The sequence below is a fragment of the Drosophila takahashii genome, chromosome 2L (genome assembly GCF_030179915.1).
Source record: "Drosophila takahashii strain IR98-3 E-12201 chromosome 2L, DtakHiC1v2, whole genome shotgun sequence".
Lineage (NCBI taxonomy): Eukaryota > Metazoa > Arthropoda > Insecta > Diptera > Drosophilidae > Drosophila > Drosophila takahashii.
Genome location: NC_091678.1, coordinates 31373278 through 31517456, shown reverse-complemented (window position 1 = coordinate 31517456; position 144179 = coordinate 31373278). Strand labels below are relative to the sequence as shown.

Genomic DNA, 144179 nt, shown 5'->3' with positions numbered 1-144179 from the left:
CATTTAAACGAAATTAAAGTGCTCTTTCTATAGGTGCCAAAAGTTTATATTATAAGTTCAAAATATGAGTACAGTTAACATTTAAATTTGTGAAAATACTTTTGACCACCCCTGTAGGCAGGTTTAGTGTTTTTTTAGTGTTTATTCTTGGAATTTTTTATTATTATTGGGAGTCACTTATTTATTTGTTCTTTATTTGTATTTCTTTTTATTTTTTGGGGTCATATTGATATTGTATACCCGTTATTTTGTTAATAACTTTGGAAATCATTTTATATTTCACCGTTATCTTGTTAATAACTTTGGGAGTCACTTTTTATTTTACCGTTATAACTTTTTCGATATCGGCCTCAAATACGCCTGATTTTATTAAATCACTTTTTCGATGTTTAAAGGCCTCGAAAACGCCAAAAAAATAATAATTGCTCGATGGCAAAATTATATTTATTTTGTAATTTGTCGATTTCTTGACCACTTTCACAACAAACTTTGACTTTATTGTTGCAATAATATAATTGAATAAATTTAGTATTATATCAGAAAAGATTCTTTTAAATCTTTTTGATTTTTTAAATTTTTTACTCTGGTTCTTACCACTGCACTATGGTCCAAAAATCGATTTTTTGGCATGAACTCTAAAAATTGAGTCACAGACTTAAAACTTTACACATTCTGTTTTTTTTACAAAGAATAGTATGCAAACAAATTTTTGAGTCTGTGCGACCACGCCCTCTTTTGCCTCCCATACAAGCAAATTCATAATACTACACTGTGTTAAAAAAAATTACCTTTATTTAATTACCTCGATGAAATGTTAAAAATCCTATTTGCTTTAACTGGTTAGTGCTCTAAATGTGCTCTCGAAAAAATTCTCACACGCAAGGATTCTAAGAAAAAAGGACACTAAAGTTGCAAAAATTCAGTTTTTGGCAAACTTTAAACCTATTTTGTAGACGAACGGATTCTTTGTATGTAATGTAACTCATAACATTTAAAAAGTGCAACTCTGTATCTTTCAAACCCTACACTCAAAATAATTTTGGTAATTTTTTTAACGAAATTATAAGCAAAAGAAGACATATCCTTTTCTTTCTCCTACGAATGCTTAACAAAGAAGGATTCAAAATAACTATTTTTTTTATTTTTTATGTTTTATCATCTTTTAAGTGGGAATTCATAATTATTACAGAAATCCAATCCAAAAAAATTAAATTTTCGATTGTTGCTGCACCAAATATCCTAGTGATCGCTACAAAGAAACTGTAAGGTCTCTGAATACTGTTAAATTGCGTGAAAAGGGGAACGAACGGGGAAAAAGTGTTAATTAGCGATGGAAAACGACATATATATGTTCAAACTTGCGTACTTTGTTTTTGTGGGCAGACGTTGGGTCGTTTGTTTTATTCCACGAAACACGTAGAAAAAATGTTAATTTTCTATAAAAATTTCACATAAATATACTATACACACTAAATATTACAAACCTTGATCTTCCATTTCCATAATTTACTTAACTTAGTCCGGACATAGTGCACTGCTGGGGGAAAAACAAGAGTTGCAGATTTTATTTTTTAGGTGCTGGCCTAAGTTCTGAGTCTCTAACCACTGGCGAAGGAAAACTGCAGAGTTGTCAAATGACCAAAATGAAAGAGATGAATTAAATTAAATTAAATAAAACAGTTTTCAGTTGAGTTCTGTATTAAAACTGAATTTTATTTTCCCTGCTTAGGAAACTAACTTGAAATTCGTATTCTGGTCTTATCTGTGGCCTACGCAGAGGCTGCGTCTGCCTGTGCGTTGGGCCCCCTTACAGGAACCCTTGGTGCAGTGTAAGAAACATCTCAAGTGATTATCTTCGATTAGGCTCAAGTGGCCTGCACTTACAGATTACACAGGTACACAGCCAAAAATTTCCACGAACCATTTCTAGTTTTCCATGATAATTGGGTGCTCCTGAGTAAAAGTCCAATACAAACGTATGTCCCATCACCTACAGGTTCCGCTGTATAGCTAAGAATACGAAAATCTAATGTTTCCCGACAGTTCGAATTATGTGGCCGATATAATTTGACTTACCTTAAATATTTTCGCTGAAATCTACTACATCACGGCATTCCTAAAAAAATAGTCCCCATTGTCAACCATTGCCCATGTCTTTGGAATTCGACGCCAAATTTGAAAATCCCAAAATTGTAGAGATTATTCTGATGGAAAAACAATTCTGAGGATTAAATCTTGAATGGAACTAATTTTAACTATTCATTGTATCTATTGTTCATTGTATGCTTTAATTTCGGTTTAATGCGTTTTCATGAGGACATTTTATTGGATTTCTTATTCTAATAAAACCGATTATTTGATTTCATTAGCTACTCCTAAATGTTGTCAAATTTGGAATAAGTCATGGCAACCTCTAGAACTAAGAAACTAAATACGTTCACTGAACATTAGGGTGGACTTATTTTGTATGAAATTTCTAAGGCCATGCTCTCACCCCTTCATATATAGCCTTTTTGTATCCTTAATCTATTAAAAACAGAAAAAGTAAAAAATAATTAGTTTTAGGCGGTGCGCAACGGCTTTAAAGTTTATTACGCATATTTCAGATTCATCTAGATGCCGTAGACTTAATTTTATACTTTGACAGTATTTTAAAAAGTATCTTAATCACTTTCCCGAGCTTTTTAACAAGGGATGAAGTCGTTGATAAAATTCGAGTCCCTGAGAGACAATTACAGCTTAAAAATAAAAAGAATAACGAATAATCAAGGACTTTTAGAGTACAACTTATAAATATTACGGTCTCTGAAAAATAAGAGTCAATATCGTTGTATCCTAAGCCAGCATTTCTTTGACGAAAATTTTTATTGGCGAACGCAAAAGTGATAGTTAATCTTCAAAATTGTAAAATAGAATCTCTATTTTATTGTGAATCACAAAAAAAAAAATGGTGAGTCCGGAATCGAACTCGGTCCTATTTGTTCGGAGACAGAAGCTCTACTGGCTAGGCTACATCCAACTGTTAATATTCATGAAATAAATTTCTACTTGACTCTTTTATTCGAGCGAAACCAAAAAGTTGACATGTTAAAATCTGACAAGAAATGAAATGGGGAAAATTCCTAGTTTTACACTTAATTTTTAGCGAAACTTTAGGGCCATTGCGCACCGCCTAAACGATGAAATAAAATTTTTCTGTTTTCGCATAAATTTATTGGACACAGAAACCTACCATTTAAGATGCTGAGCTCAGTTGACCTTAAAGAAGTCCACCCTACTGAACATACATAGAGATTTGTACATGTTTACTCCCATTTTGTAGGATGCCATGACTTAATAAAAATTTGACAACATTTAGGAGTAGATAATGAAATCAAAAAATCGGTTTTATTAGTATAAGAAATCCAATAAAATGTCCTCATGAAAACGCTTTAAGCCGAAATTAAAGCATACAATGAATATTTAAAATTAGTTAGATTTAATTCTCAGAATTGTTTTTTCATCACAGAAATTGTGAAAATTTTGGGAGTTTCAACTTTGTTGTCGAATTCCAAAGACATAGACAATGGTTCACGATGGGGACTATTTTTTAGTAGTGCCGTGAGAGTATGTCTTACCGAAAATAATAAAGGTTAGTCCAATTATATAGGCCACGTAATTGAAAATGTCGGCAAACATCGGTTTTTTGTATTCTTAGCTATACCGCTGGTACCAGGGCAGTGTAAAAGTGGTGGCCTGCGATAATCAGCGATCAGCTGACCTATACAAACAGGCGGTAGCACAGCTCGGAGCAGTTTACGAAGGGGCGAACATAGTGGCACTAGATTGGTGTGACGTCCCCGGTAGACCACGAGCCAGAATTTCCTCCCAGCAGCAATTGTATCACCGGAGGACATCCTTTATATGTTGCAAGAATGCAACCCACATCTCCCCACAAAAGACTGGAAAGCCGTTAAGGTGGAGGAGCACGTAGGAGACGTGAACCAAGCGATCGTGGTACTAAATAAGGAGTCTGTCGCTCCCATAGAGGCTGCTCGGGGAACGCTCAACTATGGTTTCAGTGCCATACATATAAAAATCTATAAAGGGGACTCTAATTCCTCGGGAAGTCCTGCCGGCAACCCAGCTGAGCAGGTGCTTGCGGAAGAAGTGGAGGCCCCTGGCATGCCGGAGGACGGCTACTCAACCGACTCGTCGCTGAGCAGAGAGATGCGAGCAATGGGACCGGCAATCGATGAAGTGGACCTGAGCGACTCGGAGGCCGACGTTACTGTGGTGGAGGTTGCAGCTGGAGATGTCGCTAAGACTCCTGCAGATAAACCTACATCACAGTAAAGCAGCGTCCGCTGCCCTTTTGCTTCGCCTGGCCACAGGCGAAGCCGACGTGGTCTTAGTTCAGGAACTCTGGATAGCAGGAGGCAGGGTTGCTGGACTGGGAACAAAAGATTACAAGCTTATGCCTGACCTCAAACAAGGTAAAATTCGAACTTGCATTTTAGCCAAACGGCATCTTAGTACATTTCTGCTTCGCAATTACAGCAACGGAGACAACACAGCAATAAGCCTGGAGCTGCAAAGCGGCTCTATTAGGATGCTATCGGCCTACATGGCTTTTGAAAAGGTAGACCCCCAGACGCGCTAGTCAGAGGACTGGTACAGGAATGTGAAGAGCTTAAGAAAGGTTTGGTGATAGGATGCGATGCAAATGCCCACCATACTCAGTGGGGCTGCCCTATCAACAACGACAGAGGTGAGTCTTTATTCGATTTCATTCTAAATTCGAACTTATTTCTTTGTAACAGGGGAAATACCCCTACTTTTATAACAAAAACGTGCCAAACGATCATAGATCTAACCCTGGCATCAGATTCACTCATAAGCACAGTCAAAAACTGGGCTGTCTCCGACGAGCACTCATTTTCAGATCACAGGTTTTTAGAGACAACTTTGTCCCTCGTGTCACCTACGCCGGTCAGCCTTGCCAACCCCAGGCGGGCAAACTGGAATAAATACAAAGAAATTCTATCGAGCTTCCTCCCCAGGGAGCCACCAGAAAGCACTCTTTGCGCTCAGGAGCTAGATAATATAGTAAACAATTTCACAGAAGCATGCAACGCGGCATTCACAGCTGCATGCCCGTTAGGAAAACCTAGAGGAAAGAAAAAACCTCCTTGGTGGACCCAGCAATTATCAATTCTCAGAGCGAAATGCAGAAGCCTGTTCAACAGAGCGAAAGCTACAAATGAGGACATCAACTGGCAAAGCTACAAAAAGGAACTAGCCACATACAAAAAGGGCATCAGAAAAGAGAAGAGAACTGCGTGGCAGAACTTCTGCTCGGATATTGAAAAGACAACTGATGCCGCAAGGCTCAGAAAAATACTTTCTAAGACAGCCGTATCCTTGGGCTATCTACAAAAGGCTGACGGATCATGGTCGGACTCTAGTGAAGAATCCCTAAACCTACTCCTAGACGCTCACTTCCCAGGGAGCCTGCAAACAGGACATCCCCCAGGAAGACACACTGGAGAAGGAATAAACCTAAATCTCCTACTATCAGACCGTAATATAAACTGGTCCATTCATAGTTTTAAACCGTACAAATCGCCGGGACCGGACAATATAACACCAGCACATATTCACCAAGCAGGACAGCTAGCTATAAACTGGCTAAGAAAAATCTTCCAGACCATTCTTGCAGTAGGAGAACTACCTACAGCGTGGCGGGAAACGAAAGTCGTTTTCATCCCTAAGGCGGGGAAGGCCACCCATACTACAGCGAAGGATTTTAGACCGATAAGTCTGACATCATTCCTGCTAAAAATCCTAGAAAGACTGATAGATCTACACATTAGAGACATTATTGACCCGACACAGATATCAGAGGCGCAACACGCATACACCAAAGGTAAGTCGACCGAATCGGCGCTACACTTGGTAGTAAGCAACATCGAGAAATCACTCAGTATACAAGAATACACCTTGATCGCCTTCCTTGACATAGAAGGAGCTTTCAACAACGTGCTTCCCACGGCAATAACAGAATCCCTAACTGAACTAGGGGTTGAGCCACCGCTGGTGGGGCTGATCCACACATTGCTGATAAGCAGACTGGTCACGGCCACACTAGGGACCTCGACCCAGACTAGACTAGTGAACAGAGGCACTCCGTAAGGAGGTGTACTATCACCCCTCTTATGGAATATCGCGGTAAATAAACTACTGCGGATTCTTAAAGGAGGAGGCTGCAAAATAGTGGCATACGCAGACGATGTCGCTATCATCTTTAATGGTAAGTATTCACAAACGCTATGCGATCTTATGACCGCAAAACTAAAAATACTATCGCAATGGACTACAAAAAACGGACTTGGGGTAAATCCCTCAAAAACGGAACTAGTCGTACTTTAAACAACTGTAATCTCTCTTTTAGCGAGCACGCAAGATACTTGGGGTTAGTATTAGATAAGCGTCTTAAATGGGGCTTAAACAACCAAGAGAGAACCAAGAAAGCAACCATTGCACTTTACTCTTGTAAAAAAGCAATCGGGCTAAGATGGGGTATGTCCATAAAATCGTCAATTGGATATACACAGCGGTAGTCAAGCCAATCCTACTATATGGAGTGGCTCTGTGGTGGACCGCTTTACGCAAACAATGTATCTTAACTCCTCTTAACAAAGTACAGCGCATGGCGGCATTGTGTATTAGTGGAGCCCTTCGAACTACCCCAAACGAAGCGCTGAATGCGATCTTGAACCTCCAGAGCCTGGACTTAGCAGGCATGGAAAAGGCGAAATCGGCAGCCATTCGGCTAAGGGATACGGGGCAATGGAAAGCCCAACTATATGATCAGATTCTTCAGCATGACAAATTGATCCCGCCAAAAACGTATCTATGTAAAACCCGTGAATACAGTCACACACCCTTCGAAGCTCTGATCCCAGGCAGGGAAGTATGGGATCGAGGTCGACCGGGCTCAATAGACGCAATCGGTTTTTATACAGACGGCTCCAAACTAGACGGACACGTAGCTGGAGGCATATACTCCGAGCAATTAGAGATCAGGCAGTCATTCAGACTTCCTGACCACTGCAGTGTCTTCCAAGCGGAAGTGTATGCTATAATGAAGCACTCGTCTGTATAAGGGGTTTAAACACCCAGAACAGACACATAAACATATATAGTGATAGCCAAGCGGCTATTAAATCAATCTACTCGACGAATACTAACTCCCGAACAATAGCAGACTGTCGCATATCTCTCCACGAGATGGCTAGTCAGTTTACTGTCAGCCTTATATGGGTTCCGGGTCACCGGGATATCGTAGGCAACTGTATAGCAGACGAGCTAGCCAGGCAAGGCACCACCATACCTCTCCTTCCAGAAAAGGAGAATGTTGGCGCATACGCCGGCAGGCTAAAAGCCCCTAAAAATGATTTTTGTAGAAGCTGCAGGAATGAGGAAGAAGAGGAAACGGTGGAACACCTACTCTGTTCATGCCCAGCCCTGTGCAGGCTTAGCCTAAAACACTTATGATATCCTTTCATAAATGACCTGACCGAAATATCGCAGACTAACCTGAAGAGTCTAAGCTCTTTTATTAAATCCTCCGGATAGCGGACTTGCTGATCGACCAACCTACAGGCTGACTCTTATCGGATAGGGGACCCAAAAATAGAGATCATACGGTATCACAATGGACCCACAGAGGTCTACGTGTGCCAGGCTATAGTCTGCCAGCCGTCCTAACCTAACCTAACCTATACCTAACCTATACCTAACCTATACCTAACCTATACCTAACCTATACCTAACCTATACCTAACCTATACCTAACCTATACCTAACCTATACCTAACCTATACCTAACCTATACCTAACCTATACCTAACCTATACCTAACCTATACCTAACCTATACCTAACCTATACCTAACCTATACCTAACCTATACCTAACCTATACCTAACCTATACCTAACCTATACCTAACCTATACCTAACCTATACCCCTGATGGAAAATAATTTTGTATGGGATTCTTACTCAGGAGCACCAAAATATCACGGAAAACTTGAAATGGTTCGTGGAAATTTCACAAAGTTTAATTTTGTGTACCTGTGTTACAAGTGCTAGCACCGCTTGTAGGGTTTACAATTACACAGAGAAAATTCTGAAGTGCTCATCTGAGTAGAAAATGTTCTTAAAAATATAAAGGCCTTTTTCAAGTTAAAAATGTTCTAAATGTGCTTGAATTAAGTTGAATTAGTTCTTAAAATCTAGTTGAGCTTAAATTTTTCTTGAAATTAGAACGAATTGTTATTATTTTAGCTCATGGTTCTTAAATCAAATCGATTTTGTTCTCAAAAACCACAATATCTGAAAAAGTTCTTAGTTTGAGAACGAAAAAGACTAAAGAAAGAACAAAAACAAGAGAGAAGGCTATAGTCGCGTTCGTGTCCCGACTATTACATACCTGTCACTCGGCTAAAGGGAGTGCGAGGGAGATGGATATATAACATTTGTTTGATTGCGTATGACTTTTTAATGAATGGTCCGATTTAAAAAATGCCTTCTACATTTCGATAGGTATAAATACACATCTTAATCGGTGTGGGCGCCAGACACATTTTAAAATAGTTAGTGGGTGATTGTGGGCGTTAGAATGGGCGTGGCGCTCGGCCGAAATAAACTTGCGCTGCGTAGGAAGCCCAAGAATATGTGTGGGAAATTTCAACCTTCTAGCTTTTGTAGTTTCCGAGATCTCAGCGTTCATAGGGACAGACAGACGGACATGTCTAGATCGACTCGGCTAGTGATCCTGATCGAGAATATATAATTTATGGGGTCGGAAACGCTTCCTTCTAGCTGTTATATACTTTTGCACGAATACAATATACCCTTTTACTCTACGAGTAACGGGTATAATTAAGTTGCATTTCAACTTAAAACAAGAAGGGAAGCTACCTTCGGCCAGCCGAAGCTTATATACCCTTGTAGATTAAAGAATGCTTACTCGGTGCAGTTCCAGGGATTCCAGATTCAGCGTCTCTAATTATTTAAATTTTGTTTTTAAGCAGTCAAGAATCAAAACGCCTACTTCTCACAAAGTTACAATGAATTTTCTTATATTTGTTTGAATTTTCTTATGGGAGCCTTAAGATATAGTGGTCCGATCCGGCTCGCTCCGACATATGTACTACCTGCAATAGAAAGAAGACTTTCGGGAAAGTTTCATCGCGATAGCTTTAAAACTGAGAGACTAGTTCGCATAGAAACGGACAGACGGACAGACGGACATGGCTAGATGGACTCGGCTATTGGTGCTGATCAAGAATATATATACTTTATGTGGTCGGAAACGTCTCCTTCACTGCGTTGCAAACATCTGACTGAAATTATAATACCCTCTACAAGGGTATAATGATTCAAAACTCTATTCTCTAATTTTTGTGGATTTCCTAGAACGCGTTAGGATGCTTTTGTTTGACACCTAGCACGCATTAGACCATTTTCCTTTGCTCCAATACGACTTTACCATTAGATTTGCCCTTTTCGTCTTATATATAATTCCGAACTGGTTCTAGCCCTTCATGAACCAAGGCCAAGATCGAGATGGTTCCGAGGCATTATTTGTCCACAGATGCCTTAAAATTATGTTCAAATATGGTCTTATACTGAGAACGAACCATAATACCCCTAGACGATGCACAGTGTAAGATTTCGCCAATCTAGCGGGACTTTTAGCAAAAGTTGAACTATTTTTGAGGTCGATGAGCTTTAAGCAGCAGTTTTAGAAATGTTCAACTATTACGAAAACAGGCACAAAACAAAACAAACAATTTTTTTTTGGAAGATAACGGTTTTTAAAGTTGGACTTTAGAAATACATGCAAAATTGCACTGGGAAGCGAGCAACAGTTGACAAAGTTTAGTCTTATCAATTGCATCGCGTGATTAGTGGGAGCAGCCCAATGTTATTTTTCCCAGAAACTTTAGACAATTTTTATTCCACTTTCAAAAAAAAAAAACTTTTTTTTGGGACAACAATTTTGAAAAGAGTGCCAAAAGGTAAGTGTATATTTTCGTGTTTCTCTTTTTTATTCTATCCTATTCTATCCAACCAGAACATAGCATTCATTCTGATTCAGAATCTAAAATAAAATCTTGCCCATATTTTGCCCAAAGACCTTCTATTTAGAAATGAGTGAATTAAGCCGTGCTGCATTTTTCGAGGTTTGGTCGAAAAACATAAAAACCACTCAGCGAGACGCTCTTGTAAAGCACGCAGTAATGGTGTTTGGCAATGACATTGATCACTCCAAATTGAAATTAGACTGTCTTTTGAGTTTCAAAACCGATTTGAGAAATCTAGGAGAGATAAAGCCAGGTTTTTTGCTCATAATGCAAGTGGCCTTCAGGTCACATTAAATGGCGAAGTCTGTCGCATTGATGTCATTGCTTCCACCTCAAGTACAAGAGGGAGGTCACAAAAAGTCTTCTTTGAGGGTTGTCCTAGAACACAAAAAATGAAAAGCCAAGAATTGTTGCCTACGATAGATGAGGATCAATTGCTATCAGCTGCAGAACAGGCTTTGCGGACGGAAGGAAAACGGGATTCAGCTAAATTAATTAATGAATTACCAAATGCTCCCCCGTCCATGGGGACTATAATTAAGAAAGCTAAATTATCTTCTAATAGCACTGCAAAACACCTTTCAGCAGATCAAGCACTTGCCCTTCTGATAGACAGTAAATTATCAATGCACCAGTACAATACCATAAAAATTTCTGTCCGAAATTATATCCATGTTATGATCTCGTTAAGGAGTCAAAAATGTTATGCTATCCTACTGGTATAAAGGTAAGAGAATCCTATGCTATGCCGTAAAGCGGCTGATAAGTGCTCAAGAAGACATTTTTGAGTCACTGTCTCCACTAGACGATGTACACATGAAGTTTGAATTGTTACCATTTAATAAAAAAAAATGTTAAAAATATAAACCAAATTTTTTTTGTTTTTTCATCAATTATCTTTAATATAAAACCTTATTTGCAGCTGCTCAGCTTATAACTTCGAAGTTACAGCTAAAAACATGAGCATATAACCAAAAATTCAACATTTTCAAAAAAAAAAAAAGTGGCCTCCAAAAATTAAAAATAACATTTTTTAAGTTGGCGAAAATTTTAACAAAAAATACTAAAATAGTTAAAAGTTTCGACTTTTTTTTTTTAATTTTTGTTGGGGTTTTTAATTAATATATATATTTTTTTTTTTAATTTTTAACGCCCTTAAAAGTGCCACGCCCATTTTTTTATGTTCAACATAATCTTTGGGCTTTGAAATATTCACTCCAAATTTGAAGCCGATATCTTTAAAAATACGACTCCTATTGATTTAAGTCCCCCTAGATTGGCAAAATCTTACACTGTGCGATGTATGTGTGGGAAAGTCTTGGTGTGGGGTAATATTGTATTGACTAATTGGATAAAAAAGTCACAACAACAAACATTTAAAAATGCAGGGCGGCAACACTACTACGATTTTGACCGCAGCTGTATACTTTTATGTTTATACCCTTGTAGAGGGTATTATAATTTCAGTCAGATGTTTGCAACGCAGTGAAGGAGGCGTTTCCGACCACATAAAGTATAAATATTCTTCATCAGCACCAATAGCCGAGTCTATCTAGCCATGTCCGTCATCCGTTTCTATGCGAACTAGTCTCTCAGTTTTAAAGCTATCGCGATGAAACTTTCCCGAAAGTCTTCTTTCTATTGCAGGTAGTACATATGTCGGAGCGAGCCGGATCGGATCACTATATCTTAAGGCTCCCATAGGAAAATTCAAACAACTATAAAAAAATTCATTGTAACTTTGTAGGAAGTAGGCGTTTTGATTCTTGACTACTTAAAAACAAAATTGGAGTTCCTGGAACTGCACCGAGTAAGCATTACTTTATCTACAAGGGTATATAAGCTTCGGCTGGCCGAAGGTAGCTTCCTTTCTTTTTTGTTTTGACTATGTTTTCTAGAATTTGTTTCTCCCTTTAAAAGAATCCTAAAATTATTCTAAGTATGGCGTTTGAAAGATAAAAAGCGTATCTTCAAAAAATTGTAACATCAAAACAAACCATGAATCAATTTTAGCAGTTTTCGAACTTTTTAATCCTTGTGCTAAGAATCCTTGCGTCGTGGAACTTGGAAATTCGTAACGAATTCAAAAATATATCATTATTATTCAAATTGTATCTCTATAAAAATTATATTGGGTGCGTTTAGCAGAACAACATGATATCTGATCACAGATGGATTTCTTACGATAGTTCTGCTGAACGCACATGATTACTAATCATGATGCAAGAATTTTGCATCAGTGATCAGGTATCAGGTAGCGTAAAAATAGTACGCTACCTTTTCTTGATACATGATACATGGCTTCTGGCATGAATAAAAACCATAAATTCGCTGGAACTCTTTATAAACGTTCTGCCATTTCTGATTTGTATGTATCTACGTTAGCTGTGGTCAGCAGTTGCGGAGGCAGGAAAAATATTTTTGTTTTAAATTTCGCGCGCACTGTTTGATATATTTGTTTACTTTTACGTCATTGCAATGCACTATGGGACATTTGACCTGATTTTTTGGCATTAATTAATCATTCCAAAACAAAGCAACTTTTTTGATTTTGGTTTTTTGAAATACGTTTATAATAATTAAATAAATCTTTTTGAGAAAAAATTAAAGACTATAATACATTTATTAAAAAAAAATTTTTTTTTCCTAAACCTACAAAAATTTTTTTTTTTCTTTTATGGTTTCTAATAATGAAGAATTTAATTTAAACAAACACAAAAACATTTTTTTGAAAACTTTTTTCTTTGAAGAAGTATTTTTTTTTTCCTGTAAAATTCGACATTTTTGTATGCCAAATACTGGATATGCCGTATAAAAAAATATTTTCCATGAAAATAAGACGCGGAATGTTTTCAAATCAAATATAATGTCATGGCAAAGACTTTTGCATTAAATTTATTTAACATTCCATCTTACAAAACAAGAAGAAGACAAATAAAGTGTTAATTTGACCATTTTTGGCAGTGCCGTAAAAATTAAATTTCTCTTAAAGTCGCAAAAAGTGCACATTAAGACTGGATGTCCCGAATCGAGAATTGACCCCCCTTTAAAATGATTCAACCCATAGGCTCAACAAATTTCAACATTTTTTCTAATCTCTATTCAAAGTTGAACTTTCTTTTTTCAAACCTTTAAGAGAGACTACTTGGTATATGAAGCCATTGCTACAAATACACTCACAAAATAAGCATCACGGTAGTATTAACATAAAGTAAAGACAGTTTTAATGAATAACCATTTCAAATTTTATGGTTCTACGTCTTGTCGTTGAAGAGATATTAATTTATATATGCCCTGCAAAATCAAGCAAATTATGAACACGTTATGTTCGCTTGCTGCGCCTGACTTTAACAGCTGTTATTTTAACAATGGACTGTTAACTTAACATTTGCGGTATGTAACATTTAATTTTGATCTATTCTTAATACGTTTCCAATAATGTTTCAAAAATTTGAATACTTGTAAAAAACACATTTATGCCAAAAAAAACCGGTCAAATGCCCCATAGTGCAATGTATCATGAGCGTTTAGGAGAACAAACTTGATTACTGATTACTGATCCATCAGTGATCACTGATCAGGTATCATGTTGTTCTGTTGAACGCGCCCTTTGTGCTTTTAGTTAATTGAAAGGGTATACATAGGAACATTGGCACGCGCCAATTGCGACGATGAATCAAAATAAAACGAGAAAGGAAAATCATGACTTGCTGTATTTTTTGACTGTCAATCGAAGAGAACAACAATTGTACAAGTAAAGGGTGTTTTTTTTTAGAAGTATAGAACTTTAAGTTGGCATTACTGTTCAAGATGGCGACCGATTTAACAGCTGTCAAGTGATTTATTATCAGTTTGGTTTGGCAATTCATCATGATTAGACTCACACCTGGACAACGCTTGCAAATAGTGCATTTTATTGAAAGACACGTTTCGTGAGCGCCTAATTTCACGTTTTGGAACTGTAAATTGGCCTCCAAGATCTTGTGGTTTAACACCGCTAGACTACTTTCTGTGGGGCTATGTAAAGTCATTGGTCTATGCGGATAAGCCACAAACGCTTGACCATTTGGAAGACAATATTCGCCGTGTTGTTGCCGATATATGGCCGCAAATGTTGGGAAAAGTCATCAAAAATTGGACGTCCAGATTGGACTACATCCGAGCCAGCCGTGGCAGTCATATGCCAGAAATCATATATAAAATGTAATGCCACAAGATTATCTTTCGAATAAAAAAAATGCATGTCAATCGAATAATCCATCGTTGTTTTACTGCAACTTTAATTGATATACCTCTAAAAAAAACACCTGTTATTTACCAAGTGCATTGAAAGTCACGTAAGTGGCATTTTAATTCATTTAGAATTTGATAGTAATTACATATGTTACTCGTAGAGTGAAAGGGTATATTGTATTCGTGCAAAAGTATGTAACAGCTACAAGGAAGCGTTTCCGACCCCATAAAGTACAGATATTCTTGATCAGGGTCACTAGCCGAGTCGATCTAGCCATGTCCATCTGTCCGTCTGTCTGTTCGTCTATCCGTCTGTCTGTCTGTATGAACGCAGAGATCTCGGAAACTTCAAAAGCTAGATTTGAGATTTCCCACACATATTCTTGGGCTTCCTACGCAGCGCAAGATTATTTCAGCCGAGCGCCACTCCTCCTCTAACGCCCACAATCACCCACTAACGAATTTAAAATGTGTCTTTCTTTAAAGATTTCCAAAAAGTAAAAATGCAATTTGGTTGTGTATATTTATACCTATCGAATTGTAGAAGACATTTTTCAAATCGGACCATTCATTAAAAAGTTACGCGCAATCAAAAAAATTTTATATGTCCATCTCTTTAGCTGAGTGACGGGTATTATATAGTCTCTTGTTTTTCTTATTAATCCTTATCCTTTATCGAAAAAAAAAGTTTCGATCGATTCTGAGATTTGACCCAAATGGGCCTGTCACGTTTCACGTGGAACTACCCATAAGATAAATAAGACTTCGGCAATATATTTAGATCCAATGGGGGACGTTGAAATTGTAGCCTCCTCTTGAAATTTAATAATATTTTATAATATGTACGTTTACTTCGAAATGCTTAAGAAAGGTAACGAATTAATACCAAAAATGAGGGTAATTTGCGAACCGCTTCATAGTTTTGAGGATCAATACTTTTTAGTTCTGAGTAACACAGTAAGGCAGGTCTCAGATATAGAAGAAAATTTAAGAAGTAAAAATTTAAAGTAAAAAAAAGAAGTAAACGTGCTCCATTTGGTTTTATGGGATCGCTTTATCACATTCTATTTGGAATAATGGATGAAGACGACAAGATACAAATGGAGGATAATATGAAAAACTTATTAAGCAATCAGCATAGCCTTAACGAGATAAGTAGGAAACAGACTTCCTTAGTCGATTCTATGACTAACATTTTAAGGGGTTATATACCTTTTTTTTTTTCAAAAAAACGAAAAATTTTTTTTGCTTAAACCTAAAGTATATCCCCTAGAGAACATCTTCCCAAATTTTCATAGAGATCCGAATAATAGTTCGATAGGAAAACAGCGTTTTGACGCGCTAAATAGTTGCATATACTCAACGTGAAACTTTTAATGCGATTATCTCAAAGTCGTGTTTTTCCAAAAGTGCCTTCGCTGTGACCACGATTGCACAAGAACTATTTGATCGATTTTCTTAAATTTTTTTTTTTAATTATTCGTAATGATTGTGCCGAGTTCGTGAACGATTCAGTTTTTTTGCGCCAATTTTGATTTCGCAGATCAGAATTTTTTAATAAAATGTTTAGAACTCGAAAAATCAACTTTTTGGAAAAATTGTTACTGTATGCAGAAAAAACCAAATATTCTTGAAAATAATCGTTCACGAACTGGAAAAAATACTATACTATACTATACTATACTATATCGTGGTCACCGCAAGCCGGTGATATTTTTTCAAGAACAAACGCTTGTTGTTTCGATAAAAACATGTACTATCAATAAATAATAACTTCAGTGTCATAAAATAATTGCTACACACCGGAAAAAAATCCAAAGTTCCCCCAATTTTTTCGCTCAAAAAAGGTATATAACCCCTTAAAGAAAACGAATTTTAAAGAAATGAACGAAAGAATCAAGAACATGACGGTGGTCTATCAACTTTTTTATGATAAGCAAACAGCTAAGTAACAGTTAGAACGTCTGGTGGCTCGCGCAATGCTTCTAAGGCTCCAAAAAACTATATTTTTTGATTCACTACCAAAATGTTCGAGGTTTGCTAAGTAAGCTCTCCAAACTATTTCTAGATAGTGCTACTTTTGATGCAAATGTTATTGCTTTCTCTGAAACCTGGCTTAACTCGACTGTAAATGATAGTGAAATCTTGCCTAACAAGAAAAGAAGCTAACTTCGGACAGCCGAAGCTTATATACCCTTGCAGATAAAGTAATGCTCACTCGGTGCAGTTCTAGGGATTCCAGCAAAGATATTATAAACAGTGTTTATATTCTCTTTGGATTCGAGATTCAGCGTTTCTATTTTAATTTTGTTTATACATAAGTAGTCAAGAATCAAAACGCCTACTTCCTACAAAGTTACAATGAATTTTCTTATATTTGTTTGAATATTCCTATGGAAGCCTTAAGATATAGTGGTCCGATCCGGCTCGCTCCGACATATGTACTACCTACAATAGAAAGAAGACTTTCGGGAAAGTTTCATCGCGATAGCTTTAAAACTGAGAGACTAGTTCGCATAGAAACGGACAGACGGACATGGCTAGATAGACTCGGCTATTGGACCTGATCAAGAATATATATACTTTATGTGGTCGGAAACGTCTCGTTCACTGCGTTGCAAACATCTGACTGAAATTATAATACCCTCTACAAGGGTATAAAAACTACTTAATTTATAGAAATGATCGTCCGTGTCGTCGTGGTGGGGGAGTCCTCATTGCGTTTAAATCCAACCTGACTTCAGAGCTTATTACCACTCCTGACTCTTCAAGTATTGAAATTATTTCTGTCAAACTCTCACTTCCAACTTCTAATATGTTGATTCTTGCTCCAATATACTCCCAGGTTTTGAAATGAATATGTATTTACTCCATCTGTCTGCGACACGTCATGTATCTTCGTTGGCTCATGATAATGATCACCTCGTTGTTCTTGGTGACTTTAATCTCCCAAATGCCTCTTGGTTTTAGTGAAATGAATCGATATCAATGACTCCCAGAACTAAAAATGATTTTATTAAATGCCTTATTGAACTGCCTTTGCTGCAAATAAATTGGATTTTCAATCACAATGAGCGAATTCTAGACTTGATTTTTGTATCGGATAATTGCGACGCAGCTGTGTCTCGTGTCCCTCCTCTATCTCTTCCTGAAGATAATCATCATCCTACCCTCCAGCTGTCTTTAACAGGGGTTTTCAACTCATACCTAACAGATGTTCCTTTTGCGGACGGTGTAGCTTATTTTTATGGTGTCCTTTACAATTTGTTCGATAAATGTGTACCCCTTTCTAGTGGAAAAGCTCCGTACAGCTCTCCGTGGTTTACCCGTCAACTTTCCTATCTAAGGAACAAAAAGTCCAGACTCTTCAAACGATTTAAACTGTTTCTGTTTTTGTTTTCTGTTGTCAAATCTGACTACTTAAAACAAAATTCTGAATGTTATAATAACTTCCTTGCACGCTGTAAAAGTGACTTTAAAAGTAACCCAAAACTATTTTATTCATTTGTAAATGCCAAACGAAAATCTCAATGCTTTCCTCCCTCCACGTTTTTTAATTCTGTGGTCGCTTTCGATGAAAACGGTATTTCTAACTTACTTGCTGATTTTTTTCAATCTACTTATACTAAAGCTGATAGTGGCAATGATTTTAATTATCCTCATCCTTTGCCTCATCTGGACTCAATTTTTAATCCGGTTATTCTTGAAGCTGATGTTCTCCAGGGCTTAAAGGCACCAAAACTCACTTTTTCAGCAGGACTTGATATGGTCCCTAGATTCATTCTAAAAAATTGTGCAAATTTTCTTTCCAGCCCTCTAACAATCCTGTTCAACATGTCGTTAAATCTATGTAATTTTCCGTCAGCTTGGAAGGAATCTTTTATCGCTAACTATCGTGGGATTGCTAAGCTCAGTGCTATTTCTTAATTATTTGAAAAATTAATAGCTTGTCAATTGCAGCATCAATGTCGGTCGCTTATTTCGCCATGTCAACACGGCTTCACCAGGTGCCGATCTACTACCACTAATTTGCTTGAATTTACCTCATTGGTAAACCGTGGCTTTCTTCATAAGCAGCAAACCGATGTTATTTTTACGGATTTTTCCAAAGCTTTTGACTCGGTAAACCATGGCCTACTTATTCACAAACTTACCCTTATGGGATTCCCTCCAAAGTTGTTAAAGTGGCTACATTCATATCTCACTCACCGCTCTCACAGGGTAAAATATAATGATATAACTTCCAAAACTATAAATGTTACCTCTGGTGTACCTCAAGGAAGTCATTTGGGACCCTTATTATTTGGCTTGTTGATTAACGACTTACCTCAAGTTATTAAGTCCGCAACTGTTTTAATGTTTGCTGACGACGTTAAACTGTGTTTGTATGTCATTACCTGATTCTTGTTCTCGTCTTCAATTAGATCTTGACTATTTACAGACTTGGTGCAAACCTAATAATTTATTTCTAAACTAATTAAACTAAACTAAACTAATGTAATTTTATGACATTTTATCGTCGTAATCCGTCATGTATTCATACTCTATTGACAACAATGTGCTTCAACGTATTTTTACTGTACAAGACCTGGGAGTTTTATTTGAGCATAAACTTTGTTTTAATGATCACATATCATTAATCTGTAATAAAGCTAGGAGCCTTTTAGCCTTTATGAAGCGCTGGTCTAAGTAGTTTGATGACCCTTATACAACCAAGCTTCTATATGTATCTCTTGTTCGGCCATCGTTAGAGTATTGTTCTTGTATATGGTCACCCCAGACGGTAACTTGTCAAAATATGTTGGCGTCCATTTAAAAGCAGTTTTTGTTATTTGCTCTAAGAGGTTTTAACTGGGACGCCGGCCGTCGGTTGCCATATAATAATGCCAGATTGCGTTTACTAGACTTGCTCACCCTGATCAACCGTAGGATTTTTCACGGTGTTATGTTTATACATAAATTAATAAATGGTGATGTCGACCCCTCCTTTCTCCTTAGTTCCCTAAACTGGAATGTACCATGCAGTACAATTCATCGGTATCACCCCCTGTCTCTGCCATTGTGCAGGTCAAATTTTGCCCTTAATGACCCTTTCCGTCTTCTTTGTGATAAATATAATGATCCCAGTCACGTCTTGTTGTATGGAGTCTCTTCAGTGTCTAATTATAATATAGTACTATCGTGGTTGTCATCAAATATGTAGTTTAAAGTGCCTACCACTCGATGTGAGCAGGGGCATATCGTTAAAAAATTCCCCTTATGTGGTTTGGCGCACTAGTTATTTAACACAAAATGTATATTATAAATGTTTTACAAGCAGTCCATTGCTTAATAAATACAATACAACACAATACAATGAATGCGAGAAAATTCAATAAGCCTATTAAAAGACACAAATCATGGCCGACTTAATACAAACATATTAAGACCTACACTCATAAAAATTAATTTATAAATTTTGGAAATCTCGCCATTGAATCGGCCTACCTTTGAAAATAGAAAAAAAATTTCTTGTTATAAGAAAATTTGCCTTTGAATACAGAAAACCTTTCTTGATGGAAAAAATTCAAGAAAGAATTTTTCTTAAAAATAGAAAAATGAAAATCTCATATGTTTGTTATGCCGTCGCAGCCAAAACATTTTCCACGTATTTAAGGACAAAATCACCTTTGAACATATGAATAAAATGACCTTAGAATATAGAAAAGTAGCTATTGACTTCCTTCGGCTGCCGAATGTTAACGACAAGAAAAACGAAGTTGGACGAAGGGTCTACTCGGCCCGACTACTACCCGGCTACCGACTTCTCTGATCACCCGAGCGTCAGGTCAGTTGTGAAAAAAAATTCGTAAGTGATGGACGTGATTTTCAAGCGGATAAGAGGTGAAGCCTTTTTCCAAATACTCAAAGGTATGTAAATATATAATTTTTTGTATAGCGCGCGTACAATTGTATGTATGTAATTAAAGGATAAATTCCAAATCTCTTTACCAAGCTTATACCAATTTAGTTGAATTGTTTTTTAGCTAAGAGCTACGTACATACATACATTTGTACATAAATTTGTGGGTGTAGAGTTCTAGAATAACTTTATCTTATTACTCGTAATTTATTTATTTTTCAGAGTGAAATTACCTGCAGTTGCATCAGCCAAATAATTTGTTTGGCGAAGCTGTAATTTTGTTTTAAAACCTTCTAAGGTAAGAAAAATAGGTTGTATTTGTTTGACATACTTATGTATGCATGTAAATATCTATGCATGTACGCGGCTCACCCGATCTGAAACCCGATTTTCAACCCTTTCATATTCTGCTCCTCTCTCTCGCTCGCTTGACCTACGCGTCGCGACGTTTCTCTCTTCTCCTTCTTAAAATTGACATGATCTGCCCTGCTTACATTCGGTCTCCCTTCGCGCAAAGTACTGCATGTAAATATATATGTATGTATGTACGTGTCTCTCCCGTGCCTCTCTCTCTCCGAAATTCGATTTTCAACCCTTCATTTTCTACCTGTCTTGCTCCTATCTCTCGGTCGTCTGACCAACGTGTATGTATTTTGGCTATTATTAATATTACATTAATTCAAAATAGTTGTTTATCTAAAAACAAATCATTGATATCCCAATAACTCTTTTTTTCTAGATGAGGAAAGGCGAAAAATATTATTTCTTAAATCAAGAAATAAAATTTCTTGAAAGGAAATTTGAACAAGAAAGAATTTTTCTTGTTTAAAAGGTGCCTTTCTAAAAAACCCTTTATTGAAACAAGAAATTTAATTTCTTGAAACAAGAAAGAAAGCACCTTAGAAATAAGAATCGCCTTTCTTGTTTCAAGAAATATTTTTTCTTCTTTTAATGGTGGTTTTCTAAAAAAGGACTTGGGCCGAGGGAAAGTCATCCGATGTTCAGGCACCAATTTTGCCGGCATAAGCTCGCCGGATGGGGTGGGTTCTTGGAAAGACTTTCTCCTCTCCAACATAACGAGAATAAATATTAAGATGCCTGAAAAATAGTAAGCGTCCATAAAGTCCGTCGGTCACCAGTCTACATTGCCCCACAAGCTCAGCTGTCGCTTGATCGTAACACGATCGGGCAATGTTTCGGCCACAATCCCTCCCCTTCACACATTCGTGTGCCAAATGGATCGTCGCGGGCCGCGCAATACGATCCCCTATTGTCAAGGTTGTTCGTCAAAAGTTATGTCATTATTCTTCACCTACTCCACTTATCGCGTCAGCACCCCCTTTTTGAAAACTTAGCACTTCATGATTTTAAGTTCGTTTTCACATTATAATTTTATTGAATAAAATATTGGCTAGTGCCGTTTATGAGTAATATTATTATGGAGAATACATATGCGTTTAATTCTAATTGACCAACAAAGTTTGTTAGCGGAGAGTATCGAATTTACCACCCGTATAAGGTGCACACGTCAGCAAATTGCTGACTATTCACGACTACAAACGTCGCTTTGAGGCTCTTGTTTTTGTTCATGCAAACACAAGGCTGATACTCGCCGCTGAAAAGTCAATTTTTTATTATATTATATAAATTACAACCAAAAGGGTATACTGATTGATGTAAACTATTGTAATGCCTTGAGGAGGCCTAAAGTGGAATTTTTACTTTCAGATAGTCAAACAAAGGCACGAATGTATATATATATGGTTGATAAAGGAACCGTGTTCCGACAAACTTACCCCTTTACTGGTCCTGGGCGATGAGATCTCGACGCGTTGGATCCTGGGCTTTTTGAAGAAATTAGAAACATATATATATCTACGTGCAAACACTATCGTTAAAACACACAACAAAAAAAAAGTCTCGTTCTTAAACACAATCACTTATTGTATATATATATATATGTATGTAGGTATGTATGTTTATGCACGTATGTCGGTGTATCCCACGGCGGCACACGTCTGGCTTGATGAGTGGCGGGCAGCGGCGTCTCCGATGTCTTGCTCACTTCGCTTGATATTATTGCTGTTGCACTTGCATTCATAAATGCCTGAGTTCACAATTTGTTTATCTTTTTGTTTTGATTCACGTTTGTCTGTAATTAAGGCATTTAATTGCCTTTATTTTTCTGTCACTTTGTTATGGTTTTTGGGTAGGTTTCTTGCACTTTATTGTCTTTTTAGACCTGGCGGCATATCGCCTGTTCCAGGGCGTGCTTTTGATCCCGGCGTCCTTGCACGGATCGCTTGTACATCTTGATCACTTTCAGGATGATGAGGAAAACAAACATAGCGATGACGATCTTCAGATTATGGTTCACGTCCTGAATGTCGTCCTTGTGATCGATTATTTTGACGGTGTTGATCACATTGGCCGTACTGTGGTCCACCTTGGAATTAGTTCCTCCCATGACGGGGTCCTTGATAAAAATATTTCTTCTTTAGGACGAGGGTGTAGTAGGACTTCTTTCCAGTATATATTTGCGGACTTCAATGGACTTCCTTCAAGGATATGTTTGCTCATCGACGGCAAACAGGACTGTCTTCAGGATTTCTGGTCTTGGCTGTAGTCATTGGCGGCTTCGGGAATATAGTGCCCACACTATATTGCCGTGAGATCAGAGTGAACTCTGTCTGTCTTTTCTACCTGGCTACGGTGTTTTATACCAGTGTAGAGCTTTTTCTAGCCTCCCGTGATATTTGGGTTATTTAGGTGTTCCCACCTATGATTTCCCCTATCTGTAGCGTCAACGCCCGACCGATGCACTTTGCCAGCTGCCGGTGTATTGTTACCAGTAGGTCGATCGCGGTCGTTGTTCTGACCGAAAAGATCGTCAAATTGCACATTCCTTTGCTTGTTTCGGTGAGTCAACGGGTCGAATGCCCCTCTCCCTTTGCCTTGAGATTCGCTGGTTGTTTTCTACGTGCATCTTTCTCCATCAAATCAAATGAAGAAGAGGGCGTACGTAACAGGCTCGAAGATATCGATGTGGAAACGCATGGAATGACTTCGCAAAAAGGAATCTTCGTACGAGCATCGAATAAGTGCTTGGTTTCTCCTTTTTTTTTTTTCTTTTCCTATTATTTAGGCGCCCTTAAACGTGTGGCTTCGACCCACTCCTGCACCAAGAGTCTCATGTTCATCCGACTGCTCTAACCGGGCTATTGTCAAACTATTAATTATAGGCCTATACGGATAATTATGTTGGTGGGGTTTTTTGATGGGGACTATTGTGCATAGAGGTTATCTGAAAAAAACTTTCCGTCGCTGGACAGAAACATACATACATATACATACATACCTGAAAAAAAAGACAAAAGTTACAACAAAAATTGATACCTGTAAAAAGAAAATATGCGCTGTAGTCAGCAAAGACAAGGACAAGACAAAAATATATCGTATTGCCGTGCACGAGCATGGGTGCTGCGGCCAGCCAAAATTACCCACCTCTCCGCTTGGATTACCATCGCGGTGTCGAGGTTTTGCTTATTGCACTTTTCCCCCCAGAGATGACAAATATTTTTATTTATATTTTTATTGTTTATTTATTCATCTATTTATTTTTTTTTTTGCACATAGTTTTTACGTCCTGGTGTTCATAATCTTCCGGAAATCCCTCCGGGCCTCCGCGCACCTCTCCGGGTCACGCCTGGCGTGCTTGTCTGCTGCGCGGTTCATGTGTCGGAGGAGCCGCTGCTCCTCCCGCTGCCGTCTATGGACATCCGCTCGCACTGTTGCCATTTGTCGATGAAACCTCTTAAGCAAGTCCTGCTCCCGTTTTCGGCTTTGCTTGAGTTCTTTTAACTCATGATGAAGAGGTGCGTTCCTCTCCCATTCCTCGGCTTCTCGAAGTATATGTATTTCGAGCTGCTGTACCCGATCCTCTGTCAACTCTAGGCTCCTCTCGAGCCCAGAGAGACACTCCATGATGGAACCTAGTTCCGTCAGCTCGCGTTGAATCGTACGCCTTAGTGTGGACACATAGCGAGCTGTGTTCACAATTTGGCGGTACCATCCATTAGCCTGCATGGTTGTTTTCTGGTAAGGTGTCGTTGCCTTGTCGGGTTTATATAGCGGACCCGCTCTCCCGGATTCCATGTTCCCTAGTCCAATTCCGACGTTCTGAGCTTTTCACTCTCTTGCACTTTGGACGATCCTCGGATTTCACCCAGGGGTCAAGCGATGTAGAGGTCTTTGGCATGGAATATGCCAACGCTCTTTCCACCAACATTTCCCAGCTCATATAACGCCTTGCCTTTACGCTGGAGTACAACACATCGAATTCGATTCGGGCCAAGCTTGGCATTGTATCCCTCAGCTTTGTTACTCTGCCGGTAGTTTTTTCGGTAGACAACTTGTCCAACGGAAAATTCCACCGGTTTGCTACGGGTGTTATAGGCCTTTTCTGCTCGTTCATGGGTCCTGTTTAGCCCCTGGCTCACTTTTTGTCGGATAAGATCCATTTTATCCGGTAGGCTTATCTCTGGATCTCCAGTCTGGATTCCACCCAGCTTCCTTAAGATTGGGTATGCAGTGCCGTGTGTCACCATTTGTGTCCCAAACATGGCATAGTAGGGTTCCATGCCTATTGATTCGTGTCGGCCACTCCTAAGGGTACATTCTATTCGGCTTAACTGGGTATCCCAATTTCGCTGATCCGATGCAATCGTTGCTCGCAAAATTTGGAGCCCTGTTCTCACGTGTCGAATACCGTAGCGAGTCATTAGCTCGGCAAACATTTGAGACACAAATTGTTTTCCATTGTCAGAGTGTATGTACTCGGGTACTCCGTATTGATGGAAAATTCGGGTTTCGAGGAATTTGACTACCTCTGACGCCACTGCATGTCTCATAGGCTGCAGCCAGACAAATTTGGAGAAATGGTCGAGGCATACAAAAATCACTGAGTTCCCAGTTTTGGTTCTTGGATACGGCCCCATAAAGTCAATAAACAACCTTTGACCGGCTCGTTCCGTGACCCTTTGTTCTCCCATGGGTGGTCGGTTATTTTTGTTGGTGGTCTTGCTGATCTTACAGACCTCGCACCCTTTTACTACCTTTTGCACATCTACTGCCATCCCTGGCCAGTAGTAAAACTGTCTCAGTTTGGCTAGGGATTTGTGCAAACCCCCATGCCCTGCGGTCATGGCATGATGTGCTCTCCAGACTAAATCAGATCGCAGCTCGGCGGGTACCCAAAGCTTCCATGCTCGAGTTTCATCGACGGCATCGCCCGAGCTGAACCCTATCCGCTTGTATACAAAGCCGTCCGTTGTTTATACGTCTGGGCCTTTTAACACACTTTGGTCCACTGCCTGCACTAATTTCACGTATTCCGGGGATTGGAAAGCCGTCGAGTCCAGGCTAATCTGTACGTCTTGTTCTTCCGCTTTTGCTTTCTGTAGCTCGTCCATATGCACTCGTGAGAGAGCATCTGGTACTACGTTAAGTGCTCCTTTCCGATGCTCGATGGTAAAGTCGAATGCTTGCAGCTTCAGACTCCATCGTGCTAATCTGCCGGATAGATCCTTTTGACCCATCAGCCATTTTAGACTAGCATGATCGGTGATCACTTTGAACGGCATTCCTTCTACGTAAGCGCGGAATTTGGTGATGCTGAGAAGGGCGGCATAGCATTCGAGCTCTGTTATGCTATAATTCCGCTGTGCCTTGTTCAGTTTGGCTGACATGTAGGCGATCGGATGTTCGCCGCCTGAGTCATCAGTCTGAAACAAAACTCCTCCTACTCCAGTTGTTGATGCATCGCACTGAATGGTGAAGGGTTTCTTAAAGTCAGGGGTGACAAGTACAGGTGCTGATGCCATGTTCGCTTTTAGCTCTTCAAATGCCTTAATTGCCTCTTCGGACAATTCAAATTTCTTAACGCGGTCTTTCTTCAAACAATCATGAAGGGGTGCCGCTGTTTGGGCATAGTTTTGAATAAACCTCCTGTACCAGCCAGTCATTCCCAAAAACCTCCGCATCTGTTTGGGAGAGCTTGGTTGAGGAAATTCCTGGATTGACTGGATTTTTGAATCGTCCGTTCGTATGCATCCCCCTCCTACTACATAGCCTAGATATCTAGCTTGGCTATAGCAAAACTTACTTTTGTCGACATTTATTGTCAGTTTTGCACGCTGCAAGCAGTCACTGACCTGGCTCAACATATCCAGGTGTTTTTCAAAAGTAGATGAACAAACCAGTAGGTCGTCGAGGTACACGAATACATTCTCGCGAAGCGACGCCGGTATTACTTTATCCATTAGTCGGCACATTCTTTGCGCTGCATTGCACAGGCTGAAAAGCATGACTGTAAATTGATATAGTGGTCTGCCGGGTACTGTAAACGCGGTCTTCTCTCTACTTTTTGTTTCCAAGGGTATTTGCCAAAAAGCGTCTTTTAAATCGATTGCGGAAATATAGTATGTTTCCTGTAAACGACTTAACAGACCCTCGATGTGTGGCAATGGGTATGCATCTTTGATAGTCCGGGAATTAACTTTGCGAGCGTCGAGGCAAAGGCGATTTTTCTGGCCTTTCTGGACTAGAGTCACTGGTGAACTCCAGCTGCTGTTGCTCTCTTCGATTACACCTAGACCAAGCATGCGATCTAGCTCGGCATACACCAGCTTTTGCTTGGCTGGGGAAATCGGATAATGCCGCTGCTTGATCGGCAGGTCCTCGTCGGTTACTTCTATTACATGCTGCTCCAAGCTGGTCTTTCCTAAACCTTTATCCAGACATGATGGGTATGTCTCAATTACTCGCCTCAGCTTACTGTGTTGTTCTGGAGATAGCTGATGAGGCATGTAAGCGGTTTCGGGCTTAGGGGGGTCGTTCATATCCAAGTCTCCAGTCATTAAGTCGTATTCCGGTGGTGCTTCGATGGCTGCAAACTCGGTTCCACCCTTACCAAGGAATGTTAGGCCAAACGTACCCCAGAAGTTGATTCCGAAATAAAAACGTTGTGTCAGACCTGGTACTATCAGAAATTCCAGATCCTTGGTCTCTCCTTCCCATTCCACGGGTAGGGTTATTGCTCCGACTACTCGAGTTTCGCCGCCACTAGCTGTGCGCACACATTCTTCGCTAAGCTTCCTTATGGGCCGCGTCCGGTTCCTTAAGAAGGCTTCCGCTCCTCTGCCAATGCAATTTGCACTAGCGCCTGTATCCAGTAACGCTAGTATTTCTTCTCCGTCGACTTTAGCCTTGGCAAAGAAACGGTTATCGTTTTGTAGGCTTACTACCGTGTCTACTACTTTCTGCTTAAGCCTGCGATACTCTGCTCGGGTGTCATATAGCTTGTGCATTTTTCGTGTGTCCCGTGTGGTGTTGTCCGTATCTTCTGAGCCTTGGAAGATACGCTGTTTTGCCAGATCATACTCCCTCTCTCGTTGTTCTAGGCTCTTATGGGGAGAGATTTGTCTGGGCGTGGTTGTCTCTACGGGAATGTGACTGCTTTGGTCCGCCCGGCTGTCCCGGTCTGGCCTGACGGACTCCGCGGAAAAGCCGCGGGACTGGTGTCTCCTACCTTCTCACACACTCTACAAGTGGCGTCATGGAATCTAGTAAGGCAGGGATCTTCTTTTGGATGCTTTCTATAAAAGTCCGCAGATCTGCCGCATTTATAGCAGACCAATTCGTGGAGTGGTCCTTGGCATCCCTGTCCGTTTCCTAGTCCCGATCGGTTGTCTCTTCGCTTCCGGTTAAATTCTTCCACAGTCACCGCGTCTGGAAAATCCTGCGGCGTTTGGGAATCCTCGAGCTCACTAACCGGCCTGCTTCGCGCGGCCCTGCCGTTACTCCGTAACCAGCGGTCCACTCTAAGTCCTTCCTTCTTCAGATCCGCTAGAGACCTAATTGGGGATGTCAGCAACAAGCTTCCCATCTGGGCATTTAGGTTATCCTTGATGAGCTCAACGAATTTGTCCTCTTCTAGCTTGTTCTGCAATCGGAAATGCAAATTATGCATATCGGATACATAGTCACTAAAAGATTCGTATTGTCCTTGTCGCCGTTCCATCAACTCCTTGATCTTCATGAGGTCACTCCCGGATGAAGAAAAAGCGCGTTTCATTTCCGTTGTTAGCGAGTAGTAGTCAAAGTCTAAATCGTCCGCTCGATCCTCCATCAATTGTCAATACCATTTGCTGGCGGCTCCTACCAGTAGGCTATGGAATTCGCGGAAAACTTGGCTCGCCTCTATCCGATAAAGCACTTGTAGCCGTTCAACGCGGAACAAGAAACTTTCAACGGTCATACCGCGGCTGTTTCCGTCAAACTTCAAATTCCATTTGTCTAGCCGAACGCCTTTTGATGCCTGGTATCCGGGGCTCTGGTCGTATTCGGGGTGTCGTGGGTAACTTGTGTCCGGGCCGTAATTTCGGGATTGGTGGTGTTGGGAGTTGTCGGGGCGCCGGTGATCTCGAAGCCGATGTCTCTGGCTGTTGAGAGTGGCCTGCGATATCGGTTCGAGAGGCGGCGTCTCTTGGAAACACAAAAAGCTGTCAGATGGGTGTGCCGGAAACTGATTCGGTGGTGGTAATACCGGCTGCTCCACCCTCATGGATTGAGAGGAACGCAGTTCCACTACTTGCGCCTTTAATGCATCTATCTGCGCTTGCATGGCGGCCTGTGTTTCATTGTTCTGTTTAATCACGGATCGCATTATCTGATCTCTTCTCTCGGCAGCTTCTAAACTGCTCGTCGGGTTGAGCCATATTGCGGGAGCATACTTGAGCGTCCCTTTGGCTGACCCAGGGGCAAATTTTCTCCCCCTACAGCTCCTTCGGTATCGTTTAATTGATCCATGTTGTCTTCAATGGATCTACTTTCTTCTTGCTCTTCCCGCTCGCGGGCCATACTTATGTTGTCTCTGTCGAGAGAACTGTTTCTTCGCGGCGTGGCGCCGGCACTTGCACTCCTGGGTGCTAGATTTGCTCCTCTTGTTGTTGAACGGGTAATTCTTCCCGTTGTCGATTGGAAAAGCACTTTCTTCTTTGTCCCTTTCATTTGGGCCAAAGATTCGTTTATCTTGTTTCACTTGTGAGTTCACTTGTGTCTTCACACTTTACACTTGTCTATGTTTAACCAAACGTTCACACGCGCTATCAGCCTAGTACGGCTGACTAAGGATTGCGAATAAAAATCAAAGATAATGAGGGGTGCTGTTTTGCGATTACTAAGTATCTCTTTGGTGAAGAATCCGTCCGATATTTAAGCCCCACAAACAAAAAAACAAATATCCCTAACTAGAGGTATTAGCAGCTTCTACACAACTGGGTTCCACTGAACTAACAGCTCTTCTCCCCTTCTAGTCAGCTTTAACGTTCACAATGGGAACTCGCTGTGCCTAGAAGAAAAGTCTGTCCGAAATCCCCCTCCCGCCAGTCGTCGGAAATCAGGTTATTTGACCGATCATTCTCGGGCTCCACCACCTGCTGCTATCTGACCGATCATTCTCGGGATCCACAGCAGTTTTCCTATTTCTCTGGACTCGAGCCTATCAAACGACCGGACCATCTAGCCCAGTACGTCGTGTACCGTCGGCCAGAGAAACTAAAATACGTCCCCCGCCCAAATATGTCAAAGGATGCCGTAAAGACTCGAGCCTATCAAACGACCAAGCTCTTGGCCTAGTACGTCGTGTAGCGTCGGCTTTACGTTTCCTGTCAGTTCCCCCACCCACCTTTTCTGTCCTGGATCGACAATCGCACAATAGATCCGCACCGCAATGGCTAAATGCGTTACCGTAACGTCTGCGCTCCTGCTCTTTCTGGACTCGAGCCTATCAAACGACCGGGCTTCGCCTAGTACGTCGTGTAGCGTCGGCCAGAAAGCACATCTAAATTGTATTTACGTTAATTTCAAAAAAATGTCAGTCGGCACATAGTCATATAGTATTATAAAAGGACACCTCATAGTCCCTGTTGGAAATTTTCAGTACTTTTCCCCTGAAAGAAACAAAGGCTATCTAAAAAAAATATAATGAAAGGTCCTAAAGTCATACCTCTATTCTGAGACAAAGTTCTGATTGAGTGGCCTCTCAATTCTGACTGTCGCAGAAGTTGGGGACTTTCGAATTCAGTCGTTTTAACGTAAAAAAACAAATTAATATGCACGTGCTAATCTACTTAAAAAAAACCCTTGTTCTAACAGTAGTCCAATATCTTTTGGCTCTTAAAGATTGAAGCTAATCCATACCTAGGTTTGCCAATCCAAATACTAGGTGTATCTAGGTGGTTGACCTTAATTCCTTGAAGAATATGAAAAATCCTCCCGTTGGGCGCCAATTCTGTTACGTGGGCATATTAGTGCGCCAGTCCCGAGAAGGACTTGGGCCGAGGGAAAGTCATCCGATGTTCAGGCACCAATTTTGCCGGCATAAGCTCGCCGGATGGGGTGGGTTCTTGGAAAGACTTTCTCCTCTCCAACATAACGAGAATAAATATTAAGATGCCTGAAAAATAGTAAGCGTCCATAAAGTCCGTCGGTCACCAGTCTACATTGCCCCACAAGCTCAGCTGTCGCTTGATCGTAACACGATTGGGCAATGTTTCGGCCACAATCCCTCCCCTTCACACATTCGTGTGCGAAATGGATCGTCGCGGGCCGCGCAATACGATCCCCTATTGTCAAGGTTGTTCGTCAAAAGTTATGTCATTATTCTTCACCTACTCCACTTATCGCGTCAGCACCCCCTTTTTGAAAACTTAGCACTTCATGATTTTAAGTTCGTTTTCACATTATAATTTTATTGAATAAAATATTGGCTAGTGCCGTTTATGAGTAATATTATTATGGAGAATACATATGCGTTTAATTCTAATTGACCAACAAAGTTTGTTAGCGGAGAGTATCGAATTTACCACCCGTATAAGGTGCACACGTCAGCAAATTGCTGACTATTCACGACTACAAACGTCGCTCTGAGGCTCTTGTTTTTGTTCATGCAAACACAAGGCTGATACTCGCCGCTGAAAAGTCAATTTTTTATTATATTATATAAATTACAACCAAAAGGGTATACTGATTGATGTAAACTATTGTAATGCCTTGAGGAGGCCTAAAGTGGAATTTTTACTTTCAGATAGTCAAACAAAGGCACGAATGTATATATATATGGTTGATAAAGGAACCGTGTTCCGACAAACTTACCCCTTTACTGGTCCTGGGCGATGAGATCTCGACGCGTTGGATCCTGGGCTTTTTGAAGAAATTAGAAACATATATATATCTACGTGCAAACACTATCGTTAAAACACACAACAAAAAAAAAGTCTCGTTCTTAAACACAATCACTTATTGTATATATATATATATGTATGTAGGTATGTATGTTTATGCACGTATGTCGGTGTATCCCACGGCGGCACACGTCTGGCTTGATGAGTGGCGGGCAGCGGCGTCTCCGATGTCTTGCTCACTTCGCTTGATATTATTGCTGTTGCACTTGCATTCATAAATGCCTGAGTTCACAATTTGTTTATCTTTTTGTTTTGATTCACGTTTGTCTGTAATTAAGGCATTTAATTGCCTTTATTATACCCTTGTAGAGGGTATTATAATTTCAGTCAGATGTTTGCAACGCAGTGAAGGAGACGTTTCCGACCACATAAAGTATATATATTCTTGATCAGCATCACTAGACGAGTCGATCTAGCCATGTCCGTCTGTCCGTCTGTCCGTCTGTCCGTCGGTCCGTCTGTCCGTCTGTCCGTCTGTCCGTTTCTATGCGAACTAGTCTCTCAGTTTTAAAGATATCGCGATGAAACTTTCCCGAAAGTCTTCTTTCTATTGCAGGTAGTACATATGTCGGAGCGAGCCGAATCGGACCACTATATCTTAAGGCTCCCATAGGAATATTCAGAGATATATAAGAAAATTCATTGTTACTTTGTAGGAAGTATGCGCTTTAATTCTTGACTCTTTAAAAACAAAATTCAAAAATAGAAACGCTGAATCTGCAAGGGTATATAAGCTTCGGCTGGCCGAAGGTAGCTTCCTTTCTTGTTTTTCTGTCACTTTGTTATGGTTTTTGGGTAGGTTTCTTGCACTTTATTGTCTTTTTAGACCTGGCGGCATATCGCCTGTTCCAGGGCGTGCTTTTGATCCCGGCGTCCTTGCACGGATCGCTTGTACATCTTGATCACTTTCAGGATGATGAGAAAAACAAACATAGCGATGACGATCTTCAGATTATGGTTCACGTCCTGAATGTCGTCCTTGTGATCGATTATTTTGACGGTGTTGATCACATTGGCCGTACTGTGGTCCACCTTGGAATTAGTTCCTCCCATGACGGGGTCCTTGATAAAAATATTTCTTCTTTAGGACGAGGGTGTAGTAGGACTTCTTTCCAGTATATATTTGCGGACTTCAATGGACTTCCTTCAAGGATATGTTTGCTCATCGACGGCAAACAGGACTGTCTTCAGGATTTCTGGTCTTGGCTGTAGTCATTGGCGGCTTCGGGAATATAGTGCCCACACTATATTGCCGTGAGATCAGAGTGAACTCTGTCTGTCTTTTCTACCTGGCTACGGTGTTTTATACCAGTGTAGAGCTTTTTCTAGCCTCCCGTGATATTTGGGTTATTTAGGTGTTCCCACCTATGATTTCCCCTATCTGTAGCGTCAACGCCCGACCGATGCACTTTGCCAGCTGCCGGTGTATTGTTACCAGTAGGTCGATCGCGGTCGTTGTTCTGACCGAAAAGATCGTCAAATTGCACATTCCTTTGCTTGTTTCGGTGAGTCAACGGGTCGAATGCCCCTCTCCCTTTGCCTTGAGATTCGCTGGTTGTTTTCTACGTGCATCTTTCTCCATCAAATCAAATGAAGAAGAGGGCGTACGTAAAAAAAACCATTTCTTGTTTTAAGAAATTTAATTTCTTGTTTCAAGAAATGTAATTTCTTGTTTCAAGAAATTTAATTTCTTGTTTTAAAGTTGCCTTTCAAAAAACCCATTTCTTGAAACAAAGGCAAGGTCACCTTTGGCAAAAATTCAAGAAAAAATGTTCTAGATTTAACGGAAATTCTTCGATTTTTTGTTATGAGTGTAGTCAGCTAAAGAGTGAAATTTCCAGAATAAAAGACAGTTTGTCTGAAAATTTAGTCTTGCCAGGGAAAAGAACAGGCACAGAATTATAGGAGGTTTACACATTATTGACGGCTAGAGGTTTATTTGTGGATAAAAAATTAATAATTAATGCCAAAATATTATTGTTTGGTAGACATGCTTCAGTACTTTATAAAATTATCCCAGTTCCGGTTAAATTGGACGACCGCATGATTACAGTGCATGTAGATTCTCAGTACTTAATTTATAATTTCGAGATCGATGCAAATCACCTTATGGCATAATCTACTATTAATAAATGTCAAGGATGGCAGTCGAATAAAAAAGTTTGTGAGGGGGCTAGAATTCAGTGTAGCAACTCAAAAATAGAGATAGTAGATTTACCTGAACAAGGAATAATGACTTTGATGTCAGATTGTACTGCTCGAACTGATGATAAAATATTAGTTGCTCAACACTGCATTCAGTTAAAAGATCAGGGAACATTGGCTTTGTCTTACATTGGAGAAGTTAACGAGATACTGTAGTGGCCAGTGAAGAGAAAGAGTTTTAAATTTTCTAACGGCTGTACAAAATTATTAGATCAGCTAAGGGTTAAAGAATTTGGAAGGGAGAGCTTTGCAACCGACTAGAATGTTCCAAACCAAGACAATATAGTTGTCTCGCTCGCACACTGTCGTTCAGTTTAGCCTGGAAGGGGTCCCGTTAAAGCTCGCCGCACTTTCGCGCTGCTGAAAATGTTCGGTCACGCAGATCACTTTGCTGCCGATATTCAACCGCCCCAGTTGCGTTTTGGTCGGAACATATAAATTCGTAATACCAGTGAAATCTAACCACGTGCTGATCCCAACCTAATCCCAGAGCCAAGTTGTATCTTCGCCAAGTGGGCTGAGGACAGCTATTTTAGAGCAGCGATCAGGAGACTTGCAGTCTACCTGTAGTGAAAACAAGAATTGCGAACAGAATTATTGAAGGTAGTTTCGTAGAGAGTTATTGAGGTTTTTGTGCGTTTGCTAACTAGGAATTCGTTAGAGTTTTCTTGGTCACCGGCGGTCAGCCCAGCGCTGGCGCTGCCACGCTCTCGAATACACCTACACATACATACGTATGTATACACAATTCGCTACCGCCGGTGTCTCAACTTTGCGAAATCGCAGTTCGCTGTACCTAATGGGAAAGTTCTGGAATAAAACCCTTGGATTCTCTACAAGAAGCAATTTGTATGTCAGTAGCGCCGACAGGAGATCACATAGCATCGTAGACATCTACATCTCAAAGCAGCGTTGAAATCCATGTAAAAACCATCTATATAAAAGCATCTACATACATATGCGAAAACCATCGATGTAGAGCCTAACCAACGGAATGTGAGTGGAGCACGTGTCGTTGCATAACACGCGTCATCGTCGTGAGTACTGTACAACCACAACTGCAGGGTATGCTGACGTCACGGATATCGGAGTGAGTCATACGCGCGAGCGTTAAAATGAGAGCGCACATACACGCATCACCCTGTGGTCTGGCAATACTGTAATCTGGCAACCCTACTGTGTTGGCCTTTTTTTTCTTTTGTTTCGCCTTGAGCTACTCTCGAGCTTATTTTGTAAAACTCGCTGAGTATTTTCACGAGCATTTTGTATTGGAATAATTGAATTCAACAATGAATTAAAAGTAGATTAAACTTAAATTAAGTAAAACCCTTTCTGTACAGCCAGCTACCAACGCAATGTCACCCTGAATGTTACTATTTACCCATATCCAATATATATATATATACATAAATATTTTTTAATAACACTTATTCCACAGCTAACCGAACAGTTATTGGGCCCAAGATCTTGTTGTAGGTAGTTATGAGTGGTAACATATACGTTTTAGTCGTGATGATTTAACATCTTGAAATGGTTTATATTAACGGTGACATTTTTGTTTAAAGGCTTTGGGATATTTCTTGAACTTACTGATGAATATGAATTGATTCTATAAAATTTAATTAATAGAATCGCGTGTATATTGCTTATGATAAAAACAGAGCTCGTAAATAACTGTTAACACTTATTTCTGAAACTGTCTTGTTACTCACAAAACAGAAAAAATCTAAAATTTTCTGTCAGTCTCGGACAGAAAACAGTTTTTTTTAAAACTTTACAAGAAAAGTGTTTTCTGTTGACTGATTTCGGCTGACACAAACTTTATTTCTGTCTCTCAATAACAGAAAAAAAGGGAGACTTTTGCTTTCACCTCACAGAATAAGTGTTTTTGAATGATCAAAACCTATAACTGTCTCAGAATAAGTGTCTTTTTGGATTGTGTGCTTATTTCTAACTTAAAAATTTTAAGTCTTTTCCATATATGTAGTTATATAAATACACTTTTTATGCATGATATGGTTTTAGCGTATATATGTAAACTTCGTATTGCCGAATAATAATTTATTTTGTAAAAATTTGTTCCTGAGTGTATATGAAAATTTGATGTTTGACCAATTTATCGAATAAACTTTATTCGGCTTTTTACTTCACAACTAAAAGCGAATTTATGTTTTGCGCACTAAGAGAGCTTCGTTTCTCATTTAATACATAATGCAGTGCGGAAAATGCCCTTTCCACAGTAACCTGTGTGGCTGGTGTAGCCAGCACTACCCGGGCAAGAGCACTTAAATACGGCGATTGCATCTTCAGGTCATCATAAAACTGCAATATATTGGAGTTCAATGGTAAACGTCTGAAAGTCATGTCAAAACTCTACACATCTGCATACATTTTTGATAGTGGTTCACGCGAAGCATCTTCCTTTGTTTGTGATAATGACTGGACACCATCTAAAAATTCAGAGAAAAGGTAAATTCCTCAGCAGCGCATGGGTGACTTGTCGACGGCAATTCACGATGCTTATTGAAATCGATCTCAGAGGGAGATGATATACTTGTGCCACCAAATTTTTGTTTTCAACTTTTACTGTTTGACACTGAGACACATATGAATAACTGTCCCAGAATAACTGTCTCTGGAAAACAGAAACACATTTGACACAAAACAAACTGTTTTCTGTTGAGCAAAGACAGAAAAAACTGAAAACAGAAATTAAACTGTTTCGTTCTGACAATTTTCCCAATGTGTCACTAAATAAGTGTTATTTGTCGAACATATTGAAAGTGTCGACAGTTATTTACGAGCTCTGGATAAAAACAATGAAGTGTGTACAACTAAATGAATTTATTTTGTAATTATATGTCTAATATGACAAACTAAATAAACCTGAATCTGTCCAAGTATAATGCCAATGGATTATCGAGGCTGAACATGAAGTAACGTTTACTTTAGGGGTAATGCCAACAAGGTTCCATGCATTACCAAGGTAGGGAGGGTATAGAGGAACGCGTGATCAATTCCATCTAGGATCACGCCCAAAAACATCGTTTATACTTAGCTCCTTTTACCAGCTATACCGTTTGGGGATATTTATTTTGATATTTTGTGTTTTGTATTGATTAGAGTAGAGTCAGGAAGTGCACTTAACTTTTATCAAGTGGTCAGTTGAAGGAGAATACAGGGATAGGAAAAACCCCGACCCCAATACCGGCGAGCTGAGCACAGAGTATAGTGCACTGAAACTCCGATTCCCTCTCCAACCGAGGCTGTTGCCCGCAAACAATTTGCAGCCGTACCATTACAATACCAAAGATTATTTGGAACCCGCTCGACACTCCATTAATTAACCATACGGACGAAATCAATCGTTTATCAAAACAAATTAAATATGGGCACTTCCACCAAAAGGTCCACCAAGCCACATGATTTTGCCGCCATATTAGTTTCTAATTAGTTGGATCCTGAGCTAAACTAAAAATTTGGAGTATAGTTTTATATTAAAAAACATTATGGCAAACCCCAATAATATACACAAAAGTTAGTTTTTAACTATTTTTTTGTTATTTTTTGGACCTGTCTTCTGTTGTTAATTTATCCTATAGGAATGCTAATATGTGACATTTTTCTGTACTGAATGCTTCATGCTAAACTATTAAGTTAAAAGCAAAACATCCAGCAATTGAGAGATAGAGGTAAAGAAATCCCGAGCGAATGTGGTTGAAACTGCATAAAAAAAACGGCAAAGAATTTTTGAGTAAAACCAAAAGCATTTCACAGCGACATGTTTGAACAACATTCTTAAAAAATCGCATTCAAATATTCCGACAGAATTCGCTTATTTCTGGTGTTTGAACTTCCCCGAAATCCACTTCTATTTTTGTCCCGAGCGAATACGGCAGTTTTTTACCGATATCTTAAAAACAAAAATTGGTACAAAATCAAGATTTTTACAAAAAATAGAGCTTGGGAAGAGTGAAAAGAAAAGCCCATAATTAAAATTAAAATCCATTGTTTTACAATTTTTTTTCAACTTTAAAGGTGTGCAAATGTCCCGAACGACATTTTGGAAGTGCCCATATTTAAAAACTGAGGGAATTCGACTTTCACCATTTAACTGGACACGCATCCCCAGTGTTAGCAATTGTAATAATAATTATCTTAACTGTATATTTGATAAGAAAAATACGAAGGCAGTTGCAAGCCATAGCATTACCCAGCGGTATGCTTAATATTTAAGGTTGTAAACATAATAAACAAATGTTATAAAAATGTTTAATGTTATAAAATAAATAAATTCATTAAAATGTTAAAACGCAATAATTGCCAGCCGTGGGAAGGTGTTTTTGAGAATAAATAAAATAAATTGTAATTAACACATACACCTAATCTTGCCGGCCCTTGCCAGAATGTTCAGACGAACACTAATAAAAATAAATATAATACTTTATGAGCTCTGTGCATGTCATGTGACAATTGTAAATCGACACAGAGCCATAAACTATGACCTGTAATTGTAAGCCCTACAGGGAGCGGTATTAGCACTTGTAATCTGTAAGTGCAGGCCACTTGAGCCTAACCGAAGATAATCACTTAAGATGTTTCTCACACTGCACCAAGGGTTCCTGTGCGGGGGTCCAATGATAACTCTCCCGATCAGGCAGACTCTGCGTAGGCCATAGATAAGACCAGAATTTAGAAAATAAAATTCAGTTTTAATACAGAACTCAACTGAAAAGGTTGTTTTATTTAATTTAATTCATCCCTTTCATTTGTCAATGCCATTTTTAAGTTTTTCGTCTGTAACTTTTAAAGTTTTTTAAAAATAAGAATAAAATTTTGGTTTTTGTACATTGAGGGAGATTCAGTCGGCTATACCGTTTGGGGATATTTATTTTGATATTTTGTGTTTTGTATTGATTAGAGTAGAGTCAGGAAGTGCACTTAACTTTTATCAAGTGGTCAGTTGAAGGAGAATACAGGGATAGGAAAAACCCCGACCCCAATACCGGCGAGCTGAGCACAGAGTATAGTGCACTGAAACTCCGATTCCCTCTCCAACCGAGGCTGTTGCCCGCAAACAATTTGCAGCCGTACCATTACAATACCAAAGATTATTTGGAACCCGCTCGACACTCCATTAATTAACCATACGGACGAAATCAATCGTTTATCAAAACAAATTAAATATGGGCACTTCCACCAAAAGGTCCACCAAGCCACATGATTTTGCCGCCATATTAGTTTCTAATTAGTTGGATCCTGAGCTAAACTAAAAATTTGGAGTATAGTTTGATATTAAAAAACATTATGGCAAACCCCAATAATATACACAAAAGTTAGTTTTTAACTATTTTTTTGTTATTTTTTGGACCTGTCTTCTGTTGTTAATTTATCCTATAGGAATGCTAATATGTGACATTTTTCTGTACTGAATGCTTCATTTACATGCTAAACTATTAAGTTAAAAGCAAAACATCCAGCAATTGAGAGATAGAGGTAAAGAAATCCCGAGCGAATGTGGTTGAAACTGCATAAAAAAAACGGCAAAGAATTTTTGAGTAAAACCAAAAGCATTTCACAGCGACATGTTTGAACAACATTCTTAAAAAATCGCATTCAAATATTCCGACAGAATTCGCTTATTTCTGGTGTTTGAACTTCCCCGAAATCCACTTCTATTTTTGTCCCGAGCGAATACGGCAGTTTTTTACCGATATCTTAAAAACAAAAAGTGGTACAAAATCAAGATTTTTACAAAAAATAGAGCTTGGGAAGAGTGAAAAGAAAAGCCCATAATTAAAATTAAAATCCATTGTTTTACAATTTTTTTTCAACTTTAAAGGTGTGCAAATGTCCCGAACGACATTTTGGAAGTGCCCATATTTAAAAACTGAGGGAATTCGACTTTCACCATTTAACTGGACACGCATCCCTAGTGTTAGCAATTGTAATAATAATTATCTTAACTGTATATTTGATAAGAAAAATACGAAGGCAGTTGCAAGCCATAGCATTACCCAGCGGTATGCTTAATATTTAAGGTTGTAAACATAATAAACAAATGTTATAAAAATGTTTAATGTTATAAAATAAATAAATTCATTAAAATGTTAAAACGCAATAATTGCCAGCCGTGGGAAGGTGTTTTTGAGAATAAATAAAATAAATTGTAATTAACACATACACCTAATCTTGCCGGCCCTTGCCAGAATGTTCAGACGAACACTAATAAAAATAAATATAATACTTTATGAGCTCTGTGCATGTCATGTGACAATTGTAAATCGACACAGAGCCATAAACTATGACCTGTAATTGTAAGCCCTACAGGGAGCGGTATTAGCACTTGTAATCTGTAAGTGCAGGCCACTTGAGCCTAACCGAAGATAATCACTTAAGATGTTTCTCACACTGCACCAAGGGTTCCTGTGCGGGGGTCCAATGATAACTCTCCCGATCAGGCAGACTCTGCGTAGGCCATAGATAAGACCAGAATTTAGAAAATAAAATTCAGTTTTAATACAGAACTCAACTGAAAAGGTTGTTTTATTTAATTTAATTTAATTCATCCCTTTCATTTGTCAATGCCATTTTTAAGTTTTTCGTCTGTAACTTTTAAAGAAAACTTGTACAAAATGTACAAAAAATGTGCACTGATGCGCTCAGCAAAAAGTCTGACGAATATTATTCCAAACTAATAATTTCCAAGTCATTTTAGGCCCATAAAGTGCTGAGATTAAGTGCCAGTGCATATGTAGGAATAAAGTGGACTTTCAACTATTAGGGAGAAAAAAATATAGGTTTATATACAAGTGTAAGTGAACGCAAAAGCAGTCGGACATATACATTGCTACAACCACAAATAATAACATTTAAAGCGAACGATAATGTATGTACATAAATATGTAATCTCAAGCAGATTAAAATATATAACTGAAAAAAATTAAATTTCAAAGTTTAGTATCAAACAAAAAGGTCGATCAGAGAACCTTTCGAAAGTTGGCGGATTGCTGTAGTCAAAAGTAGTTTTTCGACAAAAACCAAGTAATGGCCGATGTGTGTCAGTGCTAGATGATCGCAGGTTTTCACTTTTAATTATTCTCAATCAAAATAATGAGGAGAAACCCAAGCAACACTGTCCTAACCAGGTTACAGCTGCTAATGTTGCTGCTCCAGCTGCTAACCGTAAAAATCAAAGTGGTAGATAGCCACAAAGTTACGGTAAGATTGTTACCTGCTTAAAGTTGTAAAAGTATAAATAGGCCAATAAAAACTAGTACTAGCTAATTCACCAATTTAAGTATTTTTTACATCATTCTGGATGGTCAAACACAGAAAATGAAAATAACTTTGTTTCATAGTCGGCTACCATTAATGACCAACAAAATTAATTTTTATGGCTAGCATTTAAGTCACCTTACTAAACGGGAGTGGTGGAGAGGTAATTTTCTGCGCTTGATTTCATCCTGAACAAAAGACATACAATCTTTAACAATTTCAAAGCTTAATTTGTAATATTAAATATACAAACATGTATAAATAGGGGAGTGTAGGGTAATGTGACGAAGTCGACGAATCTCATATATGACGTCTCGACAATAATTCCAAACAAGAGGGAACGTTATAGTCGGATGCCCCGACTATCAGATACCCGTTACTCAGGTAAAGGGAGTGCGAGGGAGATGGAGATAGAGATAGAAAACGTTGATCACGCATAACTTTTTAACGAATGGTCCGATTTGAAAAATTTCTTCTACATTTCGATAGGTATTGATAAACACAATAAAACTGCATTTTTACTTTTCCAAAATATTAAAATTTTTAAAATCGTAAATAAGCGATGGTGGGCGTTAGAGGGGGCGTGGCACCATTTTGAAACAAACTTGCGCTGCGTAGGAATTCCTAGAATCTGCATGCAAAATGCCAATCTTCTAGCTTCTATAGTTTCCGAGATCTCAGCGTTCATACGGACAGACGGACAGACAGACAGACAGACAGACAGACGGACAGACGGACAGACGGACATGGCTAGATCGACTCGGCTAGTGATCCTGATCAAGAATATATATACTTTATGGGGTCGGAAACGCTTCCTTCTACCTGTTACATACTTTTGCACGAATACAATATACCCTTTTACTCTACGAGTAACGGGTATAATAAATGTAGTCGTCTCCTCTTATCGTGACGACAATGCACACTGGGCCAGCCGATCCGATTTTTGGCCAAATATACGATTTTTTTTAAAAGAAAATGACCAATATAAGTTGGAATTCCTTTTCATAATACATTAAACTAATTTATGCCAGAATTTTAAAGAATTCGAGCAAGTCGATTTCTTTTACGGTATTTTCCAATGGGGAAACTCATCAAATATTGATGGAAATTAAAAAAAATCTTGAAGCCAAAGATGCTGATGTAGCTCTGTTCGACTCTTCACGAAACTTGTAGATGTGATTACTTTCAACCAAAAACAATAAATTATAAGTCGTATGTCTTACTTGTTTCCTAAAATAAATGTATTTGTTAATTTGTACGGCTTATTCTGGCAAATGAGTACGTTGCTTTTCAAGTGCCTTTGAGTGCCATCCCCAAATCAGTTCATTCCTTCAAAAAAAATTTTTGATCAATTTACTAAAAGCGTATACCGCCGACTCGATGCGGTTTTGCCTTAGTTTTCGGTAATTAAAGTTTTAATTCAAGGCTTAAATCGAAGTCGAGCCATTTTGATGAGCTTTGCTAAGAGAGCCCAAAAGTACGCCGTTCTTTTTTTTCTTCAGGTTTAAGGGAACATTTTGCGCGCAAAAATTTGATTTTTTGATCATGGTATTTTTAAGATCTATATAGCTTAGATCCGGAAACTATTAAACAGGAAATTACAGCGCGGAGGTGAAATGCCCGGCAGAGGGATCAAGGGATTTATGGGAGGATTAACTATGCCCAAAGGTATGCAGCATTTCTTGTACTTTTTTGTACTTTCTTGATCTTCCTTCAGATGAGAACTAAAATATTTAATTTAATTTAATTCATCCCTTTCATTTGTCAATGCCATTTTTAAGTTTTTCGTCTGTAACTTTTAAAGTTTTTTAAAAATAAGAATAAAATTTTGGTTTTTGTACATTGAGGGAGATTCAGTCGGCTATACCGTTTGGGGATATTTATTTTGATATTTTGTGTTTTGTATTGATTAGAGTAGAGTCAGGAAGTGCACTTAACTTTTATCAAGTGGTCAGTTGAAGGAGAATACAGGGATAGGAAAAACCCCGACCCCAATACCGGCGAGCTGAGCACAGAGTATAGTGCACTGAAACTCCGATTCCCTCTCCAACCGAGGCTGTTGCCCGCAAACAATTTGCAGCCGTACCATTACAATACCAAAGATTATTTGGAACCCGCTCGACACTCCATTAATTAACCATACGGACGAAATCAATCGTTTATCAAAACAAATTAAATATGGGCACTTCCACCAAAAGGTCCACCAAGCCACATGATTTTGCCGCCATATTAGTTTCTAATTAGTTGGATCCTGAGCTAAACTAAAAATTTGGAGTATAGTTTGATATTAAAAAACATTATGGCAAACCCCAATAATATACACAAAAGTTAGTTTTTAACTATTTTCGCATAGAGCTTGGGAAGAGTGAAAAGAAAAGCCCATAATTAAAATTAAAATCCATTGTTTTACAATTTTTTTTCAACTTTAAAGGTGTGCAAATGTCCCGAACGACATTTTGGAAGTGCCCATATTTAAAAACTGAGGGAATTCGACTTTCACCATTTAACTGGACACGCATCCCTAGTGTTAGCAATTGTAATAATAATTATCTTAACTGTATATTTGATAAGAAAAATACGAAGGCAGTTGCAAGCCATAGCATTACCCAGCGGTATGCTTAATATTTAAGGTTGTAAACATAATAAACAAATGTTATAAAAATGTTTAATGTTATAAAATAAATAAATTCATTAAAATGTTAAAACGCAATAATTGCCAGCCGTGGGAAGGTGTTTTTGAGAATAAATAAAATAAATTGTAATTAACACATACACCTAATCTTGCCGGCCCTTGCCAGAATGTTCAGACGAACACTAATAAAAATAAATATAATACTTTATGAGCTCTGTGCATGTCATGTGACAATTGTAAATCGACACAGAGCCATAAACTATGACCTGTAATTGTAAGCCCTACAGGGAGCGGTATTAGCACTTGTAATCTGTAAGTGCAGGCCACTTGAGCCTAACCGAAGATAATCACTTAAGATGTTTCTCACACTGCACCAAGGGTTCCTGTGCGGGGGTCCAATGATAACTCTCCCGATCAGGCAGACTCTGCGTAGGCCATAGATAAGACCAGAATTTAGAAAATAAAATTCAGTTTTAATACAGAACTCAACTGAAAAGGTTGTTTTATTTAATTTAATTTAATTCATCCCTTTCATTTGTCAATGCCATTTTTAAGTTTTTCGTCTGTAACTTTTAAAGAAAACTTGTACAAAATGTACAAAAAATGTGCACTGATGCGCTCAGCAAAAAGTCTGACGAATATTATTCCAAACTAATAATTTCCAAGTCATTTTAGGCCCATAAAGTGCTGAGATTAAGTGCCAGTGCATATGTAGGAATAAAGTGGACTTTCAACTATTAGGGAGAAAAAAATATAGGTTTATATACAAGTGTAAGTGAACGCAAAAGCAGTCGGACATATACATTGCTACAACCACAAATAATAACATTTAAAGCGAACGATAATGTATGTACATAAATATGTAATCTCAAGCAGATTAAAATATATAACTGAAAAAAATTAAATTTCAAAGTTTAGTATCAAACAAAAAGGTCGATCAGAGAACCTTTCGAAAGTTGGCGGATTGCTGTAGTCAAAAGTAGTTTTTCGACAAAAACCAAGTAATGGCCGATGTGTGTCAGTGCTAGATGATCGCAGGTTTTCACTTTTAATTATTCTCAATCAAAATAATGAGGAGAAACCCAAGCAACACTGTCCTAACCAGGTTACAGCTGCTAATGTTGCTGCTCCAGCTGCTAACCGTAAAAATCAAAGTGGTAGATAGCCACAAAGTTACGGTAAGATTGTTACCTGCTTAAAGTTGTAAAAGTATAAATAGGCCAATAAAAACTAGTACTAGCTAATTCACCAATTTAAGTATTTTTTACATCATTCTGGATGGTCAAACACAGAAAATGAAAATAACTTTGTTTCATAGTCGGCTACCATTAATGACCAACAAAATTAATTTTTATGGCTAGCATTTAAGTCACCTTACTAAACGGGAGTGGTGGAGAGGTAATTTTCTGCGCTTGATTTCATCCTGAACAAAAGACATACAATCTTTAACAATTTCAAAGCTTAATTTGTAATATTAAATATACAAACATGTATAAATAGGGGAGTGTAGGGTAATGTGACGAAGTCGACGAATCTCATATATGACGTCTCGACAATAATTCCAAATAAATGTAGTCGTCTCCTCTTATCGTGACGACAATGCACACTGGGCCATCCGATCCGATTTTTGGCCAAATATACGATTTTTTTTAAAAGAAAATGACCAATATAAGTTGGAATTCCTTTTCATAATACATTAAACTAATTTATGCCAGAATTTTAAAGAATTCGAGCAAGTCGATTTCTTTTACGGTATTTTCCAATGGGGAAACTCATCAAATATTGATGGAAATTAAAAAAAATCTTGAAGCCAAAGATGCTGATGTAGCTCTGTTCGACTCTTCACGAAACTTGTAGATGTGATTACTTTCAACCAAAAACAATAAATTATAAGTCGTATGTCTTACTTGTTTCCTAAAATAAATGTATTTGTTAATTTGTACGGCTTATTCTGGCAAATGAGTACGTTGCTTTTCAAGTGCCTTTGAGTGCCATCCCCAAATCAGTTCATTCCTTCAAAAAAAATTTTTGATCAATTTACTAAAAGCGTATACCGCCGACTCGATGCGGTTTTGCCTTAGTTTTCGGTAATTAAAGTTTTAATTCAAGGCTTAAATCGAAGTCGAGCCATTTTGATGAGCTTTGCTAAGAGAGCCCAAAAGTACGCCGTTCTTTTTTTTCTTCAGGTTTAAGGGAACATTTTGCGCGCAAAAATTTGATTTTTTGATCATGGTATTTTTAAGATCTAAATAGTTTAGATCCGGAAACTATTAAACAGGAAATTACAGCGCGGAGGTGAAATGCCCGGCAGAGGGATCAAGGGATTTATGGGAGGATTAAGTATGCCCAAAGGTATGCAGCATTTCTTGTACTTTTTTGTACTTTCTTGATCTTCCTTCAGATGAGAACTAAAATATGACTTATCTGGACTATGCAAATATAAATGTAGCATACATTTGTGATGATTTCAGAATATGTCAAATTAACAACAAACAAATTTAAAAAGGGGCTGTCCATATATTACGTAATCACCTAGGGGGGGGGGGAGGGGTTCATTGAAATGATTATGTTTGATTACATGGGGAGGGGGGGTCTTGCACAATGATTACGTAATCATTTTATATACATTTTTTTATTTAAAGAATTTATTTAAAAACTTTTTTCCTTTAATTATATCTACAAACTTAGATAGGAAAGCAGAGAAAACATTTTTTTAGTGGCTGGGCGGCGAAAAAGAAAATGTTTAGTGGTTCAATCACACGAAGGACGCGAAGACCTGGAATGGCTTGACGAAGAGTATGTTGGAGATAATTTCAGCGTAGACGAACCGAATGTGTCATTTATAAACAATATATAAGATTGGGTTGCATCTCCGTTTGAATCCACAGATTAAAACAAAAAAAATTTTATTCTTGGGATTACGTAATCATTGGGGGGGGGGTTTGTTTATTGAATGATTACGTTTGATCACCAGGGGGGGGAGGGGGTCAAAAATCACCAAAAACGTGATTACGTACTATATGGACAGCCCCAAACCATATTTTTTAAATAATTTTTTTTTTAAATAATTTGATTATAAAAATCTTAAGTGCAAACAAGAATAGCAATTAAAAATTTTTTTTTTTAAATCGATTGTTTGATAAACGTTGATGTGGGAGCCTCCGAAAGTGTCAGTTTTTAACGGTTCATAAATCTTAAACGATATAATATTTATAAAAAATTAAAAAGTAAAACCAATATACTGGGGCAATTCCACCACATAGGGGGGTAAAATCGCCACACCACTGGGGCTCTGTGCATGTCATGTGTCTGTGCATGTCATGTGACAATTGTAAATCGACACAGAGCCATAAACTATGACCTGTAATTGTAAGCCCTACAGGGAGCGGTATTAGCACTTGTAATCTGTAAGTGCAGGCCACTTGAGCCTAACCGAAGATAATCACTTAAGATGTTTCTCACACTGCACCAAGGGTTCCTGTGCGGGGGTCCAATGATAACTCTCCCGATCAGGCAGACTCTGCGTAGGCCATAGATAAGACCAGAATTTAGAAAATAAAATTCAGTTTTAATACAGAACTCAACTGAAAAGGTTGTTTTATTTAATTTAATTTAATTCATCCCTTTCATTTGTCAATGCCATTTTTAAGTTTTTCGTCTGTAACTTTTAAAGAAAACTTGTACAAAATGTACAAAAAATGTGCACTGATGCGCTCAGCAAAAAGTCTGACGAATATTATTCCAAACTAATAATTTCCAAGTCATTTTAGGCCCATAAAGTGCTGAGATTAAGTGCCAGTGCATATGTAGGAATAAAGTGGACTTTCAACTATTAGGGAGAAAAAAATATAGGTTTATATACAAGTGTAAGTGAACGCAAAAGCAGTCGGACATATACATTGCTACAACCACAAATAATAACATTTAAAGCGAACGATAATGTATGTACATAAATATGTAATCTCAAGCAGATTAAAATATATAACTGAAAAAAATTAAATTTCAAAGTTTAGTATCAAACAAAAAGGTCGATCAGAGAACCTTTCGAAAGTTGGCGGATTGCTGTAGTCAAAAGTAGTTTTTCGACAAAAACCAAGTAATGGCCGATGTGTGTCAGTGCTAGATGATCGCAGGTTTTCACTTTTAATTATTCTCAATCAAAATAATGAGGAGAAACCCAAGCAACACTGTCCTAACCAGGTTACAGCTGCTAATGTTGCTGCTCCAGCTGCTAACCGTAAAAATCAAAGTGGTAGATAGCCACAAAGTTACGGTAAGATTGTTACCTGCTTAAAGTTGTAAAAGTATAAATAGGCCAATAAAAACTAGTACTAGCTAATTCACCAATTTAAGTATTTTTTACATCATTCTGGATGGTCAAACACAGAAAATGAAAATAACTTTGTTTCATAGTCGGCTACCATTAATGACCAACAAAATTAATTTTTATGGCTAACATTTAAGTCACCTTACTAAACGGGAGTGGTGGAGAGGTAATTTTCTGCGCTTGATTTCATCCTGAACAAAAGACATACAATCTTTAACAATTTCAAAGCTTAATTTGTAATATTAAATATACAAACATGTATAAATAGGGGAGTGTAGGGTAATGTGACGAAGTCGACGAATCTCATATATGACGTCTCGACAATAATTCCAAATAAATGTAGTCGTCTCCTCTTATCGTGACGACAATGCACACTGGGCCATCCGATCCGATTTTTGGCCAAATATACGATTTTTTTTAAAAGAAAATGACCAATATAAGTTGGAATTCCTTTTCATAATACATTAAACTAATTTATGCCAGAATTTTAAAGAATTCGAGCAAGTCGATTTCTTTTACGGTATTTTCCAATGGGGAAACTCATCAAATATTGATGGAAATTAAAAAAAATCTTGAAGCCAAAGATGCTGATGTAGCTCTGTTCGACTCTTCACGAAACTTGTAGATGTGATTACTTTCAACCAAAAACAATAAATTATAAGTCGTATGTCTTACTTGTTTCCTAAAATAAATGTATTTGTTAATTTGTACGGCTTATTCTGGCAAATGAGTACGTTGCTTTTCAAGTGCCTTTGAGTGCCATCCCCAAATCAGTTCATTCCTTCAAAAAAAATTTTTGATCAATTTACTAAAAGCGTATACCGCCGACTCGATGCGGTTTTGCCTTAGTTTTCGGTAATTAAAGTTTTAATTCAAGGCTTAAATCGAAGTCGAGCCATTTTGATGAGCTTTGCTAAGAGAGCCCAAAAGTACGCCGTTCTTTTTTTTCTTCAGGTTTAAGGGAACATTTTGCGCGCAAAAATTTGATTTTTTGATCATGGTATTTTTAAGATCTAAATAGTTTAGATCCGGAAACTATTAAACAGGAAATTACAGCGCGGAGGTGAAATGCCCGGCAGAGGGATCAAGGGATTTATGGGAGGATTAAGTATGCCCAAAGGTATGCAGCATTTCTTGTACTTTTTTGTACTTTCTTGATCTTCCTTCAGATGAGAACTAAAATATGACTTATCTGGACTATGCAAATATAAATGTAGCATACATTTGTGATGATTTCAGAATATGTCAAATTAACAACAAACAAATTTAAAAAGGGGCTGTCCATATATTACGTAATCACCTAGGGGGGGGGGAGGGGTTCATTGAAATGATTATGTTTGATTACATGGGGAGGGGGGGTCTTGCACAATGATTACGTAATCATTTTATATACATTTTTTTATTTAAAGAATTTATTTAAAAACTTTTTTCCTTTAATTATATCTACAAACTTAGATAGGAAAGCAGAGAAAACATTTTTTTAGTGGCTGGGCGGCGAAAAAGAAAATGTTTAGTGGTTCAATCACACGAAGGACGCGAAGACCTGGAATGGCTTGACGAAGAGTATGTTGGAGATAATTTCAGCGTAGACGAACCGAATGTGTCATTTATAAACAATATATAAGATTGGGTTGCATCTCCGTTTGAATCCACAGATTAAAACAAAAAAAATTTTATTCTTGGGATTACGTAATCATTGGGGGGGGGGTTTGTTTATTGAATGATTACGTTTGATCACCAGGGGGGGGAGGGGGTCAAAAATCACCAAAAACGTGATTACGTACTATATGGACAGCCCCAAACCATATTTTTTAAATAATTTTTTTTTTAAATAATTTGATTATAAAAATCTTAAGTGCAAACAAGAAAAGCAATTAAAAATTTTTTTTTTTAAATCGATTGTTTGATAAACGTTGATGTGGGAGCCTCCGAAAGTGTCAGTTTTTAACGGTTCATAAATCTTAAACGATATAATATTTATAAAAAATTAAAAAGTAAAACCAATATACTGGGGCAATTCCACCACATAGGGGGGTAAAATCGCCACACCACTGGGGCAATTTCGTCACCTGAAAATGTAGGGAATTTAACGCCTGTAAATATGCTACACTGATCAAGCGTACCATTTTTGTTGACGTCCTATATTTGTTTTGCTGCTGCCGGTAGTCTGTTCGTTAGCCAGCTCGTCAAATAAAAAAATATGTATTTAAAATAGGTGCCAATTTACCCTAATCATAGGGTGGCGAAATTTCCCCAGACAGTACTTTTTTAGAAATAATTATTTTTCTCCCGAAATTAGGCGCGAAGTTAAAAATCACTAACGCAGAAATGCACATTATAGCACTGTGTATTATATAAAAAAAACCTGTATCTTATCCCTTTTCAATTGTGGCATAAAGAAAAAATTCCGTCGAGATCTAAATGTAGCTTTTGAAAGATTAAAACATATTTATTTAATTATCTTGGCCTTCTGTGCAAAAAAAATGCATTGGTGCATCCTTCTAACTGTCCAAGGAAAGAAACTACATAAATTTGGCAAAAAAATTAACTTTCTGGCCCAGTGTGCAATGTAAGAAGTCGCGTAATTTGTTCATCGCGCAATTTTTTCTAAAAATGTGGTGCGCAAACTAGCAAACTTATTCAATTTATTTGTGTCTCAGTAGTGCCAGAGCGAAGACGGGTGGAAAATAAAATCAGATAAATATATGCTTGTATAAATGGGAGGTTTTGGTACTTGACGATTTTTTTCGGTTGACCCGTTTGAGAGTGATACCGTTTTTGCTCCAAGTGTACCTTGTAGGGTATTGTGATGAACTTTTTGTAGGGTATGGTGACGATCTTTTTTTTATTCAAGAATTTGAATTTGTGATCGTTGATTTTATGTAAAACAAGAGAGAACGCTATAGTCGGGTGCCCCGACTATCAGATACCCGTTACTGAACTAAAGGGAGTGCGAAGGAGATGGAGATAAAAACTTTGATCCGCCGGAACTTTTTAACGAATGGTCCGATTTAAAAAATTTCTTTTACATTTCGATAGGTGTTTATCAATAAACACCATAAAACTGCATTTTTACTTTTCCGAAATATTGAAATTTTTAAAATCGTATATACGCGATTGTGGGCGTTAGAGGGGGCGTGGCACCCTTTTGATACAAACTTGCGCTGCGTAGGAACTCCTAGAATCTATAGTTTCCGAGATCTCAGCGTTCATACGGACAGACAGACGGACAGACTGACGGATAGACGGACATGGCTATATCGACTCGGCTAGTGCAATTTTGTTGTGTATATTTATACCTATTGAAATGTAGAAGACATTTTTCAAATCGGACCATTCAATAAAAAGTTATACGCAATCAAAAAAATGGTATATATCCATCTCCCTCGCACTCCCTTTAGCCGTGACGGGTATTAGTCGATAGTCGGGACAACAACCCGACTATAGCGTTCTCTCTTGTTTTAGATCTGGTCGAACAAAAAAACGGAAGATTTTTTCGCTGCATTCGCTTTGCTAACCAAAATGATCAATTTAGGCAACCAGAACGGTAAAGTTAAGGTGGGATAGTGTGAGGTTAATGCGATGTTAGGTTGCGGTTAAGAAGGTATTGATAGATTAGGGTAAAAGTAATGAAGAGGAAGGGGAAGGAAAGAAAGGTAAGGTTCGTTTGGTTTTTGGCGGTGATAAGGTGGGTCAAGGTTGTCACCTTGACAACAAGTTTTATTAGGAAAAAGTGATGTAGTAAGTAAATATAGTAAGGAAACATTTTATTTCAGGTGAGACTAAAGTTTGGTTAGCTAAGGAGAGGAAAAGGCGCTTAAGGCGCTTAAAAAGTGTGCCAAGCGTGAGATTAAAATAGGAGATAGTTGGGTTGGTAATATGGGGGATAGTGCCGGGTTAAGGTAAGGTAATAAAAGGAAATATTAGTGCGTTCTAGATGTTTACTGTTTACTGTTTAGCTAAGGCTGCGCGGAAAAAAAAAACCAGCAATATATGCTTTAACAATTTTGTATTGTTCATTAAATGGACGGTTAAATAAATAAGTGTAATTTTTTTTAGATTAAAACATGACTTTTTACTTTTTGTCATTCAGAAATTGTCAAAAGACTTAAAAGTTTTAAGTTAAAACTTCACTTTTCATCACTCAAAATTGTTAAAGGACTAGTAAACGATGAGAAATCATGAATTCCATAAGGATCCAATAAGCGAGAGAGAAGCCCTACTTGCTGCGATGTGTTTTTATAGAAAAAACAAGAGAAAACGCTATAGTCGGGTTGGTGTCCCGACTATCTAATACCCGTCACTCAGCTAAAGGGAGTGCGAGGGAGATGGATATATAAAATTTTGATTGCGCGTAACTTTTTAATGAATGGTCCGATTTTAAAAATGTTTTGTACATAGGTATAAATATACACAACAAAATTGCATTTAAATTTCTCGGAAATCTTTGAAGGTGTGTGCGCCAGACACATTTTAAAAACGTTAGTGGGCGATTGTTGGCGTAAGAGAAGTCGTGGCGCTCTGAAATAAGCCCAAGAATATGTGTGGGATATCTCAACCTTCTAGCTTTTTTTGTTTCCGAGATCTCAGCGTTCATACAGACAGACAGACGGACATGGCTAGATCGACTGTGCTAGTGACCCTGATCAAGAATATATATACTTTATGGGGTCGGAAACGCTTCCTTCTAACTCTGTTACATACTTTTGCACGAATACAATATACCCTTTTACTCTACGAGTAGGTTAGGTTAGGTTAGCCTGGCACACTTAGACCTCTGTGGGTCCATTGTGGTACCGTATGATCTCTATTTTTGGGTCCCCTATCCGTTAAGGGTCAGCCTGTAGGTTGGTCGATCAGCAAGTCCCCCATCCGCAGGATTTAATAAAAGAGCTTAGACTCTTCAGATTAATCTGCGAAATTTCGGTCAGGTCATTTATGAAAGGATATCCTAAGTGTTTCAGTCTAAGCCTGCATAGGGCTGGGCATGAACAGAGTAGGTGTTCCACCGTTTCCTCTTCTTCCTCATCCCTGCAGCTTCTACAGAAATCATTTTTGGGGCTTTTAGCCTGCCGGCGTGTGCGCCAACGAGCCAGTGGCCTGTGAGTACTTGAATTAGCATGCCACACTCAATGCGGCTGAAATTCAGTAGTTCTGATGTTTTCTTATTGTTTATTGCAGGCCATGTCTGGTGAGAGATTCGGCACTGCGGTGTGTTTTGCCAATTGGTGTTGGCTAATTTGCAGAAATGGTTTTTAATAATTAGCTTACAGGTAGCCATAGGCATGCCAACATTCTCCTTTCCTGGAAGGAGAGGTATGGTGGTGCCTTGCCTGGCTAGCTCGTCTGCTATACAGTTGCCTACGATATCCCGGTGACCCGGAACCCATATAAGGCTGAAAGTAAACTGACTAGCCATCTCGTGAAGAGATTTGCGACAGTCTGCTATTGTCGGGAGTTTGTATTCGTCGAGTATATTGATTTAATAGCCGCTTGGCTATAACTATATATGTTTATGTGTCTGTTCTGGGTGTTTAAGCCCCTTAAACAGGCGAGTGCTTCCATTATAGCACACTTCCGCTTGGAAGACACTGCAGTGGTCAGGAAGTCTGAATGACTGCCTGATCTCTAATTGCTCGGAGTATATGCCTCCAGCTACGTGTCCGTCTAGTTTGGAGCCGTCTGTATAAAAACCGATTGCGTCTATTGAGCCCGGTCGACCTCGATGCTGAAGAATCTGATCATATAGTTTGGCTTTCCATTGCCCCGTATCCCTTAGCCGAATGGCTGCCGATTTCGCCTTTTCCATGCCTGCTAAGTCCAGGCTCTGGAGGTTCAAGATCGCATTCAGCGCTTCGTTTGGGGTAGTTCGAAGGGCTCCACTAATACACAATGCCGCCATGCGCTGTACTTTGTTAAGAGGAGTTAAGATACATTGTTTGCGTAAAGCGGTCCACCACAGAGCCACTCCATATAGTAGGATTGGCTTGACTACCGCTGTGTATATCCAATTGACGATTTTATGGACATACCCCATCTTAGCCCGATTGCTTTTTTACAAGAGTAAAGTGCAATGGTTGCTTTCTTGGTTCTCTCTTGGTTGTTTAAGCCCCATTTAAGACGCTTATCTAATACTAACCCCAAGTATCTTGCGTGCTCGCTAAAAGAGAGATTACAGTTGTTTAAAGTACGACTAGTTCCGTTTTTGAGGGATTTACCCCAAGTCCATTTTTTGTAGTCCATTCCGATAGTATTTTTAGTTTTGCGGTCATAAGATCGCATAGCGTTTGTGGATACTTACCATTAAAGATGATAGCGACATCGTCTGCGTATGCCACTATTTTGCAGCCTCCTCCTTTAAGAATCCGCAGTAGTTTATTTACCGCGATATTCCATAAGAGGGGTGATAGTACACCTCCTTACGGAGTGCCTCTGTTCACTAGTCTAGTCTGGGTCGAGGTCCCTAGTGTGGCCGTGACCAGTCTGCTTATCAGCAATGTGTGGATCAGCCCCACCAGCGGTGGCTCAACCCCTAGTTCAGTTAGGGATTCTGTTATTGCCGTGGGAAGCACGTTGTTGAAAGCTCCTTCTATGTCAAGGAAGGCGATCAAGGTGTATTCTTGTATACTGAGTGATTTCTCGATGTTGCTTACTACCAAGTGTAGCGCCGATTCGGTCGACTTACCTTTGGTGTATGCGTGTTGCGCCTCTGATATCTGTGTCGGGTCAATAATGGGTCTAATGTGTAGATCTATCAGTCTTTCTAGGATTTTTAGCAGGAATGATGTCAGACTTATCGGTCTAAAATCCTTCGCTGTAGTATGGGTGGCCTTCCCCGCCTTAGGGATGAACACGACTTTCGTTTCCCGCCACGCTGTAGGTAGTTCTCCTACTGCAAGAATGGTCTGGAAGATTTTTCTTTGCCAGTTTATAGCTAGCTGTCCTGCTTGGTGAATATGTGCTGGTGTTATATTGTCCGGTCCCGGCGATTTGTACGGTTTAAAACTATGAATGGACCAGTTTATATTACGGTCTGATAGTAGGATATTTAGGTTTATTCCTTCTCCAGTGTGTCTTCCTGGGGGATGTCCTGTTTGCAGGCTCCCTGGGAAGTGAGCGTCTAGGAGTAGGTTTAGGGATTCTTCACTAGAGTCCGACCATGATCCGTCAGCCTTTTGGAGAAAGCCCAACGATACGGCTGTCTTAGAAAGTATTTTTCTGAGCCTTGCGGCATCCGTTGTCTTTTCAATATCCGAGCAGAAGTTCTGCCACGCAGTTCTCTTCTCTTTTCTGATGGCCTTTTTGTATGTGGCTAGTTCCTTTTTGTAGCTTTGCCAGCTAATGTCCTCATTTGTAGCTTTCGCTCTGTTGAACAGGCTTCTGCATTTGGCTCTGAGGATTGATAATTGCTGGGTCCACCAAGGAGGTTTTTTCTTTCCCCTTGGTTTCCCTAGCGTTCATGCAGCTGTGAATGCCGCGTTGCATGCTTCTGTGAATTTGTTTACTATATTATCTAGCTCCTGAGTGCAAAGAGTGCTTTCTGGTGGCTCCCTGGGGAGGAAGCTCGATAGAATTTCTTTGTATTTTTTCCAGTTTGCCCACCTGGGGTTGGCAAAGCTGACCGGCGCAGGTGACACTAGAGACAAAGTTGTCTCTATAAACCTGTGATCTGAGAATGAGTGCTCGTCGGAGACAGCCCAGTTTGTGACTGTGCGTACGAGTGAATCTGATGGCAGGGTTAGTTCTATGATCGTTTGGCACGTTTTTGTTATAAAAGTAGGGGTATTGCCCCTATTACAAAGAAATAAGTTCGAATTTAGAATGAAATCAAATAAAGACTCACCTCTGTCGTTGTTGATAGGGCAGCCCCACTGGGTATGGTGGGCATTTGCATCGCATCCTATCACCAAACCTTTCTTAAGCTCTTCACATTCCTGTACCAGTCCTCTGACTAGCGCGTCTGGGGGTTCTACCTTTTCAAAAGCCATGTAGGCCGATAGCATCCGTTACTCTACGAGTAACGGGTATAAAAAAAAAGTTCGATAATTAAAAAACTAAAAACGGCTCCACCTTTTAAACAAAAAATTGTACATAATATAATTACTATCGTATTTAAAAATGTCGATCAAAAAATCATATGTATATCATAACAATTGCTGTCAATACCCTTCAGTTCCAGATGTCACTTTTCACTTGGTAATCACCAAGGGAAAACCCGAGGACATGTCATTTGTACCTCAGGTCGAACCGAGGACGCCACATAGAGAAAATTGTATGGGAGTTCCGCTTTTTCCCTCAGTACAACTCAAAGGAAATTTTTTTCGCAGTCCCCGGGGATATACCAAGGGCCTTATACGAAATTGTCGTTTGAGATGTCACCAACCGGTGACATGTCCCTTATGATTTCACGAGGGACATTCAGAATTTGTCCATTGGGTTGTCACTTAGAAAAATCCATCATCGTGTCACCTTGTGTCATAGGTGATTTCATGGATGACTTTTTTCAAATGTCATCAGCAATTTCATGTACAAAAAATTCTTTCCTTGCATTATATAAAATAAGAAACATACAAATTTATTTTTAATTTTTATTGGCTCTTTCATTTTATAAATTGTATATTGTGTTCAATTGATTAACTTACATTTTCGTACAATTAATTATAAATAATACCCCTTGTTTTTTTTGTTTTTGATATTTATGTAAGATTGCCGTCCTCATGAATTTGTCCGCGTATGGTGAATATTTGACCAAGGATCCTGAAAAAATTAAAGACAGACATATGTTTTAAAAATATGTTTTAGTTGTATATTTTTGTATTTACCTTTTTACATTTTTAGCGCTGGTCACGGGAAATGTATGTATGTATCTATGTACATATTGCAAGAATTTTTCCACCCAGAAACAATAGCAAACGGGACATAAACCTACCGGTTATTTTAATTAATATCAACTGCATATATGTAAATGACTTGAAATGCCACTTACCTAACTTTTAATACAATTGCTAAACACTTGTACAATTTTTTAAATCGCCAATTACAAATTGTCTATGCACAAATTTAAGCACGTTGTTCTCTTCGATTGACAGTCAAAAAATACAGCCAGTCATGATTTTGCTTTCCCGTTTTCTTTTGATTCATCGTCGCTTTTGCCGCGTGCCAATGCTTCTATGTATGTATACCCTTTCTATTGAGTAAAAGCGCAAATAATTTTTGTGAAGATACAAATTGTAATATTTTATTATTTAAAAAGAATTATGGACCAATTGGACTTTTGGAATATTATAAAATCAATTTAAACAATAAACTGAATTAGTTAAATGTATTTTTGAAGTAAACTCTATTTAAGTTTATAACACGAAATTAATTTTTTTATTTCGGAATACAAAAATGGTCCTAAAATGAAAGGGCATACACATGTCGCTGCGTCACACAAATTTTACCGGCCAAATTTTGGTTGCTAACTGAACATAACTGTAAAGCGAAAAAGAGAATGACGGACCGGCCGAAATTTGTCACTGCTAGCGTCGAGTGAAGGCAAATTATAAGACAAGGAAAGAGAGCGCAATATATAAATATCAGGCTCTCTTTCTTTCATGTCGACGCTGCGCCGACTGCTCTGCTGACGTCGACAGCGGCCGAGCGTTTGGCCTAAGGAATTGTCACCGACACGGGATGCCAGAACTGAAGGGTATATTGGCAATAGTGCAATTATACAGCCCGGCCGTCACACAGTGTAAGATTTTGCAAATCTAGAGGGACTTAAATCAGTAGGAGTCGTATTTTTTAAGATATCGTCTTGAAATTTGAAGTGAATATTCTAGGAACCCCAAAGATTTGTTAAACATAAAAAAGTGGGCGTGACACTTTTGGAGGGCGTAAAAATTTGAAAAAAACTGTTTTTTTTAAAGATAAAAACGCTACACTGTGGGGCGCCTAGAACAAAAAGCCTGCCAAAATGTTTTTTTTTTTTAAGATTTTCCAAAATGTTGCAATGCAACTTTAAAAACAATTGAATTCTCTATACAAATCAAAAGGAAAGAGTGATCTGTGATGAATGGTTCTCCCACTACAGATTTATAAAGTGGATTTTTCGAAACATAATTTTAGCCAATAAGAAGAAAAGGTATTTTTACATATCTTTGAAATTTTTCTGAAAGCGCCCAAGGGCCTAAGTTGTATATGTAACGACTGAAATTTTAAGAGCAACCAATTCTTAAAATAATAAAAAAACAATAAAAATTTTAGATACATAATTACTATTTTTTTTAAATTTTTTAAAAGGGGTCCAAAAAATTGGGATTTTTTGGATATTTTTGGACGTAAAGTAGTGTTACACCCTAGATCCCCGTTTAATTATTTTTTTTTTAAAAAGGTTAGATATTTAACTACATTTTCTGAAAAAATTAGCCTGCTCTTTTGTGCCTCTTCTGAGAAAACCGCAGTTTAAGTTAGCAAGAAATGTTCTTAATTTGAAATATCGTCAGCCCTGGCTATCCGCGCGCCCTAACATCATGAAGATATTTTACTTATGTGAAGGTATTGATGAAGATAATGATAAATTAATAAACAAATTTGGGTTTAAAATTTTAAATTATGTTATTTTACTAAAAATACAGATATGAAATAAATACCGGTTTCTACCAGTTTTTTTTTAAATATGCTATATTTCCTTGATTGATTCTATGACATCTATAAGATATCATTGGCCAATTAAAAAAAAAAGGTAAGCATAGAGCTAAAATGATAAATAATGCCTTAATCCCAATTTATATGAACCAATATTGAAATATAACCGAGACATTCCCCTTTGTAATAAGCGTTTATATGGCAGCTATATGTTATAGTTGACCGATTTGAATAATTTTTTTTTTCAAAAATCAATTAAATTAAAAAAAAATGTTGGGAAACTTAGAACCCTATAACTAATTTATTTATATTTTTTTTCTTAAAAAAAAATTTTTTTTTTCTTAAAAATTTTCTACAACAAAAAAATTTCACTAAAAAAATTCACCTTATGCTATTTTTTACATATTTAATTGCCTTTAAGAATGCCCCATCAAAAGATATTCGCTATAGGGCTCCGCTGATTTAAGGCAGACTTTTGCCCCACTGTGCGCCAATAAAAATATTAAATTTTTTTTTTTTTAATTTTTAAATATTTTTGTATTTTTTTTATAATTTTAGCCAACTTAAAAAATTTGGTTTTTAACTTTTGGAGACCACTTTTTTTTTTGTTTTTCGAAAATGTTGGATTTTGGTTATATGCTAATGTTGTTGTTAGCTGTAACTTCGATGTTAAAAGCTACACACAAAAAAAAAACTTGGTAAAATCAACTGAAATAATTGTCAAACAGGCCCAAACCAGCAAAATTGTCAATTCTACTAAGTAAATAGTCATTTCACAACAACAAAATACACACAATTAGCAAAGACACAAACCCAAAGCAAAAACAAAATACACGTAGCTATTTTAATAGCTACGTAACTATCTTTGTTGGTCAATTTTTTTTGTGTGTAAATAGTTGCAAATAAGGTCTTATATTAAAGATCATTTTAAGGGTTTCTTTTTAAATGGTTACAATTCATACTTCATAGAAAATTGTTTACTAGCTAGCCCGACTCCGAATTGGAGTCACAGCTGTCGTCAGTGTATCCATCTTTTGATAAAAGTTGGGACACATCTTCTGGAAGCTCTAAGTGTCTAGTTTTTAGTGCTTGCAAACCTGCTATAAATGGTTCAGTAACCTGTGCATGATATCAGTATTTCTGTGTACGAGATCATAACATTAATACAATTTTTGACAATTTTTTACTGTCTATCATAAGAGCAAGTGCTTGATCTGCTGAAAGGCGTTTTGAAATGTCATTAGAAAATTATGAAGCTTTCTTAATTATAGTCCTCGTGGACGCGGGAGCATTTTATAATTCATTAATTAATTAAGCTGAATCCCGTTATTCTTCCGCCCGCAAAGCCTGTTCTGCGGCTGATAGCAATTGATCCTCATCTATCGTTGACAACAATTCTTGGCTTTTCCTTTTAAGTGGCTAAAAAAAGGCTTTTTGTGCCCTCCACCTTGTACTTGAGGTGGAAGCAATGAGATCAATGCGATAGTCTTCGCCATTCAATGTGACGTAAAGCCAACTTGCATTATGAGCAAGATACCTGGCTTTATCTCTCCAAGATTTCTCAAATATGTTTTGAAACTCAAAAGACAGTTTACTTATGTGTAGTTTCAATTTGGAGTGATCAATGTCATTACCAAACACCATAACTGCGTGCTTTACAAGAGCGTCTCGCTGAGCGGGTTTTATTTTTTTCGACTAAACCTCGAAAAATGCAGGCTTATTTCACTTATTTCTAAATAGAAATTCTTTGGGCAAAATATGGGCAAGATTTTGTTTTCGATTCTGAATCAGAATGAATGCCTGCGAATTATATATGTTCTGGTTGGATGGAATACGATAGAATAATATAAGTTTTTGTCCCACCAAAAAACTGAAACATGAAAAAATACACTTACTTTTTGGCACTTTAAAAAAAAAAAAAATTTTTTTTTGGTTCAAAAAAATGTTTTTGTTTTTGAAAGTGGATTAAAAATTGTCTAAAGTTTCTGGGAAAAATAACTTTTGGTTGCTCCCACTGATCACGCGATGCAATTGATAAGACTAAACTTTGTAAACTATTGCTCGCTTCCCAGTGCAAACTTTCATGCATTTCTAAAGTCCAACTTTAAAAACCGATATCTTCAAAAAAAAATATTGTTTGTTTTGTTTTGAGCCTGTTTTTGTAATAGTTGAACATTTCTTAAAGTGCTGCTTAAAGCTTATCGACTTCTAAAATAGTTCAATTTTTGCTAAAAGTCCCCCTAGATTGGCAAAATCTTACACAATGCGACAGTCTGCCTAACAGTCATCAATCTGCCGACGCAGCGAATATAGCTGATACCACAATTGGGAAATAGAGCAATAACTTTGATTAGAGCTGCATACAGCACTTTGACCCACTGCGAGTTAGGAAGAATAGCTGCAATTTCATTTTCTCTTTCTACATATATGTTTGTTACCGTAAACACTTTTGTACCTATAAATACCGTTAAGTTTTTTCAATAAAACAGTATCAATCTAAGAATACCCCTGACAGTTACTCATTCACCGTCGCAATCAACAATCAATCAAATCAATCAAATTCAGATCCTCATTTTGCGCACCATTCCTAGACGTCCACCTAGTTACAAGTGCTGGGTGCGACACCCAAACCCCCGATACACATATCCTGTGACCAGGCGAAGTAACGCCACTCACACTAATAGTGTGTTTAGACTGGGCGAATCATTGACATGCGACGCAAAGTGGAATGTTCTGATTTTTTTTCCATAGGAACCCTGTGGATAGAAGAAGAGAAAATTTTCTCGAATGTTTAACGAAAGTTCGAAAATTTACTAGGAAATGTAAAGGAATACAAAAGTAACGCCCGACTATTATGTCATTATACCCTTGTAGAGGGTATTATAATTTCAGTCAGATGTTTGCAACGCAGTGAAGGGGACGTTTCCGACCACATAAAGTATATATATTCTTGATCAGCACCAATAGTCGAGTCTATCTAGCCATGTCCGTCTGTCCGTTTCTATGCGAACTAGTCTCTCAGTTTTAAAGCCATCGCGATGAAACTTTCCCGAAAGTCTTCTTTCTATTGCAGGTAGTACATATGTCGGAGCGAGCCGGATCGGACCACTATATCTTAAGGCTCCCATAGGAATATTCAAACAAATATAAGAAAATTCATTGTAACTTTGTAGGAAGTAGGCGTTTTGATTCTTGACTACTTATGTATAAACAAAATTAAATTAGAAACGCTGAATCTGGAATCCCTGGAACTGCACCGAGTGAGCATTACTTTATCTACAAGGGTATAACAATTGTCAAGAAAGAAGAGAAAGAAAACAGTCGCGTTTTTGCAGAGCTCCCGAAACACTAGCTCAAAAAGTCGAAAAAAATCTAAAAACATAAACAATTTTTATCGGAATATAAGCCGCCTGTGGTCTGAGATCATTTAGCGGTCAAATCGTTCGTCTAATCTCAACACTTTTGTATAAAAACACTTAAAACATAGTTATTTTGGTGCGAAAGTGTGAGGGAAGAAGAAAAGAAACTTCCACACACATAAACTGCAGTGCATAAAGACTGAACAACTACCGAAAACACACACAAATCAATAACTAATACAATTACACAAATCACTCAAACTCAAACATTTTATTAAAACAATGAGTGCATCTAAGCGACTAAGGAGTGAAAAATCGAATACCGACATCAAGGTAGCTCGCCCGTCGGACACACAATTGCTGCAACAAATTGAAGAAAAATTCTCAAGTCAACGGAAGGAAATTAACATGGAACTTTTGCGGAGTCACTAGGCTCAGAGTATCGAGAGAGCGAGGACCGCTTTCTTAACACTCTACAAGCCAAATTCGATGTAATGAACACCGAAATACAGAATCTTACGAAACGAGTGCGAGAGCTGGAAACCGAGGCAAAAGAGGTGAGTACACTGAAACAACAAGTGTGTGAACTGGATGCTCAACTGGCAGCGAAAAGCAATGCACAGGAGGTCGCGGATGTTGCATGCAACCTTCGCTGGCATGGTGCGCCGCAAGTCGAGGGGGAAAATCTCACCACTCTTTTCAATCGCCTTTGTTTTTTACTACACCTGACCCCTCCTCCGCGAGTTAGGTCTATTTTTCGAGTCCGCCCGCGCCAAAGAAACTCACTTGTTGATCCAATAATAAAATAAAAATCACGTGCGCTAAAAAGCTGCGCTGCTGCGGGCGATTGGAGTGCACCGACGAACAACCAAATCGCAGCTGAGCTTACAGTTGATCGGTTTTGACTCGCCGGCATTTATATATTTAAACGAGCAATTAACAAAAACAAATTATGAAATCTTTAAACATGCCATGCGACTTAAAAAACAAAAGCGGGTTGCGGCCGTCTTTACTCGCCGTGGAGACGTATTTATCAAGCCTATAGACGGAGGAGAGGCTTACTTTGCGCAAAGCTCTTATGAGCTTTCTGATCTGAGTAGAGATGCGGGCGAAATTAACTCAAGCAGAGATGCCGCCTTAGAGAATAATTCATTTCGTAATTAAAATATTTTTTATTTCTACTTTAGGATTTGAAATTAGTTTAATATCTTTAATTCTTGTAAGTCTTTTGTCTAGGATAAGTCGCATTGTTAATTTAGTAGTTAGTCAAACTTCTTGTCTGGTGTGTAGTCCTTGTTATTCTATTTTGATATTTAAAACTATTAGCAATGGAAGAAAACTTGAATAATCTATCAGCAAATAGTCATGCCCTTCTGCGCATCCTGGCAAAGTAGAAACCTGGTCTCAAGATTTGTCATATAAATGCCCAAAGCCTGCCAAAGAAAATTGAAGAGTTTAGGTATATGTTTGTAAATTCGGAAATTGATGTTATTTGTGTGTCTGAAACATGGTTTGTCCAGGGTCTGTGTGATGTGCTAATATCGTGTGATGGATATAATGTGTACCGTTCTGATCGTGTTAGTCATGGGGGAGGAGTTGCAATATATGTAAACAAAAAATTAAAAGCCAAAATTATTTGTCAACACACAATAAACAGTGCAATAGAATATATTTTTCTTGAATTACATAACCCGATAATACAGAAAAATCTATTAATTGGCTGCATTTATCGTCCGCATTGTAACACAAATTATGATGATCTTATCAATCTTCTGTCAGATATTACAGTAAACTTTACTGATGTAATCCTTGCGGGCGATCTTAATAGTGATATTCTGAGGGAATCTCATCTTACCAGCAACATGGAATCGCTAGGTCTGAAACCAGTGAATCTCTCATTTCCAACCCACTTCAGCAGAACACGTAACACATTATTAGATTTGTTTTTTGTGAGTGATGTTAATAATATAAGTTTGTATGATCAGCTAATCGTTCCGTCCTTTTTAAAACATGACCTTATATACCTGACCTATAATTTTGACCTTAACTTCACTGACCATACAATAGTTTACCGTAATTTTAAAAATATTAACTATATACTGCTGAGCGAAGCATTTGACCAGTGTATATGGGACAATATTTACAGTCTTCCAACAGTTGATCTTCAACTCAACCTTCTTCAACATAATATTAGCCACTTATACGATAGTTTTGTTCCAGTCAAAAGTAAAACAATTCGACCGTCCGAAAAGCCATGGTTTAGTAATAATATGAAATTGGCAATTAGAAAACGAAATGAAGCATACCAGAAGTGGAAAAGATGCAAGACACCGCAACACCACAGCACGTTTGTAACGGCACGAAAAACGGTTACCAAACTAATCGATTCTGCAAAATCAAACTTTTTTTAGGCAAAGATTTAAAAATGCAACCTCTTCGAGTCAAACATGGAAACAAATTAAAGCTCTAGGGATAGGTAAACAAAACATATCACAGGATCTAGATGTTGACATAGATGAACTCAACCTAAAATTAGCAGACTGCACAGTTCCTGAGGTCACAACCAACACGTACCTGAATTCAGTACCTGAAAACATCTGTGATACTAGGTTTAGATTTATGTGTGTTGACCAATGTGATGTCTTAGATAATATTCTTAAAGTTAAGTCTAACGCAGTTGGGCCTGACGATATTCATCCTAAATTTATAAAAATTCTACTTCCTAAACTTATCCCCTACCTTACGCACACATTTAACACGGCCCTTACCACGTCTACGTTCCCGGATTGCTGGAAAACCGCCAAAATTATCCCAATACCCAAAGCAATCAAAGAATACTGCCCTATATCTATTCTTCCATACCTCTCGAAGGTGTTTGAAAATATTGTCGCATCACAAATAAATAATTTTTTTTCAGCCTCCTTAATGATCATCAATCTGGATTTAGAAAAAATCGTAGCTGCACATCAGCCATCTTAAAAAAAAATAACAGAAGATATTCGTCAACAGACGGACAACTCTTATGTCACCTTCCTACTGTTGCTGGACTATAGCAAAGCGTTCGACACAGTGAATCATGAAATCCTGTGCTCAAAACTCAAAAACTTTTATTTCTTTTCTAATACTGCCGTCAAACTTATGTGTTCATATCTTAAAAACCGTCGCCAATATGTTGTATCGTCAAATATTTGTTCTTCGTTTGCGTATCTGAAGCGTGGTGTACCCCAGGGTTCGGTTCTCGGACCACTATTATTCACCCTCTATATAAATTATCTTCCGTCTGTGTTGTCGACATGTAGTGTCCATTTATATGCTGATGATGTCTAGATGTATGTTAGTCGTCCCTTAAATAGAATTAGTGAGTGTTTAGATATTTGTAGAATGGAGCTTGGTAAAGTAAATGAATGGGCAAATAACAACGGTCTCGCCATCAATCAATCAAAATCAAAGTGCTTGATCATTTTGAAAAAGAAGTTATGCAATAATACACTAAGCCCCCTGATGATAAATAACACACCAATTGAGTACGTGGAAACCGCCAATAATCTGGGTATCACATTCAATAGAACATTGAACTGGAATGACCACGTAAATAAAGCGATAGGCAAAACATATGGGCTAATAAGATCCTTGTCACTAGTTAAATGTTCCTTACCTGTTACTGTGCGTCTACTTATTGCGAAGTCTTGTCTAATACCAACACTCTTCTATGGTCTAGAGATCTATGCAAATTGTGATTTTGCAAGCCAACATAAACTGAAAGTAGCATACAATAGTATTGCGCGTTTTATATTTAATTTGTATAGATCCAACCATGTAACTCAATTTGCTTTCAAAATATTTAACCTTAGCTTGGCAGATTATATTAAAAAAAAAACTATAATCTTTTTACACAAAGTTATATACACCAGAGAGCCATCATACCTATTTGAAAAACTACAATTCTCCAGATCTACAAGAACAAAGAATATTATATGCATCCGACACAGGTTTCTGCTCTCAAATAGACAATTTTTTATTAATGCGATTAGAACGTGGAATGAACTTCCCAATTACATAAAAGAAACTAGGAGCGCACCTCTATTTAAGACAAAACTTCTTTCACACCTAAAAACACCTAGTTTGCTATAAGCTGTATTATCCTTTCTTAACATTGCGACTTTTCCCCAAAACTTCTTCCTTTGTCTTTTTTTTTAAATTCGACTTAACTATATTTGTCATTCTGAACTTTCAATAATTAATGTAAAATGTATGTCATTAGATTTAAGAACCAATATTGTTCGAATATACAGGGGTGGTCAAAAGTATTTTCACAAATGTAAATGTTAACTGTACTTATATTTTGAACTAATAATATAAATATAGAAAGAGCACTTCAATTCCGTTTAAATGACACAAAAATGTTCTTAACCCATTAAGACCCCTTTGAAAAGTGAGCAAATTTTGCGAAAGTCAAATTTTTGACTTTTTTCCTGGGGCTTAAAACAAAAATGTTTTGATGCAAAGTTGTTCCCCAATCAAAATTAATAAGACCTGCAAAAAAAAATGTTTCAAAATATTTTTCCTTGTATTTTTTATGATTTTTTGAATGGAGACCTCTCAGTAAAATTTTGTATGAAAAGGAAGAAAAAGCGGCAAAAATAGCTATTTTCAAAAAATCATAAAAAATACAAGGAAAAATATTTTGAAATTTTTTTTTTTGCAGTTATTATTAATTTTGATTGGGGAACAACTTTGCATCAAAACATTTTTGTTTTAAGCCCCAGGGAAAAAGTTGAAAATTTTATTTTCAAAAAAAATTGTCTAATTTGCTCACTTTTCAAAGGGTGCTTAATGGGTTAAGAACATTTTTGTGTCATTTAAACGGAATTGAAGTGCTCTTTCCATAGGTGCCAAAATGTTTATATTATAAGTTCAAAATATGAGTACAGTTAACATTCAAATTTGAGAAAATACTTTTGACTAGGGTTGTAAAATTGATTATCCGTTGTGTCTAGCGCAGTAATTTATTAGTTATGCAACTTGTAGCGTTAGGAAGCCAAAACAATAAATAAAAATAATAAAAATAAAGGGTATAAGGGTATAAGCTTCGGCTGGCCGAAGGTAGCTTCCTTTCTTGTTTTTCTTCAAATTCGTATTATTTAAGGCCGCATCTATAATATAAACGCCTTGCATCATTTTTGAATATTCGAAAATTATTCTAGTAGTCTAAATACACTATAAGGATAAAGTATTAACATTTGGTGACCCCGACGTGATCTCAACTACAGATCACAACAAAGAACACTCCATTGTCGAAGCGACAACTAAGGAAGTCTGAGCGAAGTCAACTCAGGAATTTGGAGATTGGTCAACAAGGCCGTCATCCATCAAAGATTTGGTAGTTCGTGATCCCAGCAGGAAAGGATTCGTGAATCAACAGGCGACACTTTGGAAACCAACACCATCCTCACAGCAAGTGCCACGGTGGGCACAGAGGGACACCTGAGATCGGAACCATTGATTCAGGATTAATAAAGGTCCGGTCAACAAGGCGACCACCTTTAGCCAACATTACCGTTCAGTTTCTTGACCAAATCTGGTTGCGAATCGGATCGTATCCAGCGTAAGCGAATTAAATACTCCCGCTGGGTCAAAAACATAGAGCAAGTTCAAAATGGTGAACGGCATGGATGTCGAGCAGCTTTCAGCAGAAACTAGTGACAAAAGAATAGCCGCACTATGCCGAAGACACGAAGAGGTTATTGAATCCCTAAACAGCGCGCTACAGAAGTTCGCGACTTTAAAGGATCAAGCCTCCAAAGACTTCATAAAATCATTGTGGGTACAAGTACCTACAAGAGGTCCATTTAAAAATTTATGAAGAATTTGACAACCCGATAGAAAAAGGCTACAACAAGGAAGCCTACGAAAAGTTACAAACGAAAGTGCAGAAGACACTCATGGCCGCGCCAAGCGCATCCGCCACGAACAGCACTGATGTACAACTACCAAGAATCACCATCCCAAAATTTTAAGGGGGAAAGTTATTAAAGTGGAGACAATTCTCCGATTTGTTTTCATGCATGGTTCATGAAACAAACATGCCCGCTATAATACTATACTATAATACTTTACGCAAGCGTTACACCAAGTCGGTCGTGTTTTTCATTCGCTCCTAAATTCTTTTCGATTTCACTAATAAAGTCTATTCGCTTATCAAAATATTTATAAAGAAGCAAGATAGTTCCATATTATCGTCGTTTTGATAACATTTCAAACATAGACTGTGATTTAAAAACGTATTTAAATACGAATTATTATCAACATGAACCAAAACAAAAACAAAGCTTTCAAACAAACAGGTTACCGCTTTAACTGATTATTTTCCAAAGTTGAATCGCGATTCCATGAATACAAAATTGCGGACGAATCTCCAAAAAGGAAAATCGCTAACAACAACAACCTTGAGGTGCCGGCAAATGGATTCCCATCGATGCTGTCCCCAACCGGACAAGACCTAGTTACTCCTACTGCACTAGCCATCCCCGACCTGTCTCAGCAACATCCACAACTATGGCTTTACAAATTCCGCCAAATTCCATGCCGAAAGATCCAGTCCATCTAGGCATATCCGAAGTCCATACTCAACCCTTCACTAGCTCTAATACTACTCCAAATCCGTCCAAGCCACATACCAACGTCCAGGATGCACGTCCCATACGAGGTACTCGTAGACCCCAGTCGAAACTAAGAAGGTTATCTTTGTCTCTCGGCTTTGTCCTTATACCACCGGACACCTATGTGATATGTTCCAGGTCTCTTCCGACAATTTCATAATTTCCAAGTTTAATTTTAATTATAAGCCAAAAGTTGCGTCTTTTAAAATTATGCTTCCGGAAACATTCTTACTTCGAGCATTAGGTCCTGGCTTATGGCCAGTTGACACGTAGGGAACTATCCTCTGATAAAATTTCTTCGGTTCCAAAAAACTAGATTTTATTTTGCACTATCACAAAGTTCGTGGCCTTCTCAGTAAGCTAACTAGTTTGCATGCAAACAGCGCTGCTTTTGACTCGAGCATTATTGCCAATCAGAATGAGATAATCCCAGACCTTAAATTTGTATCTGACTTTTGCGATACCACTAGATACCACTGCGATATACTCCGCTGCACTATGGTAAAATATGTAACTTTAACATATGGAGCAACACTGTTCTGCTGACGAGCTGTTAAAGTCAGCCAATTATGTACCACCTATTTTGTATGAAATTGGCGAGAAAAATTGTGCGACTTTGATCGTTTGTTGTGGCAAAAGTTTACGAAAAAGTTAAATGAATAAATATGGAAAACGAATGTCCAGGTTTGTAAAACTAAAAGTTACCAATGTTTGTGTCGCTGTTTTGTGTTTTTTTCCAATTAAACCGTGTTTTGTTTATGTGTAATTTTAATTTCGTGGATCAGTACTTTTGCATGGCAAAGTGTTGCAAAAAGTTGTAAACGAGAATCTATTAACCAAAGTGTGCAGATTAATAAAAAACTAACCCTTTTTGTCCGAATCCACACGTTTTCGAAAAAATCAATATTTTCTAGTAGGGGAGAGTGGGGTAATTTCGTCAACATTTTTTCAAAGCTTTTTTTTGTCCATCTTGAGACACGTTATCATATTTCAATTTTTATTGTTGGGTGCGCCAAGCACCAAGCTTTAAAATATGACACTCCCCTATTTTTTTAATTACCTTGGTGATTTATAAAAAATTAAAAAGTAAAACCAATATACTGGGGCAATCTCGCCACATAGGGGGGTGAAATCGCCACACAACTGGGGCAATTTCGTCACCTGAAAAATGTAGGGAACTTTACGCCTTTAAGTATGCTACACTAATCAAGCGTACCATTTTTGTTGACGTCCTATATTTGTTGCTGCTGCCGGTAGTCTGTTCGTTAGCCAGCTCGTCAAATATAAAAATATGTATTTAAAATAGGTGCGAATTTACCCTTAGCGTAGGGTGGCGAAATTTCCCCAGATAGTACTTTTTTAGAAATAATTATTTTTCTTCCGAAATTAGGCGCGAAGTTAAAAATCACTGACGCCGAAATGCACATTATAGCACTGTGTATTATATAAAAAATCGTGTATCTTATTCCTTTTGAATTGTGGCATACATAAAAAATTTCGTCGAGAACTAAATGTAGCTTTTGAACTGTTAAAACACATTTAATATTATAGCTTAATTATCTTGGCCTTCTGTGAAAAACAAATGCATTGGTTGTGTCTGGCCGTCTTGAAGGACTAAAACAAAAAAATTATATATTTTTAGGACTTATGGATTCCGAGATAATGCAGGTGACGAAATTGCCCCTGTGACGAAATTACCCCACTCTCCCCTACAATATGTGTTCAGTCGTGCTGAGCTAATTGTCACTTGTAGCAACAACAACAAAATTTTCTAAAATGTATATTTACATTCAGAATGAAGCACTAATAATGGAGATGAATACTAAAATGTGATCTTTTTTTTCATTAAATATAAAGAAAATAAGAAATAAAATTCTTGAATGGATCTTTTTTGCATGTCGGCCAGATCGGTTATATGGCAGCTATATGAAATAGTGCCCCAAATCATTTGAAACTTGGTAGGTCATCATGGGAGCTTAATAAATTTATTCAAACCAAATATTAATTCAATATGTTTAAAATTAGAATTGATGCCAAAAAAAAAAGGAAAAACAAGAAGGAAAGCTACCTTCGGCCAGCCGAAGCTTATATACCCTTGTATATTAAAGAATGCTTACTCGGTGCAGTTCCAGGGATTCCAGATTCAGAGTTTTTATACACGTTACTCGTAGAGTAAAAGGGTATATTAGATTCGTGCAAAAGTATGTAACAGCTAGAAGGGAGCGTTTCCGACCCCATAAAGTATATATATTCTTGATCAGGGGCACTAGCCGAGTCGATCTAGCCATGTCCGTCTATACGTCTGTCCGTCTGTATGAACGCTGAGATCTCAGAAACTACAAAAGCTAGAAGGTTGAGATTTCCCACACATATTCTTTGGCTTCCTACGCAGCGCAAGTTTATTTTAGCCGAGCGCCACGCCCCCTCTAACGACCACAATCGCCCACTAACGATTTTAAAATGGGTCCTGCGCCCACATCTTTAAAGATTTCCGAGAAGTATAAATGCAATTTTGTTGTGTATAGTTATACCTATCGAAATGTAGAAGACATTTTTCAAATGAGACCATTCATTAAAAAGTTATACGCAATCAAAATTTATATATGTATCTCCCTCGCACTATCCAGTACAGCGTTCGCACTCCCTTTAGCTGAGTGACGGGTATTAGATAGTCGGGACATTAACCCGACTATAGCGTTCTCTCTTGTTATTTATTTAAATTTTCTTTTTAAGTAGTCAAGAATCAAAACGCCTACTTCCTACAAAGTTACAATGCATTTTCTTATATTTGTTTGAATATTCCTATGGGAGCCTTAAGATACAGTGGTCCGATCCGGCTCGCTCCGACATATGTACTACCTGCAATAGAAAGAAGACTTTCGGGAAAGTTTCATAGCGATAGCTTTAAAACTGAGAGACTAGTTCGCATAGAAACGGGCAGACGGACAGACGGACATGGCTAGATGGACTCGGCTATTGCTGCTGATCAAGAATATATATACTTTATGTGGTCGGAAACGTCTCCTTTACTGCGTTGCAAACATTATAATTATAATACCCTCTACAAGGGTATAAAAAACCATAGTGCGCTGTCCAGTCCTGAGGACCCCTAAGTTCCCGAATACTTTTGAAAAAGCGATTCGGACTCGATGCTTCCGGAAAGTCGACTACACGCTACTATCGGCTTCCTTGACCAAGTGGACTGGTCTATACTCCAAAATCTTTCGCTTGAAAATTCAGTAGCAACCTTTTACAATATTATGTATTCCTCCTTTGATAAACTTGTTCCTTCCATAATTCAAAAACCACCGTGGTCATCGAAACACTTGGCTCACCTAAAAAATTTAAATACGAAACTGTATAAGAAAACAGGGCTCCAATCTGATTTTTGCAAATACAGGGTAGCTAAATCCAATTATTTACTGCATAATTCCTAATGTTATAATAGCTACCGGTTACGCTGCAAATATGAATTCCGCAGTAATCCCAACAGAGAACGGCACCGGTGCCTGATCTTGACACTACTAGTGTACTCGCCTAAAAAATGGTGCCGGTGCTACTAACACCGCCTACTATGCAGTTGCGGTGTTTAAACACCGCATCGATTGTGAGTGTTACACAGACAACACACAAAAGTATGCGGTGGAAAAGTACACACTCAAAAATGTACAGTGTTGCTTCAATGCCCAGAATTTTCGAACACTATTTTTTGATGCCTGGCTAATATAGCCAATGCGAATGTCAAATATGCTGAATATTGATTGTTGTGTCACTGAGAAAAACAAATTCAATCTTGAAGTTTGGTTTTGGGTGATCAAGACTTAAAGGTTAAAATATATAATCCCCCCTAGGACCGCGATTTCTTCGTCTTATCATAATAAAAATACACATGTTGGGGTCTAGAAGAGGGGCCTTTGCCCCGAAATTCGCGAAAGAATTACCCTCGATGGACCGCGTTTCAGGGTGTTCGAGGGACCCTCACCTCGACTATTACCCATATCGGTTATCCATGGTCATAAGAGTTCTTAAGAAATCGTTATCCATCGAGGATAACTTTTTCGCCAATTTCGGGGGCGAGTCCCTAAACTAAAGCAAGAAAGTCAAATCACACCTCATTACAAAATTTCTTGTCACCAAAAATGTAATAGTTGTTTTTGCCTATACAATACAAGCGGCGGTAGCACACATTAATAAAAGTCTACTACATCAATACATGAAGCTCATTTTTGACATCGCATACAAATAACTCACAACAGAAATGAGTAAAAAAACACCGCATCATTTTTGATGCGGTGCTTTGACACACAAGTTTAGAAAATACATTGTGTTTGTGCGGTGTACTTGTAGTTGCGGTGCACTAATGCCGTTCTCTGAATCCCAAGCTATTTTACCCTTTTGTTAACTCAAAGCGTAAATCCAAAATGTTTCAACCTTCTCTTCATTTGTACAACATATCAGCGTCAAATGATCAGTAAATCAGTAATCTGTTCGCGGACTTTTTATATTCCACATATTCGCCTTATTCAAATCACCCAAATTCCGATTTCAGCTATTCTTATCAGCTAGCACACACGGACTCCATATATTGTCCTGTAATTGATGAACGTGATGTCAGTCGCAGCCTATCCTCGATAAAGCTGTCTTATTCTCCAGGTCCCAATATGGTGCCCAGCTCTGTTCTAAAATATTGCGGAGATCCACTTTCTGTTTCATTAACCATGAATTTCCAAAAATCTATCCATCTCTGCACCATTCCGGCTGTTTGGAAGGAGTCCTTTATTATTCCACTTCATGAGAAGGACGGCAAGTCTAACATTATGAACTATCGTGGAATAGCCAAACTAAGTGCTATTCCTAAGCTATTTGAAAAACTCATATGCGATCAATTGCAGCATCAGTGTCGCTCCTCATTATTCTCGAATCAACATGGCTTCACAAAATGTCGTTCAACTACAACTAACCAGCTGGAATTTCCTATCCTCTAATCAAACTGATGTCGTTTTCACTGATTTTAGCAAAGCGTTTGATTCAGTGTGCCATGAGCTTCTTATCCACAAGCTGCGCCTTCTTGGTTTCCCACCAACTTTTCTGATGTGGATTCTTTCATACCTTACAGGCAGTTCCCAAAAAGAACAATTTAATAATGTACTTTCAAAAATTGTATCTGAAAGCTCCGGAGTATTTCAAGGTAGCCATCTTGGTCCTTTGCTATTTGGTCTATTAATTAATGATCTTCCTCAAATTATCATGGCCTCCAAAGTTCTTATGTATGCGGACGATATATATGTATGATGTATATCACAAAGCTCCTGAATGTTTCCTTAGTTCGTCCAACGCTGGAATACTGCTCATGCGTATGGTCTCCACAGTATGAGCACTATCAAGACATGATTGAGTCTGTTCAGAAGCAGTTTCTCCTATTTGCCTTACTTGGCTTGAACTGGGACTCTAGAAGCCGACTACCTTCCTACAGAGACAGGCTGCGTCTTTTGAATCTGCCAACTTTTAAGCACCGTCGAATACGTACTGGCGTGATCTTCCTTCACAAGCTTCTTACTGGCGGTGTGGACTCACTTCACCTGATAACGTCCATTAATCGGAATGTTCCTTCTAGAGCAACTCGTCGATTTTGGCCATTAGCACTGGAAATTGCCAGGTCAAACTACTCTCATTTTGACCCATTCCGAGTTTTATGCGACAACTTTAATGAATTGTACCACTTATTATCCTATGAGTGTTCCTACGATGTGAATTCAACCAGAGTCACTGCGTTTCTGTCATCCGCAAACATTCAATCATATTGAAAATTTCCCGTATATTTATACCTGTTACTCGTAGAGTAAAAGGGTATATTGTATCCGTGCAAAAGTATGTAACAACTAGAAGGAAGCGTTTCCGACCCCATAAAGTATATATATTCTCAAAAAAAACAGCGTGCTTTATTTAAATTTTTTATTCTTGATTATAATTTATTCCGAGATCAAATATTTCAATCCCGTTTCGGATGAAAATGGGCTTAATTTAATATTTTGTGTATGAACGCTGAGAAAAAGCTAGAAAGCTAGAAGGTTGAGATTTTCCACATATATTCTGGGGCCTCCTACGCAGCGCGAGTTTATTTCAGGCGAGCGCCACGCCCCCTCTAACGCCCACAATCGCCCACTAATCCTGCGCCCACATCTTTAAAGATTTCCGAAAAGTATAAATGCAATATTATTGTGCATATTTATACCTATCGAAATGTAGAAAACATTTTTCAAATCGGATCATTCATTAAAAAGTTACACGCAATCAAAATTGTTTATATATATATGTCCCTCCCCCTCCCTTTAGCAAGAAGAACATTCGTTCTTAAAAACCGGGTAAGCACAAATGGTCTCATTTCGAGTTGAATGTTCTCAACATCAGAACGAAATGGTGTTAGCTAATAATCCGACATTGAGTTCATTTCGTTTTTTTTTCAAGTTGATTTTGTCCTTAATTCAAGAACATTTTTAAATCAAATGGATACAAAAATAAGTTCATTTGTTATATTTTCAGAACATTTGGCTCTCAATTCTATAGCATTTTGAATTTAATTTTAGCTAAAGATAAGAGTCATTTAGGATCAAAAGTAATTTATATGTAATATTAAGGTAGTTGTCCAATTACCTTTTCCAAAAAGTAACTTCATGCTACACCTTATAAAGGTGCGGAAGTTTATTAAAGGCTTAAGCCAGAAAAAAGTCTTTAAGTCTCAATATCTGAATTGGCCTTGGTTCATGAAGGGCTAGACCCAGTTGGGAATTATAAATAAGACGAAAAGGGCAAATCTAATGGTAAGGTCGTATTGGAGCAAAGGAAAATGGCCTAATGCGTGCTAGGTGTCAAACGAAAACATCCTAACGCTTTCTAGGAAATCCATAAAAATTAGAGAATAGAGTTTTGAATCACTTTAAGTTGAAATGCAACTTAATTTTTGTTCATTCTTTAGTCCTTTTCGTTCTCAAACTGAGAACATTTTGAGGGATTGTGGTTTTTGAGAACAAAATCGATTTGATTGAAGAACCCTGTGCTAAAATAATAACATTTCGTTCTTATTTCAAGAACATTTTAAGCTCAACTAGATTTTAAGAACCAATTTAACTTAATTCAAGCACATTTAGAACATTTTGAACTTAAAAAAGCCATTTATATTTTTAAGAACATTTTCAACTCAGATGAGAAGGTCAGAATTCTCTCTGTGTGAATTCTGTAAAAGAGGAAGTCATCCTTTATTCAGATGCGATGAGTTCCGATCTAACACTGTATCCGAAAGATTAAATTGGGTACAGAACCAGGAAATGTCTGTAAATTGTTTTAAGACACCACAAGTCAAAAGACTGTCAAAGTCGGACATGTTTTAAATGCGATAAGAAACACAATACGATGTTGCATTTAGAATCAAATTTGGGAGATCCGGCAGATACGCCAGACCTGGTTGTAGGCGCAGCAATTACTGACCAATTACTGGCAGCAGAGACCAAGTCCGGAAGAAAGGTGAAACTCAGAGCACTACTCGATTCAGGATCTCAGATGAACTTGATTTCTGAACAAACGGCATCAAGGCTTTCGTTAAAAAGAAACAAGACTTCAGTCCGCTTTGAAAGTTTAGGGGGCGTTAGAAAAATGTGCCGTTCCCAAGTCGAAATACGAGTAAAGTCCCCATGCAATGACTTCACGGAAAAAATACGCCAGGAAAAATTGGTTTGCTTATCGGCGCAAAGCAAGATTATTTCTTGTTACTGTCAAATCAGCAGCAAACAATGGCGGGAGGACCCATCCTTCAGAATACCATGTTCGGATGGACTGTTGCAGGAACCGAAGAAAGATGTCAACTGCAAATGAATCAGGAAAAAAACACTTCTCGAAAAATCTCTCGCTAGTGCAAGGCGACAGGAAACTGCTAATAACACATGTAAAGGCGACACGCATACAAAAAATATTGTATTGTATTGTATTTATTAAGCAATGGACTGCTTGTAAAACATTTATAATATACATTTCGTATTAAAGAACTAGTGCGCCAAACCACATAAGGGGAATTTTTTAACGATATGCACTTTAAATTACATATTTGATGACAATAACGATAGTACTATGTTATAATTAGACGTGACTGAGATCATTATATTTATCACAAAGAACCCGGAAAGGGTCATTAAGGGCAAAATTTGACCTGCACAATGGCAGAGACAGGGGGTGATACCGACGAATTGTGCTGCATGGTACATTCCAGTTTAGGGAACTAAGGAGAAAGGAGGGGTCGACATCACCATTTATTAATTTATGTATAAACATAACACCGTGAAAAATCCTACGGTTGATCAGGGTGAGCAAGTCTAGTAAACGCAATCTGGCATTATTAAATGGCAACCGACGGCCGGCGTCCCAGTTAAAACCTCTTAGGGCCGATTTCTCGAGTGCCGGCTAACATTTCTCGGACAGATAAAGTCCCTGCTAAGGCATTTTGGCTTTCTCGAGCATCAATGTGAGAGCTAACTTTGACAGGGACTCGGAGTCCCTGTTAAGCGTTTTCGGCTCGATAGAATGACAGCTGATTTTTCGAAGCCAACTATGAAGAAGAATCGAAATCACAGCTGACTTTTCCTTTGAATTATACCCAAACAGCTGATGAAATAATCGAAGCACGCCATTTTTTGCGCTTTACAGCACAATTCTGTGCGTTAACAGCACTCTGTAATTGTTTCTCGTTCAGATAAATTAAAGCAGTCGAGAAAGCCGATTTGCTTTTACGAACAGTTTATCTGGTCTTTAAGTTTTTCGTACAGATAGCTATTGTTACGTAGGCGTATTAGGGCCCTGTCCTGAGGACATGGGCCGAGGGAGATGAGTCCGATGTTCAGGCACCATTTTGCCGGCTGAGCTCGACGGATGGGGTGGGTTCTTGGTAAGCATCTCACCTCTCCCGCATAACCAGAAAGAATTATTAAAAGTGCCTGGGAAAAATAATATAGATCGTCTGTTTCGTCTGTCATCTGTCTTAGCTGCCCGTAAGTTTCCCGAATAGCTAACTCGAGCACTTAATCGAAATACGATCGGCAGCTTGTGGCTGTTACCCTCCCCTTTCACAAATCGTGTGCCGTTGGACCAGTGCTAGCCTTGCAATCTGATCCCCTAATGTTAATGTCGTCTGTCAAGAAGTCGTCGTCATTATTCTAGACCTACTTCACTTGTGGAATCAGCACCCCCTTTTAAACGTGAACCTAGCAACTCATGTTGAGACTTTTCCTCACACGATAAATTTTAATAAATATATATTGAAATAAATCATAACGTATAGGCTAAGAATCTTTGTTTATGACACTGGCATTATCAATTAATGACAAGGTATTTTTTTACGGAAGGTATCGAATTGATCGCTTGTAAAAGCGCGCACGTCAGCAAAAAGATTTGCAGACTATTCACGACAAAAAGGTCGCTCTGTGGGCTGCTTATATTTGAACATGCAAATATAAGAGCGGATACCTCCCGCTGAAAAAGAAAATTTTATTTAATAAAAAAAAACTGAATACAGAGTTTACACTATTATCGAAATATTACCTATACATATGATTAACATGGATATTAAAAGTAGTTAAAATTAATTAAGAGGTAATAAAGTAAATTAACAAAATAGTGCTCAATAATAAAAAGGTATGCTAATAATTAGAACTCATTAAATGTAGTTAGCTTACTCAGTTAGAACTAAATTTTAACATGCACATGCACAAATTAACATGCACTTATTATATAAATGCTTAATATTATTATAAATATAGGTTAATTAGAGGTACTTAATATTTTAAGAATAATTTTAAAAGTATAAGTATTTAAGAGTACTTAATAGTAAAATTTAAAAATAATATTATTTTTCGTAGTACGGTTCTACACTACTTACAAAATAATATTCTTGGTGTGCTCCCCAGCAATTGATGGCAAATTCTGTTAGTGTTGGACCCCTAGATCACAAAAATAGCACTTATTTTTTTTTCGATGGGACAGTTTTTTTTTAAAGATTTTTTAAAGTTCGAAATGTTAAATTTCGGACTTTTTTCGAATTTCTTCTTATATCTCGGCAGATATCCACTCGGTTGGGCCAGTTTTAGTTTTATTTTAAAGTCAATAGATCAAAGCTTAACTTTGCCATACAGATCAATATGATTGGATGAGTAATGGCAGCGCAGAAGCTCGACAAAAATGAAAAATGCGTTTTTTGGTCGTCTGTAAGTCGGCTGTATATATCGTAAAAACTCGAAATAAATCCGTTGAAAAATCATAATGGGTACAAACTTAAAGTTTACATCCTACCGAATAAAACAAGCCGGATATGGCCCAAATCCATGGAAAACTGGATTTATGGTGGATTTTTAAAGTTCGGATTTTTCCACTTTTTTCGGTTGACAGAGTCCAAATTTAAGATTTATCATAGGCGGCGACATGTAAACAAAAATGAGTGGTGACGGCAGCCGGGTCAAAAAATAGCTAAATTTAAAAGCTAGAAAATTATAAAATAAATTTAATTTCTGAAAATTCCTTTAAAAATATAAAATTGCTTGCGTTATGACTGTGAGTATTTTTAACTAAGTACTATCCATTTGGATAGTTCATTCTTATGAAAAAAGTAACCTTAATTAAAAAATTAAATTCACTTTAATAATTTTCTAGCTTTTAAATATCTGATTTAGCTATTTAGTGACCCGGCTGCCAGCACCAATTATTTTTGTTTACATGTCGCCGCCTATGATAAATCTTAAATTTGGACTCTGTCAACCGAAAAAAGTGGAAAAATCCGAACTTTAAAAATCCACCATAAATCCAGTTTTCCATGGATTTGGGCCATATCCGGCTTGTTTTATTTGGTAGGATGCAAACTTTATGTTTGTACTCGGTATGATTTTTCAACGGATTTATTTCGAGTTTTTACGATATGTACAGCCGACTTACAGTCGACAAAAAACTCATTTTTCATCTTTGTCAAGCTTCTGCGCTGCCATTACTCATCCAATCGTATTGATCTGTATGGCAAAGTTAAGCTCTGATCTATTGACTTTAAAATAAAACTAAAACTGGCCCAACCGAGTGGATATCTGCCGAGATATAAGAAGAAATTCGAAAAAAGTCCGAAATTTAACATTTCAAACTTTAAAAAATCTTTAAAAAAAAACTGTGCCATCGAAAAAAAATTTAGTGCTATTTTCGTGATCTAGGGATCCAAATCTAACAGAATTTGCCATAAATTGCTGGGGAGCATTTCGGCTGTAAACTAGTGTAATCTATGAAAGTAAAGATTTGATTCCCAGAACCTATTATTTACGAGTAATTACCCTGCAGGAAAAATGCGAACTAGTCTGAAAAACAACTAGTTAAATAACTAATATAAAGCAACCGGAATTTGTCTGAATACATTTGGACTACACAGGGTCTAGAAAATTTGTGCTAGTCGAAAAAATGATTAATACAAAACTAGTAAAAAACAAGAGAGAACGCTATAGTCGGGTTGGTGTCCCGACTATCTAATACCCGTCACTCAGCTAAAGGGAGTGCGAACGCTGTGTCGGGTTGGTGTCCCGACTAATAATCGTAACTCAGCTAAAGGGAGTGCGAGGGAGATAGATATATGTTGACAATTTAGAAAGCGTATAACTTTTTAATGAATGGTCCGATTTGAAAAATGTCTTCTACATTTCGATAGATATAAATATACACAACAAAATTGCATTTATACTTCTCGGAAATCTTTAAAGATGTGGGCGCAGGACCCATTTTAAAATCGTTAGTGGGCGATTGTGGGCGTTAGAGGGGGCGTGGCGCTCGGCTAAAATAAACTTGCGCTGCGTAGGAAGCCAAAGAATATGTGTGGGAAATCTCAACCTTCTAGCTTTTGTAGTTTCTGAGATCTCAGCGTTCATACAGACGGACAGACGGACAGACGGACAGACGGACAGACGGACATGGCTAGATCGACTCGGCTAGTGACCCTGATCAAGAATATATATACTTTATGGGGTCGGAAACGCTTCCTTCTAGCTGTTACATACTTTTGCACGAATCTAGTATACCCTTTTACTCTACGAGTAACGGGTATAATAAACTTGTCTCGGACTAGTACCTTTCTGACAAAAAAAACCTTAAAAATATTTAACTGGTAGAAAAAATACATGTTAGGGTCTAGTTGAAAGGCAACTGGAATTTAACTAGTTGCAAATGAAACACATATGATCCAAAAATATAGCCTAGAGGGTAAATGTCTTGGGAAATTTAACAATAAACAAATCAAACACTCGAGGTCCTCGGTTCAATCCCCAGTCTCTGTACATTTTTTTTGTTTTTTATTTGCTAGGTGATGCTTTAGTTTTATTTTAAACTTTGTTTAATCTGTCCGACGCAATATATATGTCAAAAATCACTGTTTATGAATTATGTCACACTAAAATTCATAAACCTTGTTAGGGCATTACAAAATGTGATGCGTGTATGGCTCAATCAGTTAGTGTGTCTACAAATCCAAAGGTCCCGGGTTCAAGTCCTAGAGAGGGCGACTTGCCTCAAAAAAAGTAAGTTTGTTTTAATTCCATTTAATTATCATTTATTGTATTTCATTACATAATAATTATCAGAAATTCTCTAAGGACCGCGCCTATTGATTGGATACTAAATTAGGAGAGCGTCAAGTTAGGCATCGTCAAGTACTAGTGAAATTCAATCACTTGATGGTTTAGAGATTATTTTTAATTTTTTCGTTAAAATATTTTTTTGAGTGTAGTTTAACATCTGTAACTATAAATTGGTTAACAGTCACTAGTGCAAAACTAGTAGCAAATGGACTAGTTGTTTCCGACGACAAGCATATGAAAAATGGACCACTTCGTTACAAGGAAATGGACATAACTTGAACTAGTTAACCTTCTTGACCCAACTAGTATTTTACTGGTCCAAAACTGATTCCGTTTCCTGCAGGGTACAAACTTCATAATTCTCCCGAGAAATTGATTTTCTTCAATGACAGAATATACCTTGGTAAACGGAAGGGTAGATATAACAATCGCTTTCTGAGTGTTAGTGCAATGGCTAATCGGAGAAAAATCTAGGTTGTATAGATCCATATATTTTTGTTCGAATTCATTAAAACATATTCGGATCGACTATTAAAATCTGAATCCTTCTCATAAGTTTTAGCAATAACTTTCGTAGTTAACATTATGTATTCTTTATATGCACAAATATATATATAAATAAGAAATAATATATAGAGAGTGGAACTTGGGTTCCGTAAAACTCACCCTCTAATATCTCCAGCGAAGAGAGCTCTCCTTACTGTTGTATAGGCTGTAACCTTGAATAATTGTTAAACATATATTTGTGCAAGTCTACACTCTTATGGGGTATTAATATGTGGTTATACTTCACTTATTACACTAAGTTATACATAGATTAAGTTTGCACAACAATAATAATATATAATTTCGCCGATCAAGCGTTTTTCGTGGCACACGACTGTCGCGGGTAGACGGGTCTTCACTCCACTCCGATTACGTTGTGTCAATGGGTTTATACTTTGGCGCCGTCGGTGGTTTACTGTTTCATGCACTTATCTTCTCGGCACACTTATACTGCAAACGGATGATTGTGTTGTACTTTTCGCAATGCTTGGATGTTCATCGCGATTCGGATTAAATGGAGCACGGCAATAAAATCGAGAATATAGAACACTTCCGCGATTTGTTGATTGTGGTCTATTATTTGTATTTGGCAATTAGGATCTATGTCCTTGGAGTTCGTTCCTCCCATGGTTTTGTTGATGTTATGGTATAGTTGTCTATTATATTTTTTTTTTTTTTTTTTTTTGATTTCGCCTTATTGCTGCGAAATGGTATTTAAGCCCAGAGCGCTTTCAATATCACTATTGTTCACTGTGTATTTCTTCCTCAAATTGCGCTTGTGCATTACATATGCATTCATAGCCACATTAAGGAGCAAAAGGACAGCAATAATGATCAGGACGTTGTATAGTTTATCAATCTGTTCTGAGTGATCGACTACTTGAACATTGTTGACAACATTAGCTGAGTCGTTGTCGGCCTTGGAGGTCTTTCCTCCCATATTGCATATGTTTTGGCCAGGACCAACTATATATTGCTTTGTTCCTGGATCCTTTAGTCCTTTTTTGGCAGGACTATTGTCAGGATTGGCTTCGTCCTCTCTTTTTTTCAGGAAGACTAAGAATGTCCTTAGTGTTCAGGACTAGGTTCTTATGCCTTTCCTTGGATCCTGTTAACTTAGCTTTTTAGGTTCACTGTTCACTTTTTGCCCGATTCTTTTTTTCTGATCTTCCCTTTTCAGATGCGGCTCTTTATAAAGGTTTGCCGGGACTAAGATCGGAAAGAGGTGAATTCCATCGTTCCTATTAAAATTCCCGTTCCATCCAGAATCCCTTCTCATCAAAACACCCAGCTTGAACCCCCACATGGTGAAGTTAGAGTGCAACGCCGGTGCATCCACCTGCAAAGTGTCCAATTTCCGTGTGTCAGCGGTATTTAAATCAGGCCACGCAAGTGCATCCACCTGTTCACCATAGGTGTCATCTTCTTGTTTCTGCATCCGGCGCGTGCCGACGGCCACGTGGAACTTTTCTGCATGCTAAGCGTTTCCCACGGCAATTATGTAACTTATCAGGTGGGGTTAGATATTCTTACGTAATTGACAACGGTGGTTGACACGTGACCTTATTGTTTTTGCACCTGCTGTCTGCATGATCACCTACATAACTGATTGTTGTCTTTATCGGATGATGTTGTCACACTTGGTAGATGTAACACTATCAGGGATTTTGACAGGGACTCGAGAAACCGGCCCTTAGTGTGTAAATGGCTCGGAGCAATCTATAACTTGTTATACCCGTTACTCGTAGAGTAAAAGGGTATATTAGATTCGTGCAAAAGTATGTAACAGGTAGAAGGAAGCGTTTCCGACCCTATAAACTATATATATTCTTGATCAGAATCACGCAGCGCATGTTTGTTTCAAAGGGGTGCCACGCCCCCTCTAACGCCCACAATCGCGTATATACGATTTTAAAAATTTCAATATTTCGGAAAAGTAAAAATGCAGTTTTATTGTGTTTATCAATACCCATCGAAATGTAGAAAAAAATTTTTAAATCGGACCATTCGTTAAAAAGTTACGGCAAAGTTTTTATCCCCATCTCCTTCGCACTCCCTTTGCTGAGTAACGGGTATCTGATAGTCGGGGCACCCGACTATAGCGTTCTCTCTTGTTTTCTTTTCTTGTGTGTCGTAATCAGGAGTTCCTGTATACATTAATATGTTGGCTGGTACTTGATTTGTAGCATTATGTTTTGTTTTCTGATTATAAATATACAGAATTAATTAAAATTTGGTATACCTGTTTTTAAAGTCCGGTTCACTTCCTATGATTCTCAGCTTCTCATTTACCATTTTATGAAATCTTTCTACGTCCGATTTACCGTTTTCACTTGTTACTTGAATTTGTACTCGTTCTGAATGTAACCAATTGTGTAAAACTACACACTTAAATTCTTAATCCTTATCTGCTTTGATTTCTTGTGGTTTTCCCATTTCGTTAAATACTTTCTTGATAGCTCTTTTATCTTCTAACCAATCCCTACTTGTGACATGATAACATGATAAAAATTGTTGGTTACCCACCATATAAAAATCCATGACAAATTTCTCTCTTATATTTTGAATTTCTGGTGTAAGTTCAAATGACAATTTGGTATTTCTATGTTCCTGACGCCGACCGAAAGAGATCCCCTGGGAGTTGCCTTTAACGTTGCTTAGCCAACACCGAAACAAGAAAGCCAGTCTTGTAGCGTAGAACAATAGCATAAACAAACGACGATGTTTTATTCTGTATGAAATACATATATCAGATTTAACCTATTTTCACAATCAGTTTTACATACCGCAGTCTCGCCTCCCAGTCTCTTTGATCTCTCCAATCGGAATAAATCTGAGCGGGAGATTCTAGCTTACAATTCACCATTTCGTGTGACCGCATTTAGCTTTACATATAATCTCTCTAACGATTTACAACATCGATAGCAAATACTGAAATACTTGGCGCTACATTTAAATTTACTAAACCTCGAGCGTTATGTTAATCCGTTCCACGACATCCCCATCCCGGTGAAGCAACTGCATTCACCACATCCAGAATAGCCAGTCTGGAGATGGGACGCATGATTAACTTAGCTCGATCGCCATTGGTAGTGCGCACCGCCGCTCGTCGTGGTACTCCATCCGCTCCTGGATACACTTCCTCCACGACGCACAGTGGCGCCTTGGGCCAAAAAACGTGCAATAAATCACTTTTTTGACTTTGTCCTAGAAAGTTGTGACCCATACCAATCGACAGGTAATTGATCCACTATTACAAATATGTAACCCTTTTTCAAATCAAAAAATTGTTGTAAAAGATATGAATTTTCAAAGTTGAACAATTTTTCACTTAAAAAAAACACACCGTTTTTAGGTTATTTTTCGCACTTCCGGGGGGTTTTTCTTAAAAACTAGGTATCGAATCGCTTTGCTTCTTTTTTCCACGGATTGGTGTGTTAGTTAAGAGTAAAAAAAGTAAAACATATTGCAGTTTGCCATGCGCATCTCTTAGTTATGAGTTATTTGCGAAACGTCCATTTTTTCCATATTTTTCAACTTTGATGGAAAATAAAAAAAAACTATTTAATACTATTTTTTTTTTACTTCCGTAAAACGTTATTTGGACTTTCTTCTTGATATTACGAAAGTTGTAGCTGCGTCCGCCTGCGTCCGCGGTTTTAAGAGCCAAAAAAGGGAAAAAAGTCATGGTCCAAGAAATTGCATATGGCTCAACCTTGTGAAAGATTTGTCCAAAACATGGTTTTAAAGTCCTGAAAATTTTATATGATGTTCAACAGCTCGATATAAGAAATTTTAGTTCTACCACTTTTGGAAAAACTCGCTAGTTTAGCGGGAAAACAGCTATAAATAGCTAAAATACGGAAGGCCGTAACTTCTAAACTACAGAAGCAACAGACTTGTGCTGTATCTCGTTTGAAAGGTTTTTAAAAAAGCTTTAAGCGCCTCCTATATGTAGTTTGTGTAAATGTAATATTGAAAAAGATATGCACAAAACAATTTTTTTTTAAATTTTTTTGTTTAGTTTTTTTTATTTTTCTCGAAAACGGCTCTAACGATTTTCTTTAAAACTTTAAACTGTATAGCCCTTGAGATTCCTTAAATTTTGGTATATATCATGTTACTGTAAAAAATCACGTTTAAATGTTATTCAGAAACGAAAATAGCCACTTTTGCCAGCTCAAAACAACTTACGCTGCCTAAGCATTGAATTTAGTATGTGCGAATCCAAACTGTATTCTAGGGTCATGGAATCACAACCTTGTCACAGAGTTAGAATCTAGTAATTATAGTCCAGAAATGTTAAGTCTATTGGATTTACCAAGTTTACCAAATTGTGACCATTATTTCAAAAAACATGAAATATAAAAATTTTTATTTTTAAAAAAAAACTTTAATTTTTTTTTTTTTTTTTTTTTTAGTTTTTAAAAATTAAAACATAAAAAAATAAAATAAACAAAACGTAATTTTTAAAAAAAAAAAAAATTTTTTTTTAAAAATTCCAATTTTTTATTTATTTTTTTTTAATAAGTTTTAAAAATTACAACATGAAAAAAGAAACTAAAAAAAACAAAAACTTTTTAAAAAAAGTTTTTTTTTGTCGGAAAAAAATGGATTTGTTTTTAAATTCTGACTTTGCCGATTTGTAAGTACGCCTCTGCCACGCCCACTCCCTGTCTCAAACAATAATTTGAAAGGTGGATCAATTATCTATCATTTGCCGTTTACAAAATTCAATTATCTTCACTGGTTCAAAAGTTATGATTTATTACCAAAAAAAAGTCAAAAGGCGCCACTGTGCGACGCCTTTCCTCCATTCTCGACGAGGGATGGCCGGATCACAGATGTACACGAGATTCCCTGGGCGCATAGGCTCGACATGCTCGCACCATTTCTCCCTGCGAACAAGCGTTGGTAGATACTCATGTACCCAACGCTTCCAGAATCTATCTTTCATCATCCGTGCGATACGCCACTGCTTCCTAGTAGCGCATTTGACAGGCTGCTCTCCGCGATCTCCAGGAAGGTCCGGAACATTAGCTACTCCTCTTAGCAGATCGTTGGGCGTTAGCGGTGCCTCCTGATCTACAGTGACTGGAAGGTAGGTAAGCGGACGAGAATTAACAATATTCTCCGCCTCAATAAGAAAGCTCTCCAAGACGTGTTCCTTAGGAGCCACTTCCTTCACAGTATGCGCGAGCACCTTCTTCACACATTGGACCATCCTTTCCCAGATGCCGCCGGCAGCTGGGTTTGCGGGACAGTTAAAGATCCATTCGATTCCTTTGGATGACAGCTCATCCTGGATCTTTTCTGGTTCGAAGACTTCATCGAACTTTCTGGCCTCACGATCTGCTCCAATAAAGTTCTTTCCATTGTCGCTCCTCAATCTGACCACCGGTCCACGGCGGCACATAAAATTCCTCATAGCGATGATGCAGGAATCTGTTGACAAATCGTGGGCTATCTCCAGGTGGACAGCCCTGGTGGTTAGACAAGTAAAGAGTGCGACCCACCTCTTCTCAGTGCGACGTCCAATCGTCACAAACAGCGGACCAAAGTAGTCCAAGCCAGTATACTTGAATGGCCATCCATTCGGCTCCAGCCGGCCCTCTGGCAACGGACCCATCAATGGCGGAATTGGTCGTACTCTCCGGAGTTTGCATACGTTACAGGTTGCCATAACACTCCGTAAAACTCTCCTTAAATTGGTTATCCAGAACCTGGTCCGGATCTCGCTTATGGTCGCGTCTAGATTCTGGTGCTTCATCTTCCTGTGGTAGTGACGAACTATCATCTCCGCCAGTATGATCGGGCGGCGTGCCTTGAATGGGACGCATTCGGCGGCATCAATCCGTCCACACGCTCGTATGATTCCATCGTGGTCGACGTAAGGGGATAGTCCTCGTAACTGACTGCCTTTCGCCACTGCCTTTCCTTGAACTTCATCTGCAAACGTATCAGCCTGGGCGCGCTGGATCAGTTTCCGTTCTGCCTCCGCGCTCTCAGTAGCTGTAATACCGTAGGCCTCACTCTCGTCACTCAATCCACGGCACCGTCGTATGAACCTGAGGATCCACGCTGTGGTCCTGACCAATCGATTATAATTCGAAAATCTCTGCAAAGATATAAACTCGTTGGCAATTACCAGTGTAAACTCACACGGCATCTCTTCTTCTGCGGAGTGTGGACTGTCGCGATCACTTGGAGATGGCTTGGGCCACTGTTCTTCCACATGGCGCTGTGGCCTCGTCGCGTCATCTGCCACGTTTTCGGCAAACGGTATCCACCTCCATTGAGACACCTCCGTTGACTCTAAGATCTCCGCCACCCGGTTTCCAACGAACTGCTTATACCGCCGGTGGGTGCTGCTTATCCAGTGCAGCACGGTCTGAGAGTCAGTCCATAGCACGCATCTGCTGATCGATACGTCGTGCTCTCGTCTTACGGTGTCCATCAGCCTGGTTCCTAATACAGCTGCTTGGAGCTCCAGGCGCGGGATCGTCATCGTCTTCATCGGGGCGCATTTCGTTTTGGAACACACGAAATAGGACCGCATATCATTGTTGGCATAAGTCGCCCTCCAGAATGCAACTGCTGCGAACGCCGATTGGCTGGAGTCCACAAACACATGTAGCTGCAGTTCACGTACGCATCCCGTGCCAAAGTAGTAGCCTCCAGCTCTCAAACGCTTTGGCTAACTCATCCGGCAACGGCTCGTCCCACTGAACTCCTCTCCGCCAAATCTCACGCATCAATAATTTGGCGGTTACCATGAAGCAGCTCAAGAATCCTATCGGGTCAAATGTCGACATAACCAGACTTAGGAATTCTCTCTTGGTGGGTGCACGTTCTCCGGTCATCACGCTGCTGGGAACCCTGTGATACTTTAAGCTGAAATTAAAGTCATCCGTCACTGGGTGCCAGTACATGCCTAATATTTTCTCCTCCGCTTCATTCCATTCAACGTTCTTATTGGATCCTAGTGGGTTCAAAGCCTTGACCACACTTTCCGAACTTAATGAGAAGCGGCACAACTCGGCCTCAGCATGAATTTTCCTTACTCGTTCTGATACAGCGATAGCTTCTTTCTCGTCCGAGAAACTATCCACGTAGTCATCTAAATAGTGATACTCATTGATGGCCTGAACCGCGCGAGGATCGGCTTGTGCGTATCTTGAAGCGTTTATGGTCTTCACATGATGCGCTGAGCACGGCGAACAAGCGGCTCCGAACGTCATCACTACCATTTCGTACAGATCTGGATCTCGACGGTCATCTCCATTCCTCCACAGGAATCTCTTGGCGCATCTATCCTGGGGCTGTATCAGCACCTGATGAAACATCTCCTTTATGTCTGCGCAGACCCCGACTGCTCCTTCCCGGGAATGGAAGAGCACGGCTGGCAGAGACTAGAACTGTTGTGGGCCTTTGAGTAGAACCGAGTTCAAAGATGTATTGCCCATTTTGGCTGCGGCATCGAAGACTAGACGGATCTTTCCGGGCTTTTTTGGGTTCTCGACCCCGAAGTGCGTCAGGTACCAGATCTTGTCCCGGTTATCGGCTGCCACTTCCTGCTGCTCCAGGCGTCGTGCGTAACCCTTGTTGACGTAGTCCTCCATGATCGACTTGTAAGCCCGTGCAAAGCTGTCATCCCGTCTCATCTTCCTTTCAATTCCGACAAGTCTCTTGAGTGCCATGTTATAGCTGTCTGGCAGGCTCACTTTATCATCTTTCCACAGCAATCCAGTTTGGTATCGTTGGCCCACTCGCCTAGTCGTCTCGTCCAGGATTCCCAAAGCCCGTGCGTCGCCACTAGCTGCGACCGGTGGCGCCGGCTTCACTCCGAAATTCTCTATTTCGAAATAGTCGCTGACCATCTTCTCGAGATGATCATACTGTGGGACGGCTAGGAGGCACGATCTTTGCATTGGTGAACTCATCTGACTTCTTACAGGTCCAAAAACCACCCATCCTAGTTTGGTGGCGGCTGCATAGGGTCCTCCTGCTCCGAAGCTCCTATTTTGCATAGGTATTCCTAGGTGCGCATGGTCTAGTCCAATTAAAATCCTCGGGACCGCATTACGATACGGTTTCATCGGCAGGCGTGCAGAAGCCTTCGCCGCTTTGACATCTTCCCGACGCAGACTTTGCATCGGAAGATTGAGGTTAGAGACCGCATACACATTTTTCAAAGCATGGCGTTTCGGTCTGCCCACTCCACTAATCTGGAGGCTGACCATCTTTGTGTTCCCTTTCGCTGACTTGCCACCGAACCATTGAATGTTGAGCTGCCGACTCTCGCCTTTTAGGTTTAGGCTTCGAGTGAGCTCCTCGTCGTTCAGGGTCACGGACGAACCTTCGTCGAACACCGCGTAGGTATCCAGCCCTCCCCGTACAGCGTCACGGGCAAAATACGGAATAGTAAGTGTTCTCCATCCGGATCGACGCAACTTAGGTTCCGATGTGGCAATCCATTCCCGTCACTTGGCTGACGGCCTTCGTCCCGCTTGCGCCATGCATCCTGCGTCTGTGCAGATGCCGTAAGCGGACTTCTCTGGGCCAGATCATCTGGCTGATGTACTTGCGTGTCCACCTTCCTCCTGTCAGCGCCCGCATGTACCATGCGACCGCGTGTACCATTTGGCCATGGTCGACCGTGGAGTTGCGATGGCCGTGTGGGGTTGCCCACCCCGTCATGCAGGAGGTAGTGATGCCTCATCTGGCATCCGTAGACGTTGCACTTCCCGTTTCTCTTGCAGAACCTGGACATGTGACCGCTCTCCAGGCACGAGAAACAAATCCGATGCTTTCTTACATACTCCATACGGGCAGTCGGAGTAGCGTGGTTGAAATCCTTACAGTCCTTGATCGTGTGTTGCCCCTCGCAAATTCGGCAACTCCTGGGGTGATCTTCAAATAGATCCTGATCCTTCTGACTGGTGCTGGCGTGCAATACCCTACGCTTAGGATCCTTGCTGTCGCCGCTCGTAATAGTGCACACTAATTTAGCGAGTTCGTTTAGCCATTCGCTTAAGTGCGCAACAGTTGGGTAGCACCCTATTACGGCGGCGTGCCTGGCCCAATCCAACCTTTTGCTCAGTGGTAGCTTGGCGATCAGCTCTTTTATCAAGGTAGGATTTCCTAGGTGCTGCTCCCCGTTCGGGCTTGACTGTAGAAACGCTGCGAGATTGCTGACCCGTATTGCAAACGGCACGATCTTTATTATATTGTGTTCTTGGATCGGCTGCACCTCTCGCACGCTTTCCAGTTGGCTACGTATCAGTTGCTCCGGGCGTCCATATCGGAAACGTAGCTGATCCATTACAGCCTGAACGTTATTCGGGTGTATAAGCAGCGACTTGACAGATGCTCGCGCTTCACCCTTCAGGGCTTTCACTAGCCTCTGGTTGTTCTCCAACGCAGTACAATTATACGCCGCCGTCGTCTCCGTGAACGCGCATTGGAATATTGGCCATTTCTCAGGCTGACCTTCAAACTCTGGAAGATCAGGCAGTCTGCGCGGCGTCCATCCAATTAACGGGCTCGGCGAAGCTATTCCGTATGAACCAGTTGATTGCGGGGGTACCATCAGGTTGCGAAGAGGTTCCCGCGGTGCTTGTATGTAGCTTAGTGCTGGCTGCACAGTAGCCGTCACGCAGCATGGTGTGGAATAGCTAAACGTTGTACTATTTGTACTGAGTGTGACTTGTTGCCCTATTGCCAGATTTCCACTCGATTGTGGCGGCAGGTTTCCACTCAATAATGGCGGCAACTGTTCATGTAAAAATGGCGTCACTGACTCAGCCAAATTCGGTGCCAGATTTCCACTCAACAATGGCGGCAGATTTCCACTCAAATTCTGCGCCGGCGTTCCGCTCAAACATGGCGGCGCATTCGCCGCACCGCTCGCTCCTATACCGCTTGATCCGTTTTTAACGGGATCCCTCGCGGCTGCATCTTGCCCTTCACCTGACCTCGCCTTTTGAAGCTCCCTTTCCAAGGTAGCGATCCTCTCCATCAGCGCCGCAAACTTGGCGGTTGTGGTGTCCGTATCCTGGCCTGATCTATCAGGCTTTGGAGCACCACTTGGGGTTAATCCCGGTTGCTTTGGAGTCCGTGGCCGCTGCAGCTCACCGCCTGATAAGCCCGGCACATTCTTCGGAGTGCTGGCTGATGTGGTCGCGGTGGTCGTAGTTGCAGTTGCGGTAGCTCCCGTCTGTCCAATTCGGGGGCTCCGCCGGGGTGAATGTGAAGTCGGCATTGCACGATAAAGGAGTGCGAATAAAAGAAATGACGCCGACCGAAAGAGATCCCCTGGGAGTTGCCTTTAACGTTGCTTAGCCAACACCGAAACAAGAAAGCCAGTCTTGTAGCGTAGAACAATAGCATAAACAAACGACGATGTTTTATTCTGTATGAAATACATATATCAGATTTAACCTATTTTCACAATCAGTTTTACATACCGCAGTCTCGCCTCCCAGTCTCTTTGATCTCTCCAATCGGAATAAATCTGAGCGGGAGATTCTAGCTTACAATTCACCATTTCGTGTGACCGCATTTAGCTTTACATATAATCTCTCTAACGATTTACAACATCGAAAACAAATACTGAAATACTTGGCGCTACATTTAAATTTACTAAACCTCGAGCGTTATGTTAATCCGTTCCACGACAGTTCCGTTTTAGCAATGTTGCAAATTTCACATTCATTTATTATATTCTGAATTAATTTTTGATAATCAGGAAAATAAAATTTTTCTGTAAACCATTAAGTAGTTTTTTCGATTCCTGGATGTAAGAGGTCTTTGTGTCGTTTCAATATTTTTTCTTTAAAGTCTGCGTATGTCAGTATGTCTTCAAGTCTTGCCGTACATCTTACTAATTTCGTCAAATGACTTGCATGAATATAAGGAAATCTGAATCGTTATGGAAATATATTGCGCTCTTTTTGGTACATAGGTATTACTTAATTATCTCTCATGACAAATATTTAATCTGATAATCGAATTCGTTTAATTTTATTTTCATATTTCATATTTGGTTCTTTTATATTATTCAGCCAGACTAAAGGTTTATGGTCGCTTTATATTTCAAAAAACCTACCGAATAAATATGAATATTAATGATAAATATTGCTTAAAGTTCTTTTTCAATAGTCGCGTAATTTATTTCGTGCTCGTTAAGAGTTCTGCTAGCATAACACATTAAGTTTTTTTTTATTTTATTGATATAATATCCTAGCTCTGCAAGCGTAAGCTTATTATTATTGCGCTAGTCACTTGGACAAAAAATTGCTTATTACATTTTTATATGATACTTAAAAGCTAACAATTTTCAAAATCATTAAATTAGCGAACTATTAACATTTAATTCTTAAATACTATATACATTTTTATTTTTATTATGATTAATTTATATGTTTTTTTTACGTTTTTGTGATTTTTACCTAATATTACTTATTTATACTTTTATTGTGATTTTTTGAATTCTTTAATTTTAATTGAGAATTGAGTTGCGCTTCTAATAGTTTTAAATTGATGGGGAAGATTGTTCCGTAAACGGATGCTGTTATTAAAAAACTGCCTCTTCGAACAAAGCGTTAAAGTACGAGGGCATAGGTAATTAATCGTTCTTTGGGAAGTAGCAGGAAGTAGCTTCCGATATAGATAAATCGGTTCTCGAGTCGTCACAATTATGTGAAAGTATACCGAAGTTCTAAAATCTATCCAGTTGGTTAAGTTTAGGTCAAGAATTTTATAAGTTAAATGTGATACATGGTCATATCGTCTTAAATTAAACATATAACGGACAATTGCGTTGAAGGCAACGCGCGTATCACGCACTAACAGTGACCAAACATTTTTATGCCATAGAAGAGAGTGGGAACAAGAATAGCTTTAGAGATTAATAATCATATTTGTTCAGGTACAAATGATTTTGATGCTGAAAGCTGACCCAACAAACCATATGGTCGACCAGTTGCTTTAGCTATATGCTTGCTCCAATTGACAATTGACAAATCACATAAATCAGGCAAAAACCACGTCTCGGACAGACATATCACATCTACATTTGACTGGGAAAAAATGAATCTGAACTCATCTATTTTATTAAGTAAGCTTTGTGCATTTAGGTGAGCGACTTTAAGACCCTTTCGGTAATTACTAATAGTTTTCATCAGGGCACCAGTTATGGAACTACCTGTCTCATCCTGCATTGAAAAAATAAAAGGTTATTGGAGGCGCAAACTCAATATTTAAAGGAATGACATTAAAATAAAAGTAGATTTTCTGATAAGAAACTAATACTAAACCTATTTTAATTAAGAGTGCTGTGCTTGCTAATTTAAGAGCGAAACTATTTTAAACACCTGCAGCGCCATCAGATCCAGCTGAAGAGGCAGTGGGAGAGGCGGTTGAAGAGAGGGGGAGATCTGAAGACTTTTTTTGGGATGTAAGAGACAAAAGCTCCTCGATGCGATCGATGCAGTGATCGCCCTCTCCTTTATTGCAGCGGACGTATACAACGCCACACCGAGTAAACACTGCTGAGAGAACTTTTTGTTTTTTCATCCGCATGGCTACTTTGAAAATTCGGTAATTCTCTCTCGAAAGTTGCTCTTAACATAAATTACAGCGTCAGAATTGAAACCCAATATATGCAAGCTTAGTTGTTTTTTATGCTCGCGACGGTATAACCCAAGTTTGCGTAGAAGGGTGATTTTCTCATTTTCAAATTTCATAATGATGACATGCGTTTGTTGTGATTTTCGGGCTCGGAAAATTTCCCGTACCCTTGGTGGAGGAGCCAGTTGCAGGTTATAGCATAACTGTACCCAAAACAGTCATAGAAACGAAACTATTGTTACATGAATTCTACACTATTGAGTGTCAAATTTGCATCAATAATATGAGTATTAAATGAATACTCTTAAAAGTATTAAATTGAAACTTTCGGTATAGAAATGAAACTACAAAATATTTAGTTTTTACTATTTCGTATGAACTTAATACTAATGAGTATTAGGTTAATACCACTTTTTATACCCGTTACTCGAAGAGTAAAAGGGTATATTAGATTCGTGCAAAAGTATGTAACAGCTAGAAGGAAGCGTTTCCGACCCCATAAAGTATATATATTCTTGATCAGGGGCATTAGCCGAGTCGATCTAGCCATGTCCGTCTCTCCGTCTGTCCGTCTGTATGAACGCTGAGATCTCAGAAACTACAAAAGCTAGAAGGTTGAGATTTCCCACACATATTCTTTGGCTTCCTACGCAGCGCAAGTTTATTTTAGCCGAGCGCCACGCCCCCTCTAACGCCCACAATCGCCCACTAACGATTTTAAAATGGGTCCTGCGCCCACATCTTAAAACATTTCCGAGAAGTATAAATGCAATTTTGTTGTGTATATTTATACCTATCGAAATGTAGAAGACATTTTTCAAATCGGACCATTCATTAAAAAGTTATACGCAATCAAAATTTATATATCTATCTCCCTCGCACTCCCTTTAGCTGAGTTACGATTATTAGTCGGGACACCAACCCGAGTACAGCGTTCGCACTCCCTTTAGCTGAGTGACGGGTATTAGATAGTCGGGACACCAACCCGACTATAGCGTTCTCTCTTGTTTATACTACATCTAGTGTATTTTTAATAGAACGCTTAGAGAGTTAACACTTTTGATTTTTTTTTTTGGGTGTGGTTGTAGAGAGCTCGTGCATTTTCTTACTCCACAAAAGGGCTGCATGTTTTGCCTCTAGACCTCCAACTCGCTCGGTCCAGCCGCTCAACCCGCTCACTCAACCGATCTCTCTGAGTTCAAAGATCGACCACGTCGCGTTTCAAATTAGTGACTCGAGCAAACATCTGTTTAACCTCACCAGAGATCAGCTCCACGCGATCCATGAGGCTGCTGAGGATGCGCTGCTCTGCATCCCGGACGTGGTTCGCGATTTGGTCGGTCTGCTCTTGGAAGCGGACCTAAAGCAGCTCCAACAGTTGTGGTAAGTGGACGTCAGAAACTCGGTCGCTAGCTGTTCCAGCGTTGTTCCGGGTGCGCTTCGTCGGCGGTGCAGTGGAAGTCGACAACATTTTGCAGCAGTGTATTTCTTTTGGTTTTTTTTAATGTGTGGTGGATAGGCCGAATTGTGCTTTCTGCTTTGCGTTCTGCGTTACAGCTGTTTGAGTGTTTCTTGTTATTCTTTCGTTTTTGAGTTTTTCTTCAGCAGGCTTTTATTTTCGTTTATTTGTGTGTGATTGCTACTAAAGATTTTAACTTTTGCTTTTAGTGTTTTTAATGTGTTTAACCAAAACGTATTTGCCAATTTTAGTTTGTAGTGGCTTTATGTTTGTTTTGATTAGGGAAGTGTAGGGTAATTTGACGAGTAGGGTAATGTGAAGAACTCGTCGAATCTCACATGTGACGTCACGTTAAAAATTCCAATTAAATGTAGTCGTCTCCTCTCATCGTGTCGACAATGTTTTTACAATAATATTATTAAGAAGTCCCGTAATTTGTTTGTGTGGTAATTTTTTCTAAAAAGGTGGTGCACAAACTAGCAAAGCCTATTCAATTTATTTGTGTTTCAGCAGTGCCAGAGCGAAGATGAGTAAATAATAAAATCAGATAAATATATGCTCGTACAAATGAGATCTTAATCAACAGTTTTTGGTACTTGGCGTTTTTTTTTGTTTGCGCCGTTTGAGAGTGACGCCGTTTTTCCTCCAAGTGTACCTTGTAGGGTATTGTGACGAACCTTTTATATTGTATGGTGACAAATATTTTTTATTCACAAATTTTAATTGTTATTGTTCTCTAATATTACCTGATAACATTAAATGCTGCAGTTTTATTGTAGTTTTGTATTGATTTTAGTCGTGCCGTCAGTTGGATAGGATGGCTCACGCCAAAAGCTGTGGGATCTAACTCCGATTGATTTTCGTTGCGTTGGAATTTCTAATCGTACTTTCACAGAAATATGCTCAGTGGATGTAAGCAACTTTTTGCTTTTACACTTTTGAAAAATATTGATTTTTGTAAAAATTACATTAAACAAGAAAGGAAGCTACCTTCGGCCAGCCGAAGCTTATATACCCTTGCAGATAAAGTAATACTCACTCGGTGCAGTTCCAGGGATTCCAGATTCAGCGTTTCTATTTTTGAATTTTGTTTTTAAGTAGTCAAGAATTAAAACGCCTACTTCCTACAAACTAACAATGAATTTTCTTATATATATTTTTGAATATTCCTATGGGAGCCTTAAGATATAGTGGTCCGATCCGGCTCGCTCCGACATATGTACTACCTGCAATAGAAAGAAGACTTTCGGGAAAGTTTCATCGCGATAGCTTTAAAACTGAGAGACTTGTTCGCATAGAAACGGACAGACGGACAGACGGACATGGCTAGATAGACTCGGCTATTGGTGCTGATCAAGAATATATATACTTTATTTGGTCGGAAACGTCTCCTTCACTGCGTTGCAAACATCTGACTGAAATTATAATACCCTCTACAAGGGTATAAAAATCGAATCATTCGTCACCTTATTTTGTTCGACGATATTGCGGATATATCCAAGAAATTTGTGACTTTTGCGGAGCGGCAGAAAAACACGACTGTTGGCTTGTTCAAATGATATTGGTTTAAGATTTTGTGACAGTACTGCTCCTATAGCCATGTTACTTGCGTCCATTGTTAGAGAAAATGGTTTATTAAAGTCGGGATAAATTAAAATTGGATCTGAGGTAATTAAAACTTTCATTTTTTCAAATGCTTCTATGTAAGGTTTTTCTTTATTATTGTGGCGCCTTTCTTTAATTTCACTGTCATAGTTTTTACGATATCTGCAAAGTCTGGTATGAATTTTCGATAAAATCCACACAATCCTATAAATGATTTAATTACTTTTGGGGATTTTGGTATTGGAAAATTTATAATGGCACTTATCTTTTGTGGGTTTGGTTTAATACCTCTAGTAGCTACTACGTGACCTAAACACTCTGTTTCCTATTTCATTCCACACAATCCTATAAATGATTTAATTACTTTTGGGGATTTTGGTATTGGAAAATTTATAATGGCACTTATCTTTTGTGGGTTTGGTTTAATACCTCTATTAGCTACTACGTGACCTAAAAACTCTGTTTCCTATTTCATGAATTCACATTTGTCTAGTACACTCATAAAAAAAAATCGAAGAATTTCCTTAAAATCTAGAAAATTCTTTCTTGAATTTTTGCCAAAGGCGACCTCACCTTTGTTTCAAGAAATGGTTTTTTTAAAAAGGCACCATTAAAACAAGAAAAAATATTTCTTGTTTTAAGAAATTAAATTTCTTAAAACAAGAAAGGGTTTTTTATAATGCCACCATAAAAACAAGAAAAAGTATTTCTTAAAACAAGAAAGGCGATTCTTGTTTCAAAGGTGGTTTGTTTCTTGTTTCAAGAAATTAAATTTCTGAAAACAAGAAAGGGTTTTTTAGAAAGGCACCTTTTAAACAAGAAAAATTCTTTCTTGTTTAAATTTCCTTTCAAGAAATTTTATTTCTTGATTTAAGAAATAATATTTCTTGAAAGGAAGTTTTATATTAACACTGAAACCCTAAAAATAAAATGTAACTTGGTTTTTTCTTTTGCATATTATATTTATTTACATTTAAAACATTTAACACTTAACATTTAAACATTTTTAAATAACACATTTTTGACTCAAGAAAACATTATTATTACCCAAGGTCTGTTGAACTTCATATGACCTAAGGTGATCCATTTTCTTCGCCTTTCCTCATCTATAAAAAAAGAGTTATCAATGATTTGTTTTTAGATAAACAACTTTTTTGAAATAATGTAATGTTAATAATAGCCAAAATACAAACACGTTGGACAGACGACCGAGAGAGAGGAGCAAGACGGGTAGAAAATGAAGGGTTGAAAATCGAATTTCAGAGAGAGAGAGGCACGGGAGATACACGTACATACATACATATATATTTACATACAGTCCTTTGCGCGAAGGGAGACCGAATGTAAGCAGGGCAGATCGTGTCAGTTTTAAGAAGGTGAAGAGAGAAACGTCGCGACGCGTAGGTCAAGCGAGCGAGAGAGAGGAGCAGAGAGGGTTGAAAATCGGGTTTCAGATCGGGTGAGCCGCGTACATGCATAGATATTTACATGCATACATAAGTATGTCAAACAAATACAACATATTTTTCTTACCTTAGAAGGTTTTAAAACAAAATTACAGCTTCGACAAACAAATTATTTGGCTGTTGCAACTGCAGGTATTTTCACTCTGAAAAATAAATAAAATGCGAGTAATAAGATAAAGTTATTATAGAACTGTACACCCACAAATTTATGTACAAATGTATGTATGTACGTAGCTCTTAGCTAAAAAACAATTCACCTAAATTGGTATACGCTTGGTAAAGAGATTTGAAATTTATCCTTTAATTACATACATACAATTGTACGCCCGCTATACAAAAAATTATATACATATTTACATACCTTTGAATATTCGGAAAAAGGCTTCACCTCTTATCCGCTTGAAAATCACGTCCATCACTCACGAATTTTTTTCACAACTGAAGCTCGGGTGATCAGAGAAGTCGGGCCGAGTAGGCCCTTCGTCCCACTTCGTTTTTCTTGTCGTTAACATTCGGCAGCCGAAGGAAGTCAATGGCTACTTTCCTATATTCTAGGGTCATTTCATTCATATATTCAAAGGTGATTTTGTCCTTAAATACGTACAAAAATGTTTTGGCTGCGACGGCAAAACAAACATATGAGATTTTCATTTTTCTATTTTTAAGAAAAATTCTTTCTTGAATTTTTTCCATCAAGAAAGGTTTTCTGTATTCAAAGGACAATTTTCTAATAACAAGAAATTTTTTTTCTATTTTCAAAGGTAGGCCGATTCAATGGCGAGATTTCCAAAATTTAGAAATTAATTTTTATGAGTGTAGTAATTTTAAATAAGCATCACGTAATTTTTGAAATACCTTTTTCAATGATAAAATGTGTTCGTCCAATAAAGTGGAAAAAATTATAATATCATCTAGATATACCAAACAATCTGTATAGATTAAATCTTCTAATAAATTGTTCATACATCCTTGGAAAGTGGCGGGGCGTTTTTAAGACCAAATGGCATTCGTGTGTATTCGTAATGACCGTGTTTTGTTAAGAATGCTGTTTTAGCTATTGAATCTGGTTCCATTTGAATTTGATGGAATCCTTTGGCTAAATCAATGGTAGTGAAATATTGACATCTTCCCAATTTGTCTAATATTTCATCCATTCTGGGTATCGGAAATTTATCATTGATAGTGATCTCATTTAAATTTCTGTAATCCACTACTAATCTAAACTTCATTTTGCCTGATGCATCGCTCTTTTTTGGAACTATCCAAATAGGTGAACAATAGTGAGATTTTGATTTACGAATTATTCCCTGTTCAATCATTTCATTTATTTGTTTATTAACTTCTTCGTCAAAGGTTTGGGGGTATTTATATGGCTTCCTATATACTGGGTCTTCATGTTTTGTTTGTATTGAATGTTTAATAGTACTTGTAAAAGTCAAATTCTCACCTTCCTTGTACTGTATTCAAATAAAACTTTCTTTAAATTTTCTTTTTCTTCCTCATTCAAATGTTCTAATCTGTATTCATTGCATTCTTTTAATTCATTATTAATGGCAAAATTAAATGATTGGTCCTTTGATAAGGGCGGATTAAGGCATTCTAATGCGGTCTTATCCTCTTCAATCTCCTTTTTAACTGATGGTGGACTAAGGCATTTTACTGCGGTCTTGTCCTTTCCTACATCGTTCTCACCATATTTCATATAAAGTAATGTATCTCCTAACGTCACTGTTTCTTCTTCGTAATTTATTTTTGCTTTACTTTCTTTCAAATAATCTCTACCTATTAAAATGTCATAATTTTCAGAGAATTTATGTAAACAAAATTTTTGTTTAACTGGACAGATTTTACATGGATCCAATGTAATACTTTTATTTAATTCCATTGAACCATTTATTGTGAATACTTTTAATTTTTCATCTTGTTCCTGATTATTTCCAAAATTCTGCGTCATTATATTGATAGATGACCCTGTATCTATCATAGCTCTAAGAAGTTTTCCTTTAATCATTACTCTGACATATGGGCAACACTTTCTGTATCCGAGGCAGTTTGCTGAAAATTTACATCCATTCTATTCTGTGCACTGTCACTCTCTCATTGTCTTTTAACAGGTGTATTCGGAGAATTATTGGAAGTTGATGCTTGGAAATTTAAGGGGTTTTGGGCCCTGCCTTGATCTAAGTTCCTCCTAAACTCTTGATAATTTCCCTGATTTTGGAGGGGAATTTGATTTCTATTTGGTGAACTTTGAGAAGTTGTTGAATTATAATTAATATTGTTGTTTCTTGGATAACTAAAAGAGTGGGAATTGTTCCTTTGATAATAATAATTTTGAGGTGTATTCCCCGAGTTCCTTCGACTATCGTTGCGCCTGGGTTTATAATTATCAAAAGGGTCAGCATCCCAGTGACCTAGAATAATTGCCCTTCTTTTAAATTGGCAATTGTTGTTATATCTTTTTTGGACAAGGAAGTATACAATCTATCAGGAAGTTTTCTTTCGATACAATCCCTAATTGTTTTTTTAAGGAACTTGTGTAAATTAGCTTGTCTGTTGGATCTGATTCTAGTTTTAACTTATTGTGTACATTTGATGATCTGGATTTTAGTTTGTTTACGAACTTACTGATGCTTCCTTGGTATGGGGTGTCACGAACGTGCTGTATGATGTCCTCGTATGGCCTGTAATCCTTGAAAGCTTTAATTAGGGCCACTTTTGACTGCCTGCGCGGAATCGACGATGGTCCTCTCAATGGCTCCATAGATGATGTGGGTTTGGCGAACATCTTGAGTAGGGTAAAATTGCAGTAAATACTCTCCTCTGGCAATATAGCGACTTAATTCCGATGGGTTTCCGTCGAAATAAGGTAGCCCTTTGATTTGTCCGATTAGTTGATTCAGATGAAGCTCAGACAACTGCGGTAGCACTGGTGGGTTTGCCATGTTTAAGGTTTTTTTTATTTTATTTTCAGTATTGACATTTTTTTTAAATTTCAAGCGCGTATTGACCGAGTTGGATTTTTATTTTTGTTTCTGCGTGCGAAAATTACACATAGATTCTTTAGCGGATCTCGATATTCGTCGTTTTGTATATTCACGTATTTTTAGCTGATCAGGACAAACTAGTCGTGTAGTAATATCCTTTAGTTGATCAGTACCGATGACTTTTAAAATGAATTCAAGATCCTACCGACTGCGCCAATAAAAAGTTTGCACCATAAGTTTTAAAATAAAAAAAAAAAACTTTATTTAATTTATTTTTAAACTGGTTACAATTATAATTTTTTATTAGGAAGAACACTGACTGTCCTTAGACAAGTCTCAAACTGAACTCGCTTCTAAGATTAAACTTCTTTGACGATAATACCTCGGTTCTGAGCTTAAGAGCTTTCTATAAGTGGAGTTAGCTTTAATTTACTGAGTTTTATCAAAGAGTATACATTATATAGAGAGGGCATAACTCTGACTTTCTGTTCAAACTGTTGTCGGCAAGGGGAAAAGGGGGAAAGGGCTTGTTCTATTTTTAGAATTCGTTTATTGAGTACACAATGCATAAGTGTAAGTGGGCTTTGTGTGTATGTGTGCGAGAACGTGGCAACACATTTTCGACAAAATTTCATTTTTGTAATTTTGATAATCGAGGGCCAACAACTTTTAAAAGTCGAATAGGGTTTTCTGTCAAATACTTTCAACTCGGTCTATGGTCGTGCTAGTAAAAAGCGTTGATCAGCGATGTCGATGCGTGTTCGATCCCCGCAAAGGGCAGACGATTTCTAATATTGTTTTTTTTTTTTTTATGTCTCGAAATATATATTTTTTATTTTATTTAAGCTAAAAAATAATTAATGAATATAAAAAAGTTTAATTTTTAAAATAAGAAAAGAGTGTAACAGGACTAAAAAATCAAAACATTTTAGTTCGCGAAAATATTTTTTGAATATCTATCTATTTAGGTGTAGGGTCTTGCAAAAAAAATAAAAATTTTTAATATAGTTTTTCTTGTAGATTAACATCTTAAGATTATACAAAAAAGTTTTAAGTCAATCAAAAAGAACTTTGGAAGTTAGGATAAAAAAATAATTTTTGATTTTGAACGGCTTAATAAAATATTTAAAGTAAGAAAATAAAAAATAAAACTTCCCAGGGGGCGGGTTTTTTCTATTCTTTAATCGAAATGTAAAAGCAGAATGGAAATTCGTCAATTTTTGGCGGAGATACAGTGAACACCGCAAAACGTCTTTTTTTTAAGTGCTCTATACGTGTTTTACATGTGAAATGTTTTTCTCGAAAGCACGTTTTTTAAAGTCCGTGTTCATCGGCATTTCTAAACGGCTCAACCGATCGTTTTTAAATTTGTCGCATATTTTTCTGCATAAAAAAAACCCGCCCTCAGGGAAGCGTTTTTTTTTCAAACTTTAAATATTTTTTTAATCATTTTTGGCGGTGGTAAAGAAATTAGTCGATGTTATTTAAATGAGACTCAATAATATACAAAAGGTTTGAATGAAATCCATCTTACCAGTTTTTATAGAATAAAAAAAAAAAAAAATACAAAATAGAAAAAATCAACAAAAAAATTACAAAATAGAAAAAAAAACAAAAAAAAAAAGAGAAAATAGAAAAAACCAACAAAAAAAATAGAAAATAGAAAAAAACAAAAAAAATTACAAAATAGAAAATCAACAAAAAATACAAAATAGAAAAAAACAAAAAAAAATAGAAAATAGAAAAAATCAACAAAAAAATTACAAAATAGAAAAAAACAAAAAAAAATACAAAATAGGAAAAATCAACAAAAAAATTACAAAATAGAAAAACAAAACCCTCTTAGAAACCAAAAAAAAAAAAAAAAAGTTACCCCTCGCAAAAATCGAAATTCTACAACGGGATTCGATCCCCGTACCGCTTAGATTGGTAGTCAGATGTCTTATCCACTGGGCCAAATGGCAAGCAGTGCTGGGGCCGACTAGATTCCAAGTAGAATCGAGCAGTGCGGGTTCTACTGTTAAAATGCGGGTTCCACCGCTAGAACCCGCCATACGACAGACTCCTTTGTATGACATGTCCTCTCTATATATTTATACTCTTTGGTTTTATAATTGCTTTTTGGATTGTTGATTGATATTGCACCGGCGACTCAATCCGTTTGTTTAGTCTAAATCTTTTGGGGGTTCTTTCCTTTATTTTTTCTGCCATTGGAGAAGAGGAAAATCGAGTCTTTTAAATATCGCAAAAAAAAAAATAAAACCTGCCAAAAACAATTGAATTTTTTTCATGAACACAAATAGAGCATCGAAAATATCTAAAACTTGGTTTTATTACACTAGCTATAGAAGTGTATAACGAAACCACAGAAGACACTCAATTAACACAAGTCACTCATAAACAAAACACTCAGTCATGCGTTGGATAGGATGGAAAGCTCGGTCGCGCGGAACTGCCGCAAGGCATTGCTTCGCGCGACTTCAGCCGCCTTCTCCACCTGCCCGTTTCTCCTTCTCTCCAGACGTCTTAACGTCTTCATGATGTTGGCAGCGAATTCTGCCGTTGCGTCCCAAAAGTCCTGGCTGACCAGCATTATTGGAACCAGTGTGTTGACTTCCACGCTGACTCCCGTTCAGTGTTGGGAAAGGTACTGCGTTTTTTTTACCTAGGTAAGGTAAAAGGTGTTGGGCAAAAATAAATACCTAGGTAAGGTAAAGGTACTTAAATTTCCCAGTACCTAGGTAAAGGTAAAAGTAAAAATATTGTTTTTTTTTAATTTTTATAATTTTTTTTGTTTTGTTCAATGTAATCATTTAAACTTAAAAGAAGACTAGTTTTCAGTTTTTAGTCGTCTTAATCAAACAATATCTTTTCATTTCATTTAAATTTAAATGTTATAATTTTGTGCATATATTTTTAAAACACGCGGCATGAATAATTGTATGCACGTATCACTTCATTAATGTATTTATGAAACCCTCATGTACATATTTGGCGCGCAAAAATTCCGTAAGTAGAAACATTGACTATATATTGTGCCGTTTGTTTACGTACATACGGCATTTTTGCGCGCCAAATACACTTTGGTTTCATAAATAAATTGATGTAGTGATGGGAACATACATACGTGCACAAAATTAAATAAAATAAAACTGCGATTAGTTTTAACTTCACAAAACAAACAATAGAACGGCTGAATTCCAATGACTTTTAATGCTCCGTTCCGACTATTACAATTTCGAAACGAAACGATACAATGAAACGATACTACAGTGTCGCAGTCAGACTTGGCTATTTTAAATCATAGCAATGTTTAATACCTATGTAAGTACCTTAATAATTCCAAAGGTATATAAAAATCTGTAGCTAGGTAAGGTAAAATGTACTCAATTATTTTTATACCTAGGTAAGGTAAAAGGTACCACTAAATTGTACCTAGGTACGTACCTAGGTAAAAGTATCTAGGTATGTCCCAACACTGCTCCCGTTGCATCTTGGAGAGCCTTTCGTTCGTGCACTCAGAAAAAAAATCGCCCTAAATTTTAGAAAATCGCCATACTTTGAAAATCGCCTTGAAATTCAGAAAATATTTCTATTTTTCAGAAATATTTTTCTAAATAATAAGAAAAACTTACCCTGATTAGATTAACTCCTCTTGTTATCCACTTTTAGATAAATTTTCTGTTATTCAGAAATTTTTCTTTCAAACTAAGAAAAAATCGCCTTACATTTTAGAAAATTGGCCCAATCGGTAGCCTAGGGGTCTAATGCGAGCGGATTATTTGTTTTCTACGCTTATATTCGGAAGCGTGTGTTCGATCCCACGTCGAGGCGGACATTTTTTGCGTCTTTTATTTTTTTTGCGCATTAAAATGTATACTTTAATACAAATAAGGATTTAGGTAAGCTAACACACACATAATGGATAAATAAGAGTATAAACTTAGAACCCAAGAGAACAGAATGAGAATGTACTTTGTACAGCGCCTCTCGTGATGCTTCCCTGGCGCAGCTAGTAGAGTGTTTGACAAAATGTTTTCCTCAAGATAGTAAGTTATTGGATTTTTATGTTTATCATTAATAAATAATATAATAATTTCAGTTATTATTTCAGTTACAATTAAAGATTAAAAGTGTGTTTGTGTACAAGCATCGTGACGTCATCCATGTGTTGAGAGAAAAATAAGTTGAGAAACGAGAACCCCAACAACAACACCCCACACCGACAGACTCCACCCAGTCGGCATAACTCCCGATTCCCCGATTTTTTTGTTCTTCTTCTTATTCAATTTTGCAAAAACTAACCCTAAATTTAAGAAATTTTTTTTCTAATTTTTATATTAGAAATATTTTTTCTAAAAGGCAAGGCGAGCTGCCTTTGGCTTAAAAAGTATGGCGATTTTCTAAAATTCAGGGCGATTTTTTTTCTGAGTGTGGTAGAACCTCTGACACTCGAATAGCACGTGCAGGGCGTCCTCCTTGACGCCGCTTCCGCACTCTGGGCAGCCGTTTGCCGTGTCGTGCCCGTACTTTTTCAGGTACCCGCGGAAGCATCCGTGTCCGCTGAGTACTTGAGTCAGGTAGAAATCTATCTCCCCGTGCTTTCGTCATATCCAGGGTCTGATGTCCGGTATGAGCTTGTGGGTTTAGCGTCCTTTTGTGGAGTCGTCCCACCTGCTCTGCCACCTTTCCATGCTCCTGGCTCCTGGCAGCAGGGACGTCAAAACACTCGCAAGCAGCTTCCTTCTCCCTTGCTTGGGTCCTCTGGCGTTGAGGAGAATCCTGGACAAGGCTCTGGCAGTCGCGTTCGCCTTCTCGTGTGCGTACTCCAGGTGCTCCTTGAAGCAGATCCTGGTGTCCAGTATGACCCCCAGGTATCTGATCGCCCTTTGAGAAGTGATCTCGTTTCCGCCAACCATTATCTTGGCTGTTTCCACCTGTTTCCTGCTTGTGATCAGGATGGCTTCCGTCTTCTGCGGGGCCAAATCCAGACCTGCCACCGCTAGCCACGTCTCGACTGCGCGGATCGCTGTGTTGGCTGCCATTTCCGCATTGCAAATCTCTTTTGCCACCACTACCAGCGCGACGTCGTCTGCGAAACCAACGATTGTGGTGTTATCTGGTAGGGACAGGTTTAGCACTCCGTTGTACGTGGTGTTCCACAGCAGTGGATCCAGTACTGATCCTTGAGGGACTCCGGCTCGTGGCTCTCGTTGGACCTGGTGCCTTCTGAGGTGTCCAGAAGGAGGACCCTGCTGTCGAAGTAGCTGTGAACTATGTTCAGCAGATATTCAGGAACATGGAACGCTTTCAGTGCCTCCAGCGTCCGCCCCCAGTCCGCCGAGTTGAAGGCGTTGCGGATATCCAGCGTTACCACTAGGCAGTACTCCTTCGTGCCACCTTTCCACCTGGTGCCGTCGTATTTTTTAAATCTAAGAAAGTAGGTAAACACCACCTGTCAACTCTCATAATCCATTTTCCTAATTAATGTAGCTGATTTAAGGACTATATTTCAGGGACCGTAAATAATCATTATTTGAGATTTTTATTTTAAAAAGACTATTGTGATTTTTTGTTTTAAACGTCAAAAATAACGTTCTTTTTACTATTGTCCACAAAGTATATGCATGTCAACAAATCTGGAAAGCAAGTTAACTGTTATTTGTTCATGTCTATAAAGTGCATAAAAACCAGTTAAATTTTTGACTAAAACTTGTACAAATCTCAGTAGGCCTTTTAAAATAAAAATCTCAAATAATGATTATTTACGGTCCCTGCTATATTTAGAACTTTTTCTTATATCAAATAAAAACACCTCTTAACGAGGTAAAGAAGTAGTGACGATCGCACCTTCAACATACAAAAGTTCTAATATCAACATTTGTGAAGAAAAAATATTACATTCGTCATTATATACACTTTATAAAATTTTCTGTTTTGTGCATATCATTTTAAATATTACATTCACACAAATTACATTACATAGGAGGCACTTAAAGCATTTTAAAATACCTTTTAAACGAGATACAGCACAAGTCTGTAGTAGAGACCTGCCCGAGTAAGTAAAAATATACTCGATTACTACTCGGCGATGCCGATTCCAACTGTCAAATCTGGAATCGTGGCATCGTAGAATCGTAGGCATCGGCTTCGTTTTACTCAAATCTGACTCGCGTTTTTTTATTAAACAAAATCAACCAAAATTTTTGTCAGAACAAGAGGATCCAATATACCCAAGATTTCACAATTGTTAGTCCTATCTACTTAAGACCATAGATTAACTCTTTGACCATATGAGACCGCGAATTCTTTGGAACAAGAGAATTTTTTTTATGTTTTACCGTCTTTGAACCCGACATACACGAAATCTTAAACAAAATGAGACCGCGAATTCTTTGGAAGAAGAAGAATCAATAAAGGACCATGTCCAAAACACGTATGGATTTGTTGTCTTTAACTAGGTTTTTCTATTCACGAATTCTAAAAAAAATGTACCCGCGAATTCTTTAGAAGAAGAGGAAATTTTATTGAAATTTATTTTTAAATGTCAAATTTGAAATTTGTTGGCGATGCTACGATGCTACTCGTACGATTCTACGATGCCGAGTATACTCGGCATCGTTTGACACGATTACATGATTACAAAAAATAATCGTGGCATCGCCAACTTGATTACTTTTACTCGTGGAATCGGCATCGTATCGTGCAGGTCTCTAGTCTGTAGTAGACATCTGCATGACTGGAATCAAACAGGCTTTGAAATGATTCCATTCGAATAGAATAGAGTTGAGTAAATGCTCAGCACACTATGACTAGAATGGATTGCATCTTGGTCCGTATAGAGTATGACAGAAAAGGCCTAGAGTTAAACGAGTGATAACGAAAAACAGAATGTCATATTTGAATATGCTGAAATCATTCGAGTTATTCGAATCCATTCGATTTTCTTATATGACGTCATAAGGGCAAAATAGAAAATTAAATTTGTTTTGTTTATTTATGTATGTCTATAAATAAGTATTTTTGTGATTTCTTATTTTCGAAATTACCAAGCTCCCCTTAGTTTAAACTCAAAACACATGCAAAAATCCACGAGAATTAAAAAAAAATATGGAAAAGCAATTAGTTTTATGAACATATCCCAGAACCAAAAGATCCGCCTCTATCGCCACAGATAAAGAAAGGAATGGTCTTCCTTGGACCGCGACTTTTTAGTATTGTCATCCTGGAGTTTGTTAGATAAATTCTTAAGAAGTTGCGGTCCAAGGAAGACCATTCCATTCTGCCTCTTCACTACACTATTTTGTACTTCTCCTCCTTGGTCCGCGAATTCTTAGGATTTGCGGTCCAAGGAAGACCATTCCATTCTGCCTCTTCACTACACTATTTTGTACTTCTCCTCCTTGGTCCGCGAATTCTTAGGATTTGCGGTAGAAGGAAGACCATTCCTTTCTGCCTCTTCACTACACTATTTTATACTTCTCCTCCTTGGTCCGCAAATTCTTAGGATTTGCGGTAGAAGGAAGACCATTCCTTTCTGCCTCTTCACTACACTATTTTATACTTCTCCTCCTTGGTCCGCGAATTCTTAGGATTTAAATATGAAAATGGCATGGTTGGATTCAGTGGCGAGCTAAAACTAAAGGTAGATTTGTAATTTAAAAAAAAAGATAAAAAACCAAATATTTATGTAAGTATTTCAAAACAAATTTAATTTTCCATTTTGCCCTTATGACGTCATGTAAGAACTCGAATGGATTCGAATAAATTCGTCTGAGTTGTTCGTGTACTCATTTACTCGATTCGTTTTCCATCACCATTTCTGGTTCGACTGAGTTTTACGTCAGTACACTTATTTATTCAAGCCAGTTTCCCTACACATTCCAACTCATTCAACTCATTTTGAACATTGTCAATTCGAATATGTATTTTTTGTTATTCATGCAGATGTCTAGTCTGTAGCTTCAGTAGTTTAGAAGTTACGGCATTCCGTAATTTAGCTACTTATAGCTGATTTCCCGCAAAACTAGCGGGTTTTTCCAAAAGTGGTAGAACTAAAGTTTCTTATATCGAGCTGTTGAACATCATATCAAATTTTCAGGACTTTAAAACCATGTTTTGGGAAACACAGACAAACTGACAAACAGAATTAAATTTTAATTTTGACTAGGCCCCCGCAAATTTGTTTTCGGTATAACTTTTGAACGGAGCCACCGATTTGTCTGATATGGCCCCTCATATTAAGCGCATTTTCAGTAGGAATACAACTAACGTAGTGCGAGGGGCCAATTATCCCCACTTTGTGTATTACTCATTACGATCGGACTATCACAGCAGATTTTCAATTTTGTGGCTATATAATGAAGTCGCCTTCGCACACTCTCCTTGTGCGCTTTGTCACTACATGGACTGCCGTCCATAGTGATTTTAGATGGCGTATAAGAAAAGCCTGTTACAAAATTCCAAATTGACGTATTCATTTTGTTTGGGGGTGGCTGTTTGTTTCTCAGCGGCAAGCTAAGGGATCCTCCTTTTTTTTTCTTTTGTGTTCCAAGTGTTGATTTATTATTACAATTTAAATTAAATATAAGTATAACATATAAAACAATGTATTATGGGGAAAAAGCCCGTTTTTTGGCATAAACGCAAAAAATAAAAGTTACTAATTTAAAAAACAAATATTTTTTTAATACTAAAATGGTTAAACTTTTTAGAACAATTTTTAAAAAAAATGTACGCGCCACCGATCAAAGTCTATCGATAAACGTGCTCATCTCGAAGAAAAAACGCGCTAATTTTACTTCAAAGTTTCCCAACGGCGTGCAAAGTGTTTAGAGGGCTAAAAAATAAACAAAAATATGGAAAATCAAGGTATCAAACTTATAAAAACTTCTCAAATCGAATTGTGTTGGAACATTGTCCAGTTATTTAATGTCTTGTGTATGTCTATTTTAGCCGAAAACTAACAAAAGTGTTTGAAAATCTACACAGATCGACGCAAGGTTGTTTTAGAAATATATTAACAAAATTATAAAGAAACAAGTGTTAATATTGCTTTTTTCCCGTTTTTGCCCCTTTAAAAAAAAACACCACCAAATTTTTAACTTTTTGGATTTTTCTTCAGAGGCTTAAGGTGGAGGATGATAACAATTTTCATTTAAAAACTACCTTATCCTATCTTATATTTGTTTTCTTAATAAATACGTTTTCTATTATTAAAAAATAATATTTTGAACATTTGTAGGGGTTTGACCATAATGAGGGGGTAGTGGGTAGGTGGCTGTGGGTGGTGTTTTTACAACCGTACGGTTTTTTCAAAAAATGGAAAAAAACTTAATTCTATTTGTGCATAAGGAGTTTATATTATAATTTTCAAGGCTCTATTTTTAAACCTTAAGTTTTTGCAAAAAAAAAAACGGACTTTTTCCCCATAGTGCAATGGTAGGTGGGGCTTTAGGTGTGGGTGTATGGGGGTGTGAGGATAAAAGTGGTGGCTTTAGTGGACCGCGATCGGGCGTTCGTGTTTGTGTCGCTTGCTCTCAACAACTTGTTTGTCTGTCTGACCCCACCATCCCATTCCAGTATGGTAATTAAGTGACCCCGTGCGCGTGTGAAACAGCCATTGAGCAACTAAAAGGGACGCTTGCTGTCAATAACCTGTTGCCACTCTGATTACACATATTTGTCCCGTGACCCACTTAGAACTCTAACATATCCTTTTACCAAAGAGAATATAAACACTAAGAGGTGTAACGCCCATACAACTGAATGTACGGCAAAATTTTTGGATTCAGAAAGTGGATTTATAATTTTCCTAGTGAGCGTTGTCCGTGTTAGATTCTTTGAATGTGTTAGAGTGCAATTTCCTTTCCTCTACTGCGAAATAGGCTCAATGTCGCATCTGTCTGACGCCTCGAAACAAGGCACTGTGGGCTCGGGGTGTAGTCGCTCAACTGCGAATCTTGTCGGACCGAGTTCAACTCCGATTGAAAACAACATTTTTTTTAAAAGTAATTTTTTTTTTTAAACATTGTTCATTTAATATAAATTTTTAAAATTAAAAGAAAGATAAAGCCCATTAAAGGATTGAATGATTTCGGTGTAAATCATTTCTTTCTAGGGATTGTGTTCTTGCTTTTTTGTTTAAAAACTAAAATTATTGTTATTTTTAGTCCCTGAATTGCATTTAAATTGTATACTTCAATAAAAATTAAAAATTAAATAAAATTATAAAAGTAAACTCGGATGCGTATTTCATAAACTTTTAATTCCAAAGTAATTAATTTTAAAAGATTTGCTCAAAATGCTTCTGCTTTTAGAACTTACAAAATTAAAAACAAACAAAACACACAAAAAAAAATTAAAAAACAAATCAAAAAATTGAAAAACAAAAAAAATTAAAAAAAAACCAAAGTTAAAAATAAAAAAAAAAATGAAGATAAAAATAAAACCACTTCGCCTCAGAGTGGACTCGAACCTCAATCGCATTATTCGCGGGCCACCAACTAACGCAATGCGCCACAGCCCTTTTTGAAATGTTGTGCGCAATGTGCCTTTTAGGACGATTCCTTTTCGGCAACATAATTCAAGAATCAACAAATGAGACAAAAATTGAATTTCGACTTTTCTGCAGCGCGGAGTTTTGAGAGCGAGAGAGCAAGTGACCGAGAGAGAGAGAGAGAAGTCAAGAAACGGCATTCTAAAAATAGACTGAATACGTGTGAGTCGCATTTGACAAAAATGACGCATCGTTACACATCTTAGTGTTTATAATATCTTTGCTTTTACCCTCCCTCGTTTTACCCTATTTCCTAGATATGACGCTATGATCACCCGTCACACCCCAGTAACTTCTCCCCTCGTTTCACTCCATTTCCTAGATATGACGCTATGGTCACCTGTCTCACCCCAGTAACTTCTCCTCTCGTTTTACCCCATTTCCTAGATATGACGCTATGATCACCCGTCACACCCCAGTAACTTCTCCCCCGATTAACTAGGATAACCTAGATATAACGCTATAATCACCTGACACACCCCACTAACTTCTCCCCCGATTAACTAGATTCCCTCGTTTCAGCCTGTTTTTCTAACTTCTCCCACGATCGATCCATTCAACCTACTTGTCAACCACTTAATCAGAATGCCTTCCCTCGTTTCACCCCATTTCCTATATATGACGCTATGATCACCTGTCACACCCCACTAACTTCTCCCCCGATTAACTAGATTCCCTCCCCTCATTTCACCCCATTTCCTAGATATAAACACCCCCACACCTGTCACCTTGACCTGGTTTATTACCCTTATTAGCTTAATTAATAGCCTCCCCCTCCACTTTTGTATCCAGGAATACGATTCAGAACCCCCATAAACATACTATTCAAGGGAATTGTTGTTGCTTGGCTCGTTAAGGACAGCGACACAAAGAGGTACTTGAGCATGCCCTAGCGGAGTATGGTAAGGGCCGATCGGTATGCTAAGTGCCAAAACGAAAACAAATATGCCCGAATGCCATAGGACTGAGCACCCCTGCTTTAAAGCCTACATCTTTACAGACTTTGTTAAAGTCTATTAAAACTTTTGTGTTGATGTAAGAGTAACTAATTGATGGGTTAAATTGACAGTTCAGTGGTTGGGGACCGTTTAACTATTATATTGGTTAGATTTTCCAATTGATTCTTTTGTGTGTATTAACGTGGATACCCTATCACCTACTCCGCTCCCACACACTAGCATGGTCCCTAAGATGATCACACATAGTTCTGCTCTCTTTAACGGTACCACTTACTTTGATGGTGCCTAGGAAATTTAATTTCGTGTCCAGGCTGAATGAGTCATTTACAGAAAATGATGTGATGCATCATATTGTTACAAAAGTTTTGTAACAAAACTCTCCATTTTCAATCATAATGGTATCGACATCAATAAAATCAATTTTAAACTGATTAAGGATTACTCAATTACGGCTTTGTCTCTGTTTTTGGCCTGCTGATATCATTGTGGACGTGTTTAGCTTCGGCAGCGCCGTTACTCAGATAAAGGGAGTACAAGGGAGATGGAGATATATAACTATGATTGCGCATGACTTTTTAATGAATGGTTCGATTTGAAAAAATTTTGATAACTATATGGGTATTGATTATCAAAACTAGCCCTAACATTTAGGGGAGAGTGGGGTAATTTCGTGAGCATTTTTTCAAAGCTATTTTATGTCCATCTTGAGACACGTTATCATATTTCTATTTTTATTGTTGAGAAATTGGGCAATTTCGTCACCTGAACTTTACGCCTGTAAGTATGCTACACTAATCAAGCGTACCATTTTTGTAGACGTCCTATATTTGTTGCTGCTGCCGGTAGTCTGTTCGTTAGCCAGCTCGTTGAATAAAAAAATATGTATTTAAAATAGGTGCGAATTTACCCTAAGCATAGGGTGGCAAAATTTCCCCAGACAGTACTTTTTTAGAAAAAATTATTTTTCTTCCGAAATTAGGCGCGAAGTTAAAAATCACTAATGCAGAAATGCACATTAAGCACTGTGTATTATATAAAAAATCGTGTATCTTATTCCTTTTGAATTGTGGCATACAGAAAAAATTTCGTCGAGAACTAAATGTAGCTTTTGAACTGTTAAAACACATTTTATATTATAGCTTAATTATCTTGGCCTTCTGTGCAAAAAAAAGGCATTGGTTGTGTCATGCCGTCTTGAGGGACTAAAACAAAAAAAAATATATATTTTTAAGATTTATGGATTCCGAGATATTGCAGGTGACGAAATTGCCCCTATGACGAAATTACCCCACTCTCCCCTACAAAATCGGTTGCTAGCCCGATTCTAGCGACTATGGGATTTGTGGGCGTAAAAGTGGGCGTGACACTCGGCTGAAGCTAACATGGTCTTTATAGGCACTAATAGAATCTGTATAAAATATTTTTCTCTCTTTCTTAAAAAATTTGATTGCCAGAGCAACATTTTCAGATTTTCAAACTAGCGTCATCTATTAAAAAAAACTTTGATTGCTCAAAACTTTAAAATGAATGGACCGATTGGAAAATTTTATTTATTTGTGGTGGGTAGGTGGATGTGAACAATCAAAAGAAAACCTCATTTACACTTTTACATAAACTTTAAAAGACGATTGTGGGCGGTAAAGTGGGCGTGGCACATTCGCATAACAAACTTGATCTGAATAAGAAGCCAAGGAATCTAAATCTAAAGGCCCAACTCTCTAGCTCCAATAGTCTATAGTCATAGAAACGAGACTATTGTTACATGAAGTCTACACTTTTGAGTGTGAAATTTGGATTAATAAGATAAGTATTATATTAAATTAAATTGAAACTTTCGGTATTTATTTATTTAATATAAAGTTATAGATAGCTCATTGAATTTAAAAAATATACAAGAAATTACCAATATGATTGATTACACTGTGCAACAAAATGAATGCTTTTTAAATTTACCTCGATGAATACTATATTTTTGAATTCGTTACGAATTCCCAAGTTAAACTGAGTTTTTCAAAAAGTTCCCCGGCGCAAGGATTCTTAACACAAGGACCTCAAAGTTCGAAAAATTATGAAATTGGCCAACTTTTCGAAGGTCTCAGAGGCAAACGGATTCATGGTTTGTTTTGATGTAAAAATTATTTAAAAGATACACTCTTTATCTTTCAAACCCCATGCTTAGAATAATTTTAGGATTTTTTTTAAGGGAGAAATAAATTCTTCTAATTTATCTTCTTCTGGTAATATTGTATTGATTATAATAAATTATAATAATTGGGTTTGATAATTATAATTATAATTGTACTATTAGAATAATTGGTTAAGAAAAGTTACAACAACAAACTTTTGAAAACACAGGGCGGTAATACTACTACGGTTTTGACCGCAGCTACATATATACTTTTATGTTTTTTGACTACGTTTTCTAAAATTTGTTTCTTCCTTAAAAAAGTCCTCAAATTATTAAAAGTATGGGGTTTGTTAGTTAGTTTTTAATACTGGAACAGAAGTGCAACTTAAATGTTATAATTATTACATAGAACGCGAGAGGGCTCGTGCAGACTAAAATTTTAAGAACTTCGTGGCAAATAATAATTTCGTGTTAGTCTAAGGGGGAACATTAAAAGTTAGGCGGCTCACAAGTACTACAGATTATGCATAAAAATAGTACCAAGCATTTTCTACGATTTGCAAGTGTCGTTAAATTAAGCTTTAAAAATTTACTCTGGGATGAAGGTAGCCTTACGTTTTGATTCCAGTTCAAACTACAAAGGGCAAAACGGATACATTTTTTTGTACCGATTCTATGCGGTCAATGCTCACTCGTATTGTTGGCTCCACACCCTTTCCCAAGGCAATTTATGCACAACGATAGCTTTTTTGCGATATTGAACTGCTCATTTACGTTGAGGGCAGAAAATGAGGGACATTTATGCGATTATTCCACTACATTGTTCGGTTCATTCATTAGAGCAAGGTGCGAGCAAGACAGATATATGTCGGCTGCAATGAGCAATTAATGAGCAAAATTTGTAAAATTGTACTACCTGGACCGATGAGCAATGAGGAAAATTGAATCTAAAAAGTAAAATCTTGCTCATCATAGGATAAATTATAAAAAATGTTTTTTTTTGGAGAAGCTACTGAGAATGACTGTCTTGGCTGTGATTAAAAACTAATCGAGGATCTCTCTCCTCGCTTTCTGGGTCTAGGCGCTCAATTTTGGGTTGGATTTGGGACTCTTGCCTAAAATAAGCTTCTTTCACCTGCGTTCGGCAATCCAATTCTGCGACATTCATCCAAATATCAGTTTCTACATGTTTCTTTGGGTTCTCATGAGCATAAGTATGCTGTTTTTTTTTTTTTACAAAATAGTATCTAAACTTTCTTTCGATTTGCTCATTTTATTGCTTCGTAATTATTTTCAAAGTACCGCCTTTCCACTGGTTATGTGTTCCCTTGCTGAGCGTGACCGTTCTTAGGAAATATAGATAAATCAGTATCACTTTCCAGTGAAATGTGTTGCCAAAAGAAGAATGTAGACCAAAAGGGAGACCCAAATGATTAGGTTTCGCAACAACCGAGTTCGCCGAACTTTTTTTTTTAAATGAAATTTTATTTAAACGTTTATCAACCAAATAAATGGTTATAAAACGCATATTTAGAACATAGGGTGTCGACGCTTCAGTATTTTTCTGGTGGATGGATTCGCTAAGGATGCAGCTAATCGATTGGAGTGAGCCAGTAGACGGTCATTGTAGCGGCTTAAGTGCATGTTAATTTGCTCGCTCACTGAGAGAATGTACAGGTCATTGGCTGGGACTTCATTTCTTACGTACCACGGTGCATTCGCTATGATGCGCAGGGCCTTGTTTTGTAGTCTTTTAGTCCGAATGATGTTTGAATACGAAGCAGTGCCCCATATTTAAATGCAGTTTGTTAGCGAAGGAACTACAATCGACCTATACAGCAAATCCTTGTTGCTGAGGCTGAGTGCATCCAGTTCATCTTTCGAAGTTTGGCACGACAAGTCTGATTTCAAGTCGTTTATTGATCTTATTCCACCAATTAAGAGATACATGTTGCGCTTCGGTAATGCTTACACAAATGTTGATAGAGCAAATAATTTTGCAACAGATTCCAAGAAAAACAATAAAGGAAGCTAGCTTCGGCAAGCCGAAGCATATATACCCTTGCAGATCATTATATTTATTTACAAATCGCAAAAATGTTAAATTTCCTATTATTTCACATTAATTTTTCGATCGATTCTATGTCAGGTATATGATATAGTAGTTCGATCTTTTTACAATTAAAATCGAAATTCGGAAACATTTAAAAATAGTCATATCCCAGAGTAAAAAAGAATGTAATAAAAATAAAAAAAACAAGAGAGAACGCTATAGTCGGGTTGTTGTCCCGACTATCTAATACCCGTCACTCAGCTAAAGGGAGTGTGAACGCTGTGTCGGGTTGGTGTCCCGACTAATAATCGTAACTCAGCTAAAGGGAGTGCGAGGGAGATAGGTATATAAGTTTTGATTGCGTATAACTTTTTAATGAATGGTCCGATTTGAAAAATGTCTTCTACATTTCGATAGGTATAAATATACACAACAAAATTGCATTTATACTTCTCGGAAATCTTTAAAGATGTGGGCGCAGGACCCATTTTAAAATCGTTAGTGGGCGATTGTGGGCGTTAGAGGGGGCGTGGCGCTCGGCTAAAATAAACTTGCGCTGCGTAGGAAGCCAAAGAATATGTGTGGGAAATCTCAACCTTCTAGCTTTTGTAGTTTCTGAGATCTCAGCGTTCATACAGACGGACAGACGGACAGACGGACAGACGGACAGACGGACAGACAGACAGACAGACAGACGGACAGACGGACATGGCTAGATCGACTCGGCTAGTGACCCTGATTAAGAATATATATACTTTATGGGGTCGGAAACGCTTCCTTCTAGCTGTTACATACTTTTGCACGAATCTAGTATACCCTTTTACTCTACGAGTAACGGGTATAAATATAATTTTTTTCCTATTTATTTCCATTTAATTTTTCGACCGTTCCAATGGCAGCTATATGATATAGTGATCCGATTTTTTTAAATATTTTATTCAAAATTCAGAAATATATAAAAAATAATATTCCCAAGAGTAGAAGGTAATATTTAAAAAACAAGAAAGGAAGCTAGCGTCGGCGAGCCGAGTCTTTTATACCCTTGCAGATAATTTCAAAGCGATAATAACAAATCGCAAAAATGTTAATTTTTCTAATATTTCTCAGTAGTTCTCCGTTCGTTTCAATGGAAGCTATATGATACAGTAGTTCGATTTTGATAAAATTAAAATCGAAATTCGTAAATATTTAAATAGAGTTATATCCTGGAGTAGAAGAGAACACAATAAAAACCAACAAAGCAATCATTTACTTTCTGTTATATTCCCATTAATTTTCCGATCGTTCCAATGGCAGCTATATGATATAGTCGTCCGATTTCGATACAATTTTATTCCAAAATCGAAAATATTTAAAAAGATATATATCCTGGAGTAGAAAAGAATACAATAAAAACGAACGAAGCAATAATTTATTTCCTGTTATATTCCCATTAATTTTCCGATCGTTCCAATGGCAGCTATATGATATAGTCGTCCGATTTCGATACAATTTTATTCGAAATTCAGAATTAGATAAAAAATGGTATTGCCAAGAGTAGGTTGTTATATGTTTAAAAACACCCAAGATATAATTTTTTTAATTTTTTGTTTTTGTTCCCGATTATTCCTATGGGAGCTATATACAGACAGACAGACAGACAGACAGACAGACAGACAGACAGACAGACAGACAGACAGACAGACAGACAGACAGACAGACAGACACACAGACAGACAGACAGACAGACAGACAGACAGACAGACAGACAGACAGACAGACAGACAGACAGACAGACAGACAGACAGACAGACAGACAGACAGACAGACAGACAGACAGACAGACAGACAGACAGACAGACAGACAGACAGACAGACAGACAGACAGACAGACAGACAGACAGACAGACAGACAGACAGACAGACAGACAGACAGACAGACAGACAGACAGACAGACAGACAGACAGACAGACAGACAGACAGACAGACAGACAGACAGACAGACAGACAGACAGACAGACAGACAGACAGACAGACAGACAGACAGACAGACAGACAGACAGACAGACAGACAGACAGACAGACAGACAGACAGACAGACAGACAGACAGACAGACAGACAGACAGACAGACAGACAGACAGACAGACAGACAGACAGACAGACAGACAGACAGACAGACAGACAGACAGACAGACAGACAGACAGACAGACAGACAGACAGACAGACAGACAGACAGACAGACAGACAGACAGACAGACAGACAGACAGACAGACAGACAGACAGACAGACAGACAGACAGACAGACAGACAGACAGACAGACAGACAGACAGACAGACAGACAGACAGACAGACAGACAGACAGACAGACAGACAGACAGACAGACAGACAGACAGACAGACAGACAGACAGACAGACAGACAGACAGACAGACAGACAGACAGACAGACAGACAGACAGACAGACAGACAGACAGACAGACAGACAGACAGACAGACAGACAGACAGACAGACAGACAGACAGACAGACAGACAGACAGACAGACAGACAGACAGACAGACAGACAGACAGACAGACAGACAGACAGACAGACAGACAGACAGACAGACAGACAGACAGACAGACAGACAGACAGACAGACAGACAGACAGACAGACAGACAGACAGACAGACAGACAGACAGACAGACAGACAGACAGACAGACAGACAGACAGACAGACAGACAGACTGGTATCAGATTTAGTACCTTTTTTATGTAGCGCAATAAGAAAGGATTCTTTCCACATAGATGGAAATGTGCCAGTAGCAATCGACTTCTGAAAAATCATAGGTAATGGAACTGCAAGTAGTATGGCGCAATCTTTGAGGACACAGCTTGGAACCATATCGGGACCCGCAGAGAATGATAATTTAATCGTGGATAGGATACGTAGAACTTCTGCTCTATCAATTAGAGGGTTGAAAATGGCGTCAGTATGTGGTAGCTGATAGGAGTAGCTACAATTGATCCTGGTATTATTTTTGCAATAGGTGGATTGGAAAAAGTCCGCAAACAGGTTGCCAATATCTTGATCATTCGATGCAGATACATAATTTAGCTGTAGTGATGGAGGAAATTTGTTGGCTTTGCGCTTTGAGTTGACGAAGGAGTAAAATAATTTAGGATTGCTGCGAAATTCGTTTTTACTGCGTAGGAGGTAGCTATTATAACATTCAGAATTGTGCAGGAAGTACTTGGATTTAGCAACGCTGTCAGACTGAAGTCCTGTTTTGGCGTACTTCTTATAAAGTTTAGTTTTTATATTTTTTAAGTGAGCCAAGTGTTTGGAAGACCATGGAGGGCTGTTAGAGTTATTAACAACTATGGAAGGAACTAGTTCATCAAATATGGAATAAAGGTCATTATAAAAAGTTGAAATGGCCTCATCAAGATGAAGACTATCAAGACAAGACCAATCAACTGAAGATAGGGATCTCGACATTTGCAAATAATTAACATGCCGAAAGCAACGAGTCCGCAATGGGGCCTCAAAGGAATTGGGTACACGAAAAATGCCACTAATGGATAGTTGGAGTGTAGGATGATGAGAGTCCTCAGGAGTGGTCAATGGAGAAATACGTCAAAAAGGTCAGACACAAAATTGAGTTAACTTGACCAAGAGATAAGTCAATAAGACCGTCGACAAAATCGTTTTGATCACCAGGAACTAGGGCAATTAGATCGACACAGGGAGACCAGGATAGGTACGGAATATTAAAGTCACCCAATATTATAAGATGGTCTGAGTCAAAGGTTTATGAGGAGATATTCAGGATAGCGGAGAGGTGTCGCATAAAGATCGGAGCCTCAGAGCATGGAGGAATATAGGAGCAGGCTACAAATATGTTGCAGTTGGGAAGACATATTTTGACTGACATGAATTCAATATCACCAACATTGGGAATGGATACAACTTGGGATGATATTTCAGACTTTACTGCGATTAGGACACCACCACCTCGTTTAGAGGGACGTTCACATCTATAGAGGAAAAAATTATTTGTAAGTATTTCATTATCAGATACCGTGGGATTTAGCCAAGTCTCAGTAAAGGCAATAACGCTGGAATCGAAAGCAGCGCTGTCAGTATGCAATCTTGACAGCTTACTGAGAAGGCCACGGACATTTTGATAATGTAATACAAAATTTAGTTTTTTGGAACTGACGGATTTTTATTTATAGATGGTTCTTTCCGATCAAACTCGTGAACAATCGTATTAGCTGGCCATAGTGCAGGATTTAAAGCACGGGATCAGGCAGAATTATTTTAAATGATGAATCTTTTCTTTTGTAAGCAAAATTAAATTTTGTAACAACAAAGTTTTCAGGAGAGGCTTGGAGCTCATCGCTTAGGTGACCTTTAATTTCGTCAATGGTAGTATCAGGCCTTAGACGAGACACAAAAATGGCCTTCTTTGGCATGATTGCTTGGGGCGCTACAGCTTCGAGGCGTCTACGGTTTACGCCTGCTGGATGACCATTATTAACCGCAGCCAGGAGGGGCCTGCGATTTCTTTTGGAGTGTTTGTAGAATTACTTTTTATTGTTTAATTATTTTAGGTTGCCCCTAGAACATAATCTAGTGACAGTAGGCCGCTAAACCAACACTTGAATTGGGTTAACTCGGAGATGTTGAATACACAAGTATTGCTTGAGTACTGATTTTATTTGAGAATATCTGGGGTTTATATACATGATTTCAGAGTCAAGGGGGCCACCATGGCGAAGGTATCGCATGGGGGTTTGTTGGTTATAAATACATTGCATCACTTAGGTTCTAAGATATACAGAAATACAAAGTCATACAATTTGTCTCCCATGCAAGGGATTAATAGGCTAGGGTTAGTAAAAATAGAATGCTGGAACGGCAGGTAGCGGGGTTTGAGCTGGCGCACAGCCAGCGGCTGTTGACATCTTAGGGACTCAAGTGCAGGCGCTTACATACTCCCGGCCGTTGAACAGGTGTTCAACATCATCCAATGTTGATCTCAAAGGCGTCGCACAGTGGCGCCTTGGGCCAAAAAACGTGCAATAAATCACTTTTTCGACTTTGTCCTAGAAAGTTGTGACCCATACCAATCGACAGGTAATTGATCCACTATTACAAATATGTAACCCTTTTTCAAATCAAAAAATTTTTGTAAAAGATATGAATTTTCAAAGTTGAACAATTTTTCACTTAAAAAAAACACACCGTTTTTAGGTAATTTTTCGCACTTCCGGGGGGTTTTTCTTAAAAACTAGGTATCGAATCGCTTTGCTTCTTTTTTCCACGGATTGGTGTGTTAGTTAAGAGTAAAAAAAGTAAAACATATTGCAGTTTGCCATGCGCATCTCTTAGTTATGAGTTATTTGCGAAACGTCCATTTTTTCCATATTTTTCAACTTTGATGGAAAATAAAAAAAAACTATTTAATACTATTTTTTTTATACTTCCGTAAAACGTTATTTGGACTTTCTTCTTGATATTACGAAAGTTGTAGCTGCGTCCGCCTGCGTCCGCGGTTTTAAGAGCCAAAAAAGGGAAAAAAGTCATGGTCCCAGAAATTGCATATGGCGCAACCTTGTGAAAGATTTGTCCAAAACATGGTTTTAAAGTCCTGAAAATTTTATATGATGTTCAACAGCTCGATATAAGAAATTTTAGTTCTACCACTTTCGGAAAAACTCGCTAGTTTAGCGGGAAAACAGCTATAAATAGCTAAAATACGGAAGGCCGTAACTTCTAAACTACAGAAGCAACAGACTTGTGCTGTATCTCGTTTGAAAGGTTTTTAAAAAAGCTTTAAGCGCCTCCTATATGTAGTTTGTGTAAATGTAATATTGAAAAAGATATGCACAAAACAATTTTTTTTTAAATTTTTTTGTTTAGTTTTTTTTATTTTTCTCGAAAACGGCTCTAACGATTTTCTTTAAAACTTTAAACTGTATAGCCCTTGAGATTCCTTAAATTTTGGTATATATCATGTTACTGTAAAAAATCACGTTTAAATGTTATTCAGAAACGAAAATAGCCACTTTTGCCAGCTCAAAACAACTTACGCTGCCTAAGCATTGAATTTAGTATGTGCGAATCCAAACTGTATTCTAGGGTCATGGAATCACAACCTTGTCACAGAGTTAGAATCTAGTAATTATAGTCCAGAAATGTTAAGTCTATTGGATTTACCAAGTTTACCAAATTGTGACCATTATTTCAAAAAACATGAAATATAAAAATTTTTATTTTTAAAAAAAAACTTTAATATTTTTTTTTTTTGTTTTTTTTAGTTTTTAAAAATTAAAACATAAAAAAATAAACTAAACAAAACGTAATTTAAAAAAAAAAAAATTTTTTTTTTAAAAATTCCAATTTTTTATTTATTTTTTTTTAATAAGTTTTAAAAATTACAACATGAAAAAAGAAACTAAAAAAAACAAAAACTTTTTAAAAAAAGTTTTTTTTTGTCGGAAAAAAATGGATTTGTTTTTAAATTCTGACTTTGCCGATTTGTAAGTACGCCTCTGCCACGCCCACTCCCTGTCTCAAGCAATAATTTGAAAGGTGGATCAATTATCTATCATTTGCCGTTTACAAAATTCAATTATCTTCACTGGTTCAAAAGTTATGATTTATTACCAAAAAAAAGTCAAAAGGCGCCACTGTGCGTCGGTCGAAGGCATCAGATGGTGCATCCTTGATGAGCTGAGTAACCGAGGTTGTTCTGCTAGTTCGATGTCCTTTGAAGATGATGACGTTTGTGGAGGTGTCTTCTTTTGGAATCGTTTCCACAAGTAAACGACTATGACTCCGAGTGACAAAAACAAGGCAACATAGGCACTTATGTGGTGGTGTGGTATATCAATGATCTCTGTTGGCATTTTTATTTTGAGCCTGGGAAGTAATTCCTTACTAAGATCATTTAGCTCATTATAACTCAACTTCAATGAATTATTTAAATTTGAAATCTTAGTATCCGCTGCAGACGATTGATTTAAATTGCCAAATCGAGCATATGACAATTTCATCGCTCCTGTTGACGTCACTTGATGGCCAATCACACTAAGAATTGAGTTTCGTAGAGTGCACTTTGGGTCCAAAACTAGAAGTCCAGTATTATCAATCTTAATGGTTGATAATTGATCGCCACATACTGCAGAGAGCTCCATTGGTGCTTGCATTGAGAAAATCCATTGATTTTTGGCCTTTAGTCTTTGCCATGAAAGGGATTTCGTAGATGTCACAGTTTGGCATAGTGACGACGATTTGTTATTAAACAATTGAAATTCGCAGTGATTGTCAATTGAAAATATCATTTGCTTATCTGAGCAAATATATACGTCCTCGTTAATGGACTTGCATAGATCAAATTCTTTAGCTGTCATAGCAATGAATTGATCTCTGTGTTGATTCACAGCTATAATTGGATGTTCAATATCCAGTGATATCATTTTGTTGTCGACTATCACAGGTATTGGTACCAAATTATAAAGCTCAAAAAGCTGCGTTGAGATCAAAGGCAGTGTAATTATGAAGATGACATAATCCTTTACATCCTTTGCTTCTGCTTTCATCAACTTGTACAATTGTAACACATCGTTCTTAATCATGGGAAGCATTTTTCCTTGAGGCATATGAGTTTTAAGTTTATGTATATGCTCTTGAAGTTGCTTTGGCGATACGAGCAGCGGACTTATTTCATTGTGATGAACATTTGTCAACACATGCGAAATTTCTGACTGGACTCTTTGAATACTGGCCGCCAATACACTCAATTGATTGGTTAGTGCTATATACCATTGAAAGGTTTTTAACGAATCAAGTCGCGCGTTGGTTAAATCCACTCTTTGCTGGTTCATGATTATGATTCTTCTGTCAATGGCGGCCTCATCTCTTTTCATTATATTTATGGTGGAATCAATTATTGATGTTTGATTCTTCACCAATTCCAAGAGATAATCTTCATTCGTTTTGACCTTTTCAATGGTCAACGACATCTTTTTGGCATACTCCGTGTCCAATACTCCAAAGAGACTGCTGGCAATATTTCCAACAATGTTCAGCGGCGAGCGTCTATTAGTGGACATACGGAGTAACTCATTCTCAGTTCGGATTTCTTTGTCGACGTGTTGAAAATGCATGTATAACGCAGCACATGCTTGTACTGGTTGTATGTGAGAACACATTTGGCCGACCTTTATCGTTCCAAGGTAAAATGTTTTTACGTCCTCCAAATAAGGTTTTAAATCGTAATATGCGATAATTGTCCAATCAGCAGTTTCCAGTTGAGTTGTCCCAAGTTTTTCATAGTAAATTCCAGGTTTTGATCCCAACCTGGTTATATTTATTGGACTTGCCGCAGCTAGTGGTAGCAGCAGTAGACGGATTAGCAAGGGCATTGACAGGAGGGGAAGGGTTGTGCCTTTGCGCCTTTTTGGTTCCTGATCATCCTTCTCATCTTTGTCATTTATATCCTTACGTTTTTCTCCTGGATCCTCTTGACGAAAAAGTGGAGCAAGATTATGAATCGCTCTTTTGAATACACCCTTTGGAGTGTCAACCTCTACAACTCGTACATATCCATCTGGGCCTGGAAGGAGCCTGAAAATCCGTCCAATGGGCCAATAAAGCATAGGCACATTGTCTTCTTTTAGAATTACCATCATGTCCTCTTTTACGTTTTGATATGCTTTTTTCCATTTAGGATGTTGTTGAAGACTTGTTAAGTATTCACTGGACCATTGCATCCAAAATGTGTGCTTCAGTGACTGCACCTGATCCCACTGTGCAGATAGGGATTTTATTTTTAATGGCTCGGGATCTGGTTGTGCTACAAGTGGCTCTCCAATCAGGAAATGACCAGGTGTAATGAACGTCAGATCCTTTGGATCATCAGAAATTGGAGTTAGTGGTCGGGAATTTAACACAGCTTCGACATTTGTTATAACTGTGCTTAACTGCTCAAACGTGAGCTCAGCAGTGGTCACCTTTTTCAACAATAATGTTATTGCTGAGTTTACTGCTGCTTCCCATAACCCACCAAAGTGAGGTGCTCTTGGCGGAATGAATTTAAATTGAATTCCTTTTGTGTGGAGTTCTTAGCTTCCTGAGAGTGTATAGTTTCCTTCAATTCCATTAGCTGGTTGTTGGCTCCTACAAAGTTTGTAGCATTGTCGCAGTATAAAGTTTTGCACCTTCCACGACGGCTTATGAACCTTTGTAGCGCTCCAAGAAATGCTGCAGTTGTTAAATCTCCAACGACTTCCAGATGTACCGCCTTCGTCGCAAAACATACAAATACGGCGATGTATGCTTTATCAGGTCGCTTGCCTCGGACCTTGTGATGAATCTTCAAGGGTTCACAAAAATCCACTCCAGAGTTAAGGAATGGTCTATTTTGAGAAACCCTATGCTCAGGTAGTTTTCCCATAACTTGCGACATCAATTTTGGACGATATCTTGTGCATGGAATGCATTTCATGATTACATTCCTAACCATGGAAGTGGCTTTGACAATATGATATTGTTGTCGAGCAATACCCTTCAAGGTATTTTGGCCACAATGCATATTTTCGGTATGTAGTTTTACTAACAACATTTTCACAATTTCGTCGTTGTAAGGCAATAAATATGGATTCCTTGCATCACGAGAAATTGGTGCGTTTTCGATTCTTGTTCCTACTCTAATAATAGAGTTTTCGTCCAAAAACAAGTCAAGAGAGGACACCTTACTGCTGCTGGGTATCGGTCGTTCAGGATGTCGATGTAAATGTTTCAGCTCATCTGCGAAGTCAGCTTGTTGTACACATCGTACTATTATCCTCCTGGCTTGTTCCAATTCGTCCAACTCTAGCAGCACTGTATCCTTCCTGTTTTTACGATAACAGAATCGTAACATATAGGCAATTACACGTTGTAGACGATTAAATGAGTTTCCGTGGTTAATACGGTATATTTCGTCTCCTTCCGAACTTGTTGCAAGAGTGACTATTTTTAGCTTTCTCTCCAATGAGATGCTGTTGTCTTCAGGGGCCTTAAATAGGGATGGCCATTTCTCTTCTGGTCCGTGAAGAAATAGTGGTCCCTATAACCATAAAGTGTGTGCGCCTAATTGAGATGCGGGGATTCCTCTTGATAACACATCTGCGGCGTTGAGATTTGATGACACATGTCTCCATTGGTTTGGACTGGATGTGTCTTGTATTTTGGACAATCTATTTGCAACGAATGTATGGAAATTCGATGCCTTTGCATTGATCCAACAAAGTACTATTGTTGAATCTGTCCAGTAAAATGTTTTAATGGATTCTGTGTTAAGTCTTAGATCCTTTTTGACTTTGTCGGCTAGTTCGGCTCCTAGAACAGCCGCGCACAACTCCAACCGTGGTAGGGTTTGTTTTTCTAGAGGCGCTACTCTTGACTTAGCGCACAACAATCGTACAGTTGTTTGTTTGTTTTTATAAATGGCTCTTACGTAAACAGCTGCACCAAATGCCCTCTCAGAAGCATCCACGAATATGTGTAGCTCCTGTTTTTGTGGGACTATCCCATCATAAATGTGACGTGGAATTTTCATTTTGTTTAAATGTTGCAGATCCTGTCTGATGGCCTCCCACCTTTCCTTTAGGGAATCTGATATTTCCGTATCCCAATCCAGTTGTTGAAGTGACAGGGTTTGCAGAAATATTTTGGCCCTTATTATCACTGGTGAAAACAGGCCAAGAGGATCGAAGATTTGACCGACCTCAGAAGCTACCACTCTTTTAGTAATGCTCTGAGTTTTTTGCTCTTGTGCTCTGCCACACAAATGATCGTCCTTTGGAGTCCATATAATTCCCAGTGTTTTTACACTGGTATGTTCTAAAGCTCCACCCAAATTTATGGTGCTGACGACGTCTTCAGGTAGGAATCCTTTTAATAATTGGTGTGTATTAGAGCACCATTTTCTTAGTTTAAATCCGCACAGCAGCAGGATTTTATTTAGTTCTTGTTGAATCCTTTCTGCGTCCTGTATCGAGTCTGCTCCGGTCAAGCAATCATCCACATAAAAATCGTTTTTTAATGCGGCTGCTCCTAGTGGCCATTTTTCAGAGTTAATGTTGGCTAAATGTTCCAAGCATTTAGTGGCCAGGAACGGAGCTGATGCTGTGCCATATGTCACCGTCTTTAACCTATAATACTTTATTGGTTCATTTGAATCATATCGCCAAACAATCATTTGGTTAAATTGATCATTTGGATTCAACCATACTTGGCGATACATGTTTTCATGTCTGCAGTGAAGACATATTTGTGAGTTCTGAATCTCAATAATATAGAGAACAGATCACTCTGAACAACTGGTCCTGGATGCAGCACGTCATTCAAAGATTTTCCTGACGACGTTTTACAGGAGGCATCAAAGACTACTCTTAGAACACAATGATGTGGGATGAAGTAGTGAGTCTTCGGCATTTGTTCCGGCATCACTTGCTTCATATGGCCAAGTTTTTCATATTCTGCCATAAATTCGTTGTACATCCTCTTAATTTCTGGACAGGTCCTTTTTTCCAACGAATAGAAGCGCCTTGTAGCGATATCGCAAGACTTGCCCAGGGCTGAAGGATCTTTAGAAAACGGTAATCTGACTATTAATCTGCCATCTTGTGCGTGCTGAAGATTATTAATAAAGTGCTTTTTGCAGTGCCTTTCTTCTGGAGTCCTGTATTTTCTAATTGGCTTTAATTGGTCCAACTTCCAAAACCTTTCCAACGATGATTTCGCTTCCTCAGCTGAGGAAACTACCATGCAGCTCTGTGGCATTTTTGCACTCATGTTAACCTTTCCAGCAACGATCCAACCCAATTCAGTATTTTGTAGAATTGGAAAACCTGGATATGTTCTTATTTGCTCAGGTTTAATAATGGAAAAATGATGTTCTGCGCCTAGCAACAAATCAATTTTTCCTGGTTGATCAAAAAATTGGGATCCGCAAGATTAATGTTTTTCGATATTTTTAGATCGGTTATTTTGATTTGTTCAGTGCGTTGATCTGCCACCATGTGCGGGAGAGCAAAGGCTTCAACTCTTGTTTCGAAGTCACTATGTTTTGATTTGACTAACACACTGACGCGTCCTTTGCTTATTCGCGGCTGGCCTCCAATTCCCTCAATCCGTAAATTTGTTGGGGAGAGTTTTAATGATAACCGCTTTACCAATCTTTCCGAGATTAAATTGATCTGTGAACCGGAATCAAGGAGCGCTCGAAAGTCTCCTTCTCGACGATTGGTTCCTTGTAGTGTAGTGTCACTCTAGCCGTTGCTAACAGTGTGTACCTTTTCTCAATACTGTTTGTCGCAGCAGAAGCAGCTGTTTTTTTGTTCAGTATTAGATTTTCCGTTACTTAAATGTAACAACGTATTGTGTTTTTTGTTACATTTCATGCATGTATATTTAGACATGCATTGTTTGGACATGTGGTCTGCCTTTAAGCAATTGACACACAGTTTCTTTCGCTGGACCCAAGACAGCCTTTCAGCAGGAGAAGTTTCCTTAAATTTATCGCATTTGTATATGCTGTGCCCTTTTTGACAAAACAGGCAGGCGTATGAACTTGCTGTTGCAGAGGCACTTGTTCTATGTTTTTCCTTATGCGCCTTTCCACCGATGGCTTCAAGTGCCAGAAATCGTTGTTCTAGAAACGCAAGAAATTCTTTTATTGTTTGAATTTCCCTTGTGTATAATATTGTTTGCTCATAAGGAGTATGAGTAATTCGGTCTAATTTTCTTGTCATATGAAAAATTAGAACCGGATCCCATGTGTCAGTCATAATTCCCATATTTCTTAATGCTTGCAACGATTCATTAACATTGTCATGCATATTTTTTATTGATTGAGAATCATTTGACACGTTAGGGTGATCAAAAAGTTTTTCAAATATTGCGGTAGACAGCACCCGCTTATTATTAAAACGTTCTTTCAGCATTGTCCAGGCAGTGTCGTAGTTAATTTCTGTTAACTCTAATTGCCTTACTAATCTTTCTGCTTCTCCAGACAGATTAGCCTTAAGATACCACATTTTTTGTATTTTTGGTATCGCTGATTCATGAACCATTTTATTAAAAATGTCATGGAATTGTTGCCATTTTAAGTAGTTACCATCAAATTTTGGAATGAAACCTTTGGCAATTGAATTGATGAAATCGAAGGTACCGCATGATTAGTGGCTATTGAAACTGTATCAGTTGATGGTTGGCAAAATTTTAGCATTGCCTTTTCAGCGGAAATAAATCGTTCCATACTGTAACCTGCCTTTTCAGGTTCGATACAAATTTTATGGATTTCAAAATGCAGACTTTCAATTTGTTTCCATAAATTGTCTATTACCGTTTTATAGGTAAATTTATTGTCTGGACATATTTGATTCATAGTTCGAGACATCGAATCCAGAGCCGCTGCTTGGTGTCTAATCAATTTTTTGATTTGTTCCACCTCATCAGACGTGGCCTCTAACGTCGGAAATTGCAGAATTTTAGCATTGAATTCTTCCATAGACTTATGAACAATTAATTTCATCTGCTCATAATAATTCTTTTCAAAATATTCATGCAATACTGCAGCACCTTTAGATTCTTCAAGAATAGCTTTATTTCCTTTTTCGAATGATTTCCACAGATCTTGGTGCGTTTTCGATTCTTGTTCCTACTCTAATAATAGAGTTTTCGTCCAAAAACAAGTCAAGAGAGGACACCTTACTGCTGCTGGGTATCGGTCGTTCAGGATGTCGATGTAAATGTTTCAGCTCATCTGCGAAGTCAGCTTGTTGTACACATCGTACTATTATCCTCCTGGCTTGTTCCAATTCGTCCAACTCTAGCAGCACTGTATCCTTCCTGTTTTTACGATAACAGAATCGTAACATATAGGCAATTACACGTTGTAGACGATTAAATGAGTTTCCGTGGTTAATACGGTATATTTCGTCTCCTTCCGAACTTGTTGCAAGAGTGACTATTTTTAGCTTTCTCTCCAATGAGATGCTGTTGTCTTCAGGGGCCTTAAAGAGGGATGGCCATTTCTCTTCAGGTCCGTGAAGAAATAGTGGTCCCTATAACCATAAAGTGTGTGCGCCTAATTGAGATGCGGGGATTCCTCTTGATAACACATCTGCGGCGTTGAGATTTGATGACACATGTCTCCATTGGTTTGGACTGGATGTGTCTTGTATTTTGGACAATCTATTTGCAACGAATGTATGGAAATTCGATGCCTTTGCATTGATCCAACAAAGTACTATTGTTGAATCTGTCCAGTAAAATGTTTTAATGGATTCTGTGTTAAGTCTTAGATCCTTTTTGACTTTGTCGGCTAGTTCGGCTCCTAGAACAGCCGCGCACAACTCCAACCGTGGTAGGGTTTGTTTTTCTAGAGGCGCTACTCTTGACTTAGCGCACAACAATCGTACAGTTGTTTGTTTGTTTTTATAAATGGCTCTTACGTAAACAGCTGCACCAAATGCCCTCTCAGAAGCATCCACGAATATGTGTAGCTCCTGTTTTTGTGGGACTATCCCATCATAAATGTGACGTGGAATTTTCATTTTGTTTAAATGTTGCAGATCCTGTCTGATGGCCTCCCACCTTTCCTTTAGGGAATCTGATATTTCCGTATCCCAATCCAGTTGTTGAAGTGACAGGGTTTGCAGAAATATTTTGGCCCTTATTATCACTGGTGAAAACAGGCCAAGAGGATCGAAGATTTGACCGACCTCAGAAGCTACCACTCTTTTAGTAATGCTCTGAGTTTTTTGCTCTTGTGCTCTGCCACACAAATGATCGTCCTTTGGAGTCCATATAATTCCCAGTGTTTTTACACTGGTATGTTCTAAAGCTCCACCCAAATTTATGGTGCTGACGACGTCTTCAGGTAGGAATCCTTTTAATAATTGGTGTGTATTAGAGCACCATTTTCTTAGTTTAAATCCGCACAGCAGCAGGATTTTATTTAGTTCTTGTTGAATCCTTTCTGCGTCCTGTATCGAGTCTGCTCCGGTCAAGCAATCATCCACATAAAAATCGTTTTTTAATGCGGCTGCTCCTAGTGGCCATTTTTCAGAGTTAATGTTGGCTAAATGTTCCAAGCATTTAGTGGCCAGGAACGGAGCTGATGTTGTGCCATATGTCACCGTCTTTAACCTATAATACTTTATTGGTTCATTTGAATCATATCGCCAAACAATCATTTGGTTAAATTGATCATTTGGATTCAACCATACTTGGCGATACATTTTTTCAATGTCTGCAGTGAAGACATATTTGTGAGTTCTGAATCTCAATAATATAGAGAACAGATCACTCTGAACAACTGGTCCTGGATGCAGCACGTCATTCAAAGATTTTCCTGACGACGTTTTACAGGAGGCATCAAAGACTACTCTTAGAACACAATGATGTGGGATGAAGTAGTGAGTCTTCGGCATTTGTTCCGGCATCACTTGCTTCATATGGCCAAGTTTTTCATATTCTGCCATAAATTCGTTGTACATCCTCTTAATTTCTGGACAGGTCCTTTTTTCCAACGAATAGAAGCGCCTTGTAGCGATATCGCAAGACTTGCCCAGGGCTGAAGGATCTTTAGAAAACGGTAATCTGACTATTAATCTGCCATCTTGTGCGTGCTGAAGATTATTAATAAAGTGCTTTTTGCAGTGCCTTTCTTCTGGAGTCCTGTATTTTCTAATTGGCTTTAATTGGTCCAACTTCCAAAACCTTTCCAACGATGATTTCGCTTCCTCAGCTGAGGAAACTACCATGCAGCTCTGTGGCATTTTTGCACTCATGTTAACCTTTCCAGCAACGATCCAACCCAATTCAGTATTTTGTAGAATTGGAAAACCTGGATATGTTCTTATTTGCTCAGGTTTAATAATGGAAAAATGATGTTCTGCGCCTAGCAACAAATCAATTTTTCCTGGTTGATCAAAAAATTGGGATCCGCAAGATTAATGTTTTTCGATATTTTTAGATCGGTTATTTTGATTTGTTCAGTGCGTTGATCTGCCACCATGTGCGGGAGAGCAAAGGCTTCAACTCTTGTTTCGAAGTCACTATGTTTTGATTTGACTAACACACTGACGCGTCCTTTGCTTATTCGCGGCTGGCCTCCAATTCCCTCAATCCGTAAATTTGTTGGGGAGAGTTTTAATGATAACCGCTTTACCAATCTTTCCGAGATTAAATTGATCTGTGAACCGGAATCAAGGAGCGCTCGAAAGTCTCCTTCTCGACGATTGGTTCCTTGTAGTGTAGTGTCACTCTAGCCGTTGCTAACAGTGTGTACCTTTTCTCAATACTGTTTGTCGCAGCAGAAGCAGCTGTTTTTTTGTTCAGTATTAGATTTTCCGTTACTTAAATGTAACAACGTATTGTGTTTTTTGTTACATTTCATGCATGTATATTTAGACATGCATTGTTTGGACATGTGGTCTGCCTTTAAGCAATTGACACACAGTTTCTTTCGCTGGACCCAAGACAGCCTTTCAGCAGGAGAAGTTTCCTTAAATTTATCGCATTTGTATATGCTGTGCCCTTTTTGACAAAACAGGCAGGCGTATGAACTTGCTGTTGCAGAGGCACTTGTTCTATGTTTTTCCTTATGCGCCTTTCCACCGATGGCTTCAAGTGCCAGAAATCGTTGTTCTAGAAACGCAAGAAATTCTTTTATTGTTTGAATTTCCCTTGTGTATAATATTGTTTGCTCATAAGGAGTATGAGTAATTCGGTCTAATTTTCTTGTCATATGAAAAATTAGAACCGGATCCCATGTGTCAGTCATAATTCCCATATTTCTTAATGCTTGCAACGATTCATTAACATTGTCATGCATATTTTTTATTGATTGAGAATCATTTGACACGTTAGGGTGATCAAAAAGTTTTTCAAATATTGCGGTAGACAGCACACGCTTATTATTAAAACGTTCTTTCAGCATTGTCCAGGCAGTGTCGTAGTTAATTTCTGTTAACTCTAATTGCCTTACTAATCTTTCTGCTTCTCCAGACAGATTAGCCTTAAGATACCACATTTTTTGTATTTTTGGTATCGCTGATTCATGAACCATTTTATTAAAAATGTCATGGAATTGTTGCCATTTTAAGTAGTTACCATCAAATTTTGGAATGAAACCTTTGGCAATTGAATTGATGAAATCGAAGGTACCGCATGATTAGTGGCTATTGAAACTGTATCAGTTGATGGTTGGCAAAATTTTAGCATTGCCTTTTCAGCGGAAATAAATCGTTCCATACTGTAACCTGCCTTTTCAGGTTCGATACAAATTTTATGGATTTCAAAATGCAGACTTTCAATTTGTTTCCATAAATTGTCTATTACCGTTTTATAGGTAAATTTATTGTCTGGACATATTTGATTCATAGTTCGAGACATCGAATCCAGAGCCGCTGCTTGGTGTCTAATCAATTTTTTGATTTGTTCCACCTCATCAGACGTGGCCTCTAACGTCGGAAATTGCAGAATTTTAGCATTGAATTCTTCCATAGACTTATGAACAATTAATTTCATCTGCTCATAATAATTCTTTTCAAAATATTCATGCAATACTGCAGCACCTTTAGATTCTTCAAGAATAGCTTTATTTCCTTTTTCGAATGATTTCCACAAATCTTCAATTTGTCGTTTCCTATCTTCGAAATACGTAACCTTTTCTTTTCTTGTGTGAGAATCCTTTTTGATGTTTCTAAGCACAACTTGGATCTCTTCACCAATTTGGCTTTGAATGGCAATCAGTTTTTCAACCTCCATTTTTTCCTTACTAACGTGTCTGACCTGTGGGAAGTTAATTTATTCGCTTTAATTAAGCTGGATACGCTTCTACTCGCAACCGATTTAGTGGTCAAAGACACGTAAGGTTTTTTGGATTAGAAAATATAGCCAATTATTTTATTTTTAAAATTTGTATTTTATTAACACCATTTGTATATAAAATATTCTATTTTTCAAATGTTTGATGTATTTCAAGAGTCGCCTTGTTGACTACTTGAAATTTAGATTTTAAATCGATGATTATCCTGGGAATCGCTAAGTTGACTCCAGTAAATCAGATTAATTTTTTGAAGATATGCATAAAGAGTCGCCAGTTGACTACTTTAAATTTGAGATTTAAATCGACGATTATCCTGGGAATCGCCAAGTTGACTCCAGTAAATCGGATTTATTTTTTGTTGTTAATAAAGTAAGAAGAATCGCCAAGTTGACTACTTCTACTTATAAATTGATTAAATATTGGAGTCGCCAAGTTGACTTCCAATAATTTCGTAACAGATCGCCAAGTTGATAAGTTACTCCTTGAAACAATGTTCAAGTTGTTCGGGAAAACGGTCGGAGTTTTATTCGAGCCAGATTTCCCTAGTTATCTTTTCTGTTAATCAAATGATAAAAACAGATTTAAGACAACATAAAAAATCTAGATGATTCGATCGCCAAGTTGATCGAGAATCTGTCTAGTTCGTATGTGTAGAAATTAGTCGCCAAGATGACTATTCAGAGTCAAGGGGGCCACCATGGCGAAGGTATCGCATGGGGGTTTGTTAGTTATAAATACATTGCATCACTTAGGTTCTAAGATATACAGAAATACAAAGTCATACAATTTGTCTCCCATGCAAGGGATTAATAGGCTAGGGTAAGTAAAAATAGAATGCTGGAACGGCAGGTAGCGGGGTTTGAGCTGGCGCTGGCTGTGGCTGCTGTTGACATCTTAGGGACTCAAGTGCAGGCGCTAACATGGAGGAACCAGGACCATTATGTACATTATGTACAACCGATGTTACTTGACCAGAGGATACTGGCGGTGCCGTTATAACGGAGGATACCGACGGTATCGCGTTGGCGGATTGTGGAAGGTTGAATTGTACGGCACCAGGATCAGGCTCAGGATGAGAGCCAGGGGCCAGGTCTGCACATATAGACTTAGGAGTTACAAAATTAAGCACTGGAGCAGGAATTGCCAATCTAGTAGGAGACCTGGCTAATTTCATGGTAGGGCATAATAATAAAGGACCCGGCAGTGGAGGCACAAGGTTATTCGATGATACGCAGTTTTTATCGATTTCGCTGGCATTGGCAGAAACTAATGAAGCGTACATTAGTGAGCTATTGGAGGAGCCAGGATCCCTCACGGATAAGGGTGGAATAGTAGGAGTAAGATGGTTCATTAATTGGCCAGTTGGAGGAGAATAAATCTTTGTTGGAGTTTTCTTAATTGTTTTTAGCCCATTAAACTGGGACTCAACGGCTATCAGCTTCTCGTGAAGTTTGCCGCATGAAGGAACGCATCTCGTCCGTAATCTCACGGCACGCGGAGCAGGTCCAAAGAAATCCAATTCTTTTGGAAATAAGATCACCAATACGACCATTTACGCCGACACCGGCGCACTTACAACGCGCAGTATTCTCGCATAGCCAGCACAACAAATAAGTTTCGCCAGCAATAATGCCGTTGAACTCGCATTTTTTGGCTGAGCAGGATAGACTCATTTTTGAATGCACTCAGGTCACTGTGCAGAGCAAAGTAAGAGCGGCGAAAGATTAAGGCAACGCTTGGAGAGCAGCGGAATCAAGAGCAGCAAGCTAAAACGTTCGTAAGAGCGTAAGTTAACAGGAGGGCTTGCACTGATCGGTGAATTTTGGCGACACGCACAAAGCGGCGTAATAGTGGTAACGAACCGGCAGCTCCGAGAGGCGTACAGCAGGAGAGCGGGAGAATAGAAACAACAACACAATACTTGCTGTGACAAAGCAGACGCTTTGTTATTGTTTGCTGGCTGATGTTAAAATTTGGTTTGTTTATAAATTAAACAAGTTTATATTAACTGTCCGATCTCAGATATGATTTGAACAGTAGGAGTATAGGAACCACAGAACTTGTAGGCTAATTTAGCGATTAAATTTAAAATTTTATCATTTAAATAAACAAAAGATTCTGGAGCAACAGAAAAACACGACCGGCTTAGGCGAAGGTTGTACTGTTGAGTCGGCAACTTAAATATCGCAGCCGCGACCATGCATCTTGTCCTATTCGCACTCACAATCCATCGCCCCGTACTCAACGCGCCCAAAACCGCGGTGGCGCCGATGCGCCCCTGCAAGATCGCGAACATTTTCGAGAATTTACCGCTTCGAAAGCCGCGGTATTGTCATCTTTTACTCTCTTGCACGTCTCCGCTGCCAAAGCCACGCAGTTAAGTTGCGCAGTTGTAAAAAGTTGGCGAACGGCGAAGACGTGCGAGCAGACGAGGAGAGCACAAATGTAAGATATTATGTAACTGAATTACCACAAATGCTAACATGAAATAAAGATTTCAGTTGTTATTTTTCTGATCGACTGTTTCTGAAGTGAACTACTCGAAGGCTGTGTTTTATGTGGAAGGAACGTCTCTCGCACCAGTCGCGAGCCAACAAAGATAATGGTCGGAGTCGATGTTGGGACCCCGACAGGATCGCACGTCGAGTATATTAGATGTGTGCTAGTCACAGATAGGTGCAAATATTTACTTATTATATGACTTAAAACTAATTTTATATATAAAAGAAAAACTAAACTAAGTCGCTTTCTAATTTTACTCTGATTTACCTTATAGTGTTTTTAAGGTGTGAGAGTAGCTTTATTTTGAATTGCATTGCACTGCTAATATTCTTTATATGGCTGGGGAGCTGATTCTATGATCGAATAGCATTTAGTAAAAATTGTCTCTCTAGGTGTTATGCAAGTTAGGTTGTTTGCTCTTCTAGATGCTGTAAATTGGAGTTTTTAAAATAGATACGAAGGTTCTTTTTCTAAAATAATTGTATGGAGATAAATTAAGTTACGCATCTTTATCCATTCATTAAGGTCGACATTAAATATTTTTTGTGAAAATTCCGAGACATGATTTCTTAGTGGTAGGTTGAATACGTACCTTGCTATGCAATTGAATACCACCTTAATTTTGTTTTGGTTGATCGTGTCACAATTTGAAAAAACTTATAAAACTTAAAAGCACTGGAGCAATACATTTTTTGGCCATCATTAAACGTATATGAGTGGGCAAGCAATTTTTGGTTACGCATAATGTTCTTATTATGCCATATGTTTTTCTGACAGCCTTTGTTATATGACCATTCCAGGTAAGAGTCCTTTTGATAGTGAAACCTAAGTTTATGGCTGTTTCAACATATTCAATTTTTTTTTAATGGGTTGATCCCAAGTCCATTGTTGCCGGCCCACTCATTTACAAGTGCAAGATCTCTGTTACAAACATCTATACACTCATTTATTCTTTTTAATGGACGACTCACATACATTTGGACATCATCCGCATACAAGTGAACATTGCATTCAGACAGCGCATTGGGAAGGTCATTAACATATAAGGAAAACAATAGGGGACCAAGAACAGACCCTTGGGGTACACCACGATTCACATTTTCAAACACTAGACAGTACAACGAATTGACGACGATTTTGTAGGTACGAAGACACAAGTTTGACAGAAACTTTAGAAAACATGAACATGTTACGTAACCTGGCGTTTAGCATTGCATTGTCAGACATAAACTTATTAATCTGATCAGCAATTAAATTCTCAAAGACTTTGGAAAGATAGGGTAAAATGGAGATGGGCCTATAATCATTGTTTGATTTTGGAATTGGAATTATTTTAGCCGTTTTCTAACAACCCGGAAATGTGGTGGTTGTCAATGCAGTATTGAAAGTATGCGTTATGTATGGGAGGATTTTTGGCAGCAATATTTTTATAAACTTTGGGTTTATGTTGTCGAGCCTAGTAGCGTCACTCTAAATTCTAAGTATACTATGAAGGACATCACACTGGTAAACACACATAAACCTAAACCTAATATCACAGTCAATTCCAGGTACAAATTGTGGGTTCAGGTATTTATTTTCAGAGATTTCAGGTACTGTGCAGCTTAAGAACTTTTTATTAAGATCATTAACATCTATTTCTTGCTCAGCTCGTGGTTTGGATTAGCACATTCCAAGGTTTTTGATTATTTTCCATGTCTGAGTAGTAGAAGCATTATTAAATTTACGGGAATAGAAATTTCTTGGCGATATGGGAAAGTTTGGTCACTTTTTGTCTCGATGCCTTAAACACCTGTATCTCTTCCACTTATTGTACGCTCCGTCACGCTGTTGTATTGGGTTTTTTATGTTTTTATGGAACCATGGTTTTTCAGAAGGACGAATAACTTTTTGACGGACAGGTACAAGACAGTTATATAAATAACAAATATTGTGTTGTAAAAGGTTAACTTGGTCGTCAACTTCGGAAAGGGAATATATGTTATTCCAATTGCACAAGTTAAAGTCTAAGTCCAAAAGGTCGTAATTGATACTTCTAAAATCCCTAAAAACTATTGCATGGTCAAGGTATTGTAGGTCAAGTGCATAAGTCAAGAATATTAAGTCATGTTTTAAAAAGGACGGGACAATAAGTTGGTCATATTTAGCTATTCTGTCTGTGTCAGACACAACAAATAGGTCTAGGAGCGAGTTGCGAATTTCGGTAAAATTTGTTGGAGATACGGAATTTACTAACTTCATGCCCAGCGATTTAATGTTCTCTGCGAGGTGGGACTCCTTTATAATGTCGCTATTAAAATCTCCTGTTATAATAACGTCTTAATAATTTAATGACACGTCTGGGAAAATAAATATTTAAAAACTGCTCATAGTTAATCCGGCAATTTGGTCGGTATATACATCCAATTAGCATTTTATCGGCATTTCTTCGACATCTAATTTCTACAAACAAGTAATCAATTACACTGCTAGTCGGATGTTTACAAATAAACGTGGAACTTAACTTTTTACTCACATATATTGCGATGCAAATTATAGCCATCACATTCAACTAAGACATCACATAAATTTGGAACAAACCAATTCTCAGACACACAAATTTAAGCAACCATGACCTAGAGTTCGTAGTAGTAGTGTAGTTTTTTAAGAAATGGATTGAAGTTTTTTTTATTTTTTTTCGTTTTGTTCTACATGGATCTTAATTTTTCGTGAAATAAATATAAGTTAGTATAAGGTTCAGCAAAACAATCATTTTATTAGCAATTGGATCAATGGGCAGATTAAAAAAAACGAAACAAATTTTCGATGGTTTAAGCGATATATCGAGGTTATCAACCATCGATTGTGAAAACATCGATTTACCCACCATCGATGGTTTTGCATCTCTACCTCGAGCCAGTCGATAACCATTTTCTCGATCTCGGGAGGAAGTTGGAAGCCAACTAACTTAACACAATAGTCGAGTCCGCTAAATATCGAACCCTTGATATCTCTATGTGAATGAAAGATAGATCTCTCATTAGCCCTGCTAGCAGTAACGCTCCCTACCGTTCTAGCCGGGGCAATGAAGTGACCCTTACCGTCGCCACTTTTAATTTGATCGTTACCAAGTGAACAGCGATCTTACCCGTTGTACTGATGACCCGAGCATAGACAGCTGCGCCATAGGTTCGACATAAAATGTCGGAAAATTTATTTTTGTTTGCCAGGTGATGATTTAGTTTTATTTTAAACTTAGTTTAATCTGTCCGAGGCAATATATATTTGAATAATCACTGTATTTGAATTATGTTACACTAAAATAAACCTTATTAGTGCATTACGAAATGTCATGCGTGTATGGCTTAATCAGTTAGTGTGTCTACAAGTCCAAAGAGCGACTTTTCTCAAAAAAAGTTAGTTTGTTTTAATTCCATTAAAATATCATTTACCGTATTTAATTACAAAACAAGAGAGAACGCTATAGTCGGGTTGGTGTTCCGACTATCTAATACCCGTCACTCAGCTAAAGGGAGTGCGAGGGAGATGGATATACAACATTTTTTGATAGGTTGAGATTTTCCACACATATTCTTGGACTTCCTACGCAGCGCAAGTTTATTTCAGCCAAGCGCCACGCCCCCTCTAACGCCCACAATCGCCCATTAACGATTTTAAAATATGTCTGGCGGCCACACCTTTAAAGATTTCCGAGAAATATAAATGCAATTTTGTTGTGTATATTTATACCTATCGAAATGTTTTTCAAATCGGACCATTCATTAAATAGTTATACGCAATCAAAAAAATGTTATATATCCATCTCCCTCGCACTTTCCTTAGCCGAGTGACGGGTATTAGATAGTCGGGACACGAACCCGACTATAGCGTTCTCTCTTGTTTTTCTATTATTTTTTTGATTTTTTCTATGTGAGCCATATGATATAGTGGTCCGATCCGGATCGTTCCGACATATGTACTACCTGCAATAGAAATAAGACTTTTGGGAAAGTTTGATCGCGATAGCTTTATAACTGAGGGACTAGTTCGCATAGAAACGGACAGACGGACATGGCTAGATGGGCTCGGCTATTGATGCTGATCAAGAATATATATACTTTATGTAGTCGGAAACGTCTCCTTCACTGCGTTGCAAACATCAGACTGAAATTATAATACCCTCTACAAGGGTATAAAAATATATATAAAATACTATACAAAGCTTTAGGGAATTTGTACGAGGTGAATTTAAATTAAATTATATTTAATCTGACCACTATTGTATTTTTCATATCTTTTAACAGGCTTCACTAATTTTGAACCACAACTATCCTGTAGAAGAGCACACGGTGCATACCCCCGATGACTACATACTTACTATTTACCGAATTCCAACGTCCCCAAAGAGAAATCATCAAAACCAGACGGCCGAAAAACCAGTGGTCTTTTTGCAGCATGGCATCCTGTGTGCTTCAGATGACTGGATTATCAACGGTCCAGAGACATCGCTGGCCTACATGTTTGCAGACGCCGGCTACGACGTGTGGCTCGGAAACGCACGCGGCAACACATACTCTCGCCAGCACAAGCATATCCATCCGGATACGTCTGACTTTTGGCGTTTCAGCTGGCACGAGATAGGGGTCTATGACCTCGCGGCCATGTTAGACTATGCGCTGGCGGTAAGCCAATCAAACTCTCTGCACTTCGTGGCTCACTCCCAGGGCACCACCACGTTCTTCGTACTGATGTCCTCTTTGCCTTGGTACAACGAGAAGATGCGTTCCGTGCACCTACTGGCGCCAATAGCTTACATGCGCAATCACTCCTTTATCCTGTCCAAGTTGGGTGGCATTTTCCTGGGATCGCCTTCTATCCTAAGCTGGGTCTTAGGTAGTAAGGAGCTACTACCAATCACGAGCGTGCAGAAACTGATGTGTGGGCACGTCTGTTCAGAGGGCTCCATGTTAAAGTTCCTGTGCTCTGGTCTGTTGGACTTCATCGGAGGCTGGGGATCAAGACATTTAAACCAGGTGAGAGTCTGCTGAAAAATAAATGGCATGAAAATAAACAAAAAAAGACATATCGCTCTCCAGACACTGCTAAAGGATGTATGTTCAACGCACCCAGCAGGGGCGTCTACCAGCCAGATAATCCATTACCTACAGCTTTACATTTCTGGCGACTTCCGGCAGTATGATCATGGACGTGCGAAAAACGAGATCATTTACCAGCAGCCCACGCCTCCCTCTTACAACGTCCAAAATATTAAGTGCTGCGTAGACATGTACTACAGCGATAATGACTATATGTCTGCAGTGAAGGACGTGGAGTATTTGGCCTCCCTCTTACCATGCGTTGAGCTATACCGTATTCCATTTGACGACTGGAACCACTACGACTTTCTATGGTCTAACAATGTAAAGGAGGTTATAAATAATAAGATTATAAACAAAATGATGAGATACGACGATTTTGTATAAGATAAGCGAACTTAACTTTAACTTTGTAGCTAAAGTTTATCAAAAACTTGGTTACTGTATTTAATGTAGCATGTGCGTGATATTACATTTGGTAATTAGCCTAAGCTTAAAGTTTTCAAGAATTACACATATATATAAACATTTCGTAAAAAAAAATTATAGATTCGGCTCGGATCCTGCGGATCTGAATTAAAAACTACAAAAAGATCAATTTTGGTTACTGTGCATTTTTCATAAGTCTGGGAATGGGAACTTTCTTCAAGTGCACTTCTTCAATTCTGCAGAATGGATATGACAACAAGTCACTGCTTCCTGTCGCTGCTCGCTTGACTGTTATCATTTTAATATAAAAAATTGAATGTATTTTCCAATTAGGAATACTCTGGATAAAATAAAACTGTTTTTAAACAATTTTTAAAAGCGGCGATTTGAATTTCACGCGATAACAAAGTCGGCTGATTGATTGCTAAATTACTAAACATTGCATCTTTCATGTGGCTTTTTCGTAAAAGTAAAAATAACACTAGTTTACAATTTTTGATTTTTTTTCTATATAAACGCTGGGACCCTTTTTTTTCGTTTACTATTAGGTCACTGAACACGATGAAGAAAAAAAACATTTTTTCCAAAGAATAGTTTTGGAGATATTTGAAAAAGC

The 144179-nt window shown here is 38.1% G+C and overlaps 2 protein-coding genes and 1 long non-coding RNA gene across 5 annotated transcripts; 1 reads left to right on the top strand and 2 right to left on the bottom strand.

Moving 5' to 3' along the window:
* Window positions 1-24503: 24503 nt before the first annotated feature.
* On the bottom strand, window positions 24504-24911 carry LOC138914869 (uncharacterized). Its single transcript, XM_070219566.1, has one exon. The coding sequence runs from the start codon at window positions 24909-24911 to the stop codon at window positions 24504-24506; it is 408 nt and encodes a 135-aa protein (XP_070075667.1).
* A 22631-nt stretch (window positions 24912-47542) lies between these two features.
* LOC108054102 (lipase 3) lies at window positions 47543-143710 on the top strand. 3 transcript variants are annotated; one of them, XM_044393556.2, is made up of 4 exons: window positions 47567-47630; window positions 47698-47962; window positions 142343-143071; window positions 143135-143710. In XM_044393556.2, exons 2-4 carry the CDS (start codon window positions 47855-47857, stop codon window positions 143519-143521), a joined length of 1224 nt encoding a protein of 407 aa, XP_044249491.1. In that variant the 5' UTR covers window positions 47567-47630; window positions 47698-47854; the 3' UTR covers window positions 143522-143710. The 3 variants fall into 3 exon arrangements, with proteins under 3 accessions (XP_044249490.1, XP_044249491.1, XP_044249492.1); XM_044393555.2 differs by having other exon boundaries at window positions 47543-47962; XM_044393557.2 differs by lacking the exons at window positions 47567-47630; window positions 47698-47962 and adding an exon at window positions 61986-62561.
* Window positions 98351-99447, bottom strand: LOC138912029 (uncharacterized). The gene is made up of 3 exons (XR_011417666.1): window positions 99369-99447; window positions 99075-99150; window positions 98351-98647 (listed from the first exon to the last, which is right to left on the bottom strand). It is a non-coding gene; the product is annotated as an uncharacterized lncRNA (long non-coding RNA).
* Window positions 143711-144179: the final 469 nt, after the last annotated feature.

What these genes read in the sequence shown, in the direction of transcription:
- LOC108054102 (XM_044393555.2), top strand. Translation starts at nt 47,855, where the DNA reads ATGAGGAGAAACCCAAGCAACACTGTCCTAACCAGGTTACAGCTGCTA. An exon ending in TAGATAGCCACAAAGTTACG is followed by an intron (nt 47,963 to 142,342) that starts GTAAGATTGTTA and finishes ATCTTTTAACAG; the next exon opens with GCTTCACTAATTTTGAACCA. An exon ending in GATCAAGACATTTAAACCAG is followed by an intron (nt 143,072 to 143,134) that starts GTGAGAGTCTGC and finishes ATCGCTCTCCAG; the next exon opens with ACACTGCTAAAGGATGTATG.
- LOC138914869 (XM_070219566.1), bottom strand. Translation starts at nt 24,911, where the DNA reads ATGGAACCCTACTATGCCATGTTTGGGACACAAATGGTGACACACGGC.